The sequence below is a fragment of the Cetorhinus maximus genome, chromosome 4, assembly GCF_964194155.1.
Source record: "Cetorhinus maximus chromosome 4, sCetMax3.hap1.1, whole genome shotgun sequence".
Classification (NCBI taxonomy): Eukaryota; Metazoa; Chordata; class Chondrichthyes; order Lamniformes; family Cetorhinidae; genus Cetorhinus; species Cetorhinus maximus.
Genome location: NC_135882.1, coordinates 125,026,362 through 125,170,540, shown reverse-complemented (window position 1 = coordinate 125,170,540; position 144,179 = coordinate 125,026,362). Strand labels below are relative to the sequence as shown.

The window sequence follows — 144,179 nt, the reverse complement described above, 5'->3', positions numbered from 1 at the left end:
GCTGTTTCCCACAACAGTGGGCACTGAGTTCACATCCTCTGTGATCTTGTCAGCTGCTTGAGAAATGCTACAGAATCATTATGGCAGATGTATTTTCAATTGGCTGCTTTAATTTTATTACAGCTAATAAAGTTCCAATTTTTAAAATTGTGTGCTTTCACCAAAGATAAAGTACATTTATTTCATATTTGGAAATTTGGCCTCCTTACTGCAAAGAGTTGAGTTACTTGAAAATTTACTACGTTCTTGTGCATTGTGTGGTCTGGACCAAACACAGCTATGGAATGTGAGAAATGTAGTCCAGGTGTTATGTGTGTTTCATAGCACTTGCTGTTGTACAATTGTCCATAAACACTGCAGTATAAAATTTTATAAGGAACAGTAAGATGGTAATAATGAACCGATTTATATATGTTGCTAATAAACAGATTTAACAGCTACATAGAAACTGATTATGTCGAGTAATTATTTATTCATTCAAGCTAATTTTCCTCCTTCCCTCCTCAAGTTTTAGTTGGGTACAGATACATGTATATTGGTCTTTTGCTGTTATCACATGCAAATGCCCATTATTCATGTATGAACTTTGACAGAAAATATTAGAGGCTGTTCAATTACAGAAGGCTTCAGAGCCAAATCCGATTCTGTCATCACCTGATGTTCACACATGCAATTTCAGCAGGGGTCATTGGATAGTGCACAGGAGCAGCAAGCGTGCTCGATTATCCTCTTCCTCACCTCCAGTGCTGAGGCTAATTATAGTGCATTAACTGCTGCTTCAGCTGCAATTAGCTAACTCAGCACAGATCAGCAATCAGCCTGCGAAATTCCTGATCTATATGGCTTAGCTATTCAATGTACACAATCACTGAGTCCCCAGAGGAACCAACTATATATTCAAGCAATAAATAAATAAATGCAGTACTCAATTTGGTGTCATTTTGAGACTGTCCTACTTAAAGATATTATACAGAGAGCAGAAAGTGAATAACCAATCCTACAGCAGAGCCACATGCATTCAATGGAATGGAAAGCATGCCCATAAATATCATCACTGGCACACTCTCAAGAATAGATTAAAATGTTTAATGGATCTGCACGTATTTGGGACAATTCAATTATGCACAGGTTTCATAAGTGAACTGAAGTGAAAAAATTGAATTGTGCACAATGAATATTTGAAATGGCAGTGTAAAGGAAATACTTAAATATTTGAAGATAACCTTCTACAAAGCATCTGGACAGATGCAGTTCCCAACTACTGAAAAAGTGAGAAGTTATTTTTCAAATAATTTCCTATTTAAAAGAATATCAATTTAGAGATTTTTTTTTAGATATTTTTTGAAAATCTGTGCCACATCTCTGAGAAGCACCTCACAATGAGCTACTTTAACATGTAATTACTGTTGTTATGTAAGGTAAATGGTAGAAAGATGCTAGGAAGCTGGTATTAAAAGGGATAGTAAACTGCAAAAAGAACTGATTGTGGCATTAGCATGCATCTGTAGCAACGTCCCTAGTTTTCTGCACTAACTTTTCTGGCATTATTTCACCACCTGCTCCTCAGTAATGCCCTGAAAGGAATTGTTAATATCAATTGGTACCATTTTCTGTTGGGTGCTATTCTATTGATCTGACAGTCACAGCCACCAGCTCAACATGGATTTTGCAATTATCTTGAGGCTAGTATAAAGTTGGGATCAGCCTATGGAGAACCACGATGTGTGAGTGGGCTGCAACCAGGCCGGCCTGAAAGGATGGTTCATTTGCAGCTTACTAAAGGGATGAGGTGGCAAACAAGTGTGGCTGCTTAGGACTCAGATGAGGATCTTGATACCGGAGACCGCTGAATAGGCATCCACACTGACATTTGGGTGCATTGACTGGCCTGTTGGGTTGCCTTCAGTCACTGTCAAGGAGCATGTAGGAGTTTGGCTCCAACTTAGCAGAGCTTTCCCTCTCTGCATCCTCTATTCAATTTTCCTGTTGTGCTGCAGACCCAGAGACATTGCTACTGCTGCCCCGATAGCTGTTGCAGTCATTGTGTGCACAGGTCCCCTTCTCCTCTGCCATTCCTATGAGGATGCATCTCTGACAAATGCAGGAACTCATCAAAACACCTCCAAAACCTCTCCACAATAATTTCAAACATTTTGCAATAGAAAAAGTTCCAACAATTTAACTTAACTGCAAGCAAGGCACCTGATCCTTTAAATAACACTACCAAAGGGCACATCGTACCTTTTCACACATCTTTCATCATTACTAAACAATGCAGGCATTGTCAGGACCCGTGTTTTCCAAACTCAGGATGCTGGAATCACATTAGCTGGTTGAGCTGTGTAATGTCACGGCAACATCAAATCAATGTGCTAAGACTCACACGGGGACATATCTCTGAAAGCTATATCATCTGAGAATGCTACGCAGGCTGTGCAGGTAGCAGCCAGTTACACCGTCTGCCCCTAGGAATGGTAGGTAGGCCTTCGTAGAGGCGCTACCTAAATGAATTTTGTATCCCTGTTCTTCCCAGCTGGGATTAAAGTTATTGTACCTTCCGATACATAGACATGTTGTAAAGTACTGCAGCTGCAGAAGTCAGAGTAGGAACTGGGCCTTCAAAAATGACTTGAGCATCCATAGCAATCTACCCTTTAGGTCTTATGTACAGACAATTATGTAACTACCTGCCCCTAAAGGAGAAGAAGTCCTTTGTCAGGATAAGGTGGTATATAGACACATTACTAGTTTGATGAGTTAGAGGTTGCAGTGCCTTCCATCTGACAGTTAAGGTGATACCCACACTCAATCTTTAAGCTGCTGGTAGCTCTTAGCTCACAACAGGCACAGCACAGTGGTGAAAAAAATATTGATGCTCAGAGCCATACAACAAGTAACAGATGCACCTGCAGTCCCAAAGGTAGCAAAATTTCTATGAACACCTATAGGCCGGTATTTTCCGGTCCTGTCCATGGAGGAATTGTTGCGGGTGGGACGGAAAATGTGATGAGCCAGCCAAAGATCCGTTGACTTCGGGCAGGAACTTCTGGCCCCACATCTGGCTGGACCAGAAAATCCCAGCAGTAATTTCCCAAGATTCAGGGTATAATTGAGTGGGCCGAGTTACATGTGATAACACCTTTTTGTTTATTCATTCTTGGGATGTGAGCACTACAGGCATTTATTTCCCATCCATAGGGCAGAATTTTGCCCCTGGTGGGCGGGCGGGCCCCACTGGCTCAGCGGTGGGCGGGCAGCCGATCGCCAGTGCCAAAAAGGGCCCCGCCGCAATTTTAAGTGGGTGGGTCAATTAAGGCCCACCCGGCGGGCCACCCGACGGGAAGCGCTATGCACTTTCTGTGCGGGGGCGGGGGGAGGGATTCTCCAACTGTCAGAGTGCGCTCATTCACGCATGCGCATGAAAGAGCGCACATCTCCCTGACACTAAGTGCTGACTCAGGGAGATCAGTGAAAGGCCTATAAACTTCAAAAATAGAAAAATAAAAAAAATTATTATCATGTCCCCCTCATGTGACAATGTCACATGAGATGGGACATGTTAATAAAAAATAAATGAGATGGGACAGAAACTTTATTAAACTTTTTAAAAACAGACATGAAACCTCATCCCGCTGGTGGATGAGGTTTCATGTTTTTTCAGAAGCCTGCTGGGGCTCCTGGCCTGCCTGCCAACCTTAAAGTTGGATGGGCAGGGCCTTTAATTGGTTTGACTACCCTGTCAATGGCCCCAGTTCACTGATTTCACTGTCCGCCCGCCTTCCTGAATATTTAAATGGGAACCTCCGACGTCACCCCACATCATTTTCGCGTCGGCGAGCAGGCCCCGCCCCCAGCTCGCCGACAGAAAAATTCTGCCCATAATGTTCTTGAGAAGGTGGTGGTGAACCTTCTTGTGATCCATGTGGTGTGGGTACTCACTGTGCTCTGAGGGAAGAATTCCAGTATTTGACCCAGCAACAGTGAAGTAACAGTAAGATAGTTCCAAATCAGGATGGTGTGTGACTTGTGTCCAGATCATATCTCTGAAGACCAAATTTTTCCTTTACAAAATGGAAGGGCATGGCATTATCTGTACATTTGGATGCTAACCTGGGATTTTTTTTAAAAGGTCATAACTTCACTTTGGAACTGTCAACAAGCAGGCCTCTTCCAAGAAGTCACCTGACCTTTATGGTACTTGATGTACTTGTTTGTTTTGAACAGAAATCACTTCAATTGATGGGAAAAAAACTGAAAAGGGAAAGGTTGGTAACTTGCTGGAAATCACATGGAAGAGAAAAAAAAGCTTAAGTTGCGAATCTGTTGGTTTTGAAGGCAGCCTTGCTCACACTCTTGAAGCCAGTGATGCCCACATCCCATGAACGAATTTAAAAAAAGAATGTTGATGATGTGGGATTCAGGCATTGAATGTCATGGGGAGATGGTTCGATTCTCTCTTGTTGAAAATGGTCATTGCCTGGCACTTGTTTGGTACAAATGTCACTTGCCACTTGTCAGCCTGAATGTTATCCGGCTCTTACTATATGTGCGCACAGACTGTTTCAGCATCAGAGGAGATGCAAATGGTACTGCAAATTGTGCAACCAGCAACAACCACCCCCACTTTTGTTGGAAGGAAGGTCATTGATGAAGCAGCTGAGGATGCTTGGCCTCAGGACACTACCCTGAGAAACCTCTGCAGTGATGTCCAGGGGCTGAAATGATTTACCTCCAACCACAACCACCTTCTTTTGTGCTAGGTATGGAGGGTTTTCCCCTGATTCCCATTGATTTCAAATTTACTAAGGCATCTTGATGCCACACTCGGTCAAATGTTGCCTTGATGTCAAAGGCAGTTACTCTCATCTCATCTCCTGAATTCAGTTTTTTTTATCCATGTTTAGACCAAAGCTATAAATGGGGTCTGCAGCTCAATGGCCCTGGCAGAACCCAAACTGAGCATTGGTGAGCAGGTTATTGCTGAGTAAGTGCTGCTTGATAGCACTGTTGATGACACCTTCCACCACTTTACCGATGATTAAGAGTAGACTGATGGAGCGGTAATTGGCTAGATTGGACTTGTCCTGCTTTTTGCGGAAAGACATAACTGGGTAATGTTCCACATTATTGGGTGGCTACCAGTATTGCAACTCTTTCGAGTTATCAACAGTCACAGATTGTAACTCTTTCGAGTACATTCACAGTTCTTGGTTTCCGGGAGTGGGACATGAACCCACAACCTTCTGATTCAAAGGCAAGGGTGCTATGAACTGAGCCACAGTAGCTGCACTGGAACAGCTTGGCTAAGGGCATGGTTAATTCTGAAGCAAAAGCCTGTAGTACTTAGCTAGGATGTTGCTAGGGCCCATAGCTTTTGCAATATCCAGTGCCTTCAGCTATTTATTGACATCATGTAGAGTGTATCAAATTGTCTGAAGTCTGATATCTATGATGGTGGAATGATGAACAAAGATCCAAAGGATTTTCACTCTCTTAATGTGCAGTTGGTATGACCAGTAACTTAATATCAGACACATTAATTCATAGTTCTTGATCCATAATTTATATATTTTCTATCAATCCAAAATTACCATGATTTTCCAGGAGGAGCATGTGATCAGTGGCTGTTTGCTGGATGATGCAGACTGTGTGGGGGTGAATCATCTTAGAGTTGCTTTTACTCTGTTGCCATAATGCCATCAGAAGTACAGCAGAAACCACTCCTGCATTGTTATATTTATGAGATTTTTAAGATTATTATGTTTTGGAACTGTAGCTTTAAATATAAGTAAATGAAGGGGGTAATGTGACCAGTTTTCAGTCTGCCTGACAGTAAGCTTGGGTGGTTTGACGGTTAGAAAACAAAGGAAGGTTCAGATTGTTTTGCTGGGAAGAAGGAGCAGGGTATTTATGCTTGGAGACAATGACAACAGTCTCTGAGTTTATAATGAGTAATCCCTGAGTCTGCCAGAAAGACTTTTAAGCTGCCAGGTTGTTAACAGTTGTGCTGTAAACTTCTAAGATGAAAGAGTGTTGAGGTCAAGAATAGCTAATTAGTATTTCTACCTAGATACAATGTTAGTGCACTTTACGTTGCCATGGGAAATGAGCAGAGGAAGCCATTTTGAGATCAGGTTACAGGCTTCCATACAAATCAATGAATGTCACAGGCAGACAGCAGTTCTTTGTGGTCAGCAGAGAGAAGGCTGCTTGGCTTTGCAAGCTACCACAACCTAGTGCAGGAGGGAGATGGTCTCTAGTCAAAGAGGTACGTCCTGCAGCCATCTATCGATTCAAGGATTGAAACCGCAAAATGAAGTTACCAAAAGTGGCTACTGAAATTAAGTCAACCACAACTTTTAAGGAAAAACTAGATAAACATGTAAAGAATAAAATTAATAAAGGAGCATAGGAACATGAGTAGGCCATTTAGCCCCTCTAAGCAATTCTGTCTTTCAATGCTATAATGGTTGATCTGCAATCTAACTTATTACCTGCCATTGCCCAATAATCTTTAATGTCTTTGGCTAACAAAGACCTATCAATCTCAATTTAAAATTAATAATTGATCTCGCATCAATTGCCATTTGTGAAAGAGAGTTCCAAACTTCTATCACTCTTTGCTTGAAGAATTGTTTCATAACTTCACTCCTGAAAGGTCTGGTTCTAATTTTTTAACAGTATCCCCCTAGTCCTATCCCCCAACCTGCAGAAATTATTTCTCCCAATCTACTCCATGGGCAGGATCTTCTAGTCGGCGAGCAGCGGCGGGGCCCGCTCGCCGAAGCGTAAAATGATGCGGGATGACGTTGGGTGGAACTCCTGACGTCACCCCACGTAATTTCCATTTTCAGGTCAGCGGAGGCGCAGCCGAGTCAGCTGTGCGCCCACCGACCTGTCAACGGCCTATTGAGGCCATTGAAAAACTAATTAAGGTCATTAATGGACCTGTCTGTACAACCTGGCGGGCTTTGGAAAAAGCATGAAACCTCATCCATGGGCAGGGTAAGATTTCATGAGGGTATTTAAATTTTTATTAAAGGTTTCAATAAAAGTTATGGACATGTCCCAAATCATTTCACATGAGGGAACATGTCAGGAAAATTTTTTTATCACTTGTATTATAAATTTTAATTCTGAGCAGATCTCCCTGAGGCAGCACTTAGTCTCAGGGAGATCTGTGCCCTCTTTCGCGTGTATGCACGAGAGAGCGTAGTCCCGGCTGAGGGAATCCCCCCCCCCGCCCGCACAAGGAGCACAAAGCACTTCCAAGCGGACGTCATGCTGGGCGGGCCTTAATTGGCCCGCCCACGTAAAGTGGTGGCGCGTCCCTGATTGGGGGCACTAATCGGTGATGTACCTGCCCATGCCCACTCCTGCACTTACCCCCCCAGCGGGGGGAGAATTTTTCCCTATCTGTTCCCCTTAAGGTTTTGAAAACTTCAATCAATTCAGCCCTAAACCTTCTAAATTCTAGGGAATAAAACCCTAGGTTTTGTCAATCTTTCCTTGTGGCTTAACTGTTGGCATTCAAGTATCATTCTGGTATATCTACATTGCACTCCCTCCAAGGTCACTATATCCTGCCTAAGGTCAGGTTTCCCAGAACTGCTCACAGCACTCCAGTTATGGTCTAGCTGAAGCATAACTCCTACCCACTTATATTGTAGTCTTCTAGATATAAAGGGCAGAATTCCATTACTTTTTTGATTATTTTCTGTGCCTGTTCATGACATTTTAATGATTTGTGTACCTAGATCCCCAAGGGCAGAATTTTCACCTCAGCAGGTGGGTGTGTGCCCCACCTGCTCGAGCGTGAAATGACAAGCGATGATGTCAGGCGAGCGTCCCGATGTCAACGTGCAGTCGTGCAATAGTTCAGTCGGCAGGCACACGCGAGAATTGGCAGTGCGCTCACCAACAATTAGAAGGTTTATTAAGGCCACTAAAGTATTAATTAACTTAAATTTTTAGCAGCCTGTCCAATCTTACGGTTGGCGGGCAGGCAAAAAGGCCAAGCAGCCTTTGCATTTTTTTTGGAAACCTCATCCACGGGCGGGATGAGGCTTCCAATATGAAATAAAAATAGAATAAAATTTTTAAAATTTCATTTGTAACACGTCCCTACTCATGCGACAGAGTCACACGAGGGGACATGTTTTATAACATTTTTAAAATCTTTATTTCTAATTTTTTAAACTCTTCATCTCCCTGAGGCAGCTCTGTGCCTCAAGGAGATTTTCAAGCGCTCATTTGTGCACATGCGTGAAGTTCCCTGCTCGCCCTCCTCCCCCCCCCACCCCCCCCACCCCCCCCACCCCCACAGACAGTGCTGAGCGCTGCCACCCGTGTTTCACGTTGGGCAGGTCTTAATTGGCCCGCCAGCGTGAAATCACGGTCTGGCCATGATCGCGGGCGATGGTCGGTCTTACCAACCGTCCCTGCCCAGCCCAACGGACAAGGGCAAAATTCTGCCACAAGTTTCTTTGGACTTTCAATGTTTCTAGCTCTTCGCCATTTAGAAAGTATCCTGTTCTATCCTTCTTAGGTCTGAAGTGGATGACCTCACACTTGCCTACATTGAAATCTATTTGTCACAGTTTTGCCCTTTCACTTACCATCAATATCGCTTTGTAATGTATTGCCCCATCTACAGTGCTTACAATAGTGCATATTTTAGATTTATAATCAAATTTTGATATATGGCTTTCTACCTCAGCATCTAGATCATTAATAAATGTTGTTAATATTCGAAATTCCAAAGTAAATCACTGTGACACATCACTGGTTATATCCTGCCAATTAGAGTGTCTGACCAGCTGTCTCCTTCCACTCAGTCAATTTCCTAACCAGCTGAATAATTTGCCTTCAATTCCATGAGTTTCAACTTTACTTAACAGTCTCTTATTTGGGACTTCACCACATACTCATACATTCAATGATATAATTGAATAGTGGGACCTACTGGAAGGGCTAAACGATCTACTCCTCTTCCTATGTTTTTGAGTTCCTATGTCTGTCAGTTAGCACAATACATCCTTCTAAAGCTTTGCTGAGCCATCAGGTTGAAGTAGCCCTGCCTGGATCTGTCCATATGGAAGTATGGTTACATGAGGAAAGTGTTCCTCCATCAGCCTAACCTTTCTGTGGTTATTCTCTTCTCGTCTTTCTGATTATGGTTAAGAGGCAGGTGGAGGTCAAAGGAAAACCAATTTGCTTCTCAAGGTTGAGGAGTATGCAAGTTTGTCCTGAAAGAAAACTTTTCTGCAACTCATGAAACTCTGATCAAGGGGTGAAGCTGCACACCTATTTTAGAGCCAGCTATGGGTCCATCATGGTCTCCAAAGGCTTCAGCACGCATGAGCTGCTGCAAGCTAGCCCCACTGCCTTTTTTCACTGTTACATTCTTTTGAACAGATGGAGTAGGAAGGCAATGGGATGGACCAGCCAATCATTTGTCAGTGGTAAAATGACCAAAGCGCATGCACTGCAGTTTGCTGGTTTGTGGTGGTGGTGGTGGAGTTGTGAGGGGCAGTGTGGGGAAGGAGGTCAACAAAGGAAAATGTTGACAGGATCCACTGTAGATTTTCTTCCAATTACACCCAAGGGTATGCCACAAATTAGTGGATAATGGGAAAGAAAATCTATCCCTTCAAATTTATCAATCTGACCTGGATTAAATTTAGATCCCAAAATTGAAGGCAATGTTCTGTCTAATCAACTGTGCTACCCAATCTCTTTACATAAGGTTTTAAGGAATATTGTCCTATTCAATTCTATTCCAAAGAAACTCTATTCCAAGCACAAGCCATCTCCTGACATCCTTGCAATATTGCTCCACTTACGAACAACTTAATCCTTGAATAGCTTTGTAGATAGTTTGTAAAGTTGACTATAAGCACATTGTGATGTGCTAAAAATATGTTTGATTTATACCCCACACCCTGTCCCACCTTCTTAAAGAACAAACGATCTTTCCTCCGCATAGAACCTTTCACACTTTTAGGGCCTCCCAAAGTGTTTCACAGCCAATGTAGTGTAGGCCCTGTTCTAATACTCAAAACCATAGCAGCCAATTTCTTCAATTAGTTGGATGTTACTATTAAAGATTTTCAAAAACATTGTGAATATAACTATTATTAGTTAAAATAATTTACTTTAATTTGTAAATATTACATTTTAGAAACTCACATTTTGTCTTATAATTGGAACTTATGTGTTCATAATAAAATATACAACACATTCCATTCCAATTTAATAACTGTAGATCTATATGTTTTTTTATGAAGTTGGCTAATCTACAGAGATTTATCCAATATTATTTTATGGCTAGCCTCTGTCAGGAAACAAAATTATTTTATTTTTGTATCAATAACTCAATAGATTTTCATGAATCTTGTATTTGCTGCACTCTTGCTTTTCTTCATGCTGTTTGTTCCCTTCTGGAATTTTCTGTTAAAAAAACAATAGTTATTTGTTTGTCCTTTGATTTTATTATTATCTGCCAGTAGAATTTTGATTACTGCTAGTAAATGACAATTGTTTTTTTCAAACTTTGTAATAAAATATTAATTAGACTGTGTCTTAAACAGTCCACATTCAATTTCCCTATGCTTCATTAGGTAAGAGCTACATTTAACTCATATAATTTGCGTCAGCATTAACAATTCAAAACGTTCTGATACAAACAATACATTTTTTATGGTGACACTTGCTTGAAAAGATTGATCAACAAATTCTAGTTCATGTCCATTGTGCTTTCATGTTTTGTACCCTGGGAATTCAATCAAAGACCCTAGAAAGTAAAAGAAATACCCTTACACAGAAGCAAGAATTTAAAAGGCCTAAATTATTTGAAAAATCACTGAATCAGTTTAAACTCCCATCAGAGTTTCCAGTGGAGCTTTATAATTTGATTTGAGTTTTTTCTTTTGACTTTTAGTACAAAATTGCATCATGGTTCACACTAGACTGAGGAGGTAATTTGGTGATTGCTGTTCAAGGTAGTGCTATGAATTTAGTAGTTTTTTTTCTGTTCTGTCTGAATAAAGATGTTTTTATGCCACCCAGAGCCAGGCTTGTTCAGCCAATTAATTGCTCTTTAACCATTCCTAAGACTTTCTATGTTGCTTAGTTCTGCATACTGCTGTGTATTGTCTTCGAGCCTTAGGAGCATTCTAGCAATAATACATACTTCTCGAGAACTGCAGATATCCAGGCAAATAAACGTCACAATTTACCATTTTCAATAATCATTGTACACTATTCATTTTCACTATTTCAATTCACTTCAAGAGCAACAGCGGATTTAGACTTCCTCTGTGCAGATTGTTTGCAATGATTTTAGGTAGTTCACAATGGTTTTACCCAAGTGGGAACTCTCAGAATCTTACTGAATTTTAAGTATTATTTTAAAAATTAAATTACGCTTAAATAATTTACTCTTTTGAGCATGGTTGTGGCACTTTATGTTCTAACCTTGTAATTCAAAGGTGCGATATAAAATGATCCAATGAAATTCATTCATTAAATTCATTCAGGGCTCTGCTGGGTAGGCCAGCCTTTATTGTAAACAATTAGTACCTAATATAAAAACATTATAATGGAATAATATTGAGTTTCTACCCTCTTGATAATAAACCCAATGAAATTCATGTCTGGAGCTGTCGATTGATTCTTATTTAGATTGTTCTCATACTTGCCAAATGCCATTCATTAGGATTAATGATCACCAATTCTATTTTTTAAATGTGAACTTTCATTTATGTATAAAGAAACACAACTTCAAATGTCCAAACAAGTTTTTAATCTGGGACAATGTTGTCGATCGTAAACATTACAACTAACAGTGTCTTAATGTTTCATTTACTCTGTGAGTTTGCTGAGTATAATATATGTAATTGCAAAACTAAGTATTAAACAGTAATAACTATTTTTTTATTCATTCATGGGATGTGAGCGTCACTGGATAGGCCAGCATTTATTGTCCATCCCTAATTGCCCTTGTTCAGGGGGCAGTTAAGAGTCAGCCACATTGCTGTCGGTCTGGAGTCACACATAGGTAATGATGGCAGATTTCCTTCCCTAAAAGACATTAGTGAATCAGATGGGTTTTTACAACAATCGGCAATGGTTTCATGGTCATCATTAGACTTTTAATTCCAGATTTTTATTGAATTCAAATTCCACCATCTGCCATGGCGGGATTCGAACCTGGGTACCCAGAATATTACCCTGACTTACTAGTCCAGTGGCAATACCATTATGTGGGAAGAGAAAATGGGCAAGAGGCTGGAATTAGAGGAAGCAAGAGTTTGCGAGGTAGGATTGCAGGCCTGGAAGCAGTTACAAAGATTGGCTGAAATTGGGCTGGAAAATTGAAGAGATTTAAAGACAAAGATCAAAAGTTTAAATTTGAGATTGAGAGAATGACTAATTGTAGGCCAGTGGCAACCTGAATAATGAATGTGTAGGACTTGGTCTGGGATAGGGTTATCAACTTTGAGATTGTCCTGGAGTCTCTGGGAATAAAATATTAATCGCCTGGATGCTGCTGCAAGAGTAAAACCCAGGAATAAAATTGGAGGGACATTTTTGGTCACTCTCTCCTGGAAAGCTAGCATAGACAGCATTGGAGTCATTTAGCTTGGAAGTGTCAATGGCATGGCAGAGTGTTTCATTAAAAGGGAAGTAACTTACAAAAAACACTTACACTTAATGATAAGGAACGTAATTTATTTTGAAAAGTGAAATACAAAAAAGTACATCACGTTTTTGAAATAAAATGTATGTCATTCCAAATATTTGGTAGAAGCTCTGCAATTACAAAGAGGTGCCAACAGCAGTATTCAAAGTAACACAGATAACTGTGAATGTCAGCATTAGAAGTAAAACAGATTGCAAGTACATTTAAACATAAAAATACATCTGTTTTTCCCTAATGGGGTACAATGAAATGGATTATGGCCCGTAACTTCTGAGCTTCTAGGAGTCGTAACTGGGGAGGTATCCCAGAAATGTGCTGAGGAACCACCCCCCTGCACCCCCCACCCGTCCTGCCCCACCATCCCCCACCCCACCACCACCAGAGGTCCCCAGGTAAGGGTTGCCCTGAAATTGCCCGGGAGGATCAAACTTCAGTTGAGCAATTGCCCTGGAATTGGAACCATCTGAAAGTACGATTTAAATCACAAACTTTGGATGGTTCTGACTGAGTTACCAGAATAGTTTACTCAGGAAAAGTTAGAAGAATTAAAACCACTCCAAACTCCTGGGTAACTATGGTACTGCCCCCGAACCTGCCTCACCCTCACAGGACTCCCCCAACGTCCCCCTTCATGGAAACTTCCCCTGAACACCTGACCCTCCCACCACTGACCACACCCTTGACCCTCATCTCCCAATAATAACCAGACACTCCACTGACCACCTGACCCCCCTGACTGACCACCTAACCCACACTGACCACCCCCAACCAATTGACTGACCAGCTGACCCTCTTCATTGACCACACAACCCATCGAATGCCCGATCCACCCCCCGCAACAACCAACTCCCCCCACTGACCACCAGATCCCACCCCCCCAACAACCAACTGACCCCCACCACCCCAGCCCAACCGACCCCTCCCCCCTCCGACCAAACCTCCCATTAACAACCCCACCCCAATCCCCACTGACCACCCAACCCCCATCCCCCCCACTGACTACCCGACCCCCCACCCATGGCCACTGGACACCCTCGACCACCTGACACACGCTCCACCTGAACCCCCCACCCATGGCCACCTGCTCCCCCAATCACCTGAAAGACACCCCCACCCAATCCTACTCACTTACCTGACAAACCTATCTCCTCCCTCGCTTGAAAGTGGCTGGACCTTTAAACTTACCTGCTTTACGGCACATAGTGCCATATAAAAGGGAGTGTGATTTCCTTACCTTAGATTTTCCAGCCCTCGACTGAAGACCTCAGGAGTGTGCTGCACCATACAGTTCTCACCTGGCCCAAGTCAGAAAAATCTGGTGAGAAAGGATCACCTGGATCTCGAGATAGGAAACTAAAAGCAGAGTGGCAATCCGACTCTGATTGCCACTCCGTGGAAGTTCAGGTCCTATATTTTTAAACCATCATTAAGTTTTACTGATTGTGTCTTCCAACCAGAGGAGGACTTTGAGGCGAAGACCCAGAAAAATCAACAGGTGACTCTGGGAACTGCTTCAGGCATGCTGTAGCTTTGAGGCTGGAATAACCTTTTTAAAATTTGCTCATGGGCATCGCTGATACAGTCAGGATTTTATGCCCATCTCCAGTTGTCCTTGAGAAGCTGTTGGTAAGCCTTCCTTGAATTGCTGCAGTCCGTGTGGTGTTGGTACACTCCTGCTGCTGTTAAGGAGGGAGTTCCAGGATGAACCAATGGTGATACACTTCCAAGTCAGGATACTGGGTGACTTAGAGGGAAACCTACAGATGGAGATGTTCCTTTGTACTTGCTGCCCTTGACTGTCTAGGCTGTTGAGATCACAGGTTTGGGAAGTGATATTGAAGCCTTGGTGAGCTGCTGTCCTGGTGGCCCTGATGACCATGGCAGTCATCCTCTGGCCGCTGGAGCCGGTGCAGGCTCCACCTGGGAAGGTGCATCCAGCCCCATGGCTGGGCACTCCTCAGTCGTCACAGCATCATCAGATGCAGTGGCCACTGGCAAAGGGACGGAGGAACTGGTGTCCTTGTCTGGAGTGCTCTGAGAGGAGCCCGCAGAGTCGAGAGGCAGCATGTCCACCAGTGTGAGGTGAGTTTGCAACTCCCTGCTCATCATTGATGAATGGGCAGCCAGCAGAGAGTGCTACTCTCCAGGAACCTCGAAGTCTGCTCCTGAAGCTGCCTCTCCATGAGAGTCGCCACTCTTTCCATGGAGGAGGTTGTGCGCACGGTGTTAAGTGTAAATGCAGAACTCATGCTGCACATGGACTCCTCCATGACGCAGGCCCTCATGGATCTCCGCCAGTTCTCCCTGTGCATCCCGCTGGTCATCCAGCATCTGCCGCCCGATGGACTCCAGAGGCCCGTCATCTGTCTCAGATGCAGCTGTGCTCCCACTGTTGGCTCCCTGGGAGCTCTCTGGCTCTGCCAGCAAATCATGTGATGTACCCTCACCACTGTGCATTACCCACAAAGCCGAAGAACTAATGCCTGCCGATGTGTGAGTATCTGTGCTGGTGCCTGGTTCAGAGAGACAGTGTGATGCTGGTGCAAGTGTGCTGTTTTCCTTGGAGCTCAATAGGTCGCTGGCAGCTCCTGTGGATGGCGCATCTGCGGGAGGAAGGAAAAAGATCAGCACATTCAATCATCATAGTCACTATGCATGGTAGGAGGCCTGAGGAGACAGTGGAGACTTGCTGCCTGATGCCATCTGCATTGGAGCTTCACTGAGCTCTCTGGCAATGACAGTTCAGCTTCTGATGAGAGGAGCCCGTTATGTTTCCAGTACCCATCGCACACGCATCTGTCACCTGCACTCTTACCTTCATCTGAGACCCCTGCCTCACCATGACCAGAGGAACGAGCTGGCCGGTGGCATTCCAGCTCCAGTGCATCACTTTCGTGCTTCATGAGAATGCACAGATTTGGCACTCTTCCACCCGTCCTGCAGCGCTCCGCAGTGTTATGACTGCTCTTATCCTGACAGAGAAAAATAGAAAGCCTTATTATTGCTCCATCTCCCTGAAGGTCCTTTCCTAGTTTCCCCCCACAACCCCATCGCCCGCCTGGGCATTAGGCAGGATGTGTCACATCTCACCCTGCAATGCACTGAGGCCGGTTGTGCTGACATCCCAGCCTTGGCAGGCAGGCTTCAGTGCCAGCTGGCATACACACTCTTAGACCCCTGAACATTCCGAGCAACGGGCACCCGACTAAAGTTCTCCACACAGGTCCGTGCCATCTCTGCATTTACCCTTACTGAATGCAGAAGATCACTGAACCATTTGCGGCACTGAAGCCATGTGCGGCGGACCAGGTTGTGCCCACTGACCTGGACAGCGACCTCTGTCCAGGCCTTCTTGATCAGGTGGGTGGCTTTCTCTTGCCGTCCCTGGGCATTAAAATATGCTGCCTGGCACTGACCTCTGTGACCAGCACTCCCAGGCACTCATCTGAGAAACGGAGGGCAGAGTGCCCACCTGACTTCCATGAACCACCAGGTGCTGAGGCCATGACCGTACACCAGGGCACTTCTTGAATTGCTTCAAAACAGCTCTCTCAGCCTCCTCCACAACTCTGGGAGCTAACTCTTTCGTCGTTGAACACCCCGTCGGGTCCCCATTGGACCCGGCGCCCAACACGTTCCCACCACCGCGCAGGGAAAAACTAACCGGCAGTTGCGTTTCACGCTGGGCGGGCCTTAATTGGCCACCTAGTGTAATATCGCATTCACAGGGCGAGGGCGATCTCGGCTGGAAGCAGGTTTTACATTCGCTTCCGGCCGCGCCGACTTCGGGCTCACCCCGAGGGTAAACCTCAGGCCCAACTGTATCCAGAAGCACAGAATGGATTCCGTGCCAGCAGATCCACCCTGGATAGGATCTTGTCCATATGCCAGCTACAAGAGAAGTGTAGGGAACAGGGTATTCTCTTTACCTTGCTTTCATAGATCTCGCTATGGCATTTGCCAGCAGAGCAGGATGCAACAAGATTTTGGGGAAAATTGGCTGTCCATTAAAGCTTCTCAGTCTCATCCACCCCTTCCATGACAACATGCAGTGCACTGTTCACTTTTATGGCTCCAATTCTGACAGTTTTGGAGTGAAGAATGGAGTAAAACAAGGCTATGTCCCAGCCCCCACTCTGTTTGGCATCTTCTTCCCCACGCTCCTGACCTTTTCCTTCTTTGCAGATACAGAATCACAGAATCACACAGTGCAGAAGAGGCCCTTTGGCCCATTGAGTCTGCACCGACACGTGAGATACACCTGACCTACCTACCTAATCCCATTTACCAGCACTTGGCCCATAGCCTTGAATGTTATGATGTGCCAAGTGCTCATCCAGGTACTTTTTAAAGGATGTGATGCAACCTGCCTCCACCACCCTCCCAGGCAGTGCATTCCAGACCGTCGCCACCCTCTGGTTAAAAAAACTTTTCCTCACATCCCCCCTAAACCTCCAGCCCCTCACCTTGAACTTATGTCCCCTCGTGACTGACCCTTTAACTAAGGGGAACAGTTGCTCCCTATCCACCCTGTCCATGCCCCTCATAATCTTGTACACCTCGATCAGGTTGCCTCTCAGTCTTCTCTGCTCCAACGAAAACAACCCAAGTCTATCCAACCTCTCTTCACAACTTAAATGTTTCATCACAGGCAACATCCTGGTGAATCTCCTCTGCACCCCATCCAGTGCAATCACATCCTTCCTATAATGTGGCGACCAGAACTGCACACAGTACTCCAGCTGTGGCCTCACCAAGGTTCTATACAACTCCAACATGACCTCCCTACTTTCGTAATCTATGCCTCGATTTTTAAAGGTAAGTGTCCCATATGCTTTTTCACCACCCCACTAACATGCCCCTCCCCTTCAGAGATCTATGGACACACAAGCCAAGGTCCCTTTGTTCCTCAGAACTTCCTAGTGTCATGCCGTTCATTGAAAACTTCTTTGTCAAATTACTCCTTCCAAAGTGTATCACCTCACACTTTTCAGGGTTAAATTCCATCTGCCACTTATCTGCCCATTTGACCATCCCGTCTATATCTTCCTGTATACTTTATTCATAAAAATCTTCAATCACATTCAAAACCATTTCAAAAACAACATTACAAGGGTACAATCCAGGTTAAACTTTTACAAAATGTATCACCAGGTGCATCAGTACAAACAATATTACAATCATTTACAGCCTTTCATTTTGATCTGTACAGCCCGAGGGGCTCTAAACAGTTCCCAGTCTCTCGGTGCGCTGTGGTAGAAAGGTCTTAGACAGCGACCCTTCCCCATTGCGCCTTTGCGGCAGCTGCCCCAAGCTTTAGTGCGTCCCTCAGCACGTAGTCCTGGACTTTGGATTGTGCCAGTCCGCAACAATCGGTCGGGGACAACTCTTTGTGCTGGAAGACCAACAAGTTTCGGGCAGACCAAAGCGCGTCTTTCACCGAGTTGATGATCCTCCAGCTGCAGTCGATGTTTGTCTCGGTGTGTGTCCCTGGGAACAGCCCGTAGAGCACAGAGTCCTGTGTCACAGAACTGCTCGGGATGAACCTCGACAGCAACCACTGCATCTCTCTCCAGACTTTCTTTGCAAAGGCACAATCCACAAGGAGGTGAACAACGGTCTCTTCCCCACCACAGCCACCTCGAGGGCATCGTGCAGAGGGGGTGAGACTCCTGGCGTGTAGGAAGGATCTGACGGGGAGGGCCTTTCTCACCACCAGCCAAGCTACGTCTTGGTGCTTGTTGGAAAGTTCTGGCGATGAGGCATTCTGCCAAATGACTTTGACAGTCTGCTCGGGGAACCATCCCACAGGGTCCACCCTCTCCTTATCCCTCAGGGCCTCTAGGACGTTACGTGCTGACCACTGCCTGATGGACTTGTGGTCAAAGGTGTTTTTCTGCATAAATTTTTCCACCAGGGACAGGTGGTACGGCACGGTCCAACTACTTGGAGCGTTCCGCGGCAGCGTGGCCAGACCCATCCTTCGCAACACCGGGGACAGGTAGAACCTCAGCACGTAGTGACACTTGGTGTTTGCGTACTGAGGGTCTACGCACCGCTTGATGCAGCCACACACAAAGGTGGCCATCAGTATGAGGGCGATGTTGGGCACGTTTTTTCCCCCTTTATCTAGAGGCTTGTACATCGCGTCCCTGCAGACACGATCCATTTTCGACCTCCAGATAAAGCGGAAGATGGCTCGAGTGATCGCCATCGCGCAGGAGCGTGGAATGGGCCAGACCTGCGCCACGTACAGCAACAGCGAGAGTACCTCACACCTGATGACCAGGTTCTTACCCGCAATGGAGAGGGAGCGTCGCTCCCACATGCCCAGTTTCCTTTTCACCATAGCCACTCGCTCCTTCCAGTTTCTAACGCATGCCCCGGTCCCTCCGAACCATATCCCCAGCACCTTCAGGCCGTCAGCCCTGACAGTGAAGGGGACAAAGGATCGGTCAGCCCAGTTCCCAAAGAACATGGCCTCGCTCTTCCCACGATTTACCTTGGCTCCCGAGGCCAGTTCGAACTGGTCGCAGACGTGCATCAGTCTGCGCACCGACAGCGGATCCGAGCAGAAGACGGCGACGTCGTCCATGTACAGGGAGGCTTTTACCTGAGTGCCTCCACTGCCTGGGATCGTCACTCCTCTTATGCCCGGATCCTTCCTGATGGACTCGGCAAAGGGTTCTATGCAGCACACGAAAAGGACAGGCGAGAGAGGACAGCCCTGCCTGACTCCAGATTTAATCGGAAAGCTATCTGTTTCCCACCCATTGATTGAGACTGCGCTACTATATCTTCCTGTAGCCCAAGACACTCAACCTCACTGTTAACCACCCGGCCAATCTTTGTGTCATACGCAAACTTACTAATCCTACCCCCCACATCTATGTCGTTTATATAAATGACAAATAATAGGGGACCCAGCACAGATCCCTGTGGTATGCCACTGGACACTGGCTTCCAGCCACTAAAGCATCCTTCTGCCATTACCCTCTGTCTCCTACAACTAAGCCAATTTTGAATCCAATACAGAAGGAATCTATTTGCATACTAAGTCAGATGGCAAGCTTTACAATCAATCAAGACTGAAGGTGGAGTCAAAAAACACATTGTGTTCTGGTCAGGGAACTTCTCTATGCTGTTGATGCTGCACTCGTCGCCCACACAGAAACTCAGCTACAAAGACTCATGAACTGCCTTTCCCATGCCTGTAACTTGTTCTCCCTGACTATAAGCATCATGAAAACCAGGGTCATGGGTCAAGGTGTTGCATCTTCACCCCAATTACACTAAATAACATCTTGCTGGAAGTGGTTAACAAATGCTGCTACCATGAGTCCACAGTGACAGACAATCTGTCCCTTGATGCAGAACTTAATACACACTTAGGGAAAATATCTTTGGCCGACTCGTGAAACATACATGGGATAATGCCAAGCTGATCCTTAGGACCAAGTTGATGGTTTATAAGGCCTATGTTCTCAACACAAAAGAGCGCACTCATCTCCCTGAGGCTAGTGCTGCCTCAGGGAGATCGGCTCCACAATAAAAAAATCTTAAAAACAGAGAAAAAAAATTTCCCTGACATGTCCCCTCATGTGGCACTGTCACATGAATTGGGACATGTCCATCACTTTTAAATACACTTTTATTAAATTTTAAAAAAACCTACATGAAACCTCATCCCGCACGTGGATGAGGTTTCATGCTTTTTCCAATGCCCGCCAGGGTTGGACGGGCAGGTCCACTAATTACTTTAATTACTTTGTCAATGGCCTCAATTGGCCATTGACAGGTCGGCGGATGCACAGCTGATTCGGCTGAGCCCCCGCCGACCTGAAAATTGAAATAAGGGGGGGTGACGTCGGGAGTTCCGCCTGACGTCATCCCCCGTCATTTTATGTGTCGGTGAGCGGGCCCCACCCCTGCTCGCCAACCGGGAAATCCTGGCCTAAGTGTGGTCTAACTAAGGCTTTATAGAATTTCAACAGAACATCTCTACTCTTCAGTTTTATCCCTCCAGAAATAAAGATAAGTTAAGTGAGTGGGCAAAAATTTGGCAGATGGAGTATAATGCTGGAAAATGTAAAGTTATCCACTTTGAAAGGAAGAATAGAAAAGCAAAATGTTATTCAAATGGAAACTACAGAGTGCTGCGCTACAGAAGGATCTGGATCCCTGTACCTGAATTACAAAAAGATATCACGCAGGTACAGCAAGTAATTAGAAAGGAAAATGGAATGTTGGCCTTTATTGCAAGGGGAGGTTGTGGAATATAAAAGTAGAGAAATCTTGCTACAACTGTACAGGACATTGGTGAGACCGCACCTAGAGTACAATGAAAAGTTTTGGTCTCATCTGGGGAGAGGTATACAGTACTTGCATCAGAGGCAGTTCAGAGAAGGTTCACTAGGTTGATTCCTGCGATGAAGGGATTTTGAGGAAAAATTGAACAGATTGGCCATATATTCATTGGAGTTCAGAAGAATGAGATTTGATTTTATTGAAACATACCAGATTATTAGGGGGCTTGACAGGGTAGATGCTGAGAGGATTAGCAGAATTTAATGAGTGCCCATTGTCTACCACCAAAACTGGCAGCACGGGGAGTCCATAGGAAATTAAGTGGAAATCCTGCCGCCAGAGCTCCCAGCTCCACGGGGGCAATGTAATTGCAAGACTTACCACAGTAGGGTGGAAATCCACCCTCCAGAGATGCCAATCAATCAGAGGCCAGCAGCTCTCTACTACCAGCCGTGGCACTGGGAATAGTGGCTACTGCCAATAATACACTTGGCCCTTCACCAGGGATCATCATTAGATCCCTCGAGAAAAATAAATGACAGGAGGAAGGGACTTGTGGGGAATGAACACTGGTGAGGGGGAAAGGGAAAGGCTTTCAGAGGGCCTTTCCCAGTGCCAGGTCCCTTGATTAGGCACGGAGTGCCTTTGAATGAGGGAGCCCCTCCCCCCACTTGGCATCAAGCAAACCTACATGGCAAGTCTCCCACCTGCTGCAGGTTGAGTACCAGCGGTGCCAGGACGAGGCTCTTAAACAGGCATTCTTAGCCACTTAAGGGCATCACTTAGCATTCATACAAGAAGGCAGCAGGGTCCCCACCCCACACCCACCGCCTGATCAAATGGCTCCTCTGCCTCAGAATTTGCCTCCAGTGGGGACATTAAATTCTACCCAATGTTTCATCTCAAGAGGGGATCTAGAAATAGGAGACATGGTTTCAGAATAAAGAGCCATCCAGTTAAGATGGAGATAAGAAGGAATTTCTTCTCTCAAAGAGTTGTGAATCTTTGATATTTCTCAATCCCAGAGAGCTGGTTATATTCAAAACTGAGATAGATTTTTGAACAATAGGTGAGTCAAGGATTATGGGGAACAGGCAGGAAAGTGAAGTTGAATCTAAAATCAGATCAGGCATGAATGGTGGAGCATGCTCGAGGGGCCAAATGGCCTACTCCTGCTCCTATTTCTTATGTTCATGTCACTGAACCTCCACCATCAACATCCTGGGGTGCGGGGAGGGTGGGTGGGGTGGGGGAGCGGGGTGGTTACCATTGTCCAGAAACTTAACGGGACCAATCATATAAACACTGAGACTGGGGATTCTGCAGTGGGTAACTTGCCTCTTTACTCCTCAAAATACCCACATGTTGCATGGAGTGCACCTGAACCAGAATGGGACCAACATCCTTGTGGGAAGGTTTGCTAATGCTGTTGGAGAGGGTTTAAACTAACTTGGAAAGGGGGATGGGATTCTGAGAGGAGGTTCAGTAGGGAGAGACGCACAGCTAAAATTAGAAGAGAGAGCAAGTGAGTCTGGAAGGCATAGGAAATTATAGGCCAGTTAAGGCACAAGGGAGTTTGGCAAGGTTGGATGGTATTTATTTTAATGCAAGGAGTCTGACGAATAAGGTAGATGAGCTGAGGACACAAATTAATACATAGAAGTATGATGTCATTGCTGCCACAGAGATATGGCTGAGAGAGAGGCAGGATTGGCAGCTCAATATTCCAGGAGATAGGGTCTTCAGGTGAGGCAGGGGAGGAGGTAAAAGAGGAGGGGGTATCACAATATTGATCAAGGAATCAATTACAGCAATAAGGAGGAACGAAATCTTAGAAGGCTCCTCAAATTAAGCCATATGGGTAGAACATAAAAACAAAAAAGGAGCAATCACAATGCTGTGAGTGAACTATAGGCCCCCAAACAGTCAGAGAGAAATAGAAGAGCAGATATGTAGGCAAATTTCAGAGAAGTGTAAAAATAATAGGGTAGCAATAGTGGGGGATTTCAACTTCCCCAACATTAACTGGGTTAGTCATGGTGTGATAGGTTTAAAGGGAGCAGAATTCTTAAAATGCATCAAGGAGAGCTTTTTAAGCCAGTATATAGATGGTCCTACAAGAGAGGGGGCAGTGTTGGACTTAATTTTAGGGAATGAAGCCAGGCAAGTGGTAGAGGTATCAGTGGGGGAGCATTTTGCAGATAGTGATCATAACTCCGTTAGATTAAAGGTTGTTATGGAAAAGGATAAGGATGGGCCAGAAATCAGAGTTCTAAATTGGGGGAAAGGCTGATTTTAATAAAATCCGATATGATTTGGCCAGGTTTGACTGGGAGCAGCTACCTTTAGGTAAATCCGCGTCAGAGCAGTGGGACTCATTCAAGAAGCAAATAGTGAGAGCCAACATATTCCAGTAAAGACAAAGGGTGGGACCAAGAAATCCAGCATGTCAAGGTTTATACAGGATTGGATATAGAGAAAAAGGGAGGCTTATGGCAGATACCGAGGGCTCAAAAAAGTGGAAGCCCTAGAGGAGTATAGAATGTGTAGGGGGGGAACTTAAAAAGGAAATTAGGAGAGCAAAAAGGGGGCATGCAAAAGCATTGGCAGGTAAAATAAAGGAAAATCCAAAGTTATTTTACAAGTACATTAAGAGTAAGGGAAAGAGTAGGGCCCATTAAGGGCCAGAGTGGTAATTTGTATGGAGCCGGAAGACGTAGGTAGGGTTCTAAACTAATACTTTGTGTCGGTGTTCACAAGTGAGAGGGACGACGTGGGTATGGGAATCAGCAGAAGAACTATGATATAATTAAAGAAATTAGCATAGAAAGAGAGGTGATTCTAAGTGGTCTGGCAGGCTTAAAAGTAGATAAATCTCCAGGCCCGGATGAAATGTATCCCAGGCTGTTGAGTGAGGCAAGGGAGGAGATAGCAGGGGTGCTGGCAATAATTTTTAATATCTCTCTGGCCACAGGAGAGGTGCCAGAGGACTAGGGACAGCCACTGTTATTCAAGAAGGGAGAAAGGGATAAACCAGGGAACTACAAGCCAGTCAGTCTAACCTCAGTGGTGGGGAAACTATTGGAAGCAATTCTGAGGGACATAATTAATCTACACTTGGAGAGGCAGGGATTAATCAAGGACAATCAGCATGGTTTCTGACCAATTTGATTGAATTTTTTGAAGAGGTGACCAGGTGTGTAGATGAGGGCAATGCATTTGACGTAGTCTACTTGGTCTTCAGCAAGGCTTTTGATAAGGTCCTGCATGGGAGACTGATAACGAAGGTAAGAGCCCATGGGTTTCAAGGCAATTTGGCAAATTGGATCCAGAATTGGCAGAGTGGCAGGAAGCAGAGGTCTTAAGGAGTTGAGTTACAGGGAAAGATTAAACAGGTTAGGACTTTATTCCTTGGAGCGTAGAAGGATGAGGGGAGATTTGATAGAAGTTTACAAAATTATGAGGGGTATAGACAGAGTATATGTGAGTAGGCTCTTTCCACTTAGATTAGGAGAGATAAACACGAGAGGACATGGCTTTAGGGTGAAAGGGGAAAGGTTTAGGGGGAACATTAGGGGGAACTTCTTCACTCAGAGAGTGGTGAGAGTGTGGAACGAGCTGCCATCTGACGTGGTAAATGCGGGCTCACTCTTAAGTTTTAAGAATAAATTGGATAGATACATGGATGGGAGAGGTCTGGAGGGTTATGGACTGGGTGCAGGTCCATGGGATTAGCGGAATAATATTTCGGCACAGACTAGAAGGGCCAAATGGCCTGTTTTCTGTGCTGTAGTGTTCTATGGTTCTAAGCAGGGGGTGATGGTCGAGGGATGTTTTTGTGACTGGATGCCTGTGTGCAGTGGGGTTCCACAGGGATTGGTGTTGGGTCCCTTGTGTTTGTCGTATATATAAAAGATTTAGACTTGAATGTAGGAGGGTTGATCAGTATGTTCGCGGATGACACGAAAATTGGTGGGGCGGTAAATACTGAGGAGGATAGCTTTAGATTACAGGATGATATAAACGGGCTGGTCAGTGGCAAGTGGAATTTAATCCAGATAAGTGTGAGATGATGCACTTGGGCAGGACAAACAAGGCACAGGAATACACGATGAATGGTAGGACCCTGGGAAGTACCGAGGATCAGAGGGACTTTGGTGTGCATGTCCACTGGTCCCTTAAGCTAGCGGGACAGGTAGATAAGGTGGTTAAGAAGGCATATGGGAAACTTGCCTTTATTAGCTGAGGCATAGAATATAAGAGCAGGGAGGTTGTGCTGGAACTGTATAAAATGCTGGTTAGGCCATAGCTACAGTATTGCCTGCAGTTCTGGAATCCAAATTATAGGAAGGATGTGATTGCACTAGAGAGAGTGCAGAGGAGATTTACCAGGATGTTACCTGGGCCGGAGAGTTTTCGTTATGAGGAGAGATTTGATAGACTGGGGTTACTTTCCTTGGAACAGAGGAGATTGAGGGGGGGACATGATTGAGGTGTATAAAATTATGAGGGGCATAGATAGGGTAGACAGGAAGGAACTTTTCCCCTTGGTGGAGAGATCAATAACAAGGGGGCATAGATTTAAGGTAAGGGGCAGGAGGTCTAGAGGGGATGTGAGGAAGAATTTTTTCACCCAGAGGGTGGTGGGAATCTGGAACTCACTGCCTGAAAGGGTGGTAAAGGCAGAAACCCTCATAACATTTAAGAAGTATTTGGATGTGCACTTGTGATGCCATGGCAGACAAGGCTATGGGCCTAGTGCTGGAAAATGGGATTAGAATAGTTAGGTACTTGTTTGACCGGCACAGAATTGATGGGACGGAGGGCCTCTTACTGTGCTGTCGACCTCTATGACTCTATGTTAGGAGTATGATGGAATACTCTCCACTTTCCTGGATGAGTACAACTCCAAAAACAATCAAGAAGCTCCACACCACCCAGTGCACTTGATGAGCACATTCACTCCCTCCATCACCAGCACATAGTGGTGGCAATGTGTACCATCTACAAGACGCACTGCAGAAACTCACCAACTTCCTTGACTTCTACCATCTGGAAGAACTAGAGAAGCAGTTACACTGGGATGCCACCACCTGTAAATCCTCCTCCAAATCACACACCATCCTAACTTCATATATATATTGCCATTCCTTCATTGACAATGTCAAAATGCTGGAAATCCCCTTCCTCACGGCACTGCATTGTTTTGGACTGTAGTGGTTCAAGGCGGCGACTCATTCTTAAGGGCAAATAAGGAATGGGTAACAAAAAAAAAATCAGAATTACCTGGAAAAACTCAGCCGGTCTGGCAGCATCGGCGGAGAAGAAATCAGTTAACGTTTCGAGCCTTCATGGCCCTTCGGCAGAACTGAAGCATAGTTAGAAGAAGGGAGAAATATAAATTGGTTAAAGACCTTAAACCAGTTTATATTTCTCCCTTCTAACTATGCTTCAGTTCTGCCGAAGGGCCATGAAGGCTCGAAACGTTAACTGATTTCTTCTCCGCCGATGCTGCCAGACCGGCTGAGTTTTTCCAGGTAATTCTGTTTTTGTTTTGGATTTCCAGCATCCGCAGTAGCTTTTAGCTTTTTGTTTTTAACAAAAAAAATGCCGTCCTTACGCCAGCGACACTCATAACCCATGAATGAATAAAGGAAAAAAGTGCAGCTGAAAAGGTAAGGGCGGGACATGACTCGGGAAGATGAGCAGTGCTTATGAACTGTCTCTAAAAGCTATGATAAAAGCTTTTAAAGCGAGTTGTACTGAAGTGAGCTGATGGCAGTGTGTGCGGGGACTTTGGAAGCAATGCTGCAATTGGCCTGCCTGCCTGCTCCCTTTGCAAAGCAGGATCGGTGTTGAGAGCGGAAGTGGGAGCGCGAGGCGGATCTGGGCCAGGTTCTCGAGCGGCGGAGGAGGAGGAGAGGCAGGGGCGCGCCGTGTACAGCGGGGACTGTCTGACTTCACCTTTATTCAGTAACTACACCCTGTCATCACAGTGAGCGCTGGCCCTCCTCCGCCTGCCACACAAACCCCCCTTTCCCCGAAGGCAGGCTTTCCACTCTGGGATTTATTGACATCCATCCCGAGGGAGGGTCCGAAAGAAGCCGGAACACCCCCTCAATGCTGTTTGCAGCTCATTGGACAGTGGGACCACTTGCTAGTCCTTGATTGGTTGGCTCTAACGTCAATTTGGGCTGGTTCACTCGGAAGCAACGTTGACAATTTTTTTGTTGCCTATTCATGAGTGGAGCTCACCAAGTTTTTTTACGTTGGCACTGAGAGGTATTTAATTATTGTGTTTTAAGGCGGTGAGGGGGTGCAGTGTTAAAATGTGCAGTCAATCTTTCGCAAATTATTTGGTTTCAATTGGACAGGTACATTATATGCTTCTAATTCGAACTACCGCATTCTTGCCAACCTAAAGGAGAAAGAACTTTTATGTAAGTAGTATCATATCAACTTTTCAAAGCATTTTGCACAATGCATTACTTTGAAATACAAAAACTGGGGTTGCCAACTTTGGTCCACCATATACCTGAAGATTTGATCAGATGGTACTCAATTGGCACTGTAACTGTGCGACCACACGCGAGAGCATTATCTGATTGGCTGAAATTCAAATATGGGCAGCACCTCCAGTACCTGGTAGGTAGATAACCAGGATTGTACTGGACTGGATAAGAATCTGGACCTTCAGGTTTAAATTGCACTTACAAAAAAGTGTTTTTCTCCTGGGTTGTCAGCAGCAGTGCCCAGGAGATCAGCAGCCCATCCCAGGAGACTACGGAGCAATGTATATGCCAGCCTTATCATATCAAAAATCAAGAGATTTGGTATAAATATCATGAGTTGCTATTTTTAAAAGATAAACCAATATGAATTGAGAGTTGTTTTGTAAACCTATTAGTGGCTCATTTAATCTCTGAAAGGCCAGAACTCTGCAAAAATTACATTACTGCATCTGAAATGCTTTACAAAAACTTCTTAAAAATCCTACCTGTTAACACTTGATAAAAAAAAATCCCCTCTCACTGCAGTCACTACTGACATTAAGCTAACTCAGCTTAATGCATCAATACATTAAAAATTCATTTATCTGCAGGGCAGTAACTATTATCGCCACTAAATTTGAGTTATTCAAAATATGATAATGGCAGTTAAGTTAAAATTAAAACATATATGAATAATGTTTGGCAGGTAAAACCCCTCTGTTCAACTCCATTGCAATAAGTTGTTTATCACTATATATTCATTCCCCAGTAATAAAGTGTAAAGATTTTAATCCGTTTCAATGATCAGTTTTAATCATTTTGCTCATTTACAATATGTTGAAATAATTTAGTATAACAAATGGTCATGGTGAATAATAGGAACTTGGTGAACAGTATAGTTGCACTGCACTTTTAATACAAATAGACAACAGTTTGCAATTCTGCAGAACTGCTTATGCAGGGACACACCTCAAAGTTCGTTACAACGAAGAGTACAAAACTGGGTGCAAAGCAGTAGGAGAAAGTTTAAAAATAAAGAGTAGATTGGAAAATGAAAGACACAATAGAAGAAAATTGTTTTAGGGAGACTTCCCTTTAAAGCAGAGGGGTTGGAGGGAAGTGGATAGAAAGGGCAAGACTCGAAGTAGATTATAACCATAACCCCACTTTGGAGGTTGTCTCAGATTGGGAGCACTCCCCTAACAATCACGCTCACTCGAATTCAAAATAGCCACTTCGCACAGACACTTATTTTTGAGTCGGAGCAAGTGTACTACTCTCCTCTGAGGAAGATGACTATCAAATGATATTACCTTCTTCCAGGTGGCCTGTTAAATAATTTATCAACTAGGTTATCACAGTGGCTGTGAGCAGATATTTTTAACTTATAGGATGTGGGCTAGGCCAGCATTTATTTCCCATCCCTAATTGCCCTTGTTCAGAAGGCATTTAAGAGTAAACTACATTGCTGTGGGTCAGGAGTCACATGTAGGCCAGACTAGGTAAGGACAGCAGATTTCATTAGTGAACCAGATGAGTTTTTACAACAATCAACAATGGTTTCATCATTCGATTTTTAAGTCCAAATTTTTATCAAATCCAAATTCCACCATCAGCCATGGTGGGATTCAAACCCAGGTCCTGCAGAGCATTACCCTGGGTCTCTGGATTACTAGTCCAGTGACAATACCACTACACCATCACCTCAATGTGTGCTTATAATATGTTCTCACATGATTTCTAATTAATTTCACTTGCTTCTATATTTTTTGTTAAATGACTTTAAACTTTTAATATACAAATAGTGATTTTTATAAGTTGTTTTCTCTCCAGTTTAGTAAAAAGCTACATTCATGTAGCATCTGTCTGTTGCACCAGGTGTCTGATCATGTTCAATTCTGACTTGTAGAAGTCCACTAGTCTTTCATGATACGCTGAACTAAATTTTAAGAATGCCTTCATAATAAGTAATGACGCCAATTCCAGATTATGCAACCATTAATGTTTGTTATCACCTTTTCTTAAATTCCTTTGCTAGTGAATAAGGCAGTAAAGTGATACCCATTTCCAAAAAGGGAAAGAGCACTAATGAATTCCAGTGGATACTGCCATATGAAGTAATGTTGCCTGTTTCTAATTAAAATCAGAGCTGTTTTTAATTAAGGCCTGTGCTGCCCATGTATGTGTTTAAAGGCTTCTGGGTAAAAATGGCTCTGTTGACCTGTGACCACTTTCTCAATTCTAAAGTATAATGTGCTAATTATATATGAATTCTGTCTAATAGCTATATTTTACCTAATTATTCCTGTATATCTGCAAAACACTGTGGTAGCTAAATGAGGGGCCAAAATTAGTTCTGATGAAAGGTCATCTACCTGAAACACTAACTCTGTTGAAATGTAAACTCTGTTTCCCTCCACAGATGCTGCCTGATATGCTGAGAATTTGTAGCATTTTCTGTTTTTTATTTCCGATTTCCAGCATCTGCAGCACTTTGCTTTTCAATTGGACAAAAAATTAACTAATTTTATATCCATTAGTTCCTGTTATTCCCCAAGTTAAAGATAACCAGAATTAAAATGTGAAAGACAGCAACAGTTAAGTATTTACCCTTTTGACTAGCTAAGTGCATTGCATAAATTATTTTCCCTACCTTACCGGCATTTCTGGCTCAGGCCATTGCTGGCCTCTCTTTAAAATTTCAAGTCTCTGCCTCTTCACAGCAGTTCCTCTACCAACACCATAACTTCACTTGAAGTGTGGCAAGCTCCATTTCTGGTGGCAGGTCAACCAGCAGCGGCCAGTGAATGTATTACTCACTGGCTGAAAGCAAAGGTAAAGAACCTTTATCCCTGGTCACCACAGCAGGGCCATGGAGATCAGTTGGAAGCAAAATACTGCAGATGCTGGAAATCTGAAATAAAAACAGAAAATGCTGGAAAAACTCAGCAGGTCTGGGAGCATCTGTGGAGCGAGAAACAGAGTTAACGATTCAAGTCCATATGACTCTTCTACGGAGCTAAAGAAGTAGAAATATGATGGGTTTTATAAGGTTTAAGAAGAGGTAGAGCAGGTGAAGCAAAATAGAAGGTCAGGGATAGGTGGGATTAAGGAGAGGTTGACAAATGAACATGGACACAAGACCAAGGGAGTGTTAATGGTAGTGGTAAGGACTGAAGGAGGTGGCAGAATGTGTTAATAGCAGAACGAAGGGGAGCGCTCTATGAAAAGACAACATAGAAACAAGTGACAGACAGATGGCCCGGGGGAAGGGGAGGGGTGGGTAGGGGGATGTTGGGGAAAAAGGATTTAAAAAAAAAATAGAAATAAATAAGAATAAAAGTTAAAGATACAAATTTTAAAATTATTAAAATTGGATTAAAAAAGGAGTAGAGATGGAGGAGAGAGTTCATGGTCTGAAGTTGTTGAACTCCATGTTAAGTCCAGAAGGTTGTAAAGTGCCTAATCAGAAGATAAGGTGCTGTTCCACCAGTTTGCGTTGGGCTTCACTGAAACATTGCAGCAGGTCAAGGACAGACATGTGGGGCATGAGAACAGGATGGTGTGTTGAAATGGCAAGTGACAGGAAAGTCTGGGTCATGCTTGCAGACTGAGCGAACACATTCTGCAATGCAGTCACCCAGTCTGCGTTTAGTCTCCCCAGTGTAGAGGAGACCACATTGGAAGCAGTGAATATAGTAGACAAAATTGAAGGAGATGCAAGTGAAGCGCTGCTTCACCTGAAAGGAGTGTTTGGGGTCTTGGATGGTGAGGGGGGAGAAGGTAAAGGGGCAGGTGTTGCATCTTCTGTGATTGCATGAGAAGGTGCCGTGGGAAGGGGATGAGGAGTTGGGGGTGATGGAGGAGTTGACCAGGGTGTCATGGAGGGAATGCTCCCTACGGAATGATGACGAGGGGGTGGAGGGGGGAAGATGTGTTTGACGGTCGTGTCATGCTGGAGTTGGCGGAAATGGCAGAGCATGATCCTTTTGAATGTGCAGGCTGGTGGGGTGAAATGTGAGGACAAGGAGGACCCTTCTGGGAGGGTGGGGTGAGGACAGAGGTGTGGGAGATGGGTTGGACATGGGTGAGGGCCCTGTCAACCACTGTTGGGGGAATTGTTGGTTAAGGAAAAAGGAAGACATGGCGGAAGCCCTGTTTTGGAAAGTAGCATCATCAGAACAGATGTGACAGAGGCAGAGGAACTGAGAGAATGGGATGGAGCCTTTACAAGAGGTAGGGTGTGAGGAGCTGTAGTCGAAGCAGGAGTCAGTGAGCTTGTAATGAATATTGGTAGACAATCTATCACCAGAAATGGAGACAGAGAGGTTAAGGAAGGGAAGTGTCAGAGATGGACCATGTGCAGGTGAGAAGGGGTGGAAATTGGAAGCAAAATCGATAAGTTTTTCCAGGTCTAAACGAGAGCATGAAGCGGCACCAAAACAGTCATCGATGTACCGAAGAAAGAGCTGTGGGAGGGGGCCTGAATAGGACTAGAGCAAGGAATGTTTCACATACCCTACAAAAAGATAGGAATAACTGGGGCCCATGCGGGTACCCATAGACACACCTTCTATTTGAAGGAAGTGAGACAATTTAAAGGAGGAATTGTTCAGTGAGAGAACAAGTTCAGCCAGACTGGAGGCGAGTGGTGGCAGATGGGGAAGAAGCTGAGAGCCCTCAGACCACCTTAATGGAGGATGGAGGTGTAGAGGGATTGGACATCCATAATGAAGAGGAGGCTGTTAGAGCCAGGAAACTGGAAATTGTTGATATGACATAGGGCATCAGCGGAAACGTGAATGTAGGTGGGAAGAGACTGGAAAAGGGGAGAGAGAATGAAGTCAAGATAGGAAGAAATGAGTTCCCTGGGGCATGAGCAGGCTGACACGACGGATCTACCAGGACAACAATCCTGTTTGTGGATTTTGGGAAGGAGGTAGAAGCGGGCTGGGTGGGGCTAGGAGATTGAGGTTGGAAGCTGTGGAGGGAAGATCTTATAGGAGATGAGGTCAGTGACAGTCCTGGAAACAATGGCTGGATGTTTGGTGATGGGGTCATGGTCCAAGGGATGGTAGGAAGAAGTGCCTGACAGTTGGCGTCAGCCTCTGCAAGGTAGAGGTCAGTACGCCAGACAACAGCAGCACCGCCCTTGTTGGCAGGTTTGATAACAAAGTCAGGGTTAGACCTGAGAGAACGGAATGCAGCAAGTTCAGAAGGAGACAGGTTGGAGTGGGTGAGAGGAGAAGAGAAATTAAGATAGCCGATGTCATGCTGAAGTTCTCAATGAAAAGATCAAGACCAGGTAAGAGGCCAGAGGGATGGGTCCAGATCGAGGGAGAATACAGGAGGTGGGTGAAGGGATCTGTTGAACGGGAGGAGGACTTCTGCCCAAAGAAGTGAGCATGGAGATGAAGGCATTGGAAGAAGAGTTCAACATTGTGCCATGCCCGAAATTCATTGAGGTGAGGGTGTAAGGGGATGAAACTGAGTCCTTTGCTGAGTACAGAACGTTCAGCGTCAGAGAGGGAAAGGTCAGAATGTATAGTGAATACACGGCATGGGCTGGGATTAGAAGAAGGGATGGGGTCAGAGGGACGGGAAGGGGTGGAGACTTCCGGATGGGCATTGGTATCAATAAGTTGTTGGAGCTGGTGTTCCTTAACACCTGGAAGGAAGAGAAAAAGTTTCTTGTTAAGGCATCAGATGAGGCGAAGAATGAAATGAACAAGGGGCAAGGACAGCTTTGAGATAGGGTGAGTTGGTGTTGCTGGAGAGAGAGGTTGAGTGTGTACATATGGTGGCGCATGGCACTGAATGTGGATCTCAGGATGCAGCGAGGACAGCAGTCCGAGGAATGCTGTATGTCTGAGAGATGCCTGTAACCCTGGGTGGATTCAAAACATGAGGAATGGAACTTCAGTTGGAATCCACATGGGGTAAATCAGAAATGGACCCATGGAGATCAGACACTGATTCCTGGAGACTCCTGGGCAATCCAGCTTGGTTGGCAACCCCAGCAGGTGCTGTTGTTTTGGAGAGGATCACAGCGCTTGTTTTTGCCCACAGCAAAGTGAAGTGAATCTGCATTTGGGGGTATTGGTTTTGAGAACACAGTTAGCCAAGACAGTGGAAGAAACTAAGGAGTACTGTGCAGCCTTTAACATTCATCTGAACAGGCAGACAGGACCATGGCATTTTAAATTTTTTTGTCTGAAGGACAAACGCATTTCTAATAATACAGCATTGCACTGAAGGGCCAACCTAGAACATGTATTCTATTCTGGAAAGGCAGGTAGATTCACAATTTCGTGACTCAGAAATGAGGATTACATAAATGCACATGGGCCAGAATCTTACATTGATTGGGCAGGTGCGCACCCGACCTGAATGCACATTAAATTGCACGAAATGGTGTCGGGTGTGTGTCCTGACGTCATTGCACACGCGAGCAATATTGGGGTCAGCGGGCGCACGCAGGAGTTGGAACCGTGCTCGCCGACAATTAAAGGGTCAGTTAAGGCTATTTAAAAACCCTTTTGTCTATGATTTTACGTTGCCTGTGCGATTTCGCGCTTGTTGTAAAGGCAAAATGGGCAGGCAGCTGCCCGTTTTTAACAAAACCTCATCCAAGGATGGGATAAAATGTCTGGAGTGAAATATAATAAATAATGATATCTGAGGACTGAGGTTTATTGAGTTCTACTGTAAGGTGATTGAATGTGTTGCACAGACACAATTTACTGCATTTTGCTCTACTCATTTAATTTGTACAGGTCTGCAGCTCCCTGCGGCAGCTCTGCAGCAGCTGTCTGCCTTCAGGGAACTCGCTAGGACTGCCACCCACACCCTTACTTTTGTCGGCACCCACCTTCTTCCTGCCGCCCCCACACGCCTCATGGCAGCGCTGAGGCTCTCTCAGCATGCGTTTCATGCTGGCTGTCCGTTAATTGGTCAGCCAGCGTGAAATTGCATTTGGGGGCTTATCGCAGGTGGAAGTGCATTTTGCGTCCGCTTCCGGACCTGCCGACTTGGCGCTCACACCAAAGGTGAAATTCAGGCCATGGAATCCATTGCATGGAAACAGTGTATTCAGTCCAACTGATCTATGCTGATGTTTGCATTCCTCATGAGCCTCCTTGCCCTTAATTATCTCTTTCTACCCTGTCTTTTATGCCTTTATTTGCTTCTCCCTCATTTATGCATCATCTCCCCTTAAATACATCAATAATATCAGCCTCATATACCCCATCAGGCAGTAGGTTCCACGTTTTCACCACTCTGTTGTAAACAAATTACTTCTAAATTACCTTTAGCCATCTCCTTATCCATGTTCTCCCAAAAACCCAAGTTTTACAGTATTTCCTATAACTTGCAATTGTACATGATCTTTGACAACAAATATGCCCCAAGCCAAAATGACTGAGACAACATTCAATTTTGCTTTATGAACCAAAGAAAAAAAATCAGCAAAAATCTTGAGGATCTGAAATTGGCCCTCCTCCAATAAAGTGTTTATACTCTAAATTTTCCCATAGCTAATCTAAACCTTATGTGTGATCACTGCTCCCTAAATGTTTCCCTACTCTTGGTTCACCTAGTTCCCCAGAATCGGATGCATAAATTCATCGTTCCTTATTGGGCCAGAAACACACTGATTAAGAGAATTCTTCTGAACATACTTCAAAAAAGCCTTGCCCTCTCTGCCATTTACACGATTACTATCCCAGTCTATATTAGGAACAATAAAGATCCCATTATCACTATAGTTTTTGCACCTCTCTGTAAGTGCCTTGCAAAGATTCTGCCCATTATGTCCCTCACCCCTTCAATTTTCCATTACCCAATCCCATTCCTATCATTTTCTCTAAAGGCACGTGATGAGAGGGCTGAGACCCTTCGTTCTTGCAATTTCCACCTCCCTCTCCCACCCACACGATCTTCCTATCCTACTTTGAACCAGTTTTTGTTTGCTTTCAAAATGTAACCTTTTGTTAAGAAATGAAACCCAATCAGAATTAGAAAAGAGAATCTCTTATTGTAATGTTTTCCCATTCACAGGTGTAAGTATTTAGCATTGATATTTTGTAATTGTCAACAAAGCACAGAAGAGATAATTAGCTAGTTTCAAAATTCAACTGCTTTTTTGAACATTGCACTTACTTTGCATTAAAAGTGACACTTTCTCACTCTCAATCTGCTGTTTCCTTCTCTCCAACCCCAGTGTCTTTCTGCCTGTTCCTTGCAGTTTAAGATTTATGGAGCATGATGTAAAGGTTACAACAGGTACCCCATCAGTACACTGCCATTTTTTCCACGCACCTGTACGGCTTCTCTCTTTTTTAAAACAAGCTGTGAACTGTATCACAGCAGAACTTGAACATTAGTGCTCTTAGTTTTTTTCAAATAATTTTGATGTTTATTTTGAGTAGAAGCTAGACAAGAAAAAATATTCCTCAATGGAGGAATAATAATGGATAAATAAACAATACTAAGCCAATTGCACAGTACAGCTCTGGACAGAAATATCTAGTCCAAGCCCAGGTTTGTGAGAGAGGCAGAGGCCTGCAAGTAAAAACTTGAATGAAAGTATTATAAGACACAGAAGATAATTCAATAGATAAAAGTTAATTATACCGTGATTATTAATACTATTAATATCTTAACTACGTTGGTTAAATTCTTGTTTCGTATATTACAAATTTCAGTTATTGAGGAATAAATGGTAGCTGAAATAAATTTTCAGAAAACACTTTGAAAGAATCATGGAAACCTAGGGGCTAGATGTACAATCAGAAGGTCAGATTTATGCTGTTCTTTTTCTATTATAAATGTGAAAGTAGAAATCGATAATTTAAAAAACAGACAGGAAATTGATGTGGCTGTAAGATTTTTATATATTTTCTATCTCCCAGTCACTTTTTGTGGATAAACACGAACACAATTAAAGCTGTCAGAAGTCATTAGCTCAACTTTTCTACTTCAAGTTTACAAGCAACCAGCCGTGCAGGAAGGTAATGTCTGATTCAGACAGCTGCCAATTCTGCCTTTGAGCTGGTTTGATTGGTACTGATCCTACCCTTCAATTGTCTTTGTTATGATAGCCTTTTCCTAATTGTGAGGGACTGGAAACTGTAGGAACAAAGGTTGTCCGTATACACCAAATCACTAAAAACTCATACACAGGTGGAGAGGCAACTCAAGTTGAGAGCATGTGAATGAGGGAGAGAGGGAGAGATTGTGTGTGCTTAAAAGCAGCTTGAGTCCTAAATGCAGAAAAGTTTGATGTCACATCAGAATAGGCCTGGCTGATGGGAGGTAAAGTACCAAAAGAGAGCCCTGTTTGCAACAAAGAACCACAGTGGAGTACAAAGAGAGAGATAGATAAAGGCCTGCAGTGATATTAACGAGGCTAACTTGGAACAGCTTTTTCACAACGCTTTCAAGTATGGAAAAATGTGATGGTTCACAGTGTCTTTCTAAGACGTGGATAGTCTGTGTTGCAAGTACAAAATATGATCAGTCCCGGCCTAGAATCAAAGTTTAAGGTACAGAGCTACTGAGCTCTGTATAACTTTTAAAGTGTTAAGGATGTATGATGTGCTCTGAAAAAAAACTGTGCTATAGTATACTGAGTGCTCAACCTGTTAAATTTAATATTCAAATGGGTAATCAAGACAAGCTTGCAGATCACCTTGAATATTGTCTTTAGAATTGTATGCTTCTCAACCCAGAGATATGTAGGAATATTAATTGTTGCAATAACATTTAGAATGTGAGCATGCTCTTTAAGGCACAACCTTTTCCCTCTGCTTTTTGAGACAATTGCAGCATTGTATACAAATGTATGCAAAACCATTAGGATGGATTGGGTCTATGAGAAATCCATATTCAGCCAGTTTGAGGCTAGGAACATTGAAGGTTGACTTCGCCGTGTCATTTTGAATGTCTAAATTCTTCATCAGATATATTTTTCAAGCAATCGTTCAACACTTAATTTGTTCAACAAAATATTCAGTGGCCCGTCTACTAATGTGGATTAGTTATGTTAATAGTAATCGTTGGATCAGGATCATCAATAAACTGGTAAATAATGACATGCTCGATTTAAAACAAAAATGTAACTAGGTGCAGCCTACCATGTGATCCATGATTACAAACAATAGTCTTATCGTACTTCTGTGCAATGCTTCTATCTGTTCCAGGATGTGCCTCCCAGCAATATAACTTGTGGAATTCTTTTACATAGTTAACAGATTCGGCCAAATTTTAATCAACGCAACAAATGACTAAATGAGCTATGACTATTAGAATAGAAACACGTCTCTTGAAGCTGGTGCTTGAACAGCAGGAAACTGCATTGTTTGACATAGGTCATTTTACAATCTTAGTTCTTTGGATTAGGGCACTGCTCACAAGGACATTTATTGATCAACCCAAGTTTCCCTTGAGAAGTTGGTGGTCTTATCCTAGAACTGCTGCAGCCTATGTGGTGAAGGTACTCGTGGTACGCCCACAGTGCTGTTAACTAGGGAGTTTTTAGATTTTAACCTAGCAACAATGAAGGAACAAAGAAGTATATGTTCAAGTCGGGTTGGTGTTACTGTGCTCATGCATTGTATTATCAGAGACATAGTCTGGCACAAGTGTGAACACTTTTAACTCTCTTGGAATGGTTCATGCCAGTTCTGATCTGCTGCTGCTACTCCAGTGGATGGAACATGGCTGTAAATAGCAATTCTTCTAATAGCCTTGCGAGACTGGGAGTCACATAATTGTGAGAATTCTTACTTGGTAGCAGGTAGGAATCGTGTGTAGCACTGAGAAGAAAAGTGCCATCGTGAACCAGGGAGGAAAGAATTAATTTAGAGGATGAAAGTGCTGGCGTGAACTGTGGAAAGGTAGAAGACTGCCAACAAGAATTGTGGGGGCCAGTGCTAATAAATGGGAGGGCAAGAGGATTGCTGGTGTGAACTGAGGGGCAGGAGGAGGAGTGCCATTGTGAACTGGGGGCTGGAATGAAGAGTGAGTGCCCTTGTGGCTTAGTGACAGCCATGTATGTTCTTTTAGAACTGAGTGCCAATACATATTCACAATAGTCCAAAAATGACTCTGAAGGAAATGATGGGAAAAATCCCACAATGTTTGTCACAACCTACAAGAGTTAAAATTTTGGTATACCTGCAACTTAATTTATGACAAGCTCATCTCCCATTGCACTCTTTCAGAGTAACTACATGTCGTAGCTACATATTCAGAGATTTCCTAAGCTGTCAGTTTTTTCTAAGGTTGTGCTGGCTTTTAAAAAATTGTTGCTGAACCTTTGATAGCTTTCTGGATTGACATGTATGCGTTCTGTTCCTGGCTGTTGCTACGAACTGGCACTGCTGCTTTCTCATTTGTTTTCACTTTGTGTTGCAAGTGAAAATTCCTGGTTTCACAATAAACCGATCCAGGAAGAAAACAGCAACATTCACTGAAAACTGTAACCTGAACTAGTCAGATGCATACCAATCTAGATAACTAGAAAACACTGACAAGCACCGAGGGGCAAATCATGGACCTGTGAAGGGATTGGGAAAACTGAATATTTAGTTCTTAGGGAAGTAATAGTTTATTTGGTATGCTCATTATGGATAATTCCACATTTCACTTATTTTGATCCAGTATTATCAGTTGTGAAGTAGAGAAGCATTTAAGCAGAATTCCCCAGTTGCAGGCCACAGTTTCCCGAGGGAGCATTTCCCCACCTTTTTGGATATTTATACATACTGCAGGCAAGAGTGAGGAGAATAGCATTTGGAAAGAAGTGTATGTAATTCTTTATGTAGCTCTACAAAGTGGTAGGATTTGCATATGTAGCCACATTTCTCATGCACTGATTTGACCATTTGTTTGCATGGTACATTTGAATGGTACTCTTTGTACCATTCGAGAGACATGCTGAAAGGAGATCTCAGCTGCTTTCTGGCATTGGTGGAGGGAGTACAAAGAAAAATTCAGTGGTTGGATTCACCTGAGATCACTTTTGTACACTTTGCTGACTCATTATTTAGTATAGTTTAAAACCTTTGTTTTGGTACAAGTGAGTTCTCACCTGGTAATATCCTTGAATGTGGCAGGTAACTTGAAGAATATTTATCTGCTGTGAATGACCAGGTCAATTATGACTGGTATCAGCAATATAATATTACCCGCCACCTTTCAGTCATTCATTGTCCGGATCTGCTGCTACATGTTAAGTTCAGGAACAGCATAGACATTGAGGCCTTGGACAGTTCTCAGTTTGTTCTTTGATGACTGATAAGGAGAGATATAAAAATAAATTAACATATTGAAGGTCATCACTAAAATCACAGACTAATCTGTGGAACTATTTTACGCTTAGCTTGAGTTCTGATTTTGTAGGGCTTTCTGTTACGTTTTTCAAATTACAAGGATTAGAGCATTATCGGCATTCACAGGATTAGCAACTGTGCAGTGGCGTTGTAAGGCATTTAATATTGGATAAAATGGGATAGGTAATGTCAATGGAAATTCAAGTGTCAATCTTGGTTCAATGGTAGAATTCTCAACTCTGGCCCGGATTTTTGCTCCCGAGACGGGTAGCATGAGTCAGGAAATTCCCTGGCTTAATGCACCTGCCTAGGGGGAAAAAATGTCCCTTCAGATCCGATTTTCATTCCAGGGAAATGGGTGTGGGATAGACTCAGGGCCACCGTTCCCGGATTCAGATCAGAAATGGCCACAAGGCCTGCTGTGTGCCGAAGTAGCTGTTTAAAAGGCTCACCTTGCTTCTCTGGGACTTTGTCCCAGTTGTTTTGTTAAACATTAGGCCCTCTAGCATACACTCCATCACCCCTCACCCACTCCCCTTGCCCCAGCCATGCCAACTCATATACCTCCCCACCTGCCCTGGCACCTGGACTCCCAGAGCAGTTGCTCTACTCTGAACTCAGTAATGGTAGAGGACCCCCAGGAGGGCAGCGGAAATGCTTTAGGAATGTCCTCAAAAGTATTCCTGAAGTGGTCAAACATACATGTTGGCTCATAGGAGACCTTGGCTTGTGACCGACCAAATGGGAAAGCTCATTCGTGACAGCACTGAACACATTAGAAGACTTTGTCAGGAGCTTGCGAAGTCGGGGCGTCGGAGGGAAAGCACAAACCTCCAAATTACTTGACGAAGGATGTAGTTGCATTGGAGGTGGTTCAGAGGAGGTTCACTAGATTGATTCCAGAGATTCGGGGCTTGTCTTATGAGGAGAGATTGAGCAGTTTAGGCCTATACTCGCTAGAGTTTAGAAGGATGAGAGGAGATCTAATTGAGGTATATAAGATCCTAAAGGGGATAAACAAAGTAAACGTGAAGCGGATGTTTCCCCTTGTAGGGCATTCTAGAACGAGAGGCCATAGTTTTCGGCTAAGCGGCAGTAGATTTAAATCAGAGATGAGGAGGAATTGCTTTTCTCAAAGGGTCGTGAATCTGTGGAATTCACTACCTCAGAGTGCAGTGGATGCTGGGAAGTTGAATAAATTTAAGGAGGAGATAGACAGATTTTTAATTAGTAATGGGTTGAAAGGTTATGGGGAGAGAGCGGGAAATTGGAGTTGAGGCCGAAATAAGATCAGCCATGATCGTATTGAATGGCGGGATAGGCTCGAGGGGCTGAATTGCCTACTCCTGCTCCTAGTTCTTATGTTCTTATGTTAAACAACCCACTACCCAACCCTTCAAGCCTCACCTGCTCCACATGTGACAGAGTCTGCAAATGGCGTCTTGGACTTATCAACCATCTCAACCCATTGAACTGGAGAAGAAGCAAGTCATCCTTGATCCTGAAGGACTGCCTAAAAGAAGAGACACTAACTAATGGTTTAGCAAATATTAACTCATTAGTTTAGTGAATGATGCTCATCAGAGCATCAAGTATCCCCTTTTCTGCAGCAGATCAAGTTTGTTGTGACAGCATTGTGGAAGTTGTAATTTTTTTCTCTCTACTGCTGGCATATCATGCTCTACAAAACATAATCAACATTTCAGAAAAGGTAAAAACAAAGGGTCATGAGGACTCGAAACGTCAACTTTATTCTTCTCCGCAGATGCTGCCAGACCTCCTGAGTTTTTCCAGGTAATTCTGTTTTTATTTCAGAAAAGGTGTTGGATGAGCTTGCTCCCTTGTTAATGTTATTCATATTGTAACTGCTGAAACAATTTTCCTTAGTAAGCATTATTGGTAGAAGTGCATTGAGTCAACCCCATAGGAACAGACCATCCAACCCAACTGGTCTGTGCTCGTGTTTGTGCTTCACAAAAGTTTCCTCCCACCCCTCTTTCTTTAACCCTAACAGTATATCCTGCTATTCTTTTCTTCCTCATGTTAGGGTTGCCAACTCTGGATGGACATATTCCGGGAGACGTCAGTGGAAGTGACGTCACGGAAAGCTGGTGGAAGTGTAATCATGGAAAGCTGGTGGTGTGAGAGGTGAAACTAGAGAAAAGACCTGTGAAGCTGAGTGAGAGGGACTGAACTTGTCTCCACTAAATTTGACTACTGGGTCTGAACAATTCCTTCCCCTGACAGTTGTTCACAGGGGGATGGAAATCCGGAGCACACCACAGTTTGTCCAATCACCACCAATTCAGTCTGACACTAATAACATCAATAACGCTAACTAATCACTATACCAGCATCAAACCAGTCTCAGCTGAGCCTAACCTTGGATCATAATCAGAGCCCTTTCCTCCAGCTCTGCAGCCCATGTGGGCTTTGCCTGAACTGTTTGGAGCAACGATCATGTGGTCTGATCATGTAAGCCGTTTGGATATTTCTGTCAAGTGGCCTCCGCTGATGCCGAGTCAGGCTTTTCCATCGGTAGGACAGGGAAGGTCAGGTGGTACCTGGACACAGGCTGTGATTGACTGGTGGCCGGTCCCTGATGTAGGGGTTGTCAGGTGGTACCCGAGCCCAGGCCATGGTTGGTGGATGGTCCTGGCCAGGAGCTGAAATGCTCTTAAAATGCTTTGTTTTGCCCCTGGGAGATTGGGGCTGATTCCGGGGACTCCTGGCTATCCCAGGAGGGTTGACAATACTATCTCATGCTTATGTAGCTTTGCATTAAATGCATCAATGCTATTCGCCCGTAGAACTCTTAGTCGCTGACCAGATAATCCTTCCTGAATATCTAGGAGGGGACACTTGGTTGCCACCTGCACCTCACAGTATGCCATTTTTTGGAGGCAGACTTGCAGACAAATTTTGTTAGATCATTCTGCATTAAACATTTGTGCTACTGCATTGTCATGAAGCTATAATATTTTTCAAAATATTATTGTGGTTTATTGTAAAGTTAGTTTATGAGTATGAGTGTGCATGGTTCTGCCTGTGTGATTTAATTGAATTGGAGTCAGATAGACTGCAAGCTTGCAATTATCAAAAGAAGTTAGGGGTAAAAGGCATTTGAAATGTTAATAAATAAACACGGATGAGGTCTTAGCATGTAGGGTGTGAAGGAAATTTGTATTTTTAAATAAGTGAAGAGGTTGTTTAGGTTTCAAAGGGATGATAGGATGTTTACAACTAACAAGATAAGCAAGGCCAAGCAGTATGTTTATTTTTCCCCAAAGATACTGACCATATTGGCAACATGAAAGATTTTTATATTATGGGAAAAGTACATTTCCAAAGACATATAGAACAATGCAATTTACAGATTAAAGAGAGAGAAATGTATTTAAAGAGAATGGAAGACTATGTTGGGGAGGCCATGTAAGATTTAAAAGGAATGTGTAAAACAGCCTTGGGGAAGCCTCCAGTCACTTTTTAGCAGAAAGTCTGCTGCGTCCAGTAACCAAAGGTGGAGGAAAGCTTTTGGAATTTCACTGTTGAGTGCTGTGATAAACTTGCTTGCATGCTATTTAAATTTAAAATCTATTTTGGACTGTTGCCTTAAAGGGGCCGTGTAGTTGGGAGTCAGATTAATTAGGGATTTTGGGATTTGTTATAGTATTAAGTAACTATAATGTTATGTATTTGCTTGAAATCTTTTCTTTTGTTAATAAATGTTTCAATTTAATTTTTAAAATCTCGAAAGGTGTAGTGGACACATTACTTCTGAATTAAGTGCACAAATCTTCTTGTAATAAGTACAAATTGCAAAACCGTTATGATAGCATGGCCAAGTTTCTCTTGTGGATTTGGTCCACCTGGCGCACACCACCTGCCACGTCATAACAGCATCCTTCCAAGAAAACGCTGGCAACATATGCTAAAAAGGGTTGTTTGCTGTACACAGGTGTATCAAACAAGTGACAGAGGTGGTCTTGTTTGCAAGATGTAACAATTTCATCATGTTTCTTGTGGGAAGGAGTGATCAGTTTGACAGAGCACAGAACTTTCTATGGGTATCATGGTTTTCAAGAGTGCAAACCATTGTAATGCCACCCTCTGGGCTATCTGGCCAGCAGTTTAATCTTCTCTTCATTACGATTTGCTCTTGCCTGCCTATGCACGTTGCCTGATTTGGTGCTACCTGCCCATGTTCAGAACCAGGGACATGTGCACTGCCAGCTGAGCCAGACAGGGCACTGGTTGGGATTACAACCTCACAAAAAGTTAGTCTACTGGTTTGTGCTGCTCATGAGAGGGTATCCTGGCTTTTATTCTCCACCACTCAGAGGATGGGCTTGAGCCATTAATGTCTTAACACAAGGTGGATTGTGGAATTAAAGTCCTTGCTAACTTATCTCAAGCCTTCCTGCATGCCTTGAAATACTGCTTTCAGGCAACCAATGATACACTAGTGGTCAGTATAGATTTGAACCTCAACCTATTCATTTCCATTAAACATGGTAGATCTTCAAATTCAACTTGCAAGGGAATCCTAACTACCTGTTGTATTTTCCTATGTTGTATTTCAAGAACTCCTATAAGCTGCATTCCTTTCAAGAGCCAAGCTGTGTGTTCATCTTATCTGGTGTCCTACATTCAGTACTCTGTAAATGGTATGGTTTATCTTTTTTCCTGCTTGTTGTAGCATTCATGAGTGCTCTTGTGGTATTGTTGGTGACTGTGGTTATAATGGTGCAAGATGACCAAGAGTTGGTACAAGTGTTGGCAGTGATCCCGGTGCTTGTGGTGAGCAAGTTAAAGTTGTCTTGTTGCTGCTTTATGGCATGGATGCCATTGCCCTCTCACCTTTCTGCCTTGAGATTCTAGTTGTTTTCTAAAAATAGAGAGGGAACGCTTATCAGTGTCAGCAGATGAAAAAGACGTGGAAGGTTTAATGCAGTCTTTCAAATTTGTTTTAGGAATTTACAATAGTAATTCATGTTGGCCACCAATTTTTTTCTCATTCTTAATGGCTTCCTTTAAATTTGAAACATTTCCTCTCAAATCATCTTTGTATATAAACCTTTTGCTTTCACTTTTATTATTTAAAAAAAATATAACCTGCATGCCATTTCATTGGTAGTAACACAGTATTTGAAAGGGTGGTGGAAGGAGATTCAATAATAACTTTCAAGATTGTGTTAGATTAACACTTGAATAGAGAATATTACTGGGTTATGGATGAACACTGAAGTAAGAAAAAACTGATTAGGCTATAGGGAATAGGGCAGGGGAGTGGGACTAATTGGAAAACTCTAAGAGTTGGCAATGGCCTATTGGTCTAAATGGCCACCTTCTGTGAATCATTCTGTCATTCTGTGTATGTCTGATATAAAAAATATTTAAAACAGAATACTAAATAACAGAATCATAATTTTACTTCTGAAGTGTGAAGAACTTAGAACTTACAAGTGAAAAAGAATTTAAATTTACTTTGATTGTATTTATGTTTGTGCATTGGTGCCTCCTAGTGCTTATAGTACTCCAATATTCATCATGCGCCTTTTACTGGACTGTTATCTCCCATTGTTTGTATCACAGCAGTTCTGATGATTATTACTAATCAAATTTTTCCTTACTGGATACCTGGTATTTGCTTTGATTAAAAAAAGTCTTGCATTTATATAACACCTTTCACAGCCACCAGATGACTAAAAGCATTTTTCAGTCAATGAAGTGTTTGTGAAGTATGGACTCTAATGTAATGTTGGAAATGCAGCAGCCAATTTGCACATAGCAAACACCAAGTATAACAATGTGATAGTGACCAGATAATCTGTTTTTGTGATATTGATTGAGGGATAAATATTGGCCAAGACATTGGAGATAACTTAACTGCCTTCTTCAAAATAGGATCTTTTACATCCACCTGAGAGGCAGATGGGGCCTTGGTTTAATCCGAACGAGGGCACCTCTGACCTTGCAGCACTCCCTTAGCACTGTACTGGAGTGTCAGCCTTGACTTTTGTGCTCAAGTCTTGGACATGGACTTGAACCCAGAACCTTCTGACTCAGGTGAGAGTGCTACCAACTGAGCCACAGCTGACACATCAGTATTTGGTAACAGAATTTTTTCTGTTTGGTGTTGCTGTTTAATGCTGTAATCACGTATTAAAGCTTTGGAAAGTAGGTAACTTACAAAGCAGTTTGTAGCCTTTGATGCAAGATGTTTAACAGTGTGTAGGAATGTAGATTCACCACTCAACTGGGCTGTTAGAAGTACCATATGATCTAGAGAATTCAGTCTTTGTAGGAAAAGATTAAATGTATAATTGACAATTGCAGAGTGGCATGACAATTACTGACCTATAACTCTTTTGGTTAAAAAATGTACTTCTCTTGGAATAAACTGGAAGAGACCAGATGGACTATAATGGCCTTGCATGTTCCTATGTTTTTATAAAACAGACTAGCGTCTCTTCAAGTCCATATTCCAGAATATTCTGCCTTCATAACTGATAAGAAAGGTAGGGAGGCTGCAGACATCGGAACGAGATTCAAATAGAGTAAAAGAAGGGTGGGAGCATCTGGATTATGTAAATCAGCCATGCTCCTTAGCTGATAAGCAATATAAATTCTGAAATTAACATGATTTCTATTGTCCATATTTCTGCTGTTTTTCATATATGTCCAACATTTTCTACTGTAAATTACATTTTACACAGGCACATGTTGTGACTTAGTTCCAATTCTATGTTAATAGTATTTTTAGTAAAGTATTCATGTTCCAGTAATATTCAACGATTATAAATTTGCATAAAGATACCATTTAGTGAGACGTCAGATGGTTCAGAAGTTTGAATCCCTGACCTTTCACTGGTATGACCTAGGATTACAGTTGTAATGTTCACACTTGGCTGAGGTGCAAGGTGCCTTAAGCAGAAGAGGCATTTGTAGGGTTGGAGGTTGTGATCACCTGATATCTCCAAATGTTATTGCATTTACCTAAAAAAAAAACCAAGCCCCCTGTTTTGAGAATGTTTGCTCATGGTTTAGCTCCAGCAGCTGTTGTGCAAGAAGTCCTGAGAAATAGAAAGCCACCCGTGAGCAAACAAAGAAAGGAAACAGAGTGCATTGAAGAGATACCAAATGTGGGTCGAGGATTCAGAGATGAGAGCAACTTTATTTCACAAATAGTTACTAGTAGCGCACTGATGTTGCACCAATAGCAAATACTAAGATCGACTGGACTCCCTCATATCCAAAACTAATGATAATTCACTGATAATCTCTATGTAACAGACAATAATAGGTGTATGTAACTGGCAATAAGTGTAATGCCCCAATATTCTACCTGTAACTGGTATTAATTCTAGAACCTGCAGATGTTAATTCTGTACCTACAGCCAGAATTGCCCCTGCACAGTCAGCCTGCCCAGTTAATGCCAATTTTAACAGGCCCTATCTTGTTCCTTATCTCCTTTTCATAAGTATATATACATATGTATTATTCTTGGAATTTGGACAGCATTAGCAAGGCTGCATTTACTGCCTATCATTAATTGTTCTGTGAAGATGATTTAATTGTTCTGTGCAGATGATAGGCATCAATTGCTTGCATAACTGAGTAGCTTGTCAGGGCACTTCATGTGACGTCATCTGGAGTTACTTTTAGACCAGTCTGGATAGGAGTGGCAAGTTCCCATTCAGGAAAGACATTTGTGCAGTCATGGGATTTTTGACTGAGAGGTTTCATGGCCTTTTTTTTCCCTGTTGCTAGCCCCAATTTACCAGATTAACTGAATTCAATTTCACAACCTGCCAATATGCAACTTGAACTCAGGAAATTTGGATTATTCATCCAGTTGCAAAGAAATTAAACAAAATTTCTAAGCTCACATGAATACCTGAAGATTCTCACTCACACCAATTACTTACAATGCACTCCTGGACAAAATATTGTCTTGAATGGTGGAGTAAAATAACAGTGGGATAACACAGGGACAGGCAACATGGAAAACAGGAACTAAGGGAATGTAGGTGGGTGATTGTATGCAGTAGGGTATAATTTCATTTATAAATTTAATTTTGAATGTTTGTTTTCTAATGGGTTTTACTTTTGCATTGTGGTCAAGAGGATAATGTGATGGCCAGTGACAGAGGGAAGTTAAGAGACAGAGGGAAGTTAAGGTGTGGGACTGTGAATGAGGAATTGGGGTGGTGATCACTTATCGCACTTCAGTTCTTCACATACTGTTTGGCCCAGGCAGAAGGGGACTATCTAGGTTGCCTCCTCCTCCTAATGCATATATTCCTAAGCTTCTTGCCTGATACGTGGTGGCAAGGGCTGTTCCTCATGTTGGCAATGTTGTCAAGTCTGCAGCCTACCATCATGAATCTTGAGACCTGCTCAACCAAGTACTACAGGCCTCCCCCACAGCTGTCCAGTCCCACAGACTGTGGAATCATTGCTTCAGGATGCCAGTGGTATGCTTGATCACATTTCTTGTGGCAACATGATTCTTATTGTTATGCATGTTGTGCACATAAGCGTGGTTTGTGAGCTGGAGTCATGAGTCATGTTGTCAATGGATAGTCCGCTTTGCTCAGTAACCGTCCTTTGGTTTGTTGTGATAGCTAAAATACATCCAGCACTGCGGACTGCCGCCAGGATACTGGGCATTGACCTGCATGGTGCGCTGCCTATAGTCATGTACCAAGTGAATGTTGAGGGAGTGAATCCCTTTCAGTTCCACTACTTGGCAGAGTTGATGTACGACACCCGTAAAACAATGTACATACAATCAATGGCACCTTGTACCATGGGAAAACCTGAAAATCTTGTAAACCCTTATGCTCACTCTGTCTGCTTCCCTTTGTCAACAGGGAATGAAATGGAGTTATCCCTCGAATAGAGAGCCTCAATGAGTATACAGCAGTGAATGGCAAACTGTTACTATGAACTGTTGCTAATATTTCCAGCAGATGCCCGGAAGGTGCCAGACACATAACGGACCATAGTCATGGTCACCTTCACAACCACTGATCCTCGCCATGCTCTGAGGTTGGATTGTGACTGCAGCAGTTGGCAGATTTCTGTAAGGACCTTGTCAGTGAGACATAAATATCTCAAACATTGGTCATCACTGAGAGTTAGGTAGAGGAATTGCTCCCTGAACACCCTGAGCAGATGTGGCCTCCAACTAAGGGTCCTTCTCCCACTCCTTCCTCTTCTAGCAGCTTGCCTCACTCTGTGTGGGCTCTGTTCATTCTCCAAATCATGCTTAATTTTAAGAGATTCCACCTACCAGTGCACCCACGTCTGAGAATAATTGGATGGTGCAGAAGCCTTGAAGTCAACAAAAATACTTCAGCATCTGCCACACCACTCCATGTAAACTTTTGAAACTTGAAGCAGCTATTGAAAGCATCAAGAACATGTAAAATTTTAGCAAAAGCTAGAAGAAATCAACCAGCAACTAACCTGTAAGTAGTTTAAATAGCACAGGTGGGGACTCCTTCCTGCTGAATAATGTATTCAACTATGGCCTGCATCCCAAGGCCTTAAAAAAGTGGGTACAGAGATAGTAGATGCATTAGTTGGGATCTTCAAAAATTCCCTAGATTCGGGTAAGGCCCCAGCACATTGGAAAATCACAAATATAGCAACAATATTCAAGAAAGGACGGAGTCCAAAAGCAGGAAACTGTAGACCAGTTAGCCTAACACCTGTCATAGGGAAAATGCTAGAATCTATTATTAAGGAGGTAATAGCAGGACATTTAGAAAATCATAATGCAATTAGTGTTATGATCCCAGCTGAGGTTACCCCTGGACAAGCCTGATCCCAGGGAGGAGCCCAGCTTGATAGATCCTAACTTTGAATTCTTTGTTTAGATATGTGGAAAGTAACTACTGAACACATTCACAAGAGTCAGCTGATGAACTTTTAACAAAAACATAAAACATTTATTCAATGAGAAAAGATGAACTATATTACATTGCTCCTTCACCCACAACTATTCTTTACAGATATATGCAGATTTGTAAGGATAACAATAGTTACAAAAGCTTTCTTATACTCTAATGTTCGCAGTAAGTACATAGTCCATGTAAACCAATAGGCACCCTGTGGTCAGACATACCACACTCTGAAACCAAGTGACAGATGCCACCTCAATCAGATGCCATGGATCTCTCATCAACTCCCCCCAGACGCTTATCCCATCATGAGCCAACTGGTCTCACTGAACTTTGTCTTTCACCCGAGGGTTTCCAATCTCCACTCTCGAGGAACCCGCCTTGGAATCTGCTCAAAAACCGATGTTTCTCTCAGGCGCCTTCTGTAAGGGTTCACCTCCAGGGTTTTAAATTCTCCTTCTAACGTTCCTCTTCCTTGAGTCACCACATTCATCCAAGCTGTCTTCCACACACACTCACTGACTCAGCCGTCAACAGTACACTATTGCTTCACATGCCCATAGCAAAGAGTTACAGACCTTCAGCCATCTATTTGGACCTTCTTGCCTCTTGCAAGATGTTCTCGCTTTAAATCTGCTTTCTGCAGCTTTTGTCTCTTTAAATCTGAAGTTTGGAGCTTTTCTCTCTGCCCCTCACTCTTCATTAACAGGGTCTTTTCCAGGTTCTTGTCCATCCTTTGACTAGAAGGCCTTCTTGGGACTTACCCCTATTTCTGTCTCGCTCCTTTGGCCTTGGGACCTTTTAGTTCTTTTTGGGAAATCTGCTCTCACTTTACAGTTCCCTCTCCCAGTGTCTAGTCTCTCTGGAGCCCTGGCTTCAAACTGAACTCAAAACTGCTGTTTCTTTAGTGTTTCTGTGTGTGTCTGTGTGAGGGATCTGCCTCTCTGGACCCCTAACAGCACTGTTTTTGTTCTACTCTTGTTTGTTTAACTTAGCTGCAACAGTCGTAAACCTCTCATTAGAAATGCAAGCACCTTTTGAAGTGAAGCTAAAACTCAACCTGACCTTTCCTTAACACACAAATACAGAAATACAAATCAACTTTAAAGCTAAAACTCATTCCTAACACCCACAAATACAAATATAACTTACTTAAATTAGATAAAAACAAAAAGCTAAAAGCTACTGCGGATGCTGGAAATCCAAAACAAAAACAGAATTACCTGGAAAAACTCAGCAGGTCTGGCAGCATCGGTGGAGAAGAAATCAGTTAACGTTTCGGGTCTTCATGACCCTTCGGCAGAACTGAGTATAGTTAGGAGAAAAGTGAAATATAAGCTGGTCTAAGGTGGGGGGCTCTATTGCCAAACATAAGGCAGAGTCAGCATGGTTTTGTGAAAGGGAAAACATGTTTAACTAATTTATTAGAGCTCTTTGAAGAAATAACAAGCAAGATGGATAAAGGGAAACCTGTAGATTTGGTGTATTTGGATTTCCATGAGGCATTCGATAAGGTGCCACATCAAAGGTTACTACACAAGTTAAGAGCTCGTGGTGAGCCACCACCACCTTCTTGAGAGCAATTAGGGATGGGCAATAAATTCTGCCTAGCCAGTGACACCCATATCCCACGAACGAATAAAAAACATAGCTAACTGATCCTAAACAATGCTAACAAGAAGTAGAGAGTAGGTAATCTTCAAGTTGGAAGGCTGTAACTAGTGGATTGCCACAGGGATCGGTGCTGGGCCTCAACTATTTAAGAATCTATATCAATGAGTTTGAAGGGACTGAATGTACGGTAGCTAACTTTGCTGATGGCACAAAGATAGGTAGGAAAGTAAGTTGTCAAGGGGACATAAAGAGTCTACAAAGGGATTTAGATAAGTTAAGTGAGTGGGCAAAATTTGGCAGTTGGAGTATAATGTGGGAAAATGTGAACTTGCCCACTTTGGCAGAAAGAATAGAAAGGCAGTATATTATTTCAGCTGAGAGAGGCTGCAGCGCTGTCCAGTACAGAGGGATCTGGGTGTCTGGCACATGAATCACAAAAAGTTAAAATGCAAGTACAGCAAGTGATTTGGAAGGCAAAGGGAATGTTGGCGTTTATTGCAAGGGGAATTGAGTATAAAAGTAGCAAAGTGTTGCTACATCTGTACAGGGTCTTAGTGAGACAGCAACTGGAGTTCCATGTACAGTTTTGGTTGCCGTATTTAGGAGCAGTTAAGAAAGTTCACTCGACTGATTCCTGGGACTAAGGGGCTATCTTGTGAGGAAAGGTTGAGCAAACTAGGTCTATACCCATTGGAGTTAAGAAGAATGAGAAGTGATCTCACTAACACATATAAGATCCTGAGGGGACTTGACAGTGTGACGCTGAGAGGTTGTTTCCTCTTGTGGGGAAGTCTAGAGCTAGGAGGCACAGTTTAAAAATTAGGCGTTTCCCATTTAAGACTGAGAAGAGAGCTTTTTTTCTCAGATGTCCGTGGAATTCTATTTCCTGGAGAGCAGTGGAGGCTGGGCCATTGAATATATTCAGGGCTGAGTTAGATAGAGTTTTGATCGATAAGGGAGTCAAGGATTATGGGGTGGCAGACATGAAAGTGGAGTTAAGGGCCTGCCATCAGATCAGCCATGGTCATATTGAATGGTGGAGGAGGCTCATGGGGCTGAATGGTTTCCTATTGCTCCTAATTCTTGTGTTCTTGTGCGAGTTTGAGAGGGGATTAGATGGAGCGTGGACCTCCAAAATGGTATATTAGCGGTGTCAGTCCAGCATTGCCTGCTGATTGACATCATGATCTGCTTGCTCAGCATACTTCTGGCTCTAACTACACACGTGTGAATGCCTTCACCAAGCTGGTGCCTGACACATTTCATGCTTAAAAATATGTGTGCATGCAACAGACACCATTTTGGATCCCTAATGACACCTGTAGCTTCCAAAAAAATGGGTGTTACCGAGAACAACATCTCTCCCTAAGTTGTTAAGAATGATCATTGCTTACTGGACTCAAAACCATGGTTGATTTCCCCAACCACCCCTTCTCCTTCTCCCCAAACCCACAGATATTGCAATGTGGCTGCTGCTGGCCGTGTTAAGGTAACTTACCTCAGCCATAGTTTCAACCAGGAATATTCCTGCCATTTAAAATGTAAAATTGTGTTTGTTCAATTCATATTTCTCTGAATAAGTAAATTTGTTTTAAGGTTAATTACTTTGCACCACTGTGGAGTAAATGTGACTACGGACAGAATCTTTGGCTCGGCAAGTGGGGGCGGGGCCCGCTCGCCGAGGCGTAAAATGACGCACAGTGACGCAGGCGTGCACCTTGAGGTCACTGCACGCATTCAAATTTTTGGTTTGGCGGGCGTGCACCCGAGTCGGCTGCGCACCCACTGAGCTGTCAAAGGCCTATTAAGGCCATTTAAATATCAATTAAATCAATAAACTGAGCTGCCCGTCCAACCTTAAGGTTGGCAGGCAGGCGAAGAGCCCAGGCGGCCTTTTCATTTTTCATGGAACCTCATCCACGGGCGGAGTGAGGTTTCATGAAGGTTTTTAAAAGTCTTGTAAAATTTTTAAATAAAATTAATAACCATGTCCCAGCTCATGTGACAGTTTCACATGAGGGGACTTGTCTTAATTTTTTTTTTTCCTTTATTAAATTTTTTTACACTTAAGCTAATCTCCTGAGGCAGCTTTGTGCCTCAGGGAGATTTCCATGCTCTTTTGTACACATGCATGAAAGAGCGCAGGCCCTCACTCGGGCAACACCCTCCGCCCGCACTGGGAGCGCTCAGCGGTTCCGGGTGCGCGTCACGCTGGACGGGTCTTAATTGCCCCGTCTATGTAAAATGGCGGCACCCAGCCGATCGCGGGCGGTGATCGGCTGCGCGCACGCCCGCGCCTGTTCCCGCCCAACCTCCCCGACGGGGAGAAAATTCTCCCCTATGTAGCATTAGCTGCAATAGTAAGCTCTAATCAACTGGATATTTACAAAAAATTAATAAAATCCCCAAGTAAAACTTTCTACCAAGTTTATTTGTGTAAATTACATCCCATCCGATGGTTTTCCCATAGCAAGCGGGGTTTTTTTTTAAAGGAACAAAATGACAAATAAAAGTGCAAAGAAAGTACTGCTTGTGCACATTTTGTTTGCTGGCAAACGGCCAGGGAATAAAATCAAGGAATAATAGTCCAAGTGCAAACCTGAACACACCTTTCCTGTCAGCAAAGTGCCTGACATTCTTTCTTCACCACCTCCTTATTTGTAGGGCCAACTGGCACATTATCATGCTCTGTATTATGTCTTATTTAATATGTTAGTCCATTAATTTATTTATTAATTTAGGGAAGACGTGAAGGTCTTTGAGAGAATGCAGAGGGGATTTACCAGGATGTTGCCTGGGCTGGAGAGTTTTAGTTATGAAGAGAGATTGGATAGACTGGGGTTATTTTCCTTGGAGCATATGAGATTGAGGGGGGACATGATTGAGGTGTATAAAATTATGAGGGGCATAGATAGGGTAGACAGGAAGGAACTTTTCCCCTTGGTGGAGGGATCAGTAACCAGGGGTCATAGATTTAAGGTAAGGGGCAGGAGGTTTAGAGGGGATATGAGGAAGATTTATTTCACCCAGAGGGTGGTGGGAATCTGGAGCTCACTGCCTGAAAGGGTGGGAGAGGTAGATACCCTCATAACATTTAAGAAGTATTTGGATGTGCACTTGTGAAGCCATAGCATACAAGGCTATAGGCCTAGTACTGGAAAATTGGATTAGAATAGGTACTTGTTTGACCGGCGCAGACTCGATGGGCCGAAGGGTCTTTTTCTGTGCTGTTGACCTCTATGACTCGATGACTCTAAGATTATGGCAGGTTTAGATGAGGCAGACATGGAAAAGCTGTTACCATTAGCTGATGGTACAAGGACTAGGTGACATACATTTGAGATATTGGGCAAGAGATTTGGGGAGTGTGGGGTGGGGAATGTGGGGAAGAACTATTTTTATGCAATGAGTGGTAATAGCCTGGAACCCGCTGCCCATGGGGGTGGTGGAAGTAGAAACAATTAATGATTTCTAAAGGAAATTGAATGGGCACTTGAAGGAAATAAACTTGCAGGGCTATGGGAATTGAGTGGGACTGATGGGATTGCTTTGCAGGGACTTGATGGGCTGAATGGCCTCCTGTGCCATAAATGGCTCTATGACTATTATTCATGATGCATTTACCTACCCAACAATTAGTGAGCATCCTGTTTTTTCACAGCAAATTCGTAGATATGTAACCCTATTTTGAAAATATATCTTTAATTCAAGCAGTAAATTTGATATCTAGGATCAAAATAACTTTGAAGTGGAATGTTCTTTGCATTGCTATTTCCAAAACGTTTTCAGCTCAAATTCCCTACATGGTGAAGCTAATTGGCAGAATGGTTGATAAAATGCTTTGTTAATATTTGAACCACAGCAATTTAATTTGGTCAAGGTTATATTAATGTTCAAATAACTTTTGCATACCCACAAGTAATATAGCAAGAAATCTTAATTTTTTTTGAGACTGCAATGGGTTTATTTCCTAGAGTGTTTCAGCAATCATGTAAGAATATCAATGTAGTTTGGCCTTCTGAGGTATAAACTAGTCTTTATGAGAGTGCAGTGGGTGATGAGTTACAGTCCCAAAGGAATGTGTTTTTGATAACAACCTTCATTTCAAACATACCAATATAGATCTATTATACCCTTTCCACATCTACAGCAACACATTTTAAATTACACTTGATACTTTATGCAAATGGCTATCTGATTAGACACTGTGGCAGCGTCTGCTGATGTCTCCTAGGATTTCTGTAGAGTTTTGTTTACTAACCATCAAAGCAGTGTGAGAGAACGAAGATTACTGTGTAGCTTTGAAGGGGGATAGCTGGCTCACCGTATTATACATCTTATAATTAGAAAAGTACAGTAGACCAGAATGCAGTATTTTCAGTGTACCTTGACTTTAAATACAGCAAAATATTAAGACGCCATAATTTTTTATTTACTGAAGCAGATTGCAAATGCAACTGGAGCTTGAAGTTGTGTAAGTGATCAGATGTAAATTCATTCTATAGAGAATTGATAAGACTGCATTTTGAGTATTGTGACTAGTATTGGCCATTGTACTCAATGGAAAAATTGCCTTCTGTGTAGTGCGCTTGGGACTTCCTAAAGGCGTTTGACAACATATACCAAAAATGATCTCTTTATAAATTTAGGTTAATAAAACTAAGGCTGAAGTAAAGATTTAATTAATGACAATTTAGTAATTCGCTGTAGGAAAGAAATCATAGAGTTTAGGAAAGCTAGATACAGTGGGGAAGGTATTGATTGACGGAGAGTATATAATGTAAATTGAGTAGGATGATGTTATGGATGAAAAAACAAGGAAGATAGCAAACTAACGAGCGATGAAACACTGAGATTGTTCCCACTGGAGCAGAAGGCCAGGAAGATATTTAACGGATGTTTTTAACACTAAAATTTTTGTTGTAGTGAAAAGGGAAGTATTTCCTCTGGGAACATAAGAGAATGAGCAGAGAAATTAAGAGAAATTTCTTTACAGAATACATTACTTGAATGTGAAATAATTTGCCACAGGGAGTGACTAAGGTAGGCACCATTCCATCTTTTGAGAGAAAATTGGATATACGTTTGAAGCAGAGGAAGATGCCGTGTTAGGAGAGAGTAGGTCAGAAGAATCAGAGTATTGCTCACAAAAGATGCATGTCCAGACATTTACCCTTTTTTTGAATTAAACAAGAGCTGGGAACAATATTTGCCTAGTGCATTCTCCATGGCAATGCCTCATCCAATCAGAGTCAACTTGCCAACCAATCAGCACCCTTTTCTCATGTAGCATAAATTGTTGCTACCTTTGAAATTTGGTATTCTTGTGTCTGTCCTGATGAGTGCAAGACAAAAAGCTTCACTAACACATTTCTTTATATTTCAGCAATACTCAAGTTCTGTACTAACAAAAGAATTAGTTCTGGGTGGCTTCAGCAAAGAGCCATCACAGAGGCGATGAACCAAATGGCTTCTGTTCTGGTTTATGGTTCTATGGGTACTTTTGGTGCATGAGTCCCTTCTGTTCCTGGTTTGGAAAAATGAACTGATAATGACGTTTCAGTACAAGGTTGTTAAATTTGGAGATGAAGCCAAGTTGGGGGGACAGGGGGAACAAACTTGGGTGACCCACAGGCTTGATGGACCAGTTCGTCTTTTCTTACCATTGATTTTGTATGTTCGTATTCTGATTGTCAACCCAAGAGGCCAAGCAGAATATAGAGGTGCTGCAGAGAAGCAAAAGAAGGAATCCTAATCTCTGGTGTTGGGTTGTTAACCTATGAGAAACAACTGGATAAAGTAGAATTCTTCTGTCTCAATAAAAGATTCATTAGTAGGAACCTTGTTGAGTATATAATTTATTTAATTGGTTAGAAATTAGACCCAGAATAATACATTCAGATATACCCAGAAACAAGTAGGACAAGAGGGCATACAGTCAGGTTGTGAAGGGTGAGGTTAAAATCAGTAGCAGGAATTACATCTTTACACAAGGCGATTAAGAGCAAGAACATACATCGGATTCATTTAAGGAACAGATTTGTGCAGTAATGGTTGATATTTGGAAAAGCTGGGACCATTTTCTCTCACCCAAATCTATCTTGTAATTTGTTGGAAAGGCAGCTTAAATAAATGAGCTACGAAGACTGGTCAAGAGAGCTAAATTAGTTTATTGCAAAGAAAGCCAATGGGAAAATGATCCAGTTATTTTAAGTAATGAAAGGAATCATGGGGTGGAAGTGACACAGCTACCTATTTTGAACTAGGAGACAGGATTATAAATTAAGGCTATTTTAAAATCATTATAATTTAAGGACTAATTCATACCTATAGTTAATTGTGGTGGAGTACCTCCTGCTTGGTGAATGCAACTTTTGTTGACACACTGGCAAAAGTACCTGATTGGTCAGGGATTGGAGATGTGTTGTCTTGCCGCTAAGCCAAGAAGTTGGAAATGTTCACACACCTTCAGAGTGAAACATGAGACTTATTCAATGCATGTCTCTTTTTTCAGCAATATTTAAAACCTTGGTCAGACAATATCTTTAAAAATCATGATTTTAGTTGAAGTACTAGTGAGATTATTAAGTACAAGTTATCTTATAAAAATTATGTTACTGAAAAACTAATGTTTAGTCATGTAATTTTTTTCACTAATGTTGTGGGGTAGTAATGTAATATCACTTATGATAGACCAGGTAAGATTGTCCAGTATCTTATTATTTTTTACCAGATTTAACATGTTAATTACTCAAAAACAAAATTGAATCAAACCAGCTTTTAAATTCAAATTATTATGGTGATTGCAATTGAATTTAAGTTATTATAATTTGAATTTGCAAGGATATGCAACTTCATATTTTCTCCAATATAGTGGCATTTAAACATTTTTTTAAGATAGGAATTGGAATTTTCATTGAAAACACTGCAGTCCACTGTTTTAATTACTGTTTTCATATTCCACAATATATATAGTTTATTCTTAGGTTCAAATAAATGTTAGATGGCAATGCCTAATAGTGCATGGGAAGAAGCCAAGAGAAAGAAGAAGGAAAAACTTGCATTGATAGTGTTTTTCATGACCTTAGGATATCCCAAAGCCCTTTACAGTCTTTGAAGTATTGAAGTGCTTCTGAAGGATTACACTGTTGTAAACTAGGAAAATGTGGCAAACTATTTACATAGAGCAATATCTCACATACAGCAATGAAATGATAACCCGATCATCTGTTTTTTTTATATGGTGTTGGTCGATGGTTAACTATTGACTAAGACTTAGAATGCAGTGGGGAATTCTTTACTTAGAGCTGTAGTTGCATTCCTGAAGCGTGCAACTTTAAGTGAAATGCTTTAAGCGAATCAGATTTTCCCATCTATGGTTAAGGACATTTCCTGTCAGAGAAAAAACCTTATAGCATCATACCCTGCAGGTTGAAATACTGTACGTTCCTATATTTGTAAACAAAATAACTTTCATATTTTTAAATTTATTATACTTTGAAAGAAATATGCTAACCCCTTCGCCGACTCTCTCCTGCTCGCCGCTTCCCCCTGCCCGCCCCTACCACTCGCCGCTTCCCCCTGCCCGACCCTTGGTGTGAGCAAGGGCTCAAGAGAGGGATGGCAAGAGGAAGGAAGGGAATGATAGGAGTTGCAAATGGGAGGGTCGGTGGGGGGAAGTGGCGAGTAGGAGTCATGGCCAGGGGAAGAGAGTCTCGCGGAGCGGGAGAGACTCTCATGGAGCAGGAGAGAGTCTCGGGTGGGGGTAGTGAGAGAAGCTGCTCCAGAATGGTGCCAATCAGGTCACGCACGCTCCATCAGACCTGGCACGAAAAAATGCTAAGGTGAAAGTCTTGACTACCGGCCCTGTTATATCCGCGGCTCTAAAGTAAAAAGAAATGCTGAATGAAGCAACTTAAAATGAGCACTTACTGTATACAATGAGATTTTTTTACATCCATCTGAGTGGGCGGACAGGCTTGATGTCTCCTGCAAAAAAAAACACCTCAGACAGTGTAGCATTCCATCATTGCTTTGTTGAAGTGTCTGCTACAACAACAACTTGCATTACACCACACCTTTAACATTTTTCTGATGTCACGAGTATGTGGTCAGAAGCTCATCTCGGCATCAGATACAACTATCTGATTCAGCCTCAGCCAGTGGCCAGAGAGAGGGATGGAGTCGGTAGCTAGGGAATAGAGTTTGTGGTGGGAACGATAGACAATAGCTCTGGTTTCACCCTTGTCCAAAGCCTTACTGCCCGTATCATAATTTGCGCCAAATCTGTCCACCGATCACCCCCTGCTCACTAACCTGGATTGGCAACCCATTCGGTAACATCTCAATTTTAAAATTCTAATTCTTGTTTTCAAATCTCACCATGGCCTCGCTTCCCACTAACTCTGTTAACCTCCTACAACCCAATATTGGAGAAATATTTTACTAACCCAATACTGGATGTCAGACAAGCATTGACAAATCAGAGCCACTGGAGGTGAGGAAGATCTGAAACTCGGGTAATGAAACGATCCATGCCCCCTTGCAACAAGATCAGGGCGACAACCAAGCTTCAGCTGAGAAGTGGCAAGTAGCTTTTGTGCTACACACGTGCAAGACCATGACCATTTCCAACAAGAGAGAATCTAACCATCTCCCCTTGACATTTAGTAGCATGACATCATTGAATCCGCCACCATCACCACCGACCAGGTATTTGACTGGTGCTTCCACATAACTACTGTGGCTACAAGAGTGGATTAGAAGTTGAAAATCCTATGGCGAGTAACCTACCCCCCGACTCTTCAAAATCTTTCCACCTCTGACAGGGCACAAATCAGGTGTGTCACTCACCTGGGTAAGTGCATATTCAGCAACATTCTGGAAGCTCAACATCCTGGACAAAGCAGCCAGCTGGATTAGCATCACACTCACTTCCTTAAGCATTCAGTCCTTCCACCACCAGCAAATCATGACTGCAGTGTGTACCATCCACAAGATGCTCTGCAACAACTCACCAAGCGTTCTTCAACAGCACCTCTCAAACCAGTGACCTCTACCTAGAAGGGCAAGGGCAGCAGGTGCATAGGAATACCACTGCCTCCAAGTTACTTCATCGTCATTAGGTCAATTATTGGAATTCTCTATCCTAACAGCTCTATGGGAGCACCTTAATATGGACTGCAGCAGTTTAAGGAGGCTACACACCATGACCTTCCCAAGGACAATTATGGGTGGGTATTAAATGCTGGCCTTGTCAGCAGCAACCACATCCCGTGAATCAATAAAAAATATTTAGAAAGAAGAATTGAGTGCCAGCTTAGATTATGATAGAAAATACAAAATTAAAGATGAGCATCTTCAGGTTCCCTTGCAAAGTGATTATAAATTCACTCATTAGAGTCGGGAGTCAACAGGTTAAATATTTATATTCATAATTCAAGCATTTGATGTATCTTTTTGAAATTATCTCCTGATTATAATATTCTTAATTTGTAGATATTCTGTGCAACATTGAAAATGGGAAGGAAAGATGCTGGTGTCTCTAAAATCCCAATCGATCACTACCGGAAACAAATAGGTATTACTTTTAATCCTTTAAACATTACATCTTATTGCAGATTGTGAAATAATTATGCAAGCTATAACTGTTAATTTTATAAAAACATAATATTTTGCTAAAGGAATAGTCCAGGCATTCTTGAGTATTCCTTAAAAAATTACACAAATTTATTTGAAACATTATTTATCAACAATTGAAAACTTTACACCAGACTCCATTTGGAATAGCCACTCCACAGTTTATGGGGTGAGGTTTCCACTTTGGGGGAGGTGGTGGCATTGTGGTAATGTCACTGGACTAGTAATCCAAAGGCCGATGTCTGGAGACACGGGGAAAAATCCCCCCCCACCCCCTCCACCGTTGGGAAGTGCGGGAGCAGGTGCGGGTGGGCGTGATTCCGATCTGCGCCCCCGATTGGGGGCACGCTGCCATTTTACGTGGGCAGGCCAATTAAGGCCCGTCCAGTGTGATGTCCGCTTGGAAGTGCTGTGTGTTCCCTGTGCCGGCGCGGGGGGATTCCCTCAGCCGGGAGTGCACTCTTTCATGCGTAGATCTCCCTGAGGCTAAGTGTTGCCTCAGGGAGATCAGCTCAGAATTAAAATTTGTAATACAAATGCTAAAAAAATTTCCGTGACATGTTCCCTCATGTGACAGTCACATGAGTTGGGACATGTCTATAACTTTTATTGAAACCTTTAATAAAAATTTAAATACCCTCATGAAACCTCATCCCGCCCGTGGATGAGGTTTCATGCTTTTTCCGAAGCCCGCCAGGACTCCCAGCCTGCCCGTCAATCTTAAGGTTGGTTGGGCAGGTCCATTAATGACTTTAATTAGTTTTTCATGGCCTCAAAAGGCCGTTGACAGGTCGGCGGTGCGCTGACCTGAAAATGGAAATGACGTGGGATGACATCGGGAGTTCCACTCGACGTCATCCTGCGTTTTTTTTAAGTGTCGGCAAGTGGGCCCCGCCCCCGCTCGCCGACCGGAAGACCCTGTCTGAAATCCCACCGTGGCAGCTGGTGGAATTTAAATTCAATTAATGAATAAATATGGAATTAAAAACTAGCCTCAGTAATTGTGACCGTGAACCTATAGCCAATTGTCGTAAAAACCCATCTGGTTACTAATGTTCTTTAAGGAAGGAATCCTGCCATCCTTTCCTGCTCTGGTCTAGATGTGACTCCAGACCCACAGGAATGTGGTTGACTTTTAAATGCCCTCTGAATGGCCCAGTAAGCCACTCGGATGTACCAAACCGCTACAGAAAAGTCAAAAAAGAATGAAACCGGACTGACCACTCAGCATCAGCCTAGACACCGTAAATGACAACGGCAATCTCAGCACTGTTGACCCTCAAAGTCCTACTAAAATCTGGGGGCTTGTGCCAAAATTTGTCCCACAGACTAGTTAAGCAACAGTCTGTCATAGTCATACACACTGAGCCATACCTTACGGACAATGTCCGAGATGTCACCATCACCATCCCTGGGTATGTCCTGTTCCACCACAGGAGAGACCCACCAGAACAGCGATATAGAGTCGCAAGGGTGTTGCCCTGAGAGTCCTCAACATTGGTCCCGGACCCCATGAAGTCTCAAGGCATCGGGTCAAACATGGGCAAGGAAACGTCCTGCTGATTACCCCCCTACTGTCCTCCCCACTTTCCCCCTTGCCCTGCCAGCTGATGAATCACTGCATCAGTAGTGCTCCACATTAAACACCACTTGGAAGAAACACCGACGGTGGCAAGGGCAGAAAATGTACCCTGGGTGGGGGGTGTCAATGTCCATCACCAGGAGTGACTCGGTAGCACCACTATTGACTGAGCTGGCCAAGTCCTGAAGGACATAACTGTTACACTGGCCCTATGGCAGGTGGTGAGGGAACCGACAAGAGGGAAAAGCCTGCCTGACCTCATCCTCACCAGTCTACCTGCCGCATGACAGTATTCGTAGGAGTGACCACTGCACAGTCCTTGTGGAGACGAAGTTCTGACTTCGCATTGAGGAATACCCTCTATCATGATGTGTGGCACTGCTATCGTGCTAAATGGGATATAATTCAAACAGATCTAGCAACTCAAAACTGGCCATCCAAAATATGCTGTGGGCCATCAGCAGCAACAGAATTGTACTCAACCACAGTCTGTAATCTCATAGCTCGGCATATCCTTCATTCCACCATTACCATCAAGTCAGGGGATTAACCCTGGCTCAATGAAGAGTCCAAGACAGCATGCCACAAGCAATACCAGGCATACCCAAAAATGAGATGTCAACCAGATGAAGCTTCAACACAGGACTACATACATACCAAACAGGGTAAGCAGCCTGTGATAGGTAGAGCTAAGCGATCCCACAACCAATGGATCAGATCAAAGCTCTGCAGTGCTACCATATCCAGTCGTGAATGGTGGTGGACAATTAATGAGGAGGACGAAGCTCCACAAATATCGCCATCCTCAATGATCGGGGAACCCAGTATATCAATGCAAAAGACTAAGGCTGAGGAATTTGCCATCACCTTGAGCCAGAAGTGCCGAGTGGATGATCCATCTCGGTCTCCCTCGGATGTTCCCAGCATCACAGATGCCAGTCTTCAGCTAATTCAATCCATGTGATGTCAAGAAACACCTGAAGATACTGATTACAGTAAAGGATGGGCCCTGACAATATTCCAGCAGTCGTACTGAAGACTTGTACTCCAGAATTTGCCATGGCCCTAGCCAAGCTGTTGCAGTACGGCTACGACACTGGAATCTACCCGGAAATGTGGAAAATTGCTCAGTTATGTCCTGTCCACAAAATGCAGGACAAATCCAACCCTGCCAGTTACTGCCCCATCAGTTTACTCTTGGTCATCAGCAAAGTGATGAAAGGTGTTGTTGACGGTGCTATCAAGTGGTGCTTAAACAGCAATAATCTGCTCACTGATCCTCAGTTTGGGTTCCACCAGGGCCACTCAGCTCCTGACCTCATTACAACCTTGATCCAAACATGGACAAAAGAGTTGAACTCCCGTTATGAGATGAGAGTAACTGCCCTTAACATCAAGGCAGCATTTGACTGCGTGTGCCATCAAGGAGCTCTCGCAAAACTGGAGTCAATGGGAATTGGGGGGAAATTCTCCGCTGGTTGGATTCATAACTAGCACAAAGGAAGGTGTTTGTGATTGTTGGAGGTCAATCATTTCAGTCCCAGGACTTTCCCCTGAGGAATTCCTGCAGCAGTGTCCTAGGTCCAACTATCTTCAGTTGCTTCATCAATGACCTACCCTCCATCATCAGGTCAGAAGTGGGGATGCTTGCTGCTGATTGTGCAACATTCTTCACTTTGTGACTCCTCGGATAATGAAGCCATCTGTGCGCGCATGCAGCAAGACCTAGACAATACCTCAGGCATGGGCTGATATGTGGCGTGAAGTGTCAGGCAATGACCATCTCCAACAAGAGAAAATCTAACTCTTAACATTCAATAGCATATTATCACTGAATTCCCCATTATCCTGGTGGTTATCATTGACCAGAAGCTTAACTGGATTGGCCAGATAAACATTGTGGCTACAAGAGCTGGTCAAGAGGCTGAGAATTCTGCAACAAGTAACTTACTTTCTGACTCCCCAAAGCCTGTCCACCATTTACAAGGCACAAGTCAGGAGTATGACTTGCCTGGATGAGTGTAGCTCCAACAACACTCAAGAAGCTTGATGCCATACAGGACAAAGCAGCCCGCTTGATTTACATCCCATCCACCACCTTAAAAATTCATTCTCCCCACCACTGATGGACAGTGGCATTATTGTGTACCATATATAAGATGCGCTGCAGCAACTCACCAAGGTTCCTTTGACAGCATCTTCCAAACCTGCGACTTCTACCACCCAAAAGGACAAGGGCAGCAGATACATAGGAACATCACCACCTAGAAGTTCCCCCCTAAGCCACTCACCATCCTGACTTGGAAATATATCGCCATTCCTTCACTGTCGCTGCGTCAAAATCCTGGAACTCCCTCCCTAACAGCATTGGGGGCGTACCCAGACCATGTGGATTGCAGCGGTTCAAGAAGGCGGCTCACCACCACGTTCCCAAGGATAGTTAGGGATGGGCAACAAATGCTAGCCTAGCCAATGACACCCACATCCCATGGAAGTATATAAAAAATTACTGGTGATCTCGGCACAAATTGTGCCCAGAATGGCACTCCTTTTGAGAAGTGCCTTTTTTCCCATCAAGTTTCACTCAAACACATTTGCATGTCAACAAGTGTAAAATCTGCCATGAACCAGTGCAATTTTAAAACAGAATTTTACAACATGTTTTTAAAGCAAAGGTTTTATGATAATATTAAACTTTGATATATTAAAGAATGGTAACTTGATGCAGTTTAATTAAAACAGCCGAAAATGGATTTATCACCAAAAAAACATTGTATTCCGTGCCTAGTCCATCATTTGTGAGTAACTCATTCTAAATAACTGAAAATTACTTTTAAAAGAAGCTATACAGATCCATTTGCTAGTTACATTCGTGTACAGTATTCAGTTTATTCATAAGTTTAAAATAATACTCAAAAGCTCTAAGGCAGGCTTATTTTGACCTTACACCCAAATAAAGATTAATTTTTTAGCGTACTGAGATGTCTCCAAACAAGCACAATTAACAGGAGCTCTCAATGGTGGTGAAATAGATCTGGGATGTGGACAATTTGGTGGACATGCCTCACTTTAGCAAACTGTTCTTAAACTAGCACAAAGGATAACAAAAATTTGATTTGATATGCACTGAAGTGTATTTTTTGCTTAAAATTTTGCCACCTTTTGCGCTGGTTTGGCTAACTTCAAGTGAATTGCATCAAAAATTAAGAGCTATTTAATGGAAGCTCCACACCTACGTCATTCTAGCGGCAGCCAGATCAGGTGCCAAAATCTGTTTTTTGTTACATTTTTCTGAGGGAAAATTATTTTCTGTTTTCATGTCAGTGTCTGTCTTCCTGTTGTCCTTGTTGCTTCGGTCTCTAATCCTTTTTGCTTTCACTGTTTCAAGAACAATAAGGGTAAAGCTGAAAGTGAGTCTGTTGCAGAGATGAATAGGATACAGAGTTTGAAGCTGAAATTTGTTCAACATGCTTGAGAAAAGGTCACTGTAGGGCCTATTAGTAATGCCAAATTCATAAGTACTATCATGGGAGGTCTTAGCCAGTGGCTTTTCCCCATTGGGCCTTTGCAGCAGTTGCCCAAGCTTTAGTTGGTTCCTCAGAACATAGTACATGACCTTGGAATGTGCCAGTCTCCAACGCTCGGTTGATAGCTCTTTGCACTGGAAGACCAACAAGCTTCAGGCAGTCCAAAGAGCGTCTTTCACTGGGTTGATGGTTCTCCAGCAGCAGTTTATTTTTTAAAAATTCTTTCATGGAACGTGAGCGTCACTGGAAAAGCCAGCATTTGTTGCCCACCATTTATTTGCCCGTGAGGAGATGGTGGTGAGTTGCCTCCTTGAGCTGCTGCAGGTACACCCACAGTGTTGTTAGTGAGGGAGTTCCACGTAATTGACCCAGCAACAGTGAAGGAACGTTTGTCTCAGTATGTGCCCTGGGAATAGCCCGTAGAGCATGGGGTCCTGCATCACAGAGCTGCTCGGGATGAATCTTGACATTTCTTTAAAATTTGTTCACGGGATGTAGGCTTCGCTTGCTGGGCCAGCATTTATTGCCCATCCCTAGTTGCCCTTGAGAAGGTGGTGGTGAGCTGCCTTCTTGAACCACTGCAATCCATGTGATGTAGATCCTTCCCAGCTGCATTGTGGATGTAAGTCCCAGGATTTTGACCCAGTGACAGTGAAGAAACGGAGATATATTTCCAAATCAGGATGGTGAGTGACTTGGAGGGGAACTTCCAGGTGGTGGTGTTCCCATGTGTCTGCTGCCCGTGTCCTTCTAGATGGTAGTGGTCGTGGGTTTGGAAGGTGCTGTCAAAGGACCCTTGGTGAATTCCTGCAGTGCACCTTGTAGATGGTACACATTGCTGCGGTGGTGAAGGGAGCGAATGTTTGTGGATGGGGTGCCAATCAAGTGGGCTGCTTTGTCCTGGAAGGTGTCAAGCTTCTTGAGTGTTTTGGGAGCTGTGCTCATCCAGACAAGTGGGGAGTATTCCGTCACACTCCTGACTTGCCCTTTCTGGGTGGTGGATAGGCTTTGGGGAGTCAGGAGGTGAGTTACTCATCGCAGGATTCCAAGCCTCTAACCTACTCTCCTAGCCACAGTATTTCTATGGTAACCCAGTTCAGTTTCTGGTTAATGGTAACCCCCAGGATCTTGATAGTGGAGGATTCAGTGATGGTAATACCATCGGGCATCAAGGGGCGATGGTTAGATTCTGTCTTGCTGGAGATGGTCATTATGTGACAATTGTGTGGCACGCATATTACTTGCCACTTCTCAGCCCAAGCCTGGATATTGTCCAGATCTTGCTGCATTTGGACATGAACTGCTTCAGTATCTGAGGAGTCACGAATGGTGCTGAACATTGTGCAGTCATCAGCGAACATCCCCACTTCTGACCTTATGATGGAAGGAAGTCATTGATAAAGCAGCTGAAGGTGGTTGGGCCCAGGACACTACCCTGAGGAATTCCTGCAGTGATGTCCTGGAGCTGAGATGACTGACCTCCACAGCCACCTTCCTTTGTGCTAGGTATGACTCCAACCAGTGGAGAGTTTTCCCCTGATTCCCATTGACTCCAGTTTTGCTAGGGCTCCTTGATGCCTCACTCTGTCAAATGCAGCTTTGATATCAAGGGCAGTCACTCTCACCTCACCTCAGCAGTTCAGCTCTTTTGTCCACGTTTGAGCCAAGGCTGTAACGAGGTCAGGAGCTGAGTGGCCCTGGCGGAACCCAAACTGGGCGTCAGTGAGCAGGTTATTGCTAAGCAAGTGCTTCTTGATGACCCCTTCCATTACTTTACTGATGATCGAGGGTAGACTGATGGGGCGGTAATTGGCCAGGTTGGATTTGTCTGCTTTTTGTGTTCAGGACATAGCTGGGCAATTTTCCACATAGCCAGATACATGCCAGCGTTGTAACTGTACAGGAACAGCTTGGCTGGGACATGGCGAGTTCTGGAGCACAAGTCTTCAGTACTATTGCCGGAATTTTGCCAGGCCCATAGCCTTTGCAGTATCCAGTGCCTTCAGCCATTTCTTGATATCACGTGGAGTGAATCGAATTGGCTGAAGACTGGCATCTGTGATGCAGGGGACCTCCGGAGGAGGCCCAGGTGGATCATCCACTTGGTACTTCTGGTTGAAGATTCTAGCAAATGTTTCAACCTTATCTTTTTCACTAATGTGCTGGGCTCCCCCAGCATTGAGGATGGTGATATTTGTGGTGCCTCCTCCTCCACTAAGTTGTTTACTTGTCCACCATCATTCACAACTGGATGTGACAGGTCTGCAGAGCTTAGATCTGTTCCATTGGTTGTGGGATAGCTTAGCACTGTCTATCACTTGCTTGTGCTGTTTGGGTTGCAAGTAGTCCTGTGTTATAGCTTCACCAGGTTGACACCTCATTTTTAGGTATGCCTGGTTCTGCTCCTGGCATGCCCTCCTGCACTCTTCATTGAACCAGGGTTGATCCCCTCGCTTGATGGTAATGGTAGAGTGAGTATATGTCGGGCCATGAGGTTACAGATTGTGTTCGACTACAATTCTGCTGCTGCTAATGACCCACAGTGCCTCTTGGATGTCCTGTCTAGATCTGTTCGAAATCAATCCCTTTTAGCACGGTGGTAGTGCCACACAACACGATGGAGGGTATCCTCAATGTGAAGGCAGGACTTTGTCTCCACAACGATTGTGCCGTAGTCACTTCTACCGATACTGTCATGGACAGATGCATCTGTGGCAGGCAGGTTGGTGAGGATGAGGTCAAGTATGTTTTTCCGTCTTGGTTCCCTCACCACCTGCCACAGACCCAGTCTAGCAGCTATGTCATTTAGGTCTCAGCCAGTTCAGCCAGTAGTGGTGCTACCGAGCCACTCTAGGTGATGGACATTGAAGTCTCCCACCTAGAGTACAATCTGTGCCCTTGCCACCCTCAGTGCTTCCTCCAAGTGGTGTTCAACATGGAGGAGCACTGATTCATCAGCTGAGGGAGGGCGGTACGTGGTAATCAGCAGGAGGTTCCCTTGCCCATGTTTTCCTTGACCTGATGCCATGAGACTTCATGGGGTCCAAAATCGATATTGAGGACTCCCAGGGCAACTCCCTCCCAACTGTATGCCACTGTGCTGCCACCTCTACTGGGCCTGTCCTACTGGTGGGACAGGACATACCCAGGGATGGTGATGGTGGTGTCTGGGAAATTATCTGTAAGGTCTGATTCCGTGAGGATGACTATGTCAGGGCTGTTGCTTGACTAGTCTGTGAGACAACTCTCCCAATTTTGGCACAAGCCCCCAGATGTTAGTAAGGAGGACTTTGCAGGGTCAACAGGGCTGTGATTGCCGTTGTCAGCACCCAGCCTAGGTCAATTCTGGGTAGTCCGTCCAGCTTCATTTCTTTTTTGTGACTTTGTAGCGGTTTGTTACAACTGAACGGCTTGCTGGGCCATTTCAGAGGGCAGTTACGAGTCAGCCACATTGCTATGGGTCTGGAGTCACGTGTAGTCTAGACCAGGTAGGGATGACAGATTCCCTTCCCTAAAGGACATTAGTGAACCAGATGGGTTTTTACAACAATCAACAATGATTTCATGGTCGTCATTAGGCTTTAATTCCAGATTTTTATTGAATTCAAATTCCATCATCTGTCATAGCAGGATTCACCCCAGTCCCCAGAGCATTACCCTGTGTCTCTGGATTACTAATCCTGCGACAATACCACTACACCATCGCTTCCCCGTGGGGACATAAACACTTGCATCACTTTCCAGATCACCTTTGTAAAGGCACATTTGAGAGGGAAGTGGGCAATGATTTCCTGTACCACAGCTGCCTCGAGGACAAGAGGATGTGCTGAGAGTCTGGGTATCCATGAAGGATATGACGGGGACCACCACCAGCCAAGCCACTACTTGGTGCTTGTTCGAAACCTCAGCAAACCACCCGACAGGATGCTCCATCTCCTTTCGTCCTAGGGCCTCTTGTAGACCACTGCCTGGATGGACTTGTGATCAAACTTTTCTATGGGAGAGAGGTAGTTCAACATGGTCCAACTGACTGGAGCATTCTGCAGCAACGTGGCCAGTCGAGTCCTTTGCAACAATGGGGGCAGATAGAACCTCAGCAAGTAGTGACATTTGATATTTGCATACTCAGGGTCCATACAGACCTTGATGCAACCATGCACAAAGGTGACCATCAGGATGAAGACTGAATAGAGTGCAATTTTCCCCCTTTTAACAGAGATTTGTATATTTGAGGGCAATCAGTTGTCTTGCCAGTGCCCTGGTTTTCTGAAGCCATATACTTCATGAAATGGGCTTCAGAACTTTGGCTTTCATAGGACTGTTAATTGCTTTAATTGGCTACCCACCGCATATACCGTCCCCACATCCAGTGGCCATAACTTAAGGCGCAGGAGCAGAAGTAGGTCATTCAGACCATTTGGCTTTCAAAAGCAGCTCCAAAGTGAGACCATGCGGGCAAACTGGCACGCCAGCCAGTGATGGGAAATTGTGGGTGTGTCTGCCTACGGTTCTGCTTTCACAGCTGTTTTAAAAATTGGCCCAACATTTGAGGTCAATGACTCTTGATTAGAACTGAGAATGCTTGGAGATGTAACCGTTTTTAAACAAGGCAGAAAAGGCAGGGCAGGGAGGAAAGAACAAAAAGTAAGGCCTGTGATAGGTTTGAAGGCAGGAGAGATTTAATAACAAAAGGGACAAGCGAAAAGAGATGGTAATGGGACAACCAAAGAAACAAAAGAGGTGTCAAGAGGAAGTGTAAATGCGAAAAGCATGATTGCCACCAAAAGCTGCTATCCAACAAAAAGGGGCAGAGGTTATGATCTGAAATTATTGAATTCAGTGTCAAGTCTGGAAGGGTGTAAAGTGCCTCATTGAATGGCATTCTGTGGAGGCTGAGTATGAGACCACACGCTTCTATAACCAAGTTTTGGTGCCCACTCTTATTGTGTTGCAGAACAGGGAGCAATTTTTCCTAAAGCTTGGCATCACTAACTGGTAGCATTGCCACATGGGGTATGATGTGTAGTCATATTACGATTACTGGCATGGATGCAATTTATGCAGATCATCATGCTGCTGTTTCTTTAGTGAAGCACATTGTTCTCATTTAATTAATAACCATCTTCCTTGGTAAGTGGGATCTCTTGGGTTCAAGATCATATGTCTGCCACCTACATCCAATCCCACATTAAGTCCTCTTACTTGTCACTCCTGTTCATGCTGATTTACAGTAACTCCCTGTCCCCCAATGAATTCAATTCTAAGTCTTCATTGTCCTCTTTAAATCTCGCCTTGGTCTCATTTCAGCCTTTTCCTGCACCCTCCTCCAGCTTTGTATTCTCCGCCACAGCCTTCAGTTCTTCAATTAGCCTTTTGTGTACAAAAACAAAATACTGTGAATGGTGGAAATCTGAAATAAAAGCAGAAAATGTTGGTGCCTGGGTCTTCAGCCTTCTCTGTGGAGCTGCTTCCCAAAATCCCTCGCTCTCTTCTTTTCTCTCAGCAACTTTAAAGGTCAGCTCAACTCACCACTTTCCATTGCCCCTACTAATTGCTTACTCCATCGATCATCTTATTTCCATTTCTATTTGTATAATATTTTTTCTCTTCCTTCTGTACAGAGCCTAGGGATATTTTCTGTGCTAACATTACAATATAAATAAAAATTCTTCATCGTCATTGCCTGTCAATGGACGATCGGAATGGAAACAACCCTTTAAGATAGACTTAACAATCCACCACCTGAACTACGTAGCTTTACAGTACTGTTGGTTGATTGGCTCACCAGTCTGGCTCATTAGTGGAACTTAAAATGAAAGATTTTTCAGTGAGGCTAGGGTGTTTCCAAAACAAAAACAGAATTACCTGGAAAAACTCAGCAGGTCTGGCAGCGTCGGCGGAGAAGAAAAGAGTTGACGTTTTGAGTCCTCATGACACTTCAGCAGAACGCAGTAGTTTTTTGTTTTTATAGGGTGTTTCCAACTTGATTTAAATCTCTACGCGGATAGAATGGAGCTAGATTAGCAGTGGAAAGCTCATTATTCTTTGTACTGGTAAACTGAGTTTTCAGCTGGTTCAATTCCAGCATTATCTTTGGGATTTCTAAAATTTGGCTGTTGCTTACCTGTATTTAAGGGTATTGAGCTTAGGTAGGTCGAGGTGACCCTACAGTGAGAGAATGTGCACTCCACATCTGGCAGACAGAAACTTCACTCATATGAATTTCTCAGTAGCTTGGTTTGTATATACTTAAGTACAGCTTGGTTTCCCAGCACTTTCTCCTTTCAGACATTCCAACTAATACTATGCATAAATTTCAGCTTGATCAAAATACAGCTGCCCAAATCCTACCCATTTCACCAATCTCTCCCCAACTAACCTATATTGCCACCATGTCTCCCAACCGAATTGAGTTTAAATCCTTGTCCTCATTCTCAGATTGTGAACTCGGCAGTTTATGGGGGAGTAAACCTGCACTGTCCATGGCTGTAGTGCAGTGTTTCATGTGTCCACTTAACTTCTGTCTACTTTGTTAATATTTATTGGGTGAAATTGTTCTTGCCCTCTAGTGTCGGTCGTGTTCAGTGGTGTGAGCAAACAGTATGGTGAGAAGGCCAAAAATTGGTTTCACGATGTTGTGAAACCAGTTCACGATCGTCCGCTCAGCCTGTTTATGGTGGTCTGCATTCCCTGCATCAGATGTCGGGAACCTCATTGTAATACATCAGCATATCATTATAAGGCCAGCCCGCTGGAATCATCCCCCACTGCTGGATCATCTGCCCACGTTGGTGGGAGAACAGGCCGGTGCAGAACACGTCTTGACAACTGTGACGTGCAGAAGTCAGGATGCGCCGCCAGGGCCTTGCTCACATCGTGGGCATCTGAGGAGCAGAAGATGCTGGAGCCCAACACCAACGGCATCCTGGAGGGACATGCATGGCATGCAGGGTGGATTTTCATGGACATGGCTCTGCTGCGAAGCAGCTCAGGAAAGTTGGAAAGTCACCGTTGATGCTCACAATGGATGATGGCTGAGGGGGTGGGAGTGGAAGGTCTAGGATAGACTGGGAGAGGAAGAGATGTCGGGGTGGGTGAGGTTGGGAGGTGGGGAAATGAAGGTGTCGGGGGGGTGGGGATAACGGGAAGAAGGTAGGTGTAAGGGAAGGAGTGTGGAGAAGGGGGGAAATAAAGGTGGATGAAGGGAAGGGGGAAGAAGTAAGGCTGGAGGAAGAGGTAAGGATGGAGAAAGGAGTTGGCGGGGGGGGGGAAGAACTAAGGGTGGCAGAAGAAGTAAGGCAGTCTGAGAGAGTCAGGAACGGGAAGTGACTAAGCGGGGGTGGAGTCTGGGGTGTGAGAGGTCTAAGGGTGGGGGGGAAGGGTTCCGGGGGGGGAGGGGGGGTGGCGGGAAGGGGTCCGAAGGGTGGGGGGGGGAGTGGTCCAGAGAGGGGGATGTCCAGGTGAACGTGCAAGGGAGGGGCCTGGTGGGTCCAAGGTGTCCCCTGGGGAGTGAACTGAAGGTGGACGTGATAGGAGGGAATGGTGAAAATGACTGAGAGCAGAGTGAGATGGATGGGTGAGGGTTCGATGGTAGCGGTAGAAGGGACGACGAAGGTGGTTGGTGGGGACTTGGAGGCAGACACGGACTCTGGAGGTAGGAAGGAGGAGGTTGGGGAGGTGAATGTGGGGGGTGGGATTTTCAGGAAGGAGGGGAACGTGTCCAGGGGCCCCGGCCTGACTTCTTGAGGGGAAGGAGCACCTGGAGGGACATCGAGGTGCCTTGTTTCCCTCTCGTGTTGCCACTGCAGGAACTTGGTTCCCACAATAGAGTGCAGGTCTACACATATCCCCGCGTTCTACTGGACTAGGGTCTCCATGGCATCTGCCGTCCTCCCCATGGAGACCTCCATACAAGCACATGTGGGCACCAGTTCATCAGAGAGCAGGCGGACGCACTTCTCTAACTTGTATGCCACTCTGTTGAGGGCTTCCAACAGCTCTGCATGATGTCCCCCCACCTTCTGCTGATTCTCCAGGATGAGTTGGAAGGCTTGTCATCTGACCCGGACCTCACAGTTACCTGATCCCCAACAGTCCGCCGAGTGCTGAGGAACTCGCACAAACCTGCCTCCTGCTGCTGCGGGCACATGTCTAGATCTATGTCCCATCGAGGTGTGTATCTCTGTGCTGGGGCAGGGTGTGGGTAAGCCGTGGGAGGCGATGGTGTAGTGGTATTGTCGCTGGACTAGTAGTCCAGAGACCCAGGATAATGCTCTGCGGACCCGGGTTGGAATCCCGCCAAGGCAGATGGTGGAATTTGAATTCAATTAAAAAAATCTGGAATTAAAAGTCCATGAAACCATTGTTGATTATTGTGAAAACCTGGTCTGGTTCACTCATGCCCTTTAGGGAAGGAAGTCTGTCATCCTCACCTACATGTGACTCCAGACCCACAGCAAATTGGTTGACTCTTAAATGACCTCTAAATTGGCCTAACAAGCCACTCAGACATATCAAACTGCTACAAAGTCTCAAAAAAGGAATGAAACTAGACAGACCACCTGGCATAAACCTAGGTAAACTCAGCCCTGTTGACCCCGCAGAGGCCTCCTTACTAACATTTGGGGGCTAGTGCTAAAATTGGGAGAGCTGTCTCAGAGTAGTCAACCAACAGCCTGACGTGGTCATCCTCACTGAATCATACCTTAGAGATAATGTTCCAGACACCACCATCACCATCCCTGGGTATGTCCTGTCCCACCAGCAGAGGGGTTGGCACAGTGTATACAGGGAGTTGCGTTGGGAGTCCTCAACATCGACCATAGACTCCTTGAAATCATGTCAAACATGGGCAAGGAAACCTCCTGCTGATGAATCAGTGCTCCACCATGTTGAACATCACTTGGAGGAAGCACCTGAGGGTGGCAAGGGTGCAGAATGTACTCTGGGTCGGGGACTGTAATGTCCATCACCAAGAGTGGCTTGGTAGCACCACTACTGACCGAGCTGGCCAAGTTCTAAAGGATGTAGCTGTTGGACTGGGCCAGCAGCAGGTGGTGAGGGAACCAACAAGAGGGAAAGGCATATATGACCTCATCCTCACCAACCTGCCTGCCGCAGATGCATCTGTCCATGACATTACCGGTATGAGTGACCACCGCACCGTCCTTGTGGAGGCGAAGAGCTGCCTTCACATTGAGGATGCCTTCAATCATGTTGTGTGGCACGACCACCATGCTAAATGGAATAGATTTTGAACAGATCTAGCAACTCAAAACTGGGCATCCATGAGGCGCTGTGGACCAACAACAGTAGCAGAATTGTACTCGAACACAATCTGTAACATCATGGCCCGGCATTTCCTCCCATTAAGCCAGGGGATCAACCCTGGTTCAATGAAGAGTGCAGGAGGGCATGCCAGGAGCAGCACCAGGCATACCTAAAAAAAAAATGTGTCAACCTGGTGAAGCTTTAACACATGACTACTTAAGGGCCAAATGGCATAAACAGCAAATGATAGACAGAGCTAAGCGATCCCACAACCAACGGATCAGATCTAAGCTCTGTAGTTCTGCCACATCCAGTTGTGAGTGGTGGTGGACAATTAAACAACTCACTGGAGGAGGAGGCTCCACAAATATCCCCATCCTCAATGATGGAGGAGCCCAGCACGTCAGTGCAAAAGATAAGGCTGAAAATAAGGTTACAATCTTCAGCCAGAATTGCTGAGTGGATGATCCATCTCGGCCTCCTCCAGAGGTCCCCTGCATCACAGATGCCAGTCTTCAGCCAATTCGATTCACTCCACATGATATCAAGAAATGGCTGAAGGCACTGGATACTGCAAAGGCTATGGGCCCTGACAATATTCCAGCAGTCGTACTGAAAACTTCTGCTCCAGAACTTGCTATGCCCCTAGCCAAGCTGTTCCAGTACAGCTACAACACTAGCATCTACCCAGCAATGTGGAAAATTGCCCAGGTATGTCCTGTACACAAAACGTAGCACAAGTCCAAACCAGCCAATTACCGCCCCATCAGTCTACTCTCCGTCATCAGTAAAGTAATGGAAGGATCACCATCAACAGTGCTATCAAGTGACACTTGCTTAGCAATAACCTGCTTACTGACGTCCACTTTGGTTTCCACCAGGGCCACTTGGCTCCTGACCTCATTACAGCCTTGGTTCAAACATGGACAAAAGAGCTGAACTCCCGAGGTGAGGTGACAATGACTGCCCTTGACATCAAGGAAACATTTCACTGAGTGTGGCATCAAGGAGCCCTAGCAAAACTGGAGCCAATGGGAATCGGGGGGAAAACTTTCCATTAGTTGGAGTCATACCTAGCACAAAGGAAGATGGTTGTGGTTATTGGAAGTCAGTCATCTCAGCTTCATTACATCGCAGGAGTTCCTCAGGTTAGTGTCCTTGGCACAACCATCTTCAGCTGCTTTATTAATGACCTTCCTTCCATCAGAAGTGGGAATGTTCGCTGATGACTGCACAGTGTTCAGCACCATTTACAACTCCTCAGATACTGAAGCAGTCCATGTCCAAATGCAGCAAGACCTAGCCAACATCTAGGCTTGGGCTGACAAGTTGCAAGTAACATTCGCGCCACACAAGTATCAGGCAATGACCATCTCCAACAAGAGAGAAGCTAACCATCGCCCCTTGATGTTCAATGACATTACTATTACTGAATCCCCGGTTATCAACATCCTGGGAGTTACGATTGACCAAAAACTGAACTGGACTAGCGATATAAATACTGTAGCTAGAAGAACAGGTTAGAGGCTAGGAATCCTGTGACGAGTAACTTACCTCTGGACTCCCCAAAGCCTGTCCACCATCCATAAGGGACAAGTCAGGAGTGTGATGGAATATTCCCCACTTGCCTGGTTGAGTGCAGCTCCCACAACAATCAAGAAGCTTGACACTGTCCAGAACAAAGCAGCTCACTTGATTGGCACCACATCCATAAACATTCACTCCCTCCACCACCAACACACAGTAGCTAAAGTGTGTACTAGGTACAAGATGCACTGCAGGAATTCACCAAGGCTCCTTCGACAGCACTTTCCAAACCCACGACCACTACCATCTAGAAGGACAAGGGCAGCAGATACATGGAAACATCACCGCCTGGAAGCTCCCATTGAAGTCGCTCACCATCCTGACTTGGAAATATATCGCCGTTCCTTCACTGTCGCTGGGTCAAAATTTTGGAACTCCTTCCCTAACAGCACTGTGGGTGTACCTACATCACACGGACTGCAGTGGTTCAAAAAGGCAGCTCACCACCATCACCTCAAGGGTAACTAGGAATGGGCAATAAAAATTCTGGCCCAGCCAGCGAAGCTGACATTCTGTGAATGAATAAAAAAAGCACTAACTGGTCTTCCAGGCTGCTTATTTCCAGCTCTTCAGTGGAAGAGGTGAGGACCTGGATGGAGCTCAGGGACTCACTGGCTGAGGGTGGCATTTGCTTGGCAGAGCTTCCTGTGAACCAAAGTAGAGATAAGTAGTGCATTGCAGCAGAGTCAAAAGCAGGAGAGGGAGCACTCACATTTGCGCTGAGAGAGGGTTGATGTGGTGCAAGATCCTTAAAAGGGTGCTCGCAGCCAACTTCACCGTCACCTCAGGCACGGTCCACATCCTCACCAGTCGGTGCAATGGCACACTCCTCAAAGGAATCTAATGTGGGCCACTTCACCCCCAGTCTGGGACCTCTCCCCTCTTATGTGAGCAGGCTTCTCCTGCATGAAAACAGATGGAGAGAGTGTGAGCAGGGCACATGGCACTGTGTGGAATGTTTGTGTGGTGAACCATGGACAGGATGAGGATGTGAACTCGAGAAGAGATGTGATAAAGCTGATGGAGATTTGAGGGTGTGTGTGAGAGTTAGTGGTGTTGTCCCTTGAGGTGTGTGATCCCTGTGGATGTGTGATGGGTTTGTGAGTGTGAGATTTGGACAAGCTGAGTGAGTGGGCAAATGCATGGCGGATACAGTATAATGTGGATAAATGTGAGGTTATCCATTTTTGGTAGCAAAAACAGGAAGGCAGGTTATTATCTGAATGGCTATAAATTGAGAGAGGGGAATGTGCAACGAGACCTGGGTGTCCTTGTACACCAGTCGCTGAAGGTAAGCATGCAGGTGCAGCAGGTGGTAAAGAAGGCAAATGGTATGATGTCCTTCATAGCCAGAGGATTTGAGTACAGGAACAGGGATGTCTTGCTGCAATTGTACAGGGCCTTGGGAAGACCACACCTGGAATATTGTGTGCAGTTTTGGTCTCCTTATCTGAGGAAGGATGTACTTGCTATCGAGAGAGTGCAGCGACTGATTCCTGGGATGTCGGGACTGACATATGAGGAGAGATTGAGTCGATTAGGATTATATTCGCTGGAGTTCAGAAGAATGAGGGGGGATCTCATAGAAACCTATAAAATCCTAACAGGACTAGACAGGGTAGATGCAGGAAGGATGTTCCCGATGGCGGGGGAGTCCAGAACCAGGGGTCACAGTCGGAGGATACGGGGTAGACCATTTAGGACTGAGATTAGGAGAAACCTTTTCACCCAGAGAGTGGTGAGCCTGTGGAATTCGTTACAACAGAAAGTAGTTGAGAACAAAACATTGTATGTTTTCAAGAAGGAGTTAGATATAGCTCTTGGGGTGAAAGGGATCAAAGATCAAAGGGTATGTAGAGAAAACGGGAGCAGGCTATTGAGTTGGATGATCAGCCATGATCATAATGAATGGTGGAGCAGGCTCAAAGGGCCGAATGGCCTAGTCCTCCTCCTAGTTTCCATGTCTTACTGCAATTATGTAAAGCCTTGGTGAGTCTGTAGCTGGAGTATTGTGTGCAGTTTTGGTCTCCTTAGCTAGGGAAAGATATACTTGCAATTGAGGGAGCGCAACAAAGGTTCATCAGACTGATTCCTGGGATGGAGGGATTGTCCGATGAGGAAAGATTAAATAGACTGAGCCTTTGTTCTGTGGAATTTAGAAGAACGAGAGGTGATCTCATTCATGCATACAAAATTTTTACAGGGCTCGACAGGGTAGATGCAGGAAGGATGTTTCCCCTGGCTGTGTGGTGGTGGGGAACCAAGGGGGACACAGTCTCAGAATAAGGAGCAGGTCATTTAGGACTGAGATGAGGAGGACTTTCTTCACGCAGAGGGTGGTGAATATTTGGAATTCTCTGCCCCAGAGGGCTCTGGAGACTCAGTCTGAGTGTGTTCAAGACTGAGATCAATAGGTTTCTATGTATTAAAAATATCAAGGGATAGTACAGGAAAATAGTGCTGTAGTAGAAGATCAGTCATGATCTCACTGAATGGTAGAGCAAGCTCGAGGCCTGAGTGGCTTCCTCCTCCTCCTGTTTCTTATGTTCTTATGTACTTCAGGTGTAAAGTGTGAATGACACTGTAATTATAACTTTTTCTTTAATAATCCCCTGTTTTGTGAATTATTTGCCATTTCTGCTTCTGGGCTGCATGACAGCAGTTTGCTTTTACTTGTATACAGGTACTACATGTGACAGAACTGATAACAGATTTGCTTCCACAAAATAAACCAGAAACAATTATTAAAAATATACAAAGTAATGAATATCCTGTTAATATGACTGTCACATTTTCTCCCTATTACATTCTGCTGTTCCAATGTGATAGTTTATCACATAGTAACTGGAGCTATACAAGATCCAATTCAGTTGCAGAGCATGAATAACAAAATTAAATGATTGTGTTTACTTGTTGAGAAAGCAGATGGTCTGGTAAATACAGGCGAGTCGGTCTAACATTAATGTTGGGAAACTACAAGAGACCATTGTCAAGGACTTAATTCTCACTGAGAGAAGAATGGGCTAATAAGGAACAGCCAGTACGTTTGTTAAGGACAAATTATGCCTGACTATTCTTTCATGAAGTAACAGAGAGGGTTGATTGGGAGAATGGAATAGATGTTGTATGTATGAAATGTCAAAAGGCATATGATAAAGTACCACATAACAGACTTGTTCAGAAAATAGATGCACATGCTATTAGAATGACAGCATTAACAATGGGCAGAATCTTCTGGTCGGCGTGCAGGGGCGGGCCCCGCATGCTGACGCGTAAAATGGCGTGCGATGACATCAGGCATGCGTCCTGATGTCACCGCGCATCATTCCAATCTTCCTTTCGGCAGGCGCGCATCGGAGCCGGCTGCACGCCCGCTGAACTGTCAAAGGCCTGTTAAGACCATTAATGAACTAATTAAAGTACTTGTCAGGGCTGCCCGTCCAACCTTAAGGTTGGTGGGCAGGCGAAGAGCCCAGGCAGCCTTTGCATTTTTCATGGATCCTCGTCCATGGGCAGGATGAAGTTTCATGAAGGGCTTATTACTTCTTTAAAATGTTTTATGTAAATTCATAAACATGTCCCAGTTCATGTGACAATGTCACATAAGGGGACATGTCTGAATAATATTTTTTTAAATTTTTCCCATCTTTATGACTAAACTTAATCTCCTTGTGACACGGAGCTGCTTCAGGAAGATTTCTGCGCTCTTTCGCGCATGTGTGTGAAAGAGCACAGGCCCTGATTCTCCCTCCTCCCCCCCGTCTGCACAGGTAGCGCTGAGTGCTTCTGGGTGTGTGTCACACTGGGCAGGCCTTAATTGGCCCGCCAATGTAAAATGGCGCGCGCAGCCGATCGCGGGCGGCCATCGGCCCCGCTCCCGACTGGCCCGCCCGACAGGGAGAAAATTCTGAAACAAAAACAAAAATTGCTGGAAAAACTCAGCAGGTCTGACAGCATCTGTGGAGAGAAAGACAGAGTTAACGTTTCGAGTCCGTATGACTCTTCTTCAGAGCTAAAGATAAGTAAAAATGTGGTGAAATATATACTGTTTAAGGAGGGTGGGACAGGTGAAGCTGGTTAGAAGGCCAGTGATAGGTGGAGGCAAAGGAGAGTTTGCAAAAGATGTCATATATAAAAGGTCGAAGGGATGGTGGTGATAGTGGCTAAAGGAGTTGCTAATGGTGACATTAAGAGTAGAAAGCAGGATGAGCAAGTGACAGATGGCCCTAGTGAGGGTGGGGTGGTGGGAGGGGATGGTGTGGGAGAAAAGATCAAAATAGGCTAAAAGGTGGGGATAAAACAATGAATGGAAATAAATTTTAAAAACAATAATATTAGAAATAGGTGGGAAAAATATATATATATAAAAATTAAAAAATAAATATTTGACAAAATTGGATCAAAAAGGTGTGAGGATAGAGGAGAGAGTTCATGATCTGAAGTTGTTGAACTCAATGTTAAGTCCGGAAGGCTGTAAAGTGCCTAATCGGAAGATGAGGTGCTGTTCCTCCAGTTTACATTGAGCTTCACTGGAACATTGCAGCAGCGCAAGGACGGACATGTGGGCATGAGAGCAGGATGGTGTATTGAAATGGCAAGTGACAGGAAGGTCTGGGTCATGCTTGTGGACAGACCGAAGGTGTTCCGCAAAGTGGTCACCCAGTCTGCGTTTGGTCTCTCTAATATAAAGGAGACCACATTGGAAGCAGCGAATGCAGAGGGAAGTGCAAGTTGAAAGGAGTGTCTGGGCCCTTGGACGGTGAGGAGGGGGGAAGTAAAGGGGCAGGTGTTGCACCTTCTGCGATTGCATGGGAAGGTGCCGTGGGAGGGGATACATTAAGTCTGTCTTTCTCTCCACAGATGCTGTCAGACCTGCTGAGTTTTTCCAGCAATTTTTTTTTTCAGATTTCCAGCATCCGCAGTATTTTGCTTTTATCTTGGGGAGAAAATTCTCGTGTGTGTGTGTGTGTGTGTGTATTTGGCTTGGGTATAGGGAGTACAATTTAGAATTAGATTACAATTTAGTCTATGATACAGAGCTTGCAAACATGGTAACTAGTGAGAAGAAAGGTAGCAGAGTTCAGGAGGACATAGACTGGTGAATTGGACAGATACATGGAGTGATCAAAATTCCATATTGCTGGTATCCATATTCCATTCAAAATTTAATGCTAGTGAAGATTCAAAGTGACCTTCTCGAGTCCCTTCAACCCACAAGCGAGTCTATTAATTTCAAGTTTTTGAAGTACCAATATGCATTACCTTACATGTAGCTACTTCAGTTTCATTTGCTAATTTACACATCTAATTTACAATGTTAAGAGCTCCTGAATCCTTTCAATTAGCCATCCCACAAAATTTGATATCTCCAAATGCCAAGATTCTCAGAATCCTTTCCTGCAGATCACTGATAAAGCAAATAGCCAATGACCAATTCTTTGGAAATTTCGATGTGCAAAATTTAAAATCGCACTGCTGTTTATATTACCTCATTTTTTAAAATCTAGTTTGAAATTTTCTCTTGAATTTGCTGGTCTTCTTTTCATCATGGAATTTATGTGAAATTATGTGCAAATGTGCTTTGAAAGTCTAATTGTGTCATGCAATGTTTCCTTCGTAATACTAGCATATTTCTTTGAGAAGTGTAATAAATCTGGAGGATTATGATCTTGCTTCACCAAAAGAAATGTGCATCAAATTCAAAGTAAAGTGATCCTATGAATGTTTCCTTTGCTAACTTCAAAATTATTCCCTGCAACAAATAAGCTAACTGATCAACGGTTCTCTGATTTTCTGCTCCCTCTTATTTTCTGTAAGATAGGTTTATCATTCAAATATTTTAGAGGGATCTGTTTTATTACTAGTTCCTCCATCCATTCTAACATCCTTTAAAAAGATCCCTCTTGTTTCATTGTGACACTTCTACCTTTCTCATTTCTACCTCTGGAGCAGAATTTTACATCATGCAGGCGGGCATGCCCCCGACCCGGTTGGACATGAAAGGCAACGTCCGGCGAGTGTCCCGATGTCATTGCACACTTGCGCGATATTTCACTCGGGCGTGCGTAAAAGGTGGAATTCTGCCTGCCGACAATTAATTGCGCAACTATGCCCACTAACGACGCAATTGTCTGTGATTTTTCGTGGCCCGTCCAACTTTATGGTTGGCAGACGAGTGATTCGGACAGGCGTCCTTTGCATTTTTCAATAAACTTCATCCAAGGGCGGGATGAAATCTCCGTTAGAAAATAAAAATAAATATCTGGGGACAGCAATTTTATGAGGTATGCTTTCAGGTGCTTGATTGTGATGCATGTACAATTTTTGCAGCATTTTACACCAGCATTCCTTCATTTGCATGTCTGCAGCTCCCTGAGGCAGCTGTCTGTCTTCAGGGAGCTATCTCGCAGCGCTCACCCGCGCCATCGATTATGTCATCGCTCGCCCTCTTCACGCCCCACCCTGGCAGCGCTGAGCTTTTCAGCACACGTTTCATGCTGGCTGGCTGATAATTGGCGAGCCAACGTGAAATTGCCGTTCGCGGTCGGCAGTCCATTTCCCGGCCATTCCCGGGCCTGCCGATTGCGCGCACCTGCCAAGGGTAAAATTCAGGCCCTGATCTAAATACTCAAATGCTCAGCAACAGCTGCTCTGTTTTAGGGTAGTCCCATGCTCTGATTCAGCTTGAAACGCTATTGGCTATATGGGGGATACGATGGCGTAGTGATATTGTCACGGGACCAGTAATTTAGAGACCCAGGGTAATATTCTGGGGACCCGGGTTCGAACCCCGCCACAGCAGATGGTGGAATTGAATTCAATAAAAATCTGGAATTAAAGCCTAATGATGACCATGAAATCATTGTCGATTGTTGTAAAAACCCATCTGGTTCACTAATGTCCTTTAGGGAAGGAAATCTGTCATCCTTACCTGGTCTGGCCTACACGTGACTCCAGACCCACAGCAATGTGGTTAACTCTTAAATGCCCTCTGAAATGGCCTAACAAGCCACTCAATTGTAACAAAACACTATAAAGTCACTAAAAAGGAATGAAACCAGATGGACCACACAGCATCAACCTAGGCACCAGAAACGACAACAGCAATCTCAGCCCTGTAAAACCTGCAAAGTCCTCCTTACTAACATCTGGGGGCTAGTGTCAAAATTGGGAGAGCTGTCTCACAGACTAGTCAAGCAACAGCCTGACACACTCATCCTCACGGAATCATATCCCAGACACCACCACCGCCATCCCTGGGTATGTCCTGTCTCACCGGCAGGACAGACACAGCAGAGGTGGGGGCACAGTGGTATACAGTCGCGAGGGAGTTGCCCTCAGGGTCCTCAACATTGGCTCTGGACCCCATGAAGTGTCAAACGTGGGCAAGGAAACCGCCTGCTGATTACCACGTACTGCCTTCCCTCAGCTGATGAATCAGTGCTCCTCCATGTTGAACATCACTTGGAGGAAGCACTGAGGGTGGCAAGAGCACAGAATGTACTCTGGGTTGGAGACTTCACCATCACCAAGAGTGGCTCGGTAGCACCACTACTGACCAAGCTGGCCGAGTCCTAAGTAACATAGCTGCTAGACTAGGTCTGCGGCAGGTGGTGAGGAAACCAACAAGAGGGAAAAATATACTTGACCTCATCCTCATCAACCTGCCTGCCGCAGATGCATCCGTCCTTGACTGTTTCGGCAGGAGTGACCACTGCACAGTCCTTGTGGAGACGAAGAGCCACCTTCACTTTGAGGATACCCACCGTGTTGTGTGGCACTACCACCATGCTAAATGGGATAGATTTTGAACAGATCTAGCAACTCAAGACTGGGCATCCATGAGACGCTGTGGGCCATCAGCAGCAGAATTGTACTTAAATACCATCTGTAACCTCATGGGCCGACATGTCCCCCACTCTACGATTACCATCAAGCCAGGGGATCAACCCTGGTTCAATGAAGAGTGCAGGAGGGCATGCCAGGAGCAGCATCAGGCATACCTAAAAGTGAGGTGTCAACCTGGTGAAACTATAACACAGGATTACTTGCAGGCCAAATAGCACAAGCAGCAAGTGATACAGAGCTAAGTGATCCCACAGCCAATGGATCAGATCTAAGCTCTGCAGTCCTGCCACATCCAGTCATGAATGGTGGTGGACAATCAAACAACTCACTGGAGGAGGAGGCTTCACAAATATCCCCACGCTCAATGATGGAGGAGCCCAGCACATCAGTGCAAAATATAAGGCTGAAGCATTTGCAACAACCTTCAGCCAGATGTGCCGAGTGGATGATCCATCTCAGCCTCCTCTGGAGGTCCCCAGCATCACAGATGCCAGTCTTTAGCCCCTTGTGATATCAAGAAACAGCTGAAGGCACTGAATAACACAAAGGCTAAGGGCCCTGATGATATTCCGGCAATCGTACTGAAGACTTGTGCTCCAGAACTTGCCCCTCCCCTAGCCAAGCTGTTCCAGTACAGCTACAACTTTAGCATCTACCCGGCTACGTGGAAGATTGCCCAGGTATGTCCTGTACACAAAAAGCAGGACAAATCCAACCCGGCCCATTATTACCCCATCGGTCTACTCTCCATCATCAGTAATGTAAGGGAAGGGTCATCATCAACAGTGCTATCAAGCGGCACTCACTTAGCAATAACCTACTCACTGATGCCCAGTTTGTGTGCCACCAGGACCACTCAGCTCCTGACATTACAGCCTTTGTTCAGACATGGACAAAAGAGCTGAACACCTGAGGTGAGGTGAGGTGAGAGTGACTGCCCTTGATGTCAAGGCAGCATATGAGCGAGTGTGGCATCAAGGAGCCCTAGCAAAACTGGAGTTAATGAGAATCAGCGGGAAAACTCTCCGCTGGTTGGAGTCATACCTCATGCAAAGGAAGATGGTTGCGGCTGTTGGAAGCCAGTCATCTCAGCTCCAGGACATCACTGCAGGGGATGTTCACTGATGATTGCACAATGTTGAGCACCATTCGCGACTCCTTAGATACTGAAGCAGTCCAGGTCCAAATGCAGCAATACCTGGACAATATCCAGGCTTGGACTGACAAGTGGCAAGTAACTTTCATGCCACACAAGTGTCAAGCAATGACCATCTCCACCAAGAGAGAATCCAACCATCGCCCCTTGACGTTCAATGGCATTACCATCACTGAATCCCCCACTATCAACATCCTTGGGGTTACCATTGACCAGAAACTGAACTGGACTAGTGATATAAATACTGTGGCTACAAAAGCAGGTCAGAGGCTAGGAACCATGCAACGTGTAACTCACCTCCTGACTCCCCAAAGCCTGTCCACCATCTACAAGGCACAAGTCAGGAGTGTGATGGAATACCCCCCACCTGCCTGGATGAGTGCAGCTTCCGACAACACTCAAGAAGTTTAACACCACCCAGGACAAAGCAGTCCGCTTGATTGGCACCACATCTACAAACATTCACTCCCTCCACCACTGATGCACAGTAGCAGCAGTGTGTACTATCTACAAGATGCACTGCAGGAAGTCACCAAGGCTCCTTCGACAGCGCCTTCCAAACCCACGACCACTACCATCTAGAAGGACAAGGGCAGCAGATAGATGGGAACACCACCAGCTGGATGTTCCCCTCCAAGTCACTCACCATCCTGACTTGGAAATATATCGCCGTTCATTTACTGTCGCTGAGTCAAAATCCTGGAACTCCCTTCCTAACAGCACTGTGGGTGTACCTACAGATGGACTGCAGCGGTTCAAGGCGGCAGCTCACCACCACCTTCTCAAGGGCAACTAGAGATGGGCAATAAATGCTGGCCCAGTCAGCGATGCCCACATCCCATGAATGAATTTTTAAAAAATCCTGTTTGAAATATATTTGACCCTCCCCAATCATTCTAATTATCAATTAAATGTAATCTTGGTGTTGAAAAACCTGATATCTCCACTTTATCCAAACTGTACACATTTATAAGATGTTCCTTTATCTCTATTCCAGAAAGCATGGTTTTTCATATAATCTAACCCCTTCTGCACAGAAGAGAAAGCAATTTTATGGTGAAGTATTTGCTGTCTGGTTAGGTTTTGTGCATCCATTAGAACATGAAACTCTGTGAAAGTATACAAAGCAAAACGATATTATACAACAACAGATGTACACAGCTGACATTAGCCAGCCGCAGTTCTCCTCAGCTGTTGTGTACACCAGACAGAAGGGAATTTGGCTCCATAGCTGCTCCTCCAAAGAAAACAAATTCCAATTTAGCTCCTGCAAAGCAGCATTAATGAGATTTACTTACCTCTGCAATTTAATAATTGTTCTTTGTTGACAAAAACGGTACATGTATAAATATAAACATAAAAGCATGATTGGATATTTAATCCTATTCCCCCCCCCCCCCCCCTCCCCCCCCGCCCCCGACCTCCTCCCAACCCCCCTAATTTTCTCTCCTCTACCCCTGCAGGTGGTAACTCGTGGCATTATACTGTTCCATTAGTTCGGCAGTTTCCTGGTAATCATCCAAGTAGGCATTCTTCATACGTGAATTTAGGCAGTGAGTGCCAACAGGCTATTCCATAGGAAGCATCACAGCAGAGCCCAATCCTGTCCTTGTTCAACATCCAAACATGCACAATCCGGCAGGTGTCACAGAGTAGCAACCAGGAACTAGAACACTGTCTGGTTTTCTCTGAGGCATGGGATGCTGAAACCAATTATACTACTGCCATTACTGCCCTGATTGGATGAAATAATTTGCTCTTCTATTACTTAATGTACACTGCATGAATAAATCTGATGAATCAGATGTTGAGAAGGCTAGTTTGTGCAGTGCATTTAAGAATCAGATTCTGTTATCTGATTACCTGGCTCTCACATTATGATTTATAATACTGTTGTGCCTTTATTAATTTTATAAAGGTGTGTTTTGTTAGGAAGTAGTAAAACAAAATTAGCCAAATACATAGTGTAAAACTACATTGTATGCTTTTTGTGCTATAGTACTGTGGATAAACACCTGGATTTTAATTTTAAAATGTAGTTATTTAACTGAAATCCACCATTAAGTATCTCATTAACATGAGTGAATTCGTAGTGTCTGTACAATTTATTTACTAATTTTGTATTCATTCAAATAGAAATCAATTAAAATACCTGAAGAGCCTCCCTCTTTTGTTTCACTTGACAAGCTGTTGCTCATATAAAATTCACAATATTTTATTCTAGAAAGTTGCAATGACTTGAGCTTGAACTGCAAAAACAGAAACCTGTATAGCATTTATGTTCCATCATATATGCAGATGTGGTATTTTTCTTCTGAGATTGTGTATTTGCTGTGCTTCTGTCCAAAACAAACAAAAATTATGACCTTGTAGTTTCCCACTTGAGTCATTGTATTGTGCAGAAATACTAAGTCTAGCCTCTTGAAAAGATATCCAGTGTCTCAGAGAAAGAGAATGCTAAGTGAGTTTCATTGTTTTTATTTGAATACAGTTCATGTGCTACAGCCACAAACTAAGCATTAATTGAACAGAAATTTTATTCGAATCTTCAGAAAAGTAGCAAACTCATTTAAAAAAAGTGATTAAAGCTGCCATTAACTATTTCCCTCTTGACTTTTCATTAAGGACTACATTTTCCTCTATATGTGAGGAAACATTTTAATTAACTATTTCAGTGAGAATTTAGTGAAAGAATTTAGCTTCACACGCATTAGAAAATATTCTCATAACTGTCCCATAATCATGAACGTGTGTGTAATGTTTATCACCATGTCATGTTTGTCTGTAATCTAATTGAGTTTAAAGGAGTTTATAGATTCTCTGTTGGAGGTGGTGGGGGGGGAAGGGGGGGGTTGCGCGGAGGGAGTGCAGTATGAGGGGGCATAACCTTAAAATCAGAGTTGGGTCATTCAGAGGTGATGTCGGAAAGTACTTCGCGACACAAAGAGTAATGGAAATCTGGAACTCTCCAAAAACCAGTTGAGGTTAGTTCGACTGAAATTCACAAACCTGAGATTGATAGTTTTTTTTTGAGGCAAGGATATTGAGGACTATGAAATCGAAGTGGATGGATGGAATTAAGATAGAGATCAGGCATGAAGTAATTGAATTATTACACAGGCTTAAAGGGCTGGATAGCCTACTCCTGCTCCTATGTTCCCAATAAACTGAAGCATCTGTCTCCTGTTCTGAATGTGTGATTGTCTTTGATGAGGTGAATCTAGCATAATAGAAGTTAGGATTAGTCTGAATTTGGAGAAAAATGGCTAAGCAACACATGCTTTGTTTTTGTATAAAAATAGAAAATGTCATGTGTAACATCAAAACGTTAGTCAATCCTGCTGTCTCTTGACATTTTGGGTCACAACAAAACTTGACTCTCGGTTTGTGCCTTCTTCCCCCTTACCCTGGCCTCTCCCAGATGGCTATACATTCTTACTGCACCCCTTGCCCTCTCTTCTGTACTAGATATATTACCCTGATTGCCAGTTACCATCTCATATAGTCTACGCATTTTTAGAACCTTATCACTAGATCTTTACATTAACATGTTTTTAAACTCCTTTCAACCTTGGTGGTATCATGATGTTTGACCTTGGTTTTTTAAACTTAAAATATGCTATTATGCTAGATTTCTTTCATTTGTGGGTTTTCTTGTGCTTTGATTTGATATTTGTTTTACTGTCTTTTATTCTGTGAGCTGTTGTCTTTTTGATTGAAGGTCATCCTTAATTCTCAAGCCAGTACCTATCCAAAATCACAGATATATTAGTTAAACATTTCGGGCCATCAGAAGATTTTGATAAACCACATTTTTTTTCTTCATTCTAGATTATCTTCTCCATAACCCTCTTGTTTTTCCAGACCCTGGTGCCTGGGTAGTTTGAGTACTGTTCTATAGCTACAGCATACAAATAGCAAATAATTAAAAAATAAGCTTCACCACATTTATTATGCCATTGGTTTCAGAATAGATAAGTAAGACTATTCAAGTTGTGGTGTTGGAAGAAAGCTGTTCATTGAGCATCGTTACTGTTAGTCTCCACATCTCTCCTACATGCAATTTCTTTACATATTATTAAAAATAGAAGTGAATGTAGTTAATAAATTTGTATAAAAACTTAAAAATTAAAAGTGACAGAAAAAGAATTGAAAGCATCCATTGGGAAAATATATGAATAATTATCACTGAAAAAAGACATGTCGAAGCATTTTGTCTTGCGCTCATCAGGACATTCGGAGGAATACCAAATGTAAAGGGGACAACAACTTATACTGTCGGGGGTTCTCTGCTACCTCCTACCGCAAGCAACTTTCACTGGTCATTATAAGCATTGGGATTGCTGCAGTTCCATGTGCCATAAGATTTGCCTATTGGCAACTTTGTAAATAGGGCCCAAGCCATTTGCTCACAGTGCAAGCCTGATGCTGAAATAGGGCGCATCAAAGCCATCCTGCGAGATAATGGCCACCTGATCAGATCATTGCTGGCTGTATGTCGCACAAACTCATGAATGGGCCTAAGGCCCCCACTTTCGGTCCTGAAAAGTGCCCAGTCAACCTCAGATAAACCTGAAACAGTAAGGTATCTCAAAAATTTGAACAACAAGTGAAACTGGTTGTTTCATGCTGCAACTATGCAGCAGCAACACGAGTGGTGTTCGCCACTAACAGGATGCTGCCGTCAAGCCAAAAAGACATTCTGCTATCACACAAATGGGTAATGTGATATATGAATTTCAGTATGGTGTAATGCTAGGTATGTAGGCTGTATGTCCCAAAGGCTGGCAAATCGCATCAAACAGTATGTCACTTCAGCCGTTCGCAACGGGCAAGGTACCCAACCAGCCCATGCTTGCAAAACTCAAAACAGTGTCCAATATGAGATATGATTCTGCGATTGGGCAACATTGGCTAAACAACCATGAATATGCTAAGAATTACACTGGCAACCAGTTTAGGATTATCATCGGACTTGATGTGTGGCGCACTTACACGTGCTAGAAGCTACATATATTAATACACAGAGCCCTGTTCTTTGCAGACAGAAAGAACATGTATATACATTGCACCTGTTACAACTGAACAAAATAGGCTACAGCCATTCTCTGTTTCATTCCCCAGGGCAATGCCTTGAATAATCAGAGTCAACCTACCGAGTTTGAATTTAAACAAAGCTGGGCAGTCATCATTTAACTGGTGCATTCTCCATTGCAACATCTCTACCAATCAGAGTCCACATGCCAACCAATCAGCTCTCCTCATGAAGTATAAGTTGTTGTTCCCTTTACATTTGGTATTCTTGTGAATGTCCTGATGAGTGCCAGACGAAAAGCTTCAATGTGTCTTTTTTCAACAATACCCAAGTTCTGTACTACCAAACAACTATATAAATGATTGTTCATAGATGGATATAAAAATTTAACTCATTCTATATGAAAATATTTTAATTTTAATGATAACCTTCAGGATATTGTCAATATTCAGGTATCATGGGCATAGAATTTGTAGGTGAATGGTTGATATTATTTCTTGGTAAAGTAATGATGCTGAATGTGCATTGACAGCCATTGCTGATATAGGAAGTGGCCAAAACAGAATATTACTCTTGTTCACAATAGAAAACAAATACAAAATAAACCACAACAAAAATATATATATTTGGGTCCACACATGTGGTGTGTATACATTGGTAAGTAATTGCTTAAAAAAAAATCTCAATCTGTGAAACAAGTTCTAATATCACTTGATAAATCAAATAATTTGATCCCTGGCTGTTGCTGTCTATCATGGTACGCCCACTGGAAAAAAAGCACAAAACATAAAACAGTAAGAAATCACTTAGGCCGTGAAATGTTCATATGTGTGCATAAAATCTCTGGCTACCTCTATCTAATGCAGACATTAAACACATTTTTTAAACAGCTTGCTGCCTCTGTTGATAGTCAGCGGTACTTTAACTACATAGAAGTGTTTACACTAATGCCATAATTTTAAGACCTAACTTTTTACATAAAATACAACAATGACACACTCTGCAATGTGTTTTAGGCTGGAGATCGTGTTAATAAGTTGGCCTTTATTTTTGTGGTCTTCGATTCCAGTCTGTACTTCAATGTGTTATTGCCTTGTAGCATACTGCAAATTATGAGTTGTGTTGTATGCAATACAACATTACCTATTATAGGAAAGTATTTTCCCTCAGGTCACAAGCTACATTTGGCTTCAGTACCACTTTTGTCCTTTGCCAAAAGACTAAAAGTCACAATTTTTCCCAGCATATTGTTGCAATGAAATCAATGCTGAACAAAACAAGTTAGAAAAAAAACAAAGCCAATTTTTTCCAATTTAAAAATGATTTAAATACAGTAATTTATTCAAAGGATTTCGAATTTAGTACGAATACTCCTGAATTCACCAATTCCTCAATGAGTTCGTCACTTCTGGCTACCTATTATATTCCATGATGACGATACTACAGAATACCATTAATTAATACCGTTTTCTTTTCATTCAACTGCAATTTTTTTTTGTAGTTTTTTGTGATTGATCATAAATATCACTTTAATGCTTATCATAAGAAAAGCAATTTGGTAATAACATTGACATGGTAAAGTAACTAGAATCTCAGAGACACAGTGATTAAGCACTTGGACAAGTATCTGCTGATCAAAAAAAGTCAGGATAGATTTGTGAAGTGTAGATCACGTCTGACTAATCTGGTTGAATTTTCTGAGGAGGTCACTAGTGTGCTAGATACAAAAGTATCCGTGGATGTTGTCTATTCGGGCTTCTACAAGGCGTTTGATAAGTTTCCAGATGAGATTAGCAAAAATGAAAGCATTCAGAATTGGAGGTAACCCTGTGTTGTGAGTCAGTAATGACTTGGGAGACAGAGAGTAAGGATAAAGGGTTTGTTCTCTGGTTAATGGGATGTGACAACGAATGCTCCCCAGGGATCTGCACCTCGGTCTCGGTTTCTCAGCATAATTATTAATAACTTGAAGAAATGGAGAGTTGTCTATCCAGGTTCGCAGGTGACACTAAGGAGGCACTGTAAGTTGTAAAGGATGGGAGCAGTAAGTTGTGTAGATCACAGAATCACAGAATCGTTATGGCACAAAAGATGGCCATTCGGCCCATCATGTCTGCACCGGCTGTCTAAATGAGCATTATGACTTAGTGCCATTCTCCTGCCTTTTCCCCATACCCTTGCACATTGTTTCTATTCAAATAATCATCTAATGCCCTCTTGAATGCCTTGATCTAACCTACCTCCACCACACTTCTAGGTAGTACATTCCAGACTCGAACCACACACTGTGTGAAAAAGTTTTTTCTCACATCACATTTGCTTCTTTTGCAAATCACTTTAAATCTATGCCCTCTCATTCTCGATCCTTTTAATAGTGGGAACAGTTTCTCCCTATCTACTCTATTCAGCCTCCTCATGATTTTGAACACCTCTATCAAATCTCCTCTTAGCCTTCTTCTCTCCAAGGAGAACAGTCCTAACATCTCCGATCTGAAGTTTCATAACTGAAGTTTCTCATCCCTGGAACCATTCTTGCAAACCTGTTCTGCACTCTCTCCAATGCATTCACATCCTTCCTGTAGTGTAGCACCCAAAGCTGTACACAATACTCCAGCTGGGGTCTAACTAGTGTTTTATATAAGCTCAGCATAACCTCCTTGGTCTTGTACTCTAGATGGGAGAAAAAAAATTACAAAGGACATATGCTGATTAAATGAGTGGGAAAATCTATTGCAGATGGAATTCAGTGTAGAGAAATGAGAGGTCACCCACTTTGGATTCAAGAAGGACAAATCAGAATTTTTCTTAATGGTGAGAAAGTAGGAGCTGTAGTGGAGTAAAGAAATTTAAGTATTTATGCACACAGATTACTAAAAACTTGTACAAAAAGGTAACTAAAAGGCAATTTTTTTTTCCTTTATGTCAAGGAGGTTGGAATTCAAAAGTAAACAATTGACAGTAGGCCAGGCCCTAATGAGAGTAGTGTGTTCAGTTTGGGCACTGCACCTCAGGAGAGATATATTGACTTTAGAAGGGGTATACTGTAGATTCATCAAAATGCTTCCAGTTCTTGAAGAATTAGCATATGAACCTAGGCATGTAAAAGTGACTTGTATTTCCTTGAACTTTGAAGATTGAGGGGTGATCTAACTGAGACATTTAAAATGATAAATGTATTTCATAAGGTAGATACCATTTCCTTTGGTGAATCCAGAACAACAGCGCATGATATAAAAATTAGAGTTAGGCTATTTGGGTGATGAAATCAAGAAGCAAAGAGTAATGGAAGTCTGGAACAGACTCCCCCAAAAGGCTGTCGGTGCTAGGTCAATTTTAATTCTCAAGGTGACAGTTAATAGACTAATGTTGGATAAGTGTATCAAATGATGTGGAATGAAGTGGGAAATGGATTTGAGGCACAGATCAGTCATGATGTAACGGAATGGTTGAATGGCTTACTCCTGGTGCAATGCACAGATATTAATGGAACAGGTATAAAAGTTGGCACTCAGTTACCAGATGGTAATTGAATTCAAGGGTTGAGATGAGAGCTTGTAAAGTGAACTACAAGATTAAATTAGTGCAGAAACTCACTATCAGCTATTTATTTTTCACTATATTATGTATAATTCAACACCTACCTTAAAATAACAACCCATATTATTTTTATCCCACCATTATCCCATGTGCACACTGACTCAGAAGCAGTGTAATGTGGGAAAAAGACTAATAAAGATGTCCATAACATGGGGTCAGAGTTAAATGGTACTATCTGAGTTAGTAGATGGCTTAGTACAGAAATTATACAACACATTTACAGTTGATATCAATGACTTGCACTTGCTTATTTATGCCATCACTAAGCTATGAATAGAACTTTTTTTTGTCACAACCCTTCAGAACTAGAGTAACTTGCAAAGCTCTGGCTCTTAATGTTGTTGCTGTTTACTTTAAAGTAGCAGCTGATCTCACATGGCTTTGCAAATGGGAGTCGAGATGAATACAGTCTTCAAGTGAAGAGAGCAGGGGCAGGTAGACCAGGGCCCACAGATGTAATTCATTTCTCGTTTAAGATCATATATCCTATCCTTATTTTGACATAATACTTTGATTTGATTTTTTTATTATTAAATGGTAAAATTCAGGCCAAATTGGGAAGTAGGTTGGAGCAAAGGAGTTTCTCCGCAGTTCAAATTGAGGCACTGGTGGAAGGTATCATAACGTCACTGCTGTGCTACTGGGTTATTAAGTACTGAAAACCTGAGCTGTAGAACTAGCTGTATCTCTACCCAAGCTATTCCGGTGCATCTACAGCAATGGCATCAACCTAACATAGTGGAAAATGGCCTAGTATGCCCTGTCCACAAAAAGCTGGACAAAGTCAGTGTGGCCAATTACCACAGCATCAGTCTACTCTCAACCGTAAGCAAAGTGATGAAAGCTGTCATTTTCAGTGTTATCAAGTGGCACTTGCTCACCAATAACCTGTTCACTAATGCTCAGTTTGGGCTCTGCCAGGACCACTCAGCTCCAGACATCATTACAACATTGCTCCAAATGTGAACAAAGGAGCAGAATTCCAGAGGTGAGATGAAAGTAATTGATATCAAAGCAGCATTTGACCAATAGTGGCATCAGGAGCCCTAACAAAATTAAAGTCAATGGGAATTGCGGGGGAAGCTCATCACTGGGTGGAGTCATACCTGACACAAAAGATGACGTTTGTGGTTGTTGGAGGCCAATCATCTCAGCCTCAGGATATTGCTGCAAGAGTTTGCAGGGTAGTGCCCTAGACCCAACCACCTACTGTTGCTTCATCAATGATCTTCCCTCCATCAGGACAGAGAGTTACTCCATCTACATCTACAAAGTGATGAAGCAGGTTCACCCCGACACTGGCATCTCCTCCAAGGCCATGAGCATCATGAACTCGTTCGTGAACAATATTTTTGAGCACATCGCGTGTGAGGCTTCCCGCCTGGCCCATTACAACAAGTGGAGCACCATCAACTCCCGGGAGATCCAGACCGCCGTGTGCCTGCTGCTGCCCAGGGAACTGGCCAAGCACGCCGTGTCGGAAGGGACAAAGGCGGTGACCAAGTACACCAGCTCCAAGTGAAAACCCACAATGGCCTGAAAAACACCCGAAAAAAGTCAGAGGTCCAGATGTTCACTGATAATTGCACAGTGTGCAGTTTCAACTGCAGCTCATAAGATAGCGGCCATGCAGCTGTTGAAGGAGGTGGCTCACCACCACCTTCTCGAGGGCGGTTAAGGAAAGGAAATAAATGCTGGCCTTGCCAGTGATGCCCACATCCAATAAATAAATAATGAGAGAAGTTTGTGTTTCGTGTAGAAGAAAGTTTATTGGAAATTTATTTTTTGAGAAAGAAGTTCAAATGTGTTGTGCTAGATTTATGAAGCAGGTTCAGGACCCAACATCCAGATGAATTCCAATACCAATCCTGTGCCTCAGCTGCAACAAATGCAAATGGCTTAATTGGCCAGATGGTGAACTCATTCCCCAATTAAAGGCGCCAACCTCCTCCAGGAGGCAAGAGCTGCCTGCCAACATCCAGGCAAGTGGAGAGTATTCCATCACACTCCTGACTTATGTCAGATGATGGAGTCAGGAGATGAGTCACTCAATGCAGAATACCTGCATTGCTCTTGCAGCCTCTTTGGAGTTGATGTTTATTCAAATGCATGGGACCAACTAGTGCTGGCATGAGTGCTGCTCCTAACCTTGTTCTCCATGGCCACTTTCTGCCGTGTTTGAACTCCTGGCCATTTGCTGAGCTGCCTGCTCTAATCAGCAAGGCAGCGGCCACCCGCAACTGCAGCTCATAAGATATTGAAGCTGTCCATGCCTGCGTGTAACAAGACCTGGACAGCTTGGGCTAATAAATGGCAAGTAACATTCATGACATAGAAGTGCCAAACAATGAGTATCTCCAACAAGAAAGTATCTAAACACCTCTCCATTGACATTCAATGGCATTACCCATACCAAATCCTGTGCCATTAACATCCTGTGGGTCACCATTGACCAGGAACTTAACTAAACAAACTTAACTCCAAAGAAACTTACTTGTGCCCCACAGTGAACCTGACACTACATGTGGTCTTGCACAGTGCTCAATGAACATACAGGCCCCTTAAGCTTCTTAAGGAGCTTAAGGAGCCATTAATTGGCAACAACTGGATGACTGCCAGGCAGCCTAAGAGAACCAGGCAGGTAGTGCAGGAGTCCCCTGAGTCTATCCTGCTTGCTAATCGGTTTTCCATTTTGGATGCAGTGCAGCCAGATGTACAACTCCCTCTTCCTACCTATGTCATTGGTACCGATGTGGACCACTACTTCTGGCTGAACCCCTCCCCCCCCGAAGGATGTCCTGCAGCTGCTCTGTGACATCCTTGACCTTGGCACCATGGAGACAACGCCATCCTGGAGTCACATTTACTGCGGCAGAAACGCCTGTCTGATCCCCTGACTATGGAACCCTCTGTCACTATTGCCCTTCCATTCTTCTTCCTCCCCTGCTGTATAGCTGATCCGCCCATGGTGCCACAGATTTGGCTCTGGCTGCATTCCCCTAAGGAACGATCGCCCTCATCAGCATCCAAAATACTCAAGGATATTCAACATTTAGGAAGGACAGACAATAAGGGAAAGGACGAGTAGTTGTGCTGATAATAAGAGATGAGATCACTGCATTAGTAAGGGAGGACCTCAGATTGGAAGAACAATGTGTGGAATCTGTTTGGGTGGAGCTAAGAAACAGCAAAGGGCAACAGACATTGGTTGGAGTTGTTTATAGGCCAAGAAACAGTAGTGGTAATGTGGGGCCTGGTATTTATCAGGAGATGAGAGAAGCATGTTACATGGGCAATGCAATAATTATGGGTGACTTCAATCTGCATATAGATTGGGTAAACCAATTGAGCACTAATGCTGTGGAAGACGAGTTTCTGGACTGTGTTAGGAATGGTTTTCTAGAGCAATATGTTGAGGAGCCGACGAGAGGTCAGGCTATTTTAGATCTAATATTATGTAATGAAAAAGGGCTAATTAATAATCTTGTTGCAAAAGAACCTTTAGGGATGAGTGACCACAATATGATAGAATTTTACATTATGTTTGAAAGTGAGGTAGTTCACTCTGAAGCAAGGGTGTTCAAATTGAATAAAGGAAATTATGAAGGCATGAGGGACAAATTGGCTGAAGGGGATTGAGAAAATACATTAAAAGGTATTACAGAGGCAACGGATAGTCGTTAAAGAACTATTACATAGCTTACATTCCTTTAAGGTGCAAAAACCCAAAAAATGTCAGTCAACCGTGGCTGACAAAGGAAGTTAAGGATTGTGTAAGATTAAAAGAAAAGGCTTATAAAGTTGCCAGAAGTAGTAGTCAACCTGAGGATTGGGAGGTTTTTAGAATATAGTAAAAGAAGACCAAGAAACTGGTAAAGAAAGGGAGAATAGAATATGAATGCAATCTAGGAAAAAAAACATAAAAACAGACTGTAAAAGCTTCTATACATATTGAAAAGGAAGTGTTTGGCTTAAGACAAATGTGGGTCCATTACAGGCAGAGTCAGAATTCATAATGGGGAATAGAGAAATGGCAGAGAAGCTAAATGTTTACTTTGTGTCTGTTTTCACTGAGGAAGATACAGGAAATCTCCCAGATTTAGAGATCCAAGGGACTAGGGAGAATGAGTTGAAGGAAATTAGTATAAGTAAGAAGGTTGTATTGGAGAAATTATTGGGACTGAAAGTTGATAAGTCCCTGGGACCTGATATTCTGCATCCCAGATTGTTGAACGATGTTGCCATAGAGATAGTGGATGCATTAGTGATCATTTCCCAAAATTCTATAGATTCTGGAATGGTTCCTGAAGATTGGAACATGGCAAATATCACCCCACTATTTAAGAAGGGAGGGAGAGAGAAAACAGGAGCTCCAGACCTGTTAGCCTTACATCAGCAGTAGAGAAAATGCTAGAATCTATTATAAAGGATGTGATAAATGGATACTTGGATAATCATGATTTGATTGGGCATAGTCAGCATGGATTTACGAATGAGGAATCATATTTAACAAGCTTGTTGGAACTTTTTGATAGGATGTTACTAATTGATAAAGGATAATTGATGGACGTAGTATGCTTGGATTTTCAGAAGGCTTTTGATAAAGTCCCCCACAGGAGGTTGATTAGCAAAATAAAAGCACATGGGATAGGAGGCAATATAGTGGCATGGATTAAGGATTGACTAACAGGCAGAAAACAGAGAGTAGGAATAAACATGTCATTTTCGTGTTGGCAGGCTGTGACTAGTGGGGTACCGCAAGGATCAGTACTTGGGCCCCAGCTGTTCACAGTATATATCAATGATTTGAATATGGGGACCAAATGTAATATTTCCAAGTTCGCAGATGATACAAAGCTAGGCAGGAATGTGTGTTGTGAGGAAGATGTAAAGTGGCTACAGGAGGATTTGGACAGACTTACTGGGCTGAATTTTGCTGTCGGCGAGCAGGGGGCGGGGCCTGCTTACCGACGTGCAAAATAACGCGGGATGACGTCGGGGGTTCCCTCGACGTCATTCCGCCCCATTTAAATTTTCAGGAAGGCGGGGGCACAGTCAAATCAGCTGTGCGCCCGCCGACCTGTCAATGGTTAATTGAGGCCATTGACAGGATAATTAAAACAATTAAAGTCCCTGCCCGTCCAACCTTAAGGCTGGTGGGCAGGCCAGGAGCCCCAGCGGCTAATAGAAAAAACATGAAACCTCATCCACCGGCGGGATGAGGTTACATGTAGGGTGTAAAAAACTTTAATAAAGTTTTAGTGAAATTTATTAACATGTCCCATCTCGTGTGACATTGTCACATGAGAGGGACATGTTAAGGATTTTTTTATCTTTCTATTTTTAATGTTTGAACAACTTTCAGCGATCTCCCTGAGGCAGCACTTAGTCTCAGGGAGATGTGCGCTCTTTAGTGCGCATGCGCGAAAGAGCACACTCTCGCTTTTGGGGAATCCCCCCCCACCCGCACAGGAAGTGCATAGCGCTTCCTGGCAGACGTCATGCTGGGCGGGCCTTAATTGGCCTGCCCACTTAAACTGTCAGTGGGGCCTGCTTCTCCGGTGGGGATCGGCTCCCCGCCCGCTGGAGATTGAGTCAGGCCCACCCGCCCCCCAGGCAGAAAATTCTGCCCACTGAGTGGGCAAGAACATGGCAAATGGAATATAACGTGGAAAAATGTGAGGTTATCCACTTTGGTAGAAGGAACAGATGTGCAAAGGAACCTGGGTGTCCTTGTCCATAAGTCACTGGAAGCTAACATGCAGATGCAGCAAGCAATTAGGAAGGCTAACGGAATGTTATCCTTTATCACAAGAGGATTTGAGTACAGGAGTAGTGAAGCCTTGTTTCAATTGTATAGAAGCTTGGTTAGACTGCACCTGGAATACAGTGTGCAGTTTTGGTCCCCTTACCTCAGAAAGGATCTTATTGCCATAGAGGGAGTGCAACGAAGGTTCAACAGACTTGTTCTGGGGATGGTGGGACTGTCTTATGAAAAGAAATTGGGGAAACTGGGCCTGTATTCTCTAGAATTTCGAAGAATGAGAGGCGATCTCATTGAAACCTACAAAATACTTAAAGGAATAGGCAGGGTAGATGCAGGTAAGATGTTTCCCCTGGTCGGGGAGTCTTGAACCAGGGGACACAATTTCAGAGTAAGGGGGAAGCCAATTAGGATCGAGATGAGAAGAAATTTCTTTACTCAGAGGGTTGTGAATCTTTGGAATTCTCTACCCCAGAGGGCCGTGGAAGCCCTGTCATTGAGTATGCTTAAGGTAGAGATTGATCGATTTCTGATTAACAATAACATAAAGGGTTATGGGGATAGTGGGTAAAAGGCATTGAAGTGTTCAATCAGCCATGATCACATTGAATGGCAGAGCAGGCTCGATGGGCTGAATGGCCTTTTCCTGTTCCTATGCTGCGCAATCACAGGGAGCATTAAAGCCAGGTCTGATCTTTTTCTTGTCTGCCACCTTGTATGTGTGCTTTCAACTGGATTGCAGTCAGCCACGTGAACTATGTCAGTTATGTCCCCACCACCACCACTGCCCCCACCACCCTCACACCCTTTCCAAGGATACTGAGTCTAGTTGTAGTGTCCCTCACTGTTGCTACAACTAAAATTTGACTAAGCACAAACTGGCACTCTCCTGGTGTGGCTTAGCTACTCACTGGACAAACTCGCTGGGCCACCTGAGGCACAGGAGATTAAATTTCTAAAGCGTCCTTGCAAAGATCAAACGATTGTTCATGCTCAGTGATTATTTTGTGCAGTATTATATGATCTATTCTGGAATATATTTGCAAGATTAAAGCTTTGAATTTTTTTCCTAATCAAAAGCAATTAAGTATTTGCAGTTAAAAAATTAAAACAAAAGTAGAACTAAACACAGCTGAGAGTCCATTTGCAGGTGAAAGGATGGATACTCCTTTGATGCTGTACCAGCTGTGTGTTTGTTGAAAGAACAGTTTACTGAGCTTCTGTGCAACTGTCCACTGATAGTATAATGTAGTCATAAGCAGCTTATGTAGTATTCAGAAATAGCGCTGCATTAATTTTTCAAGCATAAAATGCATATGAGGCATAGTACTGCTGCAGGATGATAATGAAACTAGAATTTTAAAATCTGCAGGGAATAAAGCTCTGAGCCACTGAGATATAAGTGTTCATCAAATAATTTCGAGACATTCACATGTTAATGAACCTGGTCAACAGTATCAATGAACATTTGAATTTCTAGTTTTGGTGTTTACCTTTAGCAATTTCTGCCTGTGTCAAATTTAAATTTTAGTATACTCGAGTTTGTGTCATTTTAAAAAAACAAAGTAAAGTTGGAGCAAATTCAGGTGGAAGTGGAAATCTTGAGCACCAGTCACTTACAGTATCTGGGGAGAATGAATATTAAAACTGAAGAATGCTGTAGATCAGAGAGCAAAGGAATGGGAACTTGAGTTTTGTTTCTCTAAACTGAATACTTAACCTTTATTCTGCTCAAAAAACTACCATTCTACTGATCCCTTAGACCTGGATTAAACAGTTACGGTTAGAATGCATCAGAAATCAAGTGTTATAGGTAGCATTTGGATTTTTCTTTGAAATTGGTGTTTCTTCAACAACTGCAGAACATTTTTGAAAAGTAACAATTGGAAGTCAGGAGCCAATGGCATAGGTAGGAAAATGTTTTGAGGTCTTGCAGTCAGAGTCTCAGGGGTTAGGAAAGAGGTTACAAATCAGGACCTCAAAGCTACTAATCTCTGGATTACTCCCAGTGCTTTGTATTGCAAATATAGGAGTAGTAGGATAAAACCGGTAAACATGTGGCCGAAGACATGGTGCAGGAGGGAGAGCTTCAGATTCCTGGGAGCTGTGGGACCAGTTATGGGATAAGGTGGTAAAAACAAAAAACTACTGCGGATGTTGGAAATCCAAAACAAAAACAGAATTACCTGGAAAAACTCAGCAGGTCAAGCAGCATCGGTGGAGAATAGGAGAGTTGACGTTTTGAGTCCTCATGACCCTTCAGCAGAACTGAGTAAAGTTAGGAGAGGGGTGAAATATAAGCTGGTTTAAGGTCAGGGGTGGGGGGGGGGGAGAGAAGTTGGGGGGGTGGGTGGGTGGTTGTAGGGACAAGCAAGCAGTGATAGGAGCAGATAATCAAAAGATGTCACAGACAAAGGAACAAAGGGGTGTTGAAGGTGGTGATATTATCTAAGAAAATGTGCTAATTAAGAATGGATGGCAGGACACTTAAGGTACAGCTCTAGTGGGGTGGAAAGACTGACAGGTATAGGTTTAAATATAATGGAAATAGGTGGGAAAAGAAAAATCTATATAAATTATTGGAAAAAACAATCACTGCTTGCTTGTCCCTACAACCACCCACTCCCCAACTTCTCCCCCCACCACACCCCCCCCCCCCCCCCCCCCCCCCCCACCTTAAACCAGCTTATATTTCACCCCTCTCCTAACTTTACTCAGTTCTCCTGAAGGGTCATGAGGACTCGAAACGTCAACCCTTTTCTTCTCCGCCGATGCTGCCAGACCTGATGGGATAAGGTGGGCCTGTTCAAGAAGTAGTTATGGCACTTCTTCAGAGCTGGGATCAATGTGCTCACAGGGAAGTTAACTTCTGCTGTGGGGGAGAGTTTAAACTAATTTAACAGGAGGATGAGCACCAGGATGAAACATCTGAGAGGAAAAACAAAGTACACAGAGGACTGGCAGACATGAATAGCAATAGAGCAAAGAATAGTTCAGAAATAAGAAGCATCAGACAGTGGGCCAATGCAAAGCAGTCTGAGATGGGTTTGGAGACCATGAGCTGGATTTGCAGCACCCAAGAGGGATGAAAATTTGCCCCACTGGCCAGTGTACTGATTCCCCAGCTATGTCCTACCTCCAGGCCATTTTTTGTAAACCTCAGACTCACTGTGTGTCGTCACAGTTATTAAATGTCATCTTTTCTGCATTTATTGTTTAAGAAAAATAATTCTATTGTTTCCTGTTCAGAATAAAAGACAAGCAAATTGAATTTGAAAACTTTTCAAGTAAACAAAGTTGGGCTAATTGCATACACCTGTATTTGTTTAACATCCTCCTAATACAAACATCTTAATTCATCACACGTGGATAGTCATCCAAAGCAGTAACAGTGCACTTTGTGTTTTAAAGGGGGAGAAGATGGCCACCACCACTGGGCTTTGTAGTTCTGGTGCTTGGTGGGGAAAGCGGTAGAACTGGATGATCAAACTGGGCAGCAGACTTCTAAAAGTGCGCAATAAGTAAAATTACTTGGTGACATTTCAGGGAATCAGAGACAACTCAGATCATTTTGTCCTTTATGTACCCTCCTCCTCCTCAATGCTATTAAAAACCACTGATTCTCATTGCTGCCACACCCTGATTCCCTCAGTACTTCCATACCATCCCTACCTTCAATGCTTTCAGATTACAGAGTGTCCCTCTCCACTGTTCTTGTACCTAGAACTGTCCCCACAATGAACACATTCCAGGTCTTCTATCCCCCCAATTGATCATTGTTCAATGATTTGGCCTCATGCCCTCTGAAATAGCTGCCAGATTCTTAATTCCTCCTACAAAGATGCACTTACCCCTGCTACCCACCTGCTGCTGACACACCCTAACACCATCTTTGTCCAGAATTTATACATATACATTACTTCAGCCACTACTATCGCCCAATTCAAGCTGAGTAATAACACATGCTCTAAATGTCTTGCCCCACCATAGCTCAGTTCCTTACTCATTCTCTTGGGCCTTCTCTCACAAGGCTGTTCTGTCCTCCTGTCAGCCACCTAAACCCCTGCTCTATGATACTGGAAGTCTCTCTGTGTTCACAAATCATTTGATTGCATTCCCAGTGATCCCTTTTCCCAGAACCACCCTAAGCTTTCAGACGCTCAAAATCTCTCCCAATATCTTCAGATTCCAGGATCCTTCATTTAGTGATCCTTGTGAACTTCCTCACTGTATCTAGGTCATCTCTTTCCCCCATGCCCCTGGAACACCCCATTCACTGCTCCTGGATCCTGGAGTACCCTTAAAAATGGCTATATTTTGAGTCTACACTCAATTAATGTAAGATTCCATAGGGCTGCCCTTAGGGCTCCTAGATAACAGGTCACCTTCAGTGCTGATGAGTGTCATTGGTAGTTAACACCCTTGGCCTTACACCTCTGTTCTCAAATCTTTGATACATTGCTAGGAGATCTTACAGTGAATTAAAATTTAAGAAGGCACACTTCCTCTAAATATAACACTCACTTTCTGTTGCACCTTTTAATTTATAACCTATTTTTAGCATTTTTCTACTTAACTCTGGCCCATTGTTTTTCTCCACCCAGAATTTAATAATTTGTAAAATTATGCTAAATAATTTGTAAAGTTAATCAGTTTTTTTGAAGTTGAGAGTAACACAAATTTATTCCACCAAGAAAATTTATTGTAAGTGATTGAATGACATGCATTATTCATTGGAATTCACTCGTATATTTGAATTTGTCAGAACACAATGTTAACCAATCAAGTTACTTAGAAATGAGCAAATCTTTTTCTCACTATTTTTTATCGTGATATTTTAAGTATGATTAAAAACATGAAAAATCAGGTACCTGATAAAAAGACTTAAATTGTGACTTTTAATATCTTCATTAAAGTCTCTATTTCAAGGCCAAAGCCTGTTTCAGCAGCCTAATCTTAGGCTATACCCCTCACCACCCGCAGACCAAACCCCCATCCCAGAACAGCTGAAGCAATTTGACCATAATTTCCATGAATGTGCAATTTGCAGTTTCTCGGACTCTATCAGTTTTATTTTCTTGGTTTAAGGGCTGCTACCTTTATCCTAGTATCAGAGAGAGAAAAAAACATTTGCATTTATATAGCACCTTTCATGATCACATTACGTCCCAATGCATCTTACAGCCAATGAAGTCTTTTTTAACTGTAATCAATATTGCAACGTAGAAAACACACTAGCCAATTTGTGCACAGCAAATTCCCACAAAGATCAATGTGAGAGACCAGATAAACTATTTTTGTGATGTTGATTGAGGGATAAATATTGGCCGGGACATCGGGGATAACTCCCTTGTTTATTTTTGAGATAGTGCCATGGGACCTTTTACTTACACTGAGACGTCTAATCCTGCAGTACTTCCTCAGTACTGCACTGGAATGTCAACCTGGGGGATTTTTGCGTTTATGTCCTGGAGTGGGATTTGATCCCACCATCTTCTGAAGAACCATCATGCTTCTTTTTTTTTCACTTGTTTGCTAGAGCAGTCCAATAACTTTGCTTCACCTGCATAGCTCTGTGTCTTCCTCTATTTTAGATCCACTTTTCCCTTGAAAGATTTAATGATCTCTACCTCGACTGCTCCCTGTGGCAAAGCACTCTATTTTCCAACAACCTTCCATGTAAAGTTTCTCCTAACTTCTTTTCTTACTCGCAGTTACTATTTTAAATTGATGGCACCCTCAAGATTGATTCCCCGACCAGAGGAAATATTCATTTTCCTATTCTCCCAATTAAACTTTCTATAATTTTAAAAGCCTCTATTAAATCACCCCTTAGCTTTCAATGCTCCAGGGGAAATAGTCCCAGTATTCCAAGGCTATCATTATAATTACTCATCTCTGGTATCATTCTGGTGAACTTACACTGTTCTCTGTGGCCTTGATGTTCTTCCTAAGATGTAGTAGCAAAACTGCACTCAGTACTCACAACAATGACAGACGTAGTTCATTATAACTTCCTGCTCTTTGCCCCATTTACAAAATGCTAATTTGAGTTTTTATGGCTTCATCTGTCTACATTTGAACCTTCAAGAAATGAGGTACTTGAACCCCTAGAATTAATGGCAAGAGGCCAGTCAGCTTATCCTGCCTATGCTAGCTCTCTGAAAGAGCTAGCCACTTAGTCCCATTCCCCTGCCTTTTCTCATACTCTTTTACATTTCTTGATATTTCTAATATTTATTCATTTCCCTTTTAAAAATTATTGTGGATTTTGCTTTTACTTCTGTCTCTGGTAAAGAATGTCATCAAAATGAATGGGTGCATCACTCAATAGGTAACTACTATGGCCCATTTGTCTGCCAGTTGAAGGGGAATTGCACACTTACCTCAACCTAATTTCCCAATGCCTGTTTTGACTCTGAAGTCTTCATATAACATGATCTCTAATTCTGGGATGCCCAAATTATGGGTAATACCCTATCACCTAGAAGGACCAGGGCTGCAGATGCATGGGTACACCACTATCTGCAAGTTCCCCTCCAAGCTACACACCTTCCTACCTGGGAACCACAATCGCCGTTCCTTCACTGTCACTGGATCAAGATCCTGAAACTCCCTTCTTAACAGCACTGAGTGTGCCTACACCACATGGACTGCAGTGGTTCAAGAAGGCGGCTCACCACAACCTTCTTGAGGTCAGTTAGGGATGGGCAATAAATGCTGACCGAGTCAGCGAAGCCCATGAAATAAATAAAAAAAACATGGACAGGATTGGCGGGTGGGCAAGACCTGAGCAAAAGGAAAACCTTCTTCCCTTACCACAGGGACAAGTGAGGTACTACAGTTACTAGCAGTCCTGGAAAGGAGATAACTTAAATAAGTTGTTGTTCCCTGCAAACACCATTGGGGCACCATTGCAATCAGGGCAGAGGAATCTGGCTCAAGGACGAAATGTTTGTACATTTCTTGCACTGCCTCATGTTGGATGTGGCACAGAGAACATAAGTTTCACAAGTTCTACATTAATTTTCGGGCATGTGCAGTGAAACATATTTTCAAATCTTATTTCCTGGTATCTAATTTGAGAAGTGATTTTGGTATTTTGGAGCTGTGGAGGTCTTCTCATTCCGTAACTTTTTATATTTGTCCAAGGGATGTGAGCGTCACAGGCAAGGTCCTTATTTATTGCCCATCCCTAATTACCTTGAGCAATTGGTGGTGAGCCACTGCCTTGAACTACTGTAGGTACACCCACAGTGCTGTTAGGAGGAGAGTTCTCGGATGTTGACACATCAACAGTTAACAAGGGCTATATATCGGATGGTATGTTAATAAGAAGGGAGCTTGCGGGTGGTGGTATTTCCATGAATCTGCTGCCATTGTTCTTCTGGGTGGTAGAGATTGTGGGTTTGGAAGGTGCTATCGAAGGACTCTTGCTTCTTGTAGATGGTACACACAGCTGCCACTGTGCACTAGTAGTGAAGGGAGTAAATGTTTAAGGTGGTGGATGGGCTGCCAATCAAGCAGGCTGCTTTGCCCTGGATGGTGTCAAGCTTCCTGAATGTTGGATCTGTACTCATCCAGACAAGTGGAGAGTATTCCATCATACTCCTGGCATGTGGGATGGTGGACATGCTTTGGGAAGTCAGTTTGAAATAAAACAAATCGAACATTTTGGAACCTAGTATGCAAATGTTATAAAGGTATCATTTATAAGTTTAATGCAGAAATATTTAAGTTTAATATAGAATATCCAGCTGTGATCGGGTTTTAATTTGACAATATATTCTGCATTATCAGTAGTGTTTAAAAATATTGAAAAGGTCCTTTTCATATGGAAATCGCGCATTTCACTAACAATTGTTTTATTACCCCCAGGAAAACAAGATTATAAGAAAACCAAATCAGTTTTAAAAGCAACAAGATTGAAAGCAGAAGCCAAGAAAACAGCACCAGGAATAAGGGTGTGTGTAGTTGTTTGATAACCTTCATTAAATTTCAGTGGCTGTCAGGTATCTTTTCCCTAAAGATAAATGCACTGAATATTGATCATTTCTCTGAGATTATTGTTTGTGACATTTCAGAATCTATGTGGAATGTTAGGAACTAAATATTTATGCAGTACTGCACTTAAAACTGGAAATTATCATAAGTCTTCAATGCTCTGTAATGTAAAAGCAAAACTAAGCAGAAAGCTACCTGATTGTATTATGTGGGATTCAAATTCAAAATATATAAAACAAACTTCAGGTAATGTAATATTCACCTTCTGCATCTGATGATAAAGCGATTCAAGTGGTATCTTGCAGTTTTTTGCACAGTGCTTACTGTTATTAGTTTGAATTCTTAATCCACTGTTCCTACTTTCCTTGCGTAATTCCTTCCAAAAAATAAACCACTGTTTTAAATGCATCGCTTTTCTCCCATGATGCCAGTTTTAATTTAGTATCATCATGGCTAGATAAATGCATACCTGAACCAATCATAATTCTGATAAAAGCATGATGCTTTTATATTTGTATGCCTTTATATCTTGGGATTATGAAGGAACAGCAATATAATTCTAAATTAAAGATGGTGACTTTGAAGGGAACTTGTAGATACTGGTACTTTTTTTATTCATTCACGATATGTAGGCTTCACTGGCTAGTCCAGCATTTATTGCCCATCCCTAGTTGCCCTTGAGAAGGTGGTGGTGAGCTGCCTTCTTGAACCACTGCAGCCCATGTGGAGTATGTACATCCACAGTGCTGTTAGGAAGGGAGTTCTAGGATTTTGACCTAGCGACAGTGAAGGAATGGCGATATATTTCCAAGGCAGGATGGTGAGTGAGGAGAGCATCCAGATGGTGGTGTTCCCATCTATCTGCTTCCCTTGTCTTTTTAGATGGTAGTGGTCGTGTGTTTGGGAGGTGCTGTCTAAGAAATCTTGGAGAGTTACTGTAGTGTATCTTCTAGATGGTACACAATGCATGGGTGGTGGAGATAGTTAATTTTTAAGGTGGTGGATGTGTTGCCAATCAAGCGGGCTGCTTTGTCCTGGATGGTGTCGAGCTTCTTGAATGTTGTTGGAGATGCACTCATCCAGGCAAGTGAAGTATTCCATCACACTCTTGACTTGTGCCTTGTAGATGTTGGAATGGCTTTGGGGAGTTACTCGCCAAGGAATGCCCAGCCTCTCACCCACTGTTGTAGTCTGGATGTTGATGGCAGAGGATTCAGTGATGCTAATGCTGTTGAATGTCAAGGGGAGATGGTTAGATTTCCATTTGTTAGAGATGGTTATTGCCTGACACCTGTGTGGCATGACTGTTACTTGCTATTTATTTACCCAATTCCAGTTGTTGTATGTGGACATGGACTGCTTCATTACCTGAGGAGTTACCGTAGATGCCCACATATAAGTTGACCTTGAAGCCTTCAAATATCCCTCCAAAAATGGGAGTCACCTTATATGCTGAGTATAAAAATTACCACCATGGTGGGTGTGGGTGGTCGCCATCTTTGCCATTCACCATGCAGAGCATGCTCTGTGTGGGCTTGTCTTAAACTCCTGCACATCTTTGTAACACAGCCCATATCACCTGCTTGATCCCTTGCACCCAGTAAGTAAGTTGTAAGTAAAAAAAATCCATTTGGGTGAAAAGTGGAGACTGATTACAAACATGAGTATAGCATGTCATGGCTGAAAAGGTGGGGGCGGGGTCAACTTATATACCAAGTGTATGCAAAAACATGATTTTTGGGGCCTAAAAATAGGGTGAACTTCTATGCCGTGATCTATGTTACAAATGGAACTGAACTCTCTGCAATCATCAGCAAGCATATCCATTTCTGACCCTATGATGGAGCCCGATCATTCATGAAGCAGGTAAAAATTGGTTGGGCCTTGGATACTACCCTGGTGAACTCCTTCAGCAATGCCCTGGGGCTGAAACAATTGGCCTCCAACAACTATTTTCCTTTGTGTTAGGTATGACTCCAGCCAGTGATACTCTGATTCCCATTGACTTCCATTTTACTGGAGCTCCTTGATGCCATGCTTGGTCAATGCTGCCTTGATCAAGGGCAGTCACTCTCTTCTCATCTCTGGAATTCAGCTCTTTTGTCCATGTTTGAACCAAGGCTGTAATGAGGTCTGGAGCCAAGTGGTCCTGGTGGAACTCAAACTGAGCATTGATAAGCAGTTCATTGATGAGTAAATGCTGCTTGATAGCACTGTTGATGTTACCTTCCATCACTTTGATGATTGAGAGTAGACTGATGGGGTGGTAATTGGCTGGATTGGTTTCGTCCTACTTTTCGTGGACAAGGAAAACTGGTTTATATTCCTTTGCAGCCAAAGTGGAATATTGCCCAGATATTCCACTTTGGCCGCAAAGGAATATAAACCAGTTAAGGGATTGGGTAGGAAGGTGACAGATGAAGTACAGTGTGGGGAAAATACCACTTTGGTAGGGACAATAGGAAAACAATATTTTTTGAAAGGTGAGAGACTAGTAAATGTTGGTATTCATGAAATTTGAGTCTTATACACAGAACGTTAACACACAGCTATAGTGAGCAATTAGAAAGGCAAATAATATGTCAACCTTTCTTGCAAGTAGGTTGGAATATTACACAGCATATGCAGTACTTAAACAGGCCATTCAGTCCATACCATTGTATAATGCTCCACTTGAGCCTCCTCCCTTCTTTCTAATTCTATCAGCAAAATCCTCTATTCCTCTCCCTCATACACTTATCCAGCTTACCCTTAAATGTGTCTATACCATTTGTCTTAACTGCTCTCTGGGTAAAGACATTTTTTATGGATTCTCTTGTTGGTTTCTTGGGCCAGGATTTTCTGGCCTTGACGCTGCAGGTTCTGCCGCGGTAGATGAGGCCATTCAATTGTCCATTGACTTCAGCAGAACCAGAAGATCCCGCCAGCCAGAGAGGCTGTAAAATTCCGGCCCTGGAAAGTGTCTTATTTGTTGGTCTCCAGTTTTGTTCGTCCCCCACAAATGGAATCACACAGTTTAGAGGGCTTATTTTTTAACCCATTTACTTACACAAAGTTAAAATCAGGCAAAGTCTGTTTTTACTATCAAAACTTTTCACCTTACGTGCAGTTTAATAAATTTAATGACCTCTTTTAGGTCACCAGTCTTTTTTCAAGAGGAAAGAAATCTAATCTGTAGATTGTTTCTTGATAGTTATAATCTCACAGTTCTGGTTTCTTCCTTGTAATTGTTTTTTGCAGCCTCTGCAGTGCCTCTATATCCTTTTTTTGTAATATGGCAACCAGAATTACACACTGTACTCCAAGTGTGGCCTCACTAAGGTTCGATTTAAGTTTAATAGTAAGAAATTCTTGTTGCAATTATATAGGGCTTGGGTGAGACCACACGTGGAGTACTGTGTAAATTTTTGTTCTCGTTATCTAAGGAAGGATACACTTGCCTTAGAGGGGGTGCAACAGAGGTTCATTAGATTGATTCCTGGGATGAGATGGCTATTCTATGAGGATAGATTGAGTAGAATGGGCTTGTATCCTTTGAGGGGGATCTCAATGAAATTTATACAATTCTTAGAGGGCTTGACAGGATAGAAAAATAAAATACTGCAGATGCTAGAAATCTGAAATAAGAACAGAAAATGCTGGAAACGCTTAACAGATCAGGAGGCATCTGTGGAGAGAAACAGAATTAACAGGTGGTATTTAATGGAGATGACGGTGGTGTCGCCCACTGACTGGAGAGCTGGCAAGAGCGCTGCATGACTTCTTTTAGGGAAGATCCACCATATTAAGAGCCACTCGGATACTTGACAGGCCAGCAGCAGGCTTTCTCCAGGAACAAGGACCCCCAGGATGGCAGTCCCGCCAGCTGAGAGCCAATCGGAGGTCAGCAGCTCTATTGAAAGGCAGTGCCACTAGGGAGGCTGTGGGTGTTGCCGATACAACACCCACTTGAGGCCTAGTATTGCGGATGGACCCAGATTCACAGATGAGTGATGATGGGATGGGGTTTGCTGGATAGGGGTTGAGGGTTAAGTAGGGTTGGCAGCAAGGTGGCTCTCGGTGGGCTCCCATCCCTAATGCCGGGTCCCTTGATCAGGTACTGAGTGCTTTTGAACAAAGGACCCCCCCACCCACCCCTTGAGCCAACAACCAACCCTTTGCTTGTCATGCTCATTAATTGCTCATTCAAGGGCCTCAATTAGTGGCGGGGCAGGAAGGCCATCCATACACTTTATTGCCACAGACATAATCATGTTGCAGGCAGGAAGGTGACAGGGTCCCCACCTGCTACCCTCCTGCCTGATCAAATGCTCTCCACACCACCAAACTTGTCATGGGAGAGGGCATTAAATTGTTTCATTTCAATGATGACCCTTCATCAGAACTGAAGAAATATCTCTATCTTTTCTCAGGCCTGATGAAGGGGCATCAGTGAGCTGAAAAGTTAACTCTGTTTCTCTCCACAGATGATGCCTAACCCATTGAGTATTTCCAGCATTTCTGTTTCATTTGACAGGATAGATCTTCAGAGGCTGTTTCTCCTGACTGGAAAGTCCAAAACTAGGGATCAAAGTCTCAGGATAAGGCTTCAATTGTTTAGGATTGAGACAAGGAGAAATTTCTTCACTGAGAATTATGGATCTTTGGAATTCTCTACCTCAGAGGGCTGTGGATGCTCAGTTTTTGAGTATATTCAGGACTGAGATTGACAGACTTTTGGGCATATAATCAAGGGGTGTGAATTGGGGAAAGGGGACAAGTGTAGTTGATGTAGAAGATTAGCTATAGTCTTAATGAATAGCAGAGCAGGCGATGGGCCTGCCGCCTACTTCTGCTCTTATTTTGTAAGTTCTTTTATTAGTATTAATATAGTTAAATTTTTTGCTACATATGTCGCCTCAAAAGCAGTAAATTAGTTGTAGTTGTTTTTCTCTGAATTATTTTCATGGCCGCGGTACATATCCCGTAAGCACATTTAACTCTTTCTCCAAACTTGTATGCTAGTTTCCTTACAGCTTTATGGCCTTACTCCATCTTATCACTCCCCTGCACTGCTTGCTCTTCTCATTTTAACAGCCATGCTGTTACCATATATGTATTCATTGCTCTGAAGTGTACCTTTGGGCTATCTTTCAGGATCTGAATTTTCCTGTCATATATACACATTTCCACAGATTTAATCACAAATGCAAGAAAACTGAAAAAAAAAGTTTGGACCCCTTGGTCTCTACCAAGCGGACTGTTTTCTTAGCTATTAGATAATTTGAAGTCCAGCTGTTAGCTCACTATTACATTACTACACAACATATGGTGAAAATAAAGTATAATAAATTATTTTAATGGTGATATAGGGAGAAATAAATACTTTTTGACGCTGAACTTTGTAACTCCTTCAGGCTTGGTCTTGAAGTCTAGTGTCACTTAGTTTATTCCAATGATCTGTGTTTTATGTTAAAAATATATAAAACATTTAGTAATTGAATTGAATTTCATTTTGTTTTACCTATCGTGTTGACCAGCAGTCATATTTAAAAATGTTGATTTAAACATGCAAATTTTGTCAGTTTTCATAGATTACCTCACTATTATGTGGTAGTTTTATTTCTTAGGGAGGGAAACAGGACATAAATAGCTCACTGCAGTCACATTGTGCTCCCAACAGCTGGTCAGAGATTGCTGTCTGTTTCATTGATGACATCTACATCCCATAGTCTCTGTGTGTCAAAGGAAAAAGGATGGTATAAAATGAGTCAGATGAAATATGTGAAATATGTAGGACAGTGACAGTTGTAATTTAATACAGACAACTGTAAAATGTTGATATAGAAAGAAAAATGGGAAACAGCATTTCATGAATGATATTAAAATAGCTAAGGGTGAATTTGAAACACCTCTTAAGAATTTTAATAGACCCACCACTTATCATGTCCAATCACTGCCAGATAGAAAGTAGGAAATAAAATACAATGCAATGCACATACAGCAGTGAGATCCCGGAAAATATGGACCATTTTCCTTATTTTGGGAGCCTCATCTTTTGGAAGGCAGACATAGACGATGAAATTCATCATCACCTCCAATGTGCTAGCTCAGCCTCTCTGCCGACTAAGGAAAGAAGTTGAAGACCAGGATCTCAAACCCAAGACAAAGGACATGGTTTACCAGGCAGCAGTGATTCCAAGCTTAAAACACTGGAGAAGCACCAGTGGTGGTGCCTTCGCAAAATCCTCCAAATATAGTGGCAAGAAAGGCAGTCCAACAGCAGCGTCCTCTCTCCAGCTAAGCGTCGAGATGTTGCTCACTCAAACCAGCTCCTCTGGGCGGGACACATCATTCATCTGCCTGTCACCAGACTCCCTAAGTGACTACTTTGCATAAAACTTGGTCGTGGTCGGAAACTCCCAGGAGGACTACAGAAACATTTTAGGGATGTCCTCAAGTCATCCCTGAAGAGGTTAGACATTCCCCCAGACTCACGGGAGACCCTGGCTTGTGACCTACCAAAATGGAGAAGGTTCATTTGGGAAGGCACTGAATACATCGGAACATGCAGAAGTGAAGTTGAGGTATCAGAGAGAGTGCACAAACCCCCCAACAACTCATCTTCCCAAACCTCCCAGCATCACCTGCCTGCGTGTGACAAAGTCTGCACATACTGCATTGGACTTGTCAACCATTTCAAAACCCATCAAACCAGAGTGAAAGCAAGACATCCTTGATTCCAAAGGACTACATAAGAAGAAAAGGACAATACTAAGTTAATAACCAAGGCGGTAGGAATATAAATTGGAGAACATCCTAAAAAAATTATACAATGCTTTCTGGTCACTACCACATTTGAGTACATTATGTCTGCTGATAATTGAGATACAAGAGAAACACTTGATGCCTGAAGGCAATGCAGAGAATGGGCACAATACTGAACTAAATAAGAATAATTTGGGTTTCACTTCTTGAATGGGGGCAATAAGATGCACATCAAGCTCAGGATAGAAAATCTAAATCTGAAGTATTGCTTCAAATTGCACCATGACAACAAAACAAGGTGGCACAGTTAGTAAAAGGCAAATATAGAGTTGATACCAGGAAGTTGTTGTTCTTGCAAAGACTGACCAGCACATAGAATTAATTTCTGGAAGAGTAATGAAGGCAAAAAATCCTGGAATGATTTAAGAAATTGTTGGTATGATTTCTGGATGAACTAGGATATACCACGAGGCCATTCTAATCTTATATCCAGCTTGTCATCTATGGTGGTAGATAGTCTGCAAAAGGAGGGAAAAAAAACTCTTTTAAAACGTTTATATTGTTAACTAACAAAGTAAACATATCACCTACCAAAATAATTAGTGCAAACCTCCACCACCATTTAAAGAAAAACAGTATCTCAAATAACATAAGTAATAGAGAAGGTCAAAGATTAAAATTGTAAATTTGATGTTGGTAGGTCCCTAACATTAGACAAGGGCTCCAATGTTTTAATCGGTTGCATGGTTAATGGACTTGGACCTTTTATATACAGTGCTGTAAAAACAATTATGGATTCCTCCACTACACTGAACAATTTTTTTAAAAGTATCATCATTGCAGTTATTGGTTCTACCAGGTGCAATTTATCCTGCACTGACGATACAAGCATTTTTTTAAAGAATGTAATATCATGTTATTTTGTCAGGAAAAGGTTATTACAAACCTGCAATAATACATCATACTGCACTTAACTGAGGCCAAATAGTTATCCTTTTCTGGGGAAATCTTCAACAGTTTATCCTCCTAAGGATGTTTTGGTGAGCCATGAGCCTTACTCTTGCAACCTTCCTTTGTCATGAGCTAAGCTACAGTATCTTCTTTTACCCTATCATCAGCAAGCAAGTTATTTCCTGGCTGTTGTTTTCACATTGCAACTTTCAGCAGTTTCTTAAGATACAAGAAATATTCTACTTGTTGTCTGCTTATATTTGTTTTACAAACTATAAAAGCAGCAACAGTTGCTAGGCCATCCTGTATCCTGGGCTTTAACAATGATAACTGACTACTGAAAGGTCTTTGCTCTTGCTGTAAAGCACAGTTAACATTGGAAATGTTTGAATATTGCTTAGGATTCTGCGAAGGGCTAGGAAACAAAATCTGCACATTCATCAGCCCTGCTGCAAGAATAGATTCTGGCCACAAATTATCTACTGCCCAGCAGCACCTCAAGAGCCTATGATATCAGTGTATTTGGGTTGCTCTCTTCCACTTTGGTTAAGTACAATCATTTCAACACATTTGGTGCTTACTGGTCTAATGCTATGTACCTATTGATGTTGATTGGTTACATTTTTCTGTGGCCAAAAGTGATGGTCAAATATGAGCACTCTATCTCAATCCATTATAAAAAGATGTTTAATTAGAACAATTGCTTTTTTTGGGGAATACTCTTTTTGTTATTCCTGATTAAATCTACTTTAACTGTAATATAGGCAGCTCATTTTTAAAACAAGTTATGATCATTAGTTGGGGATGTGGTCTATATATGAGTTTATAAACTAGGAATTGCTAGGAATATAAGTCCTTTGGCCCCAGTTGTCAATCGACATTTTTCAGTGTCATGAGGTGAGTGTAGCTGTCCTCAAAATCAGGGCAACATTTGATAGAGTACAGCACCAAGGAACCCTAGGAAAACTGAGATTAATGGAGGGAGGGGGATCAAAGGGAAATCCTCCAAATTCTGGAGTCATAACTGACACAGAAGTAATTGGTTATGATTGTAAGAGTCTGATCATTGCAGCCCCAGGATATCAATGAATTAGTTCTTCAGGAAGCAGTGCCAGCCAAACTTACTTTTTCAGCCAGGATTCAGCTTTTTGCTTGTTTGTACAATTTTTTTTTGCAATGTTTTAAGATGGTGGCAATTGGAGAGAGGCCTCGGTGTGAATAGGATGATGAAGCTTCCAGAACAGCCTCTGATTGTTCTGGAGTGGACTGGTTCAGCATGGCTATATCAGCTGTAACTCGGGGAGGGGGAAGCTGTCCAGTGCATTGGTCATCTCCCCCAACACCCCCTTTCCCGCCTCACCTCTACAGATTGGCACCGGATCTGCAACTGCATGGCCTGGGAGATGAGCTGGAGACGTTGCCACTCAACAGGGAGTTGAGGAATATCTCCATACAAGAGTGGGCAGGACCAACAAAAGCAGGCAGTCACCTCGGCCTGGAAATTTCCGGAACAGAGGAATAGCAGGATTTCAAGGTTGGCCAAGTATCTGGCAACGGGCCATGGCTATCCGTGATCAGAGAGCTTCCCAGAACTCCACATTTTGCCTCATCTCCATTCCAAATACACCACCAATGCCGGATACAGAACACAGTTTGGAGGACATAGCCACATTTGTGTTCATTGCTGGTGAGGGAGCATGAAGACCTAAGACTCATTCCCTATTTTCCCCTCTCTTTATTCTAGTTTTTGGCTGTGACATTGGCACTGCACTGTATTAACGTGGGTTGAGGTATTGTTGATGTAATCCCCTCTTTTTAATTTTGGTTATGCATAAGCAATAGTACCAAAGCAAATTTCTGTTGGGAAAATAAAGGTGTATTGATTGATTATTGATTGATTAAGCTCTTGCACAATAGATAATATTGAAGAAGCTCATGCCAGCAGAAATAGGATAACATTCGTTGACAAATAATGGGTAACATTTGCACCAGATAAATCACAGGCAATGATTATCTCCATCAAGAAAAAGCCCAAACATCTCTCCGAACCTTCAATGATGCTACTATTACTGACTTCTCATGATCAATACCTTGGAGGTCACCATTGATCAGGAACATATCAGCATTGTGACTACAAGAGCATAGCAGAAGACTAAGCTATTTGAGGAATGGCTCACCTTCTGACTCCTCAAAGCCTCCCCATCAACTACAAGGTCCAGTCATGAGTGTGATGGAATACTCATGACTGACCTGGATAATTGCAAGAAATTTCACTTCATCTAAGATCATTCACTTAATGGGTGGACGTGCTACTAAACACCTTATTCTTCATCAGTGATGCACTGTGGCAGCACTAAGGAGTTCAGCAGCACTCACCAAGCTCAGTTCAACAGCACCTTTCCTTCCCACGTGACTTGATCACCAAAAAGGACAAGAGCAACAATATATGGAAATTCAGTTATCTTCAAGTTCCCTTTCAGAGATGGCGGCCTAGTGTTAATGTCACTGGACTAGTAATCCAGAGATAAAAACAGAATTACCTGGAAAAACTCAGCAGGTCTGGCAGCATCGGCGGAGAAGAATAAAGTTGATGTTTTGAGTCCTCATGACCCTTCAACAGAACTGAGTAAAATCAGGACAGGGGTGAAATATAAGCTGGTTTAAGGGGGCGGAGGGGGGGGGGGGGGGGGGGGGGCGAAGAGGGAGAGAGAAGTGGGGATGGGGGGTGGTTGTAGGGACAAGCAAGCAGTGATAGGAGAAGATAATCAAAAGATGTCACAGACAAAAGAACAAAGTGGTGTTGAAGGTGGTGATATTATCTAAGAGAATGTGCTAATTAAGAATGGATGGCAGGACACACAAGGTACAGATAGCTCTAGTGGGGGTGGGGTGAAATAAGACTAACAGGGCATAAAAGGTATAAATTTAAAAATAATGGAAATAGGTGGGAAAAGAAAAATCTATATAAATTATTGGAAAAAACAAAAGGGAGGGGGAAGAAACTGAAAGGGGGTGAGGATGGAGGAGGGAGTTCAAGATCTAAAGTTGTTGAATTCAATATTCAGTCCGGAAGGCTGTAAAGTGCCTAGTCAGAAGATGAGGTGCTGTTCCTCCAGTTTGCGTTGAGCTTCACTGGAACAATGCAGCTAGCCAAGGACAGACATGAGGGCAAGAGAGCAGGGTGGAGTGTTAAAATGGCAAGCAACAGGGAGGTTTGGGTCATTCTTGCGGACAGACCGCAGGTGTTCTGCAAAGCGGTCACCCAGTTTGCGTTTGGTCTCTCCACTGTTCCTCCCAATGCGGTCTCCTCTACATTGGAGAGACCAAACGCAGACTGGGTGACCGCTTTGCAGAACACCTTATCTATAGTAATCCAGAGACCCAATCTAATGCTCTGGGGACATGGGTTCAAATCCTACCATGGCAGCTGGTAGAATTTGAATTCAGTTAATAAATCTGGAATGTAAAGTTAGTCTCAGTGTTAGTGACCATGAAACTATCATCGATTGTCACAAAAGCCCATCTGGCTCACTAATGCCCTGTAGGGCATTAGTTGGTCTGGCCTACATGTGACTCCAGACCCGCAGCAATGTGGTTGACTCTTAACTGCCCTCTGAAATGACCTAGCAAGGTCAATTCAAGGGCAGTTAGGGATGGGTAACAAATGCTTGCCTTCACAGTGATGCCGATACCCAATGAAAGAATTTTTTAGAAGCCCCACACCATCCTGTCTTGGGAATGTATTTTGGCTAGGTTAATATCCTGTAATTCATTACCCTACACCATTGTGAGAGGACCATCACCACAAAGATGGCAGAGGTTCAACCCTAATCGCCCACACCACCTTCTGAGGACAACTAGGGTTGGGCAGTATAAATGCAGCTTTGCTAACACCACCACATCCATCTAATTTTATACAAAGAGGAGCTGCGATCTCCTCCTTTCTGGGCTCACATTGTGTTTTATGGTTAAAAGAAAGAAAGACTTGCATTTATGTAGTTCCTTTAATGACCACTGGCTATCCCAAAGTCAATGAATTACTTTTGTAATGTAGGAAACATGGCAGCCAATTTGCACAAAGCAAGATAATCTGTTTTTGTAATGTTGATTGAATCGAGTTAAATATTGGCCGGAACACTGGGGATAACTTTCCTGCTCTTCTTCGAAACAGTGCCATGGGATCTTTTACATCCACATGAGAGAGCAAACAGCACCTCAGTTTTAACGTCTCATTTGAAAGACAGCACCTCTGATAGTGCAACACTCCCTCAGTACTGCACTGGAGTGTCAGCCTGTCACTGAGTCGTGAAACTGGCACGGCATCAGCTGCCCATTACAGAAATTGTCTGTGAAATCAGCAGCAGATTCACAACATCAATGTTACACCTGCATGGCAAGTTGAATACCTAGCCCTCTGAATTTAGGTGCAGTAGCAGATTGACCGTAGTTCACCAACTGCACCTTCTTTGAGGTAACACTTTAATCCAGGGCTCAATGTGTTATCTTGGCAAAGAATCCAGCCCTTGGTGGAGATAAATGTTGCAGCAGAAAATTCTTCAAACAAAGAAAACACATCATCACAAGAGAAAGACTGTCACTTCAGTAAGCATCCCTAATTTCTTAAGGTGTTAGGGTAGCTCCTAGCAGAAAATGTTACAGGTCAAAGGATTCCTACAGACCATCTCACTGCTGCAGGAAACTATGATAAATGCCTTTGGTCCATGTATTCGCCCAAAATTTACTTGTGTGCTTGGCTGCAGATTTAATGTTCTCTTGTGGGGCTACAGAGCCAGCCGGTTGTATCTGGTGGTGAATAGATATTTCATCAGGGATAAAGAGGTATGAAAATGTTAGCAGAATCCTAAGACTCCCTAAGGAATGGTGGTTTAATTTTGGTTTTATAGAAACATTCTTTAAGTTGATAAAAGCAGCAACCCGCAATAATGTACAGTCCGGTCTTATAGGGTAATACTTGCACAAAAATGCATTACCTTCCATGCTAAAGTTTTTGTCACCCTGCCACCACAAAAAGGTCCACATTTGGTATTAAAGTTTAGACTAGGCAATAATGATCTTAGGAAGCCTCCCCAGAAAGAAAGGCAAAAATGTTGGATATGACCATACTAATGCAGCTAGGGATAGCAATGGTTATTTCAAACAGTCCTGCTGTCCACTGGCCTCACCAGATGGAGCTTGCAGTTGTGTGTCACTTGTTTATTACATCCTGTTAAGATTAGTAGCTGTGTGGCCAGATGGGTCTGTGAGCACAGCTGTGGATACAGGAAAATAAGTGGAAGCTCTCTTGCACAGTCTTAGCCTCTTGAGATGTACGAATGTTGCGATTAGAACAAAAAAAGCCTCTTAAACTGTCTGCAGATGTTTTTGTTATAGATAAACTGTCCATAAATGGGCATAAACATTCTAATAGTTAAAAATTATACTGCGCTTATGTGAATTAATTTAACCAGTATATTTTTGGCGATGCTGCAAGACAAAAAAAAATGCTTCAGATCTTGTAATTATTTTCTATTTATCTGCTCCCTACTCTCTTCTATAACCTCAATTCCTCTGCTTACACTATAAAATGGTCCAGATCACAGTTTTTTTTTGACAGCCACCTGTGCCAGTTCAAAATCAGCCAGGATAGGATTTCTCCTGCCATTTCTTATTTTAAAACTAGGCCCTCGCCCTTTTCCAAGTTGAGGAGTATTCCACTGTCCTGCCGTGTTCCAGTGAGTAACACAATTGACAACAGGCAAAATTTTCCCAGAGATGGCACACTTGTTCAAATATTAGTCCCAGATGTGATTCAAACTCATTGGCCACAAAATTAGACTTCTTTGCGCCCCTGGTGCTGGTGCTACCTGAAGGCTGAAAATGGTGTGGGCCATGCTTCCAGCCATTTCCGATTGTAACCCACATGTCGCACATGTACAAGCAAGTGCGTTATCATGGGCATACTGTTTGTACACCGGAAGCATGAGGAGAGCATCATGATAATCAGCCATTCCAGCTGATTTCACAACAGTTTCATAAACTTGGTCTGCAGATGTGTAGTGAAATCCTGTGCCAATCACTCTCATCTGAACAGGGGTTCAGCAGCTTGAGTGACTGCCCCGCCACAAACTTGTGTTATTTAAAGGGACAGGCATCGAATTTGCAGGTGAAGTGCTTTTGACTTCTTCCACTGTTGCAAATTAGCGGAAATGCTGTGACTGGAGGTTTTGTGGTGAGCTGCTGCATACATTCAGGGAACCCAGAGGATCTGGTGATCCAACACTGCACAAGCTTTGGGGGCTGTGGTTGCAGTTCTTCTTGGTCTACAACATGGCTGAGAAATGGAGCCGAAGGTCCAGAGAGGGGAAATTTATGAAGAAGGAGAAGTTGTAGGGCTCTCCACAGAAGGTCCACCCTCCATGGGTTTTTAAAGAACATGGATTCATCCAGGAGGTAACAAAGGCCATTTATGCCAGGAAAGTGAATACACTGTTTTCTCCCCCAGTGTGTGATGCAGGATGAGACGGCATACGGATTTGCCAGGTTGGTGGTATTCCTGATGGTGTAGGGCAACATTGACAGCAGGCACATGGCTTTCTGGGCAACCCATGTCAACAGGGAGAGGTATAGAGTTGCAAGGGTTACCGCTCAGTTATTGCATAGTGAATGACTGCTATTCTGGCTGCAGCCACAATACCTTCATTCTGAGGCAGTCTGCTGTACATGCCAGCTTTGCACCTCCACAGTCTGAGTGTGGCTGCTCAGGAACAAAGTTACATGTGGCTGATGACCCTTCCCCTCCACCCAACCACATGAGGGCGGCAGGCATATAACGAGTATCAGAAACATTGTAGAGCAGACCATCGATATGTTGAAGCGCACTTCAGAGAAGAACCTCTGGAGGGTAGCTCTCCTATACTCACTGGAATGGGTGTTCAAGATCATGATGGTCTGTTACATCCTCCACTGTATCGTCATCCCAAGGGCCCAGGCATTACCACCAAGCATCTGGAGCCACTTCTGGAGGAGGAAGAGAAGGAAGGAGGGAGAATGCATCCAGGATGCCATGGCCCCGAATGGACTGCTTGAGAGCCCCTGCTCAGACTCTAGTTCCCATAAAACAACTTCCCTTTAACCCCATGGATACATCATTCCCCACTATTACATCCATCTGAGATGTCTCACAACATTCCCTTGGCTATCATTCTACATTAAAAGCTACCAACAAAAACCCTTCAATTAACACCTTTATCCAACAGCACATTCAATTATATAAACAAAATTATATAAATTAATAAAATAATAAAAACAAAACTGAACTTTTGGCCCTTGTGCATTCCCTTAGTGCCTGTTTTGCAAGTGCCTTTGCCAATGCAATGTTACACTCCACTGGCTGCAGTGTTGCTGTGGAAGGCTGCTAACTTGCACTGGGGAAGACTGCAGATGGTCTTGCAGGATACTCTTGGGCTGCTCTAGGCCTCGAGGACTTGGACTCAGAGTGTACCACCTTGGCATAGGTAACGCAGTCTGGGCTGGCTGGTTGGCTGGCGAAGGGGCAATAGCAAGGGCAGTGTTGGGAGGACGACTGCTGTCACCCTGAGAGAGGACAGTAGGTTCATGTTCCATGATTCCACTGTCATTCCTATGGGGCAGTACCTCATCAATCCTAATAATCTGTTGGAGCACAGATGGCTGGACTGCTCTGAGAGCCTGCATGTCCACTTTGAGCACTGTGATTCTCAGCAATGATGACAGCAACTTGAGCGTGAATGGCCGCAAACATGGATTTCATGACCCCTGCCTCAGTTTTCACTGCAGCACTGAGACATTGGGTGGCTTTTATCTTGCTGTAGTGGAAGCTGAGTCAGTAACCAGCAATGCTGCATCACAACTGGTTCCGCAAGTGATGACGTGGAATTTGCCACCACTTCAATGTGGAAAGGATGGACTCAAAGTTCTGCATGATGTCTTTTGCCATGTTAGAACCAGACTCCTCCATGCTCCTCGACAGTGCCAGTACCAATACTTCAAGCATCTCAGTGTGCTTGTTAATGGGCATTCTCATCTATGCTACCCCATCGAGTCCTCATCTGTGTCTCCTGCAGCAGAACTCATCTGCAACCTCACCGTCCAGGGAGCTGGCAAACAAGATAACCTTTCTCCTTGCCTAACTTCAGCCCATTTGTGCCTGGTGACTCACCACGTGCAACATCAAGTGATGGTGATTCTTCATCAAAGGTCCGTGCAGCCCTCTCTGTTCCTCCTGGACTTGCTGTGGCTGGGTATGCGGCAGTTCTTGAGTGTTTAAAAGAAAAAAATCAGAAGGGGAGGTTTGGAGTGTGGGAAGTGGGGTGGGTTTAAAGCAAGAGATCTGTGGTCACACCCCATCTGCTGAAGTGGGAGTTGAGAAGGGACATACAGTAGTAACATTGCATCATTCTGAATGTTCTTGGTGATGCTGGATACTGCCGGCTCTGTCGCATCCGGCCCCATGATGCAGAGCAACATCTACTCCATAAAGTTCAGGGGGAGAAGGCACTTGCCTGGTTCCCATTGGTTTTGTGCTGTGCTGTTGTGTTTTGTAACACCTTGACCTGAAAAAGAGAGGGCAGGTTGTCATGGTTGTGTAGCACTGTGTTTGGGTGATGTACATGCCATAGCTGAATAGCTGGAGCTATCTGGAGGCAGCAAGAGGTGGGTGTGAAGCTGGCATCATTGGAAGATACGTGAGGGTGCCGTGGAATATCTGAATATTAGGACTGAATCCTGAGTGCTGATGGCATCTGGTGCATTGAACAATGTGAGAGGTTGGTGATGCATGAGATGTCATGTGAAGATTCATTCATTAACCTTGACCACCCATGTGATGTCATTTCTATCAGCACTACTGCCAGGTCCTTCGGGATGGACTCAGAGAGTTGACCCTCTTTGCCACCTGTTCCCATCCTTTCACAGAGTGGCCCTTGAGGGCCTCCTGGTCCCCCATAGAAACATGTCTCTCCTGCTGTTCACCCCCATGACTAAGGCTTCCAATGTTGCACTTGTGAACTGCAGAGTGTGCTCTCTGGTGCTTCAGTTCCATTCTCTCCGGTGGCAGCAGTGACAATCAGCTGCAACCTCTTTGATTCAGTGACGTTTCCCTTTAAGAGGACAGAGTCCCTTTAAAAGCTGGAGGTGGAGGTTAGCTGGAAGATGTGCTAACCTCGCACGCTTTTAGGTCCCCCTGCTGTGCATGCAGCCAGCCAGCAGCATGGGTTGCACTGGACTGCATGCAGAAATCATGGAAATAAGGAGATAACAAAGTTTGCATCCTGCCTGCCTCAGCAGGAATGAGTGGAGTCAGATTGTGCAAAAATGGCCCTCAGTGAATTTTTAGCTCTTTGTTTTTTTGGTTGGTTGCTGCCCACTAAAACTATGCTTCCAGAAAAGCTCCTCTTACTTAGGTGTCAGCTAGAGAGAATATTTAGCTTGGGCCATGCCTGCAGACATGTTGACATTCTTGTTGACATTCTTCCTCACCCCAAACCTCACCCCTGGAATGCAGCAATTTACTGAAGCCTTCCATTTATTAACATGTTTAATGAATTTTTCTAGCATTAGATGTTTCAGTATTCTAGGAACCTGTTCTTCAGGGATGAAAATTCAAACATTTGGCGAAGGAGCTTGCTAAAACAAAGGAGAACTTTGTTGTGTTGCCAATCAGCATCAGAGTGTTGAAATTCCTGGACTGTTGATGGAAAAGAAACTAATGGAGTATCCAGTATCACCAGAGATGCAGAGCAGCAAAGAAAATGACCATGGAGTTTAGAAGTGTCGTCAGGTTCAAAGTGGTACAAAACAAACAGAAAAAGGGATGAATCTGCAGATCAATCGTCCACTTTGATTCTGGTAAGATTATATATGTGTACCAAATCAAATAATTTCATTCCATTCACTATATACAGATAACAATGGTAGATTAGCTTGATATAAATGACTAGCTAAGTATATTTTAAAATAATTTTCATATTTATTGTCCCCTTTTATCTGATCCATTAGTTTAAATAGAAAATGATTTTATATCTAATATACTTTGTATAAAAACGAGTTTTATACATGAACTGTTAAAAATTATAAATTAATATTTTTCACAGATTATCCCTCCACATCGAAGCCATAGATGCCTGGAGATGGGGAGAGATACTATCATGGTGTCTGAGAAGAAGAATGAATAGCACTTCAACAGAGGAGAGGTAGAATTGGAATGATTGCCAGAACTAACATCCTAGGAGAAGATGAGACTGGCAGATGCTTTCAGGGGAGGAAATTGATAAGATCATCTCTGCAAGAGCAGAGGACTGAGCTGTAAGACACACATCATACACAGTGATCAGGAGTGCAGTTCCCAAACTGCTTTCTTCTCACTAAGTGATAGAGATGGCTGTGTTCCCAGTTTTAAAGGCATTGAATACATGCACATGATCATACAGTCTGCTTTATGTCAGCTCTACATTAGCACTTCCTATTTCAAGTGTTACAATGGACCATGCATGTTTGCTCAGTAATTAACCTGTTTAGCTCAGTTAGCAACATGTTTATTTCTGGGCCAAACGAAGGTTGAGAGTTTGAGTCCTACGGCCGGACACTCTGAAGAAGTGCTGTATTGTCAGCGGTGCTTCAGGTGAAAGATTAACAAACGAACATGCGAATTAGGAGCAGGGTAGGCCATTTAGCCCCTCAAGCCTGCCATTTGATAAGATCAAGGCTGATTTGATTGTGGCCTCAACTCTACTTTCCTGTCTACCCCCTATAACATTTGACTCCCTTGTCAATCAAGAATCTATCCGCCTCAGCCTTACAAGTATTCAGTGACCCTGTCTCGACTGATTTGATATCATATTCGCCTCTTCAGATAAATTTAAAGATCCCATGGCATTATTTTATACAGAACAGGTAATAATCACCCGGCCAGTGACTTCCCAATGTCAAAACAGCACAAAATCCTTAACTGGCCAACTATCTCTGTCGCTTTTGGGATGGGATTGATGCAGTATGTGGGCTGTGTTTGCTGACTTATAACTGTTATTTTACGATGTAATATACTCCGTGGAGCAGCCACAACACCTGCACAAGGTTGATGTTGGGAGGTCAGAAGCATTTTCAGATCAGGCTGCATTTGATTGCTGGAGGTTCCAAATAGCTGCAAAAATTGCTGCAGCTTGCTGGTTCTGGGATGGCGGGAAATTGATTGTCTCCCACACTAGGCCACTTGGCAGATAAGATCATGCTGGAGGGAACCAACAAAGCCTGGAAAATGCTCCTCAAGCAAACCGGATTTTGAGTTCAGGAGGAATATTCAAAAATAAAACTTAAAATTTCCCTTGCCCATCTTTAAGTGGCCTGCAGTGGTTCCTTTAAGGACCTCTGGTTAGGTCACTCAATCCTTGGTGGAAATAAGTAGAGTATGCTTTACACACTTGTACCCTAAAATAATAATTGCTGGTGAGGTCCTATAGTTGGTGTAGGACCCCAATTTGCACGTTTGAACAGGCTGTCACCAAAGATAAAAACAAAAACTGCGGATGCTGGAAATCCAAAACAAAAACAGAAATACCTGGAAAAACTCAGCAGGTCTGGCAGCATCAGCGGAGAAGAGCAAAGTTGACGTTTCAAGTCCTCATGACCCTTCAACAGAACTAAGTAGAAATAGGAAAGGGGTGAAATATAAGCTGGTTTGTTGGGTGGGGGGGATGGTGGGAAGAAGGGGGAGGGTTGTTGGGACAAGCAAGCAGTGATAGGAGGAGATAACCAAAAGATGTCACAGACAAGAACAAAGAGGTGTTGAAGGTGGTGATATTATCTAAAAGAAAGTGCTAATTAAGAGTGGAGAGCAGGACAAGCAAGGTAGCTCTAGTGGGGGTGGGGTGAAATAAACCATGGGTGGAATACATTTAAAATTAATGGTCCTCTCCTCCATCACCCCCTACTCCTCAACCCCCACATACAGCACCTCCCCATGCAAACGCAAAATATGCAACACCTGTCCCTTCATTTCCTCTCTCCTCACCGTCCAAGGGCCCAAACACTCCTTTCAAGTGAAGCAGCATTTCACTTGCATTTCCCCCAACTTAGTCTACTGCATTCGTTGCTCCCAGTGCGGTTTCCTCTACATTGGGGAAACCAAACGCAGACTGGGTGACCGCTTTGCAGAACACCTTCGGTCTGTCCGCAAGCATTACGCAGACCTCCCTGTTGCTTGCCATTTTAACACTCCACCCTGCTCTCTTGCCCACATGTCTGTCTTTGGCTTGCTGCATTGTTCCAGTGAAGCTCAACGCAAACTGGAGGAACAGCACCTCATCTTCCGACTAGGCACTTTACAGCCTTCCGGACTGAATATTGAGTTCAACAACTTTAGATCTTGAACTCCCTCCTCCATCCCCACCCCCTTTCCGTTTCTTCCCCCTCCCTTTTGTTTTTTCCAATAATTTATATAGATTTTTCTTTTCCCACCTATTTCCATTATTTTTAAATGTATTCCACTCATCGCTTATTTCACCCCACCCCCACTAGAGCTACCTTGCTTGTCCTGCTCTCCACTCTTAATTAGCACATTCTTTTAGATAATATGACCATCTTCAACACCTCTTTGTTCTTTTGTCTGTGACATCTTTTGGTTATCTCCTCCTATCACTGCTTGCTTGTCCCAACAACCCCCCCGCCAAACCAGCTTATATTTCACCCCTTTCCTGTTTCTACTTAGTTCTGTTGAAGGGTCATGAGGACTCGAAACGTCAACTTTATTCTTCTCCGCCGATGCTGCCAGACCTGCTGAGTTTTTCCAGGTATTTCTGTTTTTGTCACCAAAGATAGATGGGTGGGCTATGTGCTTATTTACAGGTCCATCTGCAAATTGCATCATGTGAAACTTGTGCATTAATGGCTCTCCTTCTCTAGTTTACACCTCTTTTTCACCTCCCCTAATCCAGCTCAGAATAAGACAACGCTAACTAGCGCAACAATGCTGCAGATGCCAGATTAATCAGGAGCAAAAATATTTTGCAAACATTGAAACAGGACGTGCTAAGCCCTCTGCAAAAAAAGTTACATCTTTTTTGACACAATATTTGAGTTCAGTTTCTAGCACAATTTCATTTAAAAAATATTGTTAGGATGGTGGGTGTCGCTGACAAGACCAGCCTTTATTGTCCATCCCTAACTTCTCTGAACAAGTGATGGTGGGCTGACCACTTAAGCAATATTCTTTGTAGCGGTTTGATGCAACTGAGTGTTTGTTATGCCAGTACAGAGGGCAGTTAAGAGTCAAGCACATTGGTGTGGAACTGGAGTCACATACAGGCCAGGCCTGGTAAAGATGGCAGATTTATATCTGTAAAGAACATCAATGAGCTCTGATGAAGAGCCATACAGACTCGAAACGTTAATTCTGTTTCTCTCTCCGCAGATGCTGCCCGACCTGCTGAGCTTTTCCAGCATTTTCTGTTGTTATATCAATTAACTAATTGGGCAGTAAGTTGCTGTCAGCGTGTGGGGGTGGGCCCAACGCGTAAAATGATACGTGATGACATCATCGCAATATTTCAGAGGGCAGGCACGCTAAGACTTCCGAGGTGCACCCGCCATTAATTAATGGGCCACTTAAGGCCCTTGAGGCAGTAATACACAGCTCGTGCAATTTTCAGTGCTTCGCACGGGTGCAACAGGCGGGCAGGTAGCTCACATTTTTAAAAACTTCATCCACGGGCGGGATAAGAGCGGTGAGTGGGCTCACGAATGCGAGTTGTTAGCAACTTACTTTATAAACTTACTGCTGCTTGCTTGTGTGAGCAGGAGAACTTCAAATCTCTTCAGAGCTGCTTTGACAGGAATAACAGACTTCAGGTCAGGACTCTGGAGGAAACATGATTCTTGGGGTCTTGCAGGTTTCAGGAAGCTTTCCATTAGCCTGGGAATGGAGATTGTGGTCTCCACTGGAGGCACCTCCTATGAGGAGGAAGAGAGGGCCAGAAAGGGGAGGAGGCCAGGAGTCCATATTCAACCTCCAGGGGAGCCACCTTTGGGAGGACAGGCGCAGGCACAAGGGGCGCAGGATCAACAGGAAGTGCAAGGCGGAAGGGGCCGCAGAAGGTGCCACTATCCTGCTGCCAGGGTTTACAGGCGGCGATGCAGCTACCTCCAATATGTCTGAGATTCAGTGCCGAAGGAGACTCCGTCTCTCGAGGGAGATAATGGCCTCTGTCACATGATCAACCCTGAGATCAGCTCCAACTGTGTGGGTGGACACCCCATGCCAGTGGCATTGAAGGTCATGGCTGCCCTCAACTTCTATGCCTCCGGCTCTTTCCAGGGGTCAGTAAGTGATCTTCGTGGAGTCTCCCAATCAGCTGTCCACAGTTGTGTCAAGCTGGTGACAGACGCCCTGTTCAGGCGTGCACTGACATTCATCCACTACTGCTTGGACGAGACCAGCCAGGCGGAGTGAGCCAGAAGGTTTGCAGTGATTGCTGTGTTCCTCCGCGTCCAGGGTGTAATCGACTGCACACGTGTGGCCATCAAGGCGTCAGTGGGTGAGCCGGGAGCCTTCATCAACAGGAAGGATTCCACCCCATGAACATGCAGATAGTGTGTGACCATAGGATGCAGATTCTGCAAGTCTGTGCCAGGTACCCAGGCAGCTCCTATGATGCCTACATCATGAGCCACTCCCAGGTGCCGAGGCTCTGCAGTGCTGCAGCCCGGTTGGATGGATGGCTGCTGGGTGACATGGGCTATCCCCTCAGAAGGTGGCTCATGACGTCCCTCCGCCATCCAAGAACAGAAGCTGAGCACCGGTACAATAGGAGCCACACCTCCACAAGGGCTGTGGTGGAGAGAATCATTGGACTTCTCAAGGTGCGCTGCCGATGCCTGGACTGTTCAGGGGGCGCACTCCAGTAGCCCCCAGATCGTGTGTCGCTGATAGTGGTTGCATGCTGCGCTCTCCACAATCTGGCACTAGAAAGGGGGGACAGCAGTGGAGGAAAATGATGTAGATGCAGATGCACTGGCTGCAGACGATGAGTTCAGTAGTGAGTCCAAGGACGAGCACGCTCAGGAGAACGCTGAGGGGATAAATGCTGACCCGGGCAACCTCCAGGGAGGCAGGGGCACCCGGGAGGCTTTGATCCAACAATCCTTCAGCTAGCCTACCACAGATGGACCTCCAACACATGCCAGGGCTGCAGGCTCCATACTCGATACCTGAGAGCAACATCTGCCGGTTTAGGAACATTAACTATGTGCGTTGTCAATAAAGCTCAATGACAGACAAGCCACTCATAACTTCATGGGTTCCCCTTCACCTACAGAAGTAATGAAGCACCCAGAGGCTTGTTGAGAACTAAAACATTTAATGATTGCATACTTGCATATAGAAATGAAAGTGCATTAAAAGGTGTTGAGCAGCACACCTAATGAAAAACAACTGAAACAGGGGGTGCAAAAGAAAACCACCAGTGAGAAGCCGGTGTTGTGCCTATGGTGATTTACATTTACGTTTGCGGGTGCTACGTCTAGCTTCCCCCCCTCACTGGCACCGACATTTGAGACAGCCTGCTCACTCTGCTGCCTGTTGGCCTTGATAACCTCACCGGGCGTCCTCTAGCCCGTGGAGCCTTTGCTGGCCCCATTTGGGAGGGAGCGGCTAGTGGCATGGCTGGCATCTCCCCAGTCACCGCAGCCTCATCAGATGCCACAGTTACTGGCAGAGGGCGGGGGAGCTGCTGCCCTCATCCGGAGCGCCCTGAGAGGAGCCCGCAGAGATGACGGGCAGCTCATGCGCCAACGTGAGGTCGCTTTGGATCTCCTTACTCACCACTGATGGATGGACACCTAGCTGGGATACTGGGTGCCCCATCCATCTCCCACACTGACACTGACCACCTCAGGTCAATGCCGCTGTGAGGGCTTGCAGGTCCAAGCGCATCCCTAGGAAGCCCTGATTGTTCTCCTGGTGGAGCCTCTACATGAGAGTTGCCACTCTCTCCATGGAGGAGGCAGTGTGCTTGGCCATGAGGGTCATTGTATTGCTCATGCTCCACATGGACTCCTGCATCATGGAGACCATGGCACTGATTCCCTCATGTATTGTTGCCAGATCCTCCCGTACACCCTGTTAGACTTCCAGCATCTGCTGCCTCAGGGACAACTCCAGAGGCCCATCATCAGCCACTGACTGAGCATGTTCCTGGTACCCAGCAGTCCTCCGACTGCCAGCGCCCTGGGCACTCTCTGCCTCTGCCTGCACCTCAAGCGAATGTGAACTGCCCTCACCGCTGTGCACCAAGATACTAGCCGATGATCTTATCCCCACCGACGTGCTGGAATCTGTGCTGGTGCCTGCCTGGCTGAGAGGGTGTGATGCTGGTGCGTTTATATCTTCTGGGCCCTCAGGGATCAGCGGCAGTCCCTCTGCCTCCTGCATGTGGGCGTGCTCCAGAGAGGCTGAAAGGAAAAACAAGAACATTTGATTAGTTGAAGTCATTACACTGTTAATGTGCCTGCCTGGCACCTGGATCAGGATGCGCTCCTCCTTCCATTATCAATGGGAAACCCATGTTGGATGCTGAAACCAATATACAGTCAACAGTGGAATGTTTGCACCAACTGACATTGTGACCTCAGGGCACAGCTCTCTTACCTCCCAGTGCCACCCAACCTCACCGCGGCCGGTAGACCTGGGCGCATGGCACCACTCCAGCTCGAGTACCTCCCGCTCATATCTGGTCAGTATGAGTAGGTGGGCCTGCCGTTCGCCAGTTTGCTGCCATTCGACATTATTGTGTGCGATCTTCTCCTGAAAGGAGAGAGAAACATTGATTAGTCCACCCTGTACCTGCATTGCCATTGCAGCCTTGCCACCCCACACCTGAGTGAAACATTGCAGGGCTCAGCCGATTCGTGACCCTGGAGCCGCGATACACTCATTCCAAACAGCCAGGGCTGACCCTCTTGCCCAGATGCTACCTCCATCATATTTGCCACTCACACTCTAAGATCTTCCAAACCAACAAGCACTACCACCCAGAAGGACAAGGGCAGCAGATGGATGGCTACACCGCCACCTGGAAGTTCCCCTCCAAGTCAGTCAGCATCCTGACTTGGAAATGTTTCAGCGCTCCACCACTGCACGTAGGTCCAGATCCTGGAGCTCTCCCCCAAACAATACTGTGGGTGTAGCTACACCACATGCAGCAGATACAGGAGGCAGCTCACCACCACCCTCTCAGGGGCAACTAGGCATAGGCAATAAATGCTGGCCCACCCAGTGAAGGTCACATGCCGTGAATGAATGAATGCAATAACAAAATTCTGAATTGCATGGGGGTGCCGGGGGGCCAACCTAACTGCTGTGCTAAGTGACCCATGCCAACGTGGTACTCACCCCGATCACAAGAAGTAATTGAACCGCTTGCAGCACTGCACCCAAGTGTGTCTCACCTCATCGTGGGAGCTGGCCCTTTCTGCCACCTCCTCCCAGGCACGTTTCGTCATGTGGAGGGGCCTCCCTCTCCTGTCCCTTGGCATAAGGATGTCGCGCCGTGCTGCCACCTCCGAGGAGGGCAGCGAGACACTCATCCGAAAATCTCAGGGCACACTGCCCCATCGACTTGCCCTCCCACCTGGCCTGCTCTCCGAGAGCGCTGTCTGACATCCTCAAGTGCAACATCGGTGTTAGCCTTTGGAAGGCTGCCTGCGCCGTTTTTGAACAGGTCGCCATTGGACCCGGTAGTCATTGGACTCCCACCACTGCCTGCCCCTTCTCGCAGTCCTCGGGAGCGTGTTTCACATAGGGTGGGCCTTAATTGGCCAACCTGTGTAAAATGGTGGCACAGAGCCGATGGGTGGCGATCGGCTGCACCTCCGCCCCAACCAGCCCGCCCGCCTTAGGAAAAATTCACCCCATTGTTTTATTTTGATAATTGGACAGCTTGATAGTTAGTATTTCCTGTCTTTTTAAAAGCTGAATTTATCTTCCAAGCTGCAATGGTGGGAGTGGATCTTACATTCTCTGCATTAGTTAGTCCAAGCCTTTGGATTACTAGCCAGTAACATAACCACTACGCTACTATACTGTTTATTCCTATGGGATTTTCCTTAGTTATGTACATGTATAAGCTTTGTCTGATGCTGATAAATAATTTGTTGCATACTCTAAAGAGTGAAATTATTAATATTGTTAGTCATTATTAGTCCAGCATTGGTTAAATATCAAATTGCTTAAAGTACGTAAATTGTACTAGAGTTTACATGAAAGATAATGTAGCCCAATAGTTAAAACAATTACAGCAGATGCATATTTAGAAGAAAAGATTAGCAGCAGGATTTATTATTAAATTATTTGTTTATGTTCGGATTTAAATTTTCATGTTCTAGGTGCCTCTCCACCCAAAAATCAGCATGATACTTTTCTGATTTATTCAAAAAGTTCCTATTTAGCACCTAATAATTGCCGTAATTACTAATTTATTCAAATTCATCAGTTCTATTAGGAGCATGTTTGATTCCAAAATGGTGAGAACAGTGCACCACTGGTGTCATTTTATTGTCTGCAGTGAGTATGCAGCTATTATGCCATTTAGTATATCCCAGATATTGTCCTTGGAAGTGAACCTCATGTTTGTTTTCCATTTACTTTTACTTGTTAACGAGAATTAATTTGTTTCAGAATAGGATTATTTTTTTCCCCACATTGCCTAAAATCTTATTACAGAGGCATTGAATAAGTAAGATACATATCGTAGGACAAAATATCAGAATGCAGACTATTGATGGAAATGTGCCCACAAATTCCTGACCTATTAGGCCAATAATTAAATCTCCTTGTTCCTAACGCGTGCACACAAAATCATTCATTTTATCTTCACGTAGAAATATGGGTTTCACAAATGAGTTTTTACATTTACTAATCTGCAAAAGCCATTCTAACAATTGTTTTCAGAATGATCATCTAAATATGTATATGTTTTTCTCAGTGGTTGTATCTTTGAGTAAGTAGTTTGGCACAGATGTATGTAGAGAGCTTGTGATATAAGTGGTTTAGTTCTTACCATCTGAAAATAAAATACATTTCTGTTTATTTCTTAAAATACTCACTCAATTTAAGCAACTTTAATTAGGAAAATCATAGATAAAGAATTGTAACTATAATACATTTCCTTATGTTTCTTCAATATTAACATTTATCTTTTTTTTGTAGGACGTGACACTCATCATTGCAGCTATTGTGATTTTACTTGTGGCTATTTATGGTTTCTTTTATCTGAAACTCACCACAGAAGTCGACCTTGATCCAGACTTGGATGAAAATTAGGAAATGTAAAGAGACATTCTCCTCTTGTGGAGCATTGATAAACGCTCAGCTGGGATTTGCAAATGTATTTTGGACCATAAGTAGACTGTTTTGACTTTTTAGCTTGTAATTACTAAGAATTACCTTCCAAACATGAACAATTTTACATCAATTTTATATCAGCAGGTTTACAAGCCCATACTGTGCGCTCACAAGTTTGTATTTTAAAGTGTGTATTTAATTAGCACTCATTATTTTTGGGAAATTCAACTTATTAATGCAATGGAATAGTTGAGCCATATGTACCAGATATGTCCCAGATTCAGTCATGTGTGCCAACTTGTATTTCACAGCTGGGATGCTTTGCTCCAATTGTTCTCACTATTTCTCAATTAGAACCAAAAGAGTAGCAGTGTTACTTCTTCTCACTGCTGTAAGTGCATATATGGATATTGGATAAGGGTGTGATTGGACTTGGTTATAACTTGCCACATGCACAAGTAGTATACCAATGGTCACTGTCTCAGCTCACACATGGGCCTAGATTTAATGGGATGCTAGCGTGCCCGCTCACCTCCCCCCTGACCCTGATCGGGCGATTAAGTTGTGGATGGACTCCGGCAGCTCACCTCACAGGCATTTAACACTTGGAGGCACGTTGATTGCCTTGAGGCAAAACTTTTGCTCCCATCTGAGCAGGAAGTCCCGCTTCTGAGACCTGCCGGCCAATCAAACGGCCGGTAACTCTCTGGGTCCAGCAGTGTCACTGTTGGGACTACATCCCAGTCACTGACACTGAGGAACTGAATGGTAAGCGATGAGTGGTTGGAGCAGGGGCGATGGTTCTCACCGGGGCCAGGCTAACAGACCCCAGCGAAGGGATTGGGGGCCAGGGTAGACAAGCCGGGCGAGAAGGAACCGGGGAGGAGGTAGACTAGCGTGGGGCCCTCATATGGGCCAGGGGGGCCTGATAAGGAAGCACCTCCTTTCCCTGCTCACTACCAGCCTGCGCAGGAGAAGTTGCCAGGCTGGACATTTGACATGGGCCACTCCCGCCGCTGATTAAATCCTAGTGGTGGTGGAATGAGACCCTTAAATGGGCATTAACTGGCCACTTAAGGGCCTCAATTGGCCTATGATCTCCCACACCCCCTCCCCTAGTCGGTGGTAAAATTGCTGCGGTGGCAGGGAGCAGGCAGGTAGGTGGTGAGCACAGCGCGCACGGTATTTTACGGGCACCCCAGTCTGCAAATCCACTGACAGGGGGGCTTAAAATGCAGCCCATGAAGAATAAGCACTGAACAAAGTATTGGAAAGTATCTAATGCCTTTAGACATTTACATCAGGAAAGAGTCATGCTTGTAGGAGAGGAGTGATGAAAATTAGAAGAAAATGAAGTGGAAGATAATCTTTGAAATTTGATTAAATCTAAAATGCTATTGAGCCAATTTGTAAATATGACATTTTGTTAAAACCAGCATCTATCCAATCTACCAGGTGACTGTATTAGAATCAATCCATGTACAATGGCAACTTCAGCATGTTTGATGTGGGGATGGGCAAGTGAGAGCAACTATAACTAACAATGAAACCAATTAATATCATGCTATCGACTCAGCAAATAGTTTAGTTTGAAAATGGGTAATCATTCTGGTTAAATGGTTAAATGGTAAAGTAACTGGCAAAGTTTTCACGCATAACACAAACTAATAAGAAAATCAGCACTAAGATCAGTTGTAATTGTACATAGACACAGAAGAACATGTTGAAAGAACAGCATTACAACAGATTAATTGGTTGCAGCTTTTAACTTATGTGAAGCACCATTTTGTTTACATTCAAAATAATTTTTTCAACATTTTTAGCTTTATGGACGAAACCTCTTTAAACAAATGTATTTTTAAGTTTCTTCCCCAAACTTAATATCTCAAAAATTGATGAAGAGAATGTGGCACTATTGTTAAAGAATGTAATTCTTCCAATGCTTTGCAGCATTATTGTCCTATACATACTAACTGTATATGCAAAGGCTTTCTTGTATTTGTTGGCAATGTATATGTTTATGGTCTGTTAAGGAAATTAAAAAGTATTATAAAGCTAAGTATGTTTTGCCTAGCACACTTGTTTGTTATGTAATTAATATGGTGCATTACACAATTATCTCGCACATACAAAACAGTAATAATGCATCACATGGCAACCTTCAAATGGCAGATTGAAAATTACCTATTTGTTACTAATTTCTTATTTTACTCTTGTTTAATTATTTTAACTCTATAGTGGCATTTTTTTCTGTTTTTGCGTTCCTGAATAGGTATAGCTGGTTGGTTATTCATATTATGTAATTCATATATAATAATACGATAATAATTCATATATAATAATGTTATTCATATTATGCAAGAGACTTAGCAAAAATTAAAATGCATGGAATTGGAGTCAACCTATTGACATAAGTTGGGAATTGGTTAGGAGATAGGAAAGAGTGGGTATAATAGGTATCTACTCCAGTTGGCAGGATGTGACTAGTGGTATTCCCTAGGGATCTGTAGTGGATCCTCAGCTTTTCAGTATATTTATCAGTGACTTAGGTGAAGGAATATATAGTTGTACATCTAAGCTTGCTAATGACACTAAGTGGCACAGTAAATAGCGGAGCATAAGGTTGCAAAGAGACATACATTAAGTGAGTAGGCAAGACTGAGACAGATGGAATTTAGAGTGGGATCATCACTGGGCCTAAGAAAGATAGATCAGGGTATTTTCTAAACCTTGAGAATCTAGGAACTATGAAAGAACAAAGAGATTCCTCCATAAGGGGAACAAAAGTCCATGTACATTAATCATTTAAAAACTAGGGGGCAGGTAGAAAAGTAATTTAAAAGGCTACTGGAATGATGACTTTTTTCACAATGGGCTGGGATACAAAGTAATGAAATTATGCCGCAGTTGTGTAAAATTCTGGTTAGACTTCATCTGGAGAACAGGGTATCACACCTCATATTGATCTTGGAGTGGTGCAGCATGGATTCATCAAAATAATACCGGGGCTAAAAGTATTAAATTCTGGTGACAGGTGCATCAATTAAGCTTGTATTCCCATGATTGTAGAGGATTATGCAAGTGATCAATCATTAAATGCTAGGAAGGATTTCTTCACACAATTAGTGAAGAACTGGAACTCCACAAAAAGTGGACATTTAAGAAGCTGCCTCTGTGTTAGCCATCATGAGGTGGGACAGCATCAGGGAGCCATCCCATCTGAAGGGGTTTTCCAAGACTTTACCGGTTCCCATTCCCTCCAAAGCCACCTCCCAGAGACCAAGAGGGTTCCACACAATGAGTGCCAAACCGGCTTCAAAACTTTTCTGACTACAGCTAAGGATATCACTCAATGTGGCCACCTCCCGACTTTGACTGTCCATATTAGTTGACTGAGAGCAGGAACTGGCAGCATTCCTGTGACAGAGACTACATTGGCCTTGGGTATTGTAACTGCATTAACTGACCCAATTAGTAAACTTCTTGAGACCCCATTTATTTCTAGAGGAGCTTTAGTCACCAGGATCAAAATTGCCCAGTAATTGGAATAGGCAGACATCACCAGTAATTCAACACTTCAGCTATATGATCCAGTGCCACCTTAGTTTTAAGAGCAAACTGGGCAGAAAGGACACTGAAATTGTCCAAAAAAGAGCCATAGCTGACTACCCAGTGGTAGATGTGTTGTATGGTATGCTGCTCAACCTTATAAACCAGGAAAATACAAGATTCAATCCCAGTTCTCTACTGTAGTCTTTGTTTTTTTTCTAGCTAACAATAGAGACTTTGCAGTTTACTCTAAAGCCCCTTAGCTGATAAGGAAAAATTGACCAAGATATCTGCTCATGATTACTATCTACTGATCCTGCTGCTACAAGTGATTTATCCCTATATTTTGTTTTCAAAAGAACAAGAGGTTTTCAATTCACATTGGACTTAAGATTCTTGAACTTGAGTTACTGAAGATTATTCAGCCCATGTTTCTAGGACATGACTGTTGTACATTAGCTGGCAGTTGTACATTAGTTTCTAAATCTTTTGCTTTGATCTGATGGAAGAGATGTCAAAGTTACCAGCTCCAACTACCCTCTACCTTAGTCACAGATGCATCTTTCAGAAGCTGATAGTACATATATACTAGTTTATATTTTATTGTGGTTGACTCTTCTCCATGTTCACAACAACTTACACTTAATCAGCAGCTTTCATGTAACCAAAATAACTCAAAGTCTCTATTCAGTTCTGGGCAGGAATAATGAGAAGTGTTTTACATAGTACCTGAATGCAAAGTCAAAGAGGTAGGTTTTAAGGAAACTTAATGGATGAGATAAAATTGTTGAATGCTACAACATACAAACTATTTGGCCAATCCAATATGTGCTAGTATTTTCCACACATGAGCCGACTGTATAATTTTTCTGTTCATTTCCAAAATCTTTTGCTAGATCGCTAACGTTCAACTATCCAATCACTTTTATTAACTTTGCTTCAACAATGGTTTATGGCAAAAAAGTTTCATTTTGTAACCAACCTCTGTTCAAATGAAACTCTTCCACCCTCCTGTTTTTATAAAAGAAATATCTTAAATATGGTAATACAAGACCTTTAAGAAGAGTATCCCAGCGAGCAGGAGGTGAGGTGGCCAACTGTTTGTGGAGTGGTAGGATGGAGAGACAGAGAGAGTTTACAGTAGACTCAACTTAGGAAAGTGATAGGTGCTGGAGGAGGTTTCCAAAGCTAAGTAGAGAAAAATAATGGAAAGATTTTTAAACAAAAGCAAAGGTTTTGAAATTGATAAGGATGTAGAAGAAATGGAGATTGTTTAGAGCGGGTGTTGATAAGGACTTAATGTCGACTAGGATTTGGGCAGCAGACCTTTGGATAAGTTGAGCTTATATGCAAGGAAGAGTTCAGTTGGCTGACAGAGGGATCTTTGAAGATGTCAAGGCATGGATTGCACTTTCAGCACCAATGGGAACCAAGTAGGTGATAGTTCAAAACTGCAAGTAATGGTATTGGTTTTGGACAGAATGTGAACTTTAAGCACAAAGTCAAACTGAACATTGAAGCCTTGCACTGTTGGATTTAGCCTGAGTGAGCATCTGGAAATGGAGGTGGGATAAATAAATATGGTGTGAAGTACTGATGAAAGGCAACAGAATGGTTTCAGTTTCATTAATCTTTAGCTACAGAATGTTTTGGGTCATCAATGCATTGATACCAAACAGTGGAGCAACACTGGTAAACCTATATATCATCAGCATACATATGGAAGCTGACTCCCACGTTTACAGTTAATGTCACCAAGTACTTGAATAGGAGGGGCACCAAGGATGAAGCTCTAGGACTTACTAAAGATGAACATCCTGCTGCAGAAGGAGATGTTATTACAGGAGATACAGAGTAACTTTGAAACAAGTCAGAATGGAAAGCAGTGCCTTGGAGGTGTACAGTGAACAAATGCAATGGAGGAGGATGGTGTAATCAACCAAAGCAAAGGCCATAGCGAGGTCAAGGAAGTATAATGCATCATGGTCAAAATCACACAGGACATCATGATGATTTTGACCAGGGTCAAAAGGCCATTATTACATTACAACAGTGACCACACTTGAAAAGTGCTCAATGGCTATATTGTGCTTTGGGACATTCTAAAGACATGAAAGGTGCTATATGAATACAAGTCTTTCTTTCTGTTGCTTGAATTGATCTAGCCAAATCTGGTGGTGGTCTACTAGGCCAGTATTTTATATACAGGAAAACATGGAACTCAGATTTAAGGATCAAACAATAAATGTACTAGGGACAAGGACAAGAGGCCATGAGGGCTGTGGTGGGCATGCAAAATGAAAATCATAGCATCTCTGGATGGACAACACTACCATGGTGCCATGAAAATAGAATAATTTTCATAATATCATTGTAAGTTATTGTAAAGGTATGTTAATAATAGAGTTTGGATTCGTTCTATAGGGGTATGTGTGTGGATTTTAATTGAATTACAGACAGCTGGTCTGGGTGCTTTGATGTACCAGAAGAGAAACTAGGTTTGAAATGCTAAATACGTAAACATTGCTGAAGTTTTAGAATGTGAGGGGTGAAGAACATTTGCATTTTTAGATAAACTAGAGAGGTGGTATGGTGTTACACCTAGCCAACAGAGGCAAAGCCAAACATTGCGTTTATTTTTCCCAAAAATTACTGATAATATGAGTACTATGAAAGATTTATATTATGGAGAAAGTCAAATTGCAAAGACATATTGGGATTTACATTTAAGAAGGAGAAACATATATGAAGGAGATGAGGTTATGTGTAAGGAAGAAGGCATTCTAAGATCCAATAAGTGTAAAAAGCTTGCAACCTCTATGTACCAATCTGCTGTCTCCAGGGACCGAAGTTAAGAGAATTCATTTTAAACATCGCTGTCCAGGGTATTGTGTGCTTTGCATGGGTCTGTTGAAATCAATGTGTTTTACTGTTGCCTTAACAGAGGTGTAACTGGGAGCTAGATTAATTAGGGGATTTAGGGGCAGGATATTGAGTTCATGGGGCGGGGCCTGCTCGCCGACGCGTAAAATGATGCGAGATGACATCGGGCAGAACTCCTGACATCCTCCGCGTCATTTCCATTTTCAGGTCAGCAGGGGCGCAGCCGAATCAGCTGTGCGCCCGTCGACCTGTCAATGGCCAATTGAGGCCATTTAAAAACTAACTCAACTGGTTAATGGACCTGCCTGTCCAACCTTAAGGTTGGCGGGCAGGCCGGGAGCCCTGGCGGGCTTCAGAAAAAGCATGAAACCTCATCCACGGGCGGGATGAGGTTTCATGTAGGTTTTTTAAAAATTAATAAAAGTTTGAATAAAAGTGATGGACATGTCCCAACTCATGTGACAGTGTCACATAAGGGGACATGTCAGGGAAATTTTATTTTTGTGCATTGACCATTTTTGAATTTGGCGCCGATTTCCCTGAGGCAGCATTTAGCCTCAGGGAGATGAGTGCGCTCTTTCGTGCACATGCACGAAAGAGTGCACTCCCAGCTTAGGGAATTCTCCCCCCCCCGCACAGGGAGCGCATAGCACTTACTGGCGGACGTCATACTGGGCGGGCCTTAATTGGCCCACCCATGTAAAATGGCGGTGCGTCCCCAATTGGGGGCACCGATTGGAGGTGCACCCGCTCCTGAATATCCCCCCCCCCCTCCCCGATGGGGGAAAAATTCTTCCCTAGGAGTTATCATAGTAGTAATTTGTAGATCTATGTATCTGCTTAAAATCATTTATTTTATTAATAAATGTTTAATTTAGTTTTGTAAAAAACCTCAAAACTTGGTGGACTTATTATTACTGAATTAAAAGCATGCATATCGAAATAAAAATACAAATTGCAGAACAGTTGTGGCAGCTGTTTTAAGTTTCTCTCTGAGATTTGAGCAGCTCAGCATTTACTATCTGCTGTGCCATAACACATGGTATGTTTTTGCTGAGAAACACCATGTGATCCTATCGGTACAGTGCCTTTTGATGGCTCAGAAATAATCAATAAAGCCCCTGAACATGGAATTTGTATATGGGCTGTTCACTGGAATGCTATAAAGTTTATTTTCATAAAGTGGGTAACCCAGATGTAGCTTCAATGGGCGCTACAGTGATGGATAGCTAGGTCATGCCTGACTAATCCAGGTCAACTTTTTGGGGAGATCATTAATATGGTGGATAGGGGATATATATGAACATTGTCTCATTTCATAAGCATAAGATCCTCAAGAGATCGTTAACAAAATTAAATCACATGGAATTGGCAATATTATGACATTGTATCTAGAGGCACCAAATCTCAGGAAGAATATATTGGCCTTGAAGTGTAGTTTCACCAGCGCTTACAAATTATGAAAACATTTTACATAAACTTAGTTTGTATTCTTCTCTTTAGAGGTTTGAGGAACGATCTAACTAAGATGTTTAAAATGTTAAAGCAGTGCCTTGGAGGTGTACAGTGAAAAAATGCAATGGAGGAAGATGGTGTAATCAACCATAGCAAAGCATAGCATGGAGAGGTCAAGGAAGTATAATGCATTGTGGTCAAAATCTCACAGGACATCATGATGATTTTGATCAGGGTCAAAAGGCCATTATTACATTACAACAGTGAAAATATTAAAGGAATTCAAAAGCATAAATATTGAGAAATTATTTTGGTGTGAGAGCCCAGAACAAAGAACATAATCGTAAAATTAGAGATAGGCCATTGAGGAGAGAAGTCAGGGAGCACTTTTTGTACAAAGGGTATCAGAAATCTGGAACAATCTTCCCCAAAGGCAGTGAAGGCAAAATTCTGGAATCACTTAAGATTTGTGATGGCAAAATAGTAGAATTCCATGGAAGGATGCGCCAAATGACCTCCTTCACCTGTACTTAGCTTTGTGTTAATACTCTATGAAATCTTTAAACATCCCTTGTCAACACAAAGAATAATGGTCAGATGGCACAAGTGTGATGCAAGAGTGCCAGAAAACTGGGTGCCCTGTCAAAAGCAATGGACAGCTAGTTAACCAAAGCTGACAAGGATAATCAAGCTTATGGTGACATGGTTGTTAAGCCTATGCCAGCAGCCAGCGTATGACCTGAACATAGGAGGTGGGGTGGGGGGTGGTCATTGGAACTATAGTAAAATAGGATGCAACTTTGGGCATGACCTGACTAAAGAAAGATTGCTGTCTGAAAGATTAA

At 43.4% G+C, this 144,179-nt stretch overlaps 1 protein-coding gene across 4 annotated transcripts; it reads left to right on the top strand.

Annotated features, from left to right (window-relative positions):
- The first annotated feature begins 26,882 nt into the window (after window positions 1-26,882).
- On the top strand, window positions 26,883-136,152 carry triqk (triple QxxK/R motif containing). 4 transcript variants are annotated; one of them, XM_078540744.1, is made up of 5 exons: window positions 26,890-27,271; window positions 45,750-45,911; window positions 60,870-60,951; window positions 108,255-108,340; window positions 135,313-136,152. In XM_078540744.1, the coding sequence occupies exons 3-5, from the start codon at window positions 60,891-60,893 to the stop codon at window positions 135,424-135,426; spliced, it is 261 nt and encodes an 86-aa protein (XP_078396870.1). In that variant the 5' UTR covers window positions 26,890-27,271; window positions 45,750-45,911; window positions 60,870-60,890; the 3' UTR covers window positions 135,427-136,152. The 4 variants fall into 4 exon arrangements, with proteins under 4 accessions (XP_078396869.1, XP_078396870.1, XP_078396867.1 ...); XM_078540741.1 differs by lacking the exon at window positions 45,750-45,911 and adding an exon at window positions 27,388-27,453 and having other exon boundaries at window positions 26,890-27,295; XM_078540743.1 differs by lacking the exon at window positions 45,750-45,911 and having other exon boundaries at window positions 26,883-27,295.
- Window positions 136,153-144,179: the final 8,027 nt, after the last annotated feature.

Bases quoted from the DNA above. Each gene is read 5' to 3' on its own strand.
- triqk (XM_078540743.1), top strand. From the start codon at position 60,891: ATGGGAAGGAAAGATGCTGGTGTCTCTAAAATCCCAATCGATCACTAC. The intron at 60,952-108,254 runs GTATTACTTTTA...TATTACCCCCAG, and splicing joins TCACTACCGGAAACAAATAG to GAAAACAAGATTATAAGAAA. The intron at 108,341-135,312 runs GTGTGTGTAGTT...TTTTTTTTGTAG, and splicing joins AAACAGCACCAGGAATAAGG to GACGTGACACTCATCATTGC.